The sequence below is a fragment of the Chionomys nivalis genome, chromosome 9, assembly GCF_950005125.1.
Source record: "Chionomys nivalis chromosome 9, mChiNiv1.1, whole genome shotgun sequence".
NCBI lineage: Eukaryota > Metazoa > Chordata > Mammalia > Rodentia > Cricetidae > Chionomys > Chionomys nivalis.
This window is the reverse complement of record NC_080094.1, coordinates 13,095,801-13,217,696: the sequence shown is the minus strand read 5'-3', so window position 1 is coordinate 13,217,696 and position 121,896 is coordinate 13,095,801. Positions and strand designations below refer to the sequence as shown.

At 48.8% G+C, this 121,896-nt stretch overlaps 5 protein-coding genes and 1 pseudogene across 10 annotated transcripts in view; all 6 read right to left on the bottom strand.

The window, feature by feature from the left end:
- Positions 1–213: 213 nt before the first annotated feature.
- Slc35c2 (solute carrier family 35 member C2) lies at positions 214–12,423 on the bottom strand. 4 transcript variants are annotated; one of them, XM_057781305.1, is made up of 10 exons: positions 12,364–12,423; positions 8,204–8,551; positions 7,701–7,851; positions 6,649–6,712; positions 5,971–6,043; positions 5,368–5,536; positions 5,203–5,286; positions 2,917–3,092; positions 2,161–2,290; positions 215–1,981 (listed from the first exon to the last, which is right to left on the bottom strand). In XM_057781305.1, the coding sequence occupies exons 2-10, from the start codon at positions 8,321–8,323 to the stop codon at positions 1,860–1,862; spliced, it is 1,089 nt and encodes a 362-aa protein (XP_057637288.1). In that variant the 5' UTR covers positions 8,324–8,551; positions 12,364–12,423; the 3' UTR covers positions 215–1,859. The 4 variants fall into 4 exon arrangements, with proteins under 4 accessions (XP_057637290.1, XP_057637288.1, XP_057637287.1 ...); XM_057781304.1 differs by lacking the exon at positions 12,364–12,423 and adding an exon at positions 12,189–12,302; XM_057781306.1 differs by lacking the exon at positions 12,364–12,423 and adding an exon at positions 10,368–11,004.
- A 1,300-nt stretch (positions 12,424–13,723) lies between these two features.
- Elmo2 (engulfment and cell motility 2) lies at positions 13,724–51,184 on the bottom strand. The gene is made up of 21 exons (XM_057780501.1): positions 51,066–51,184; positions 40,572–40,690; positions 40,302–40,342; positions 39,809–39,881; positions 39,139–39,189; positions 35,794–35,975; positions 34,337–34,436; positions 33,029–33,180; positions 29,188–29,266; positions 26,231–26,281; positions 22,440–22,562; positions 22,089–22,223; positions 21,352–21,456; positions 21,163–21,271; positions 20,556–20,692; positions 19,034–19,197; positions 18,813–18,925; positions 18,589–18,696; positions 17,788–17,870; positions 16,234–16,311; positions 13,724–15,105 (listed from the first exon to the last, which is right to left on the bottom strand). The coding sequence occupies exons 2-21, from the start codon at positions 40,647–40,649 to the stop codon at positions 14,905–14,907; spliced, it is 2,163 nt and encodes a 720-aa protein (XP_057636484.1). The 5' UTR covers positions 40,650–40,690; positions 51,066–51,184; the 3' UTR covers positions 13,724–14,904.
- Positions 51,185–57,206: 6,022 nt separating this feature from the next.
- LOC130882059 (prothymosin alpha-like) lies at positions 57,207–57,453 on the bottom strand (annotated as a pseudogene).
- Positions 57,454–82,173: 24,720 nt separating this feature from the next.
- On the bottom strand, positions 82,174–88,780 carry LOC130881472 (putative zinc finger protein 56). Its single transcript, XM_057781068.1, has 4 exons — positions 88,769–88,780; positions 85,505–85,631; positions 84,995–85,078; positions 82,174–82,697 (listed from the first exon to the last, which is right to left on the bottom strand). The coding sequence occupies exons 1-4, from the start codon at positions 88,778–88,780 to the stop codon at positions 82,174–82,176; spliced, it is 747 nt and encodes a 248-aa protein (XP_057637051.1).
- A 17,885-nt stretch (positions 88,781–106,665) lies between these two features.
- Znf334 (zinc finger protein 334) lies at positions 106,666–115,605 on the bottom strand. Of its 3 annotated transcripts, none has more exons than XM_057781653.1 (5): positions 115,333–115,605; positions 114,386–114,580; positions 112,448–112,574; positions 112,081–112,194; positions 106,666–111,113 (listed from the first exon to the last, which is right to left on the bottom strand). In XM_057781653.1, the coding sequence occupies exons 2-5, from the start codon at positions 114,398–114,400 to the stop codon at positions 109,306–109,308; spliced, it is 2,064 nt and encodes a 687-aa protein (XP_057637636.1). In that variant the 5' UTR covers positions 114,401–114,580; positions 115,333–115,605; the 3' UTR covers positions 106,666–109,305. The 3 variants fall into 3 exon arrangements, with proteins under 3 accessions (XP_057637636.1, XP_057637635.1, XP_057637637.1); XM_057781652.1 differs by having other exon boundaries at positions 115,360–115,605; XM_057781654.1 differs by having other exon boundaries at positions 106,666–111,110; positions 115,360–115,605.
- Positions 115,606–120,629: 5,024 nt separating this feature from the next.
- Positions 120,630–121,896, bottom strand: part of Ocstamp (osteoclast stimulatory transmembrane protein) — a 5,336-nt gene continuing 4,069 nt past the window's right edge. The window contains exon 4 of the mRNA XM_057781651.1: positions 120,630–121,370. Within this exon, the coding sequence (XP_057637634.1) occupies positions 120,927–121,370 (444 nt within the window). The 3' untranslated portion in view covers positions 120,630–120,926. The remainder of the gene's footprint in view (positions 121,371–121,896) is intronic.

Below are 121,896 nucleotides of genomic sequence, written 5' to 3'. Positions count from 1 at the left end.
ATTACTGCACCAGACAGCAGTGCCAGCTTGTGTCCTGGAGAGGGGGGCGGTGCAGAATAGACAGGAAGCTCTCATCCACCTGAGGCAGCAGGCTGGGCTGCACAGCCCTCTCCCTCGCAGGCAGCCTCCCCAGTTCAGCCCCCCCACCCTCCTCCCCACCCCCACCGCTTCTTTCCACATCACTGGGCTGGAACAAGAGCATTGTGTAATTCTGACCTCCAAGCTTGCAGAGCCCAAGGCAGAGGGCAGGGGCCAGATAAGGTAGTGTTCTAGAGAGTGGAGGGTGCCAGGAACTCGACACCAATCACAGTTCCAGCTCCTTTAAGGGCTGCAGGCAGTCAGGGTTCTCCTGGGCCTCAGTCTCCTTGCCAGACTCTCAATTCCCAGGGATCCCTCTCCAGCAGGAGGTGGGCAAGAACTCACTTTCAGAAACCAGATTTTATTGGGTTGTAGCCCCACCCCTTTGTGTCTGTGCCATGCAAGGCTTCTTTCCTGCTTCAAGTTGCAACATACACCATATGGTCCTCAATGGAAATATTTACTATCTGTCCCTTCCAGAAGTCTGTGGTCCGTGCGTTCTGGGCACCAATGGAGATCTACTCGCTCCAGCTCTACACAGAGCCCCTTCTGGGTCTTTGCCCAAACTTACACAGATGCCACTGCTGTCAGGCACCCTCTGCTGCCAGGGTTTGGGCAGGGGTGGCAGCAGGCAGGGCTGGAGCCAAACTGTGAGCCAATGGCGCCACCTGCCGTGAGTGCCTGAAGCACTTCTACAGGAAAGCCTGCTTGGCGGCTCCCCTGCCAAAGCAGAGGGGACCAGCTCTCTGAGGAGGGCGCAACCACCAGACGCCAAGCTATGAGAGGGCTCAGCGCCACAGCATGGCCCTGTTGCCTCCCACGGGACTGTGGTCTAGACAAGTGCACAACTTGGCCCACATTCTGGAACCAAGTCCCTCCTCACACATAGCAAGCAGCCTTGAATCCTCACCCAGCAGTTCAGTAAATTCTTTTTTAGGCCATGGCCTCTCCGTTCTTGACAATATTTAAAGAATACATACATAATATTTAATCTGTGACATTCTCCAGAAAGCCTGGGATAGACATTATCTTCTTTCCTTTTCTTCTTAAAAAACAGATAGACAACCTACAGCACAGAGAAACTAAGTCATCCACTTAAAGTCGCACAATGGGTAGGACATGGCGGAGAGAGAATGCAAACCTAGGCTGTGACTCTGGCAGTCTCCAGACGATGGTACTGAGCAAATACTGGTGGTGGGTCTGTAGTATGGCCCCAAGGATGCGGTCTGGGGCAGAAAGAGGAGCAGGAGCTACAGAGGGCAGGGCAGGGCAGAGGAAAAGGCCCCAGGCAGGGGAAGGAGAGGCCAGGCCCCAGGGTTCTCCTTGCTCTCATGCCTCAGGCAACATTGGGCAGTGGAGAAGGAAATCATTATTTCAACTATAAATAAATCCACTCTCTGAGGAAGCTGCTGTCCAGGTGATGAGGCCCAGCTTCTCCACAGCTCCTTCCCAGGCCATGCCCTGCAGTCCGAACCCAGCAACCCGAGAAACTACACACATCTGAAGTTCATCTTGGCTCTCTGAGCCAGAGCAACAGTGGAGAAGAGGTTACTGGCTTCCTTCACTGCCAGCTCAGGTCTTGGGTGAGCCTGGCATCCACTTTATGGACCACGCTTCCCAGGAAAGAGCAGGAGCCACCCCACCCCCACCAGGGTCCTACAGGTGACTCTTAGGCCACCACCTGCAGTTGCTCTGAGGAAGCAGCTGGGCCCCCGGTCCCAACCAAGAGTGGTTAACAGAGCGGACAGCAGAGTGGCTTGCTTCCACTGCTCCTGGACTGGTCACTGCTGCCCCTGGGTCACAAAATACTCCTCGTCATCCTCTTCCTGCTGGCTGCTCCAGAGCAGCAGCTCCAGGTCAGCGCTGGGGTCCGGGCCCTTCGGGAGCTTAGGGCCATCATCACCTTGGGGTAGACACACTGGTTACTGACCTAGTAACCTTCTCTGGAGATGACCTCTATCCTCCCGGGGTGGCAGTGCCATCTGGCACATGTCCCAAGCTACAGCAATCATTGGTAAGAGGTAGCTGGATGGCAGGCGGGACAGTCAAAAATACTAAGCCATGGGGAGGAGGCCACCGTACCTCTAGAATGCAGGGCCTTGAGGGCCACATGCAGGGAGATGCCGGAGAGGCAGAGTGCGAAGCCCAGCCAGTTTAGGAGGCTGATCTGATCACCCAGCAGGTGAGCCGCCAGCAGCAGGGTGCAGACTTCCTGTGGCAGAGGCAGGACATGGGGTCAGAAGCTGGTATGACAGGCTGACCCTTGAGGCAGAAGTGGGGGACCTTTGTGCCTGGATCACCAGCCTGCAGGCCTCCCGGTGTCACCGAGATGCAGGTGCACAGGTGCTCCCCACAGACTCCCAGCAAAAGCAGAAAGCCATTCGGGCCCCAGTGCCCCACAGGAGGAAGGGAGTCTGCCATTGCCAGGCACCCATAGATAGAGAGGGCTCTCCTCATCATAGCCAGACAACCCTTACACCCAAATGTTTGCTTTGGGTATTGCTGCTCCAGCACGAGGTCTACCTGTCTAGAGGGAAGCTCCTCCACAGACCTGACTCATGTGCCCAGCTCTCAAAGCTGGGACTTTTCACTGATCAACCTAGATGAGGGCTCCAGGCCTCTGCCATGGGAGCCAAGCTGCCAGTGAAGTACAACGCAGGCACAGCCAGGCCTGGGGTGGGAGGCCTGCCCTGCAGTTACGCTGTGTGCACTGGCTAGAAGGGCCACTTCCTCAGCTCTGCAGCAGGAAGACCACATCCCATCCAGGGCCAAGCTGCTGAGAGAAACCCTCATGGACCTCCTTCTAGGGGAGGTCTAGGGTTACTTCCCAGTATGTACCTTAAAAATGCCAGCGATGGAGAGAGTGAGGCTGGATGTTCTGGAGACCAGGAGGAACTCGGAGAAGCCCAAACCGAAGGCCAGAATCCCGCCAAGGAGGAGGCTCCCAAGAACCCACAGGAGCAGCCCTGTGTCCTGGAAGCGGAAGATCTTCTCTGAGGTGGACAAATGGAGACCTGAAAGCCACAGGGAGAGAGTGGGAAGCCAGGGCCTGGTGTGACGATTGTCTGAGGCAGGAGACAGGATGGGGTGTGTGGAAACAGCCCCATGCCGATGGCCTGAGACTCAGGGACTGTGGTGGCACTACAGATCCCATTATCAGAACAAGGAGGAACTGAACCTGTGGGTAGAGGCTGATTGTACAGGGGCACAAAATATATGGATGCAGGGCTCCTCACCTTTAGATTGTGTGTATGTGAACATATATGTGCACACACACACACAGGCACACATATGCGTGCACACACACGGGCACATACACACACACACACATGCTAGGCATATACTACCACTGAGCTATACAGCCCAGTTCAAATCTGGGCTTTGCCACTACAAAGCTGCAGATAGATTTGGGTGGAGAGATGCCTCCTTTTTGGCTACCGGTTTCCCTACTGAGAGAATGATGGGGCTGCAACTAGACTGTCATCTCTCCAACGAGCAGTATAATCTAATAAACAGACCTCAAAACACAAAAAACAAAACAAACCTCAAAAAACAAAAAAGCCCAAAGCAGAGTATGGTGGCGCACACTTGTGACCTCAGCTGTATAGGAAGTGCAAGACCAGCCTGGCCTACGTAAGACACATCCCACACCAAACCAAACCAAACCACACACATGTAATTTCATGACAAATCTACAGCCCCTCGCTCCAGAGCACACTGTACAACGTGTCAATCCTTGCTTCATTTTTGGGAGCTGCGACCCCTCCCTAAAGAGGTCCTGAGCTCTTTCCATAGAAGGTCCCCATGGTGTGTTAGAGGGGTGAGATCAGAATCCACTGGGGACAGTAGACACTGGTGGGAACTGAAGGTGGGCAAGAACTTTGGGGGTCAGGAGGGGGAGGGGGCACAGAACTGTGACAACAGTGTGCCCCAGGCCAGTAGCCTGGCACGCGGGCCATCTTGTTTGGTGCGGGGCTCAGCAGCACTGCAAAGGCAGTGGCAAATTGAAGGGAATTCGGGTAAGAGCAACATAAGTAATGAAGGCGCTTGGGGGATTAATTTACCAGAGAAGATTAAAGGAGCTAAATCCATGCAGCTTTGCTAAGTGGCGGCGACCAGGGGCTTTTGGATGAGGTTTGCAGAGCGGGGGAAACAGTGAGGATGCCTGGGGAGGGGGTGAGTGTGGTGTTTGCTACAAGGGGTGTAATGAAGGAATGGGGAGAGTCTTTAAAAAGGAAGAGCACGAGGCTCCACACACAAGTTTCCTGGACAACGAGGCTGCAGATCATTTTCTCAGGGAGGCTGGAGAGGCTTCGCTGCTTGAAACGTAAATGGATGTGGGCTGGAATTTTCAGTAATGACCCTGAGGACAGCTGGGACTCTGAGAAGGAGGGTAAACAAGACTAATCCCAAAGCATTGAAGAAAGGAAGGTGGCAACATCCTGCCCACCTTGTACAATCCCCTGGCCTTGCCTCTTCTCTGGAAGCCACAGGAGACAGAACAATTGTCCGTGTACCCAGGCTGTCTCCCAACCCCAGCCGCAGAAGCTGCCACTCTGCCCGTGTTCCCTGAGCACACAAGGCAGAGCCTCCTGCCCTGCTTCCCAGGGAGTCCTGGTGTCATCAATCCAGACATCCACCACTCATTTTCTACCATCCCCACTTCCGACCCAAGCATCCCACTTGGGGCAGACCCTGACTCTGCTCCCTGGGAGGCATGCACACCACGTGAGAGAGGGCCTAGCCTCCCGATGCCAGGTTGTTGAGCACCAAGTTTGGCTTGCTGACGAGCTTTGGGCAAGCTTTCACCTTTCTCATTCCCTTAGTTTCTTTCTCCTGCCACACAGGGATGAAAATAGTCCTCCACATCCGGTTATAGGGGCAATGAAAATCTGGAGCTGTCCGCACTGTCCGCACTGACTCCTTGTACTCCACACATAATTTTTTTGTACTCATGAGAGTCTAGTCATTCTCTGTGTGTCTGTCCAGTCCCAAAGCACGGAGTCTGGGGAGGGACTGAGTTTTAGATCTGGGCAACCTCTGTGGCTAGCACTGTGCTGAGCTCAGAGCAGTAATGTGGGATCTGCTGTACTACGGTGCTCAGAGATAGAAAACAGAAAGTACCTTCAAATATGGCAAAGAGAGGGAAGAGTCCCAGGAACATGAGTGGCTGCAGGTGGAACATGGTGTCAATGGGATTCTGAAGGCCTGCAGAACACGACATGGGAAGTTGTCACACCTGGCCTGTTGGCCTGTCTGCCCGACTCCCAACCCTCCCCATGGGCTCACCCAGTTCAGCTTTCTGCAGAAGTATTTGTGTAAGGGTCCAGCGGATGCCACCGATGAATGAAGCCCCCAGCACCAAGGCAAAGCCCTCCACGTTGAACTGTGTGGACTTATAGGTAAACATGAAGAGGCCCCCAGCGATGAGAAGGACCACTAGGACCAGGGCTGCACGCTAGGAGAGGAACAGTACAGTTCACTGGGAGCTTGGGGTTCAAGCCACACACTAGGAGGGGAACAGTGCAGCTCTCAGGGAGCTCCAGCCTCAAGCATGTGCCACATTTGGGGCTGGGGATCAGGAGCCAGCCATTCTACGCCCCATCTCTTGCAGAGGTTCTGGCCTACTGGCAGACACGGCTAACACAGAGCTGGCATGTTTCTAACATTGTACTCAAAGTACTGGTGCCCATTCCGGGCTCCAAGTGTGTCCAATGAGTACCAAATTTCTTCATGGGAACCCTAGGGACCCAGGAAATGCTGGCCCTCCTGCACTTGTTTCTTCTACACCTTCTATCTAGGTCCCCTCCCCAAGAAAGACATTTTAAGAGACCCGGGCCAGTGGTCTCCACATACGCAATGACAGGAAGGGAAAGGGATGCGGGGCCTCACCAGCTCCTCCAGCTTGAAGATCAGAGAGAAGATCAGGATGAAGAGCACGGCGGACGATTTGGTCATTGTGTACCTGGAGCAGAGATACCCACAAATACACGGCTGCAGACCCAAAGAGCAAAAGCAGGAAGCCAGTGAGATCTGTGCTGATATATGAGCTTTTAAGAGAAGCCTCCTAGGGGCCTGACAGTCACTGGGGGAGGAGTAGTGGGTCTGACGTTAAGTTCACCAAGTTCTGTTCTCTACCTGGCTGTTGGCAGAGACCAGATACGGAAGATTAGAGAAACCTGGACAGAGACCTGAGGGACTGCCTTCTCTAAAGCAAGATACCAGAGCTGTGACTGGTGACCAGCTGGGCTGATGGCAATGCTCCACTGCCTGGTTCTTCACTCTGCTGCCTGCTCCCCCACCAAGCAATTATAGCTGCTCTGTCCAGTCCCCTGGCTTCTCCTTGCTGCCTGGCGGGCAGGTGCAGCATCTCTCTCTGCACTGGGCTTAAGGAGGAGCTGGAGACTTCTTGGAGTACTGTTGGGTGCCAGCAAGGAGTGGAGGAAGAGCAAGGGATGGTCCCAGAGACTGATGGAGTAATTGGCCCACTGCTGGCTACACAGACTGCCCGCTGGACAGAGCAAGTGAGCTTGGCCTGTATGGGGGGTGGAGGGGGTGGCCAGTACTCACAGTGATACGGTGATGTAGAGAAAGCTCCAGTTAGACAAGCCCACATCAAGTGCTGTTGCCAGTGCTATGGGGACAGAGGACACCCGGTCAGAGAAGCCAGTCGGCAAGCATGTGGCTGAGGTACCTGAGACCCTGCTTGCCCCTCCTTTCCAAGCAACTCCAGGTTAACACTTGGCCAAGAGTCCATCCTGATTGGCTAGGCCTGTCAGTCTCCTCTGTGAGTTCACCTTGATTGGCTAGGCCCATTGGTCTCCTTTGTGAATCCATCCTGATTGGCTAGGCCCATCAGTCTCCTTTGTGAGTTCATCCTGATTGGCTAGGTCTATCAAACTCCTTTGTGAGTCCATCCTGATCGACTAGACCCATCAATTTCCTTCTTGAGTTTATCCTGATTGGCTAGGCCCATCAGTCTCCTTTGTGAGTTTATCCTGATTGGCTAGGCCCATCAATCTCCTTTGTGAGTCCATCCTGATTGGCTAGGCCTGTCAGTCTCCTTCTTGAGTTTATCCTGATTGGCTAGGCCTGTCAGTCTCCTTCTTGAGTTTATCCTGATTGGCTAGGCCTGTCAGTCTCCTTGAGTCCATCCTGATTGGCTAGGCCTGTCAGTCTCCTTTATTTAGTAATTTGAACAGCTCCAGACAAGAGTATTAACCTGATCCTGTCAAGCTGCTCCCAGAGCACCTGGCCATCTACAACTAGCCCAACCTGCCAACTCCCGCTCCTCCCACCAGCAGGGCTCTCCCTTCTGACTTCACACTCCCAGGGCCAGAGGTGCCCATCCACCTTTCAGGCCGTCACTCAAGACCTAGGAAATCTTTTAGCCCAACCTAGCATGGTCACCCAGTAAGGCTCCTGTTTCGCACTTGGTGGAACCCACTGAAGCCCATGTGAGCCAGCAAGGACAGGGATGCTGCCTGCTTTGATGAGAAGCAACAGTAGGAGACAGGTGAGGAAGAAGCGGTGGGGGGGGGGAGCGGGCGACAGGTAGGGAGCAAGGGCTCCTCTGATTTCTGGCCTAGGCTCTCCAGCAGCCGTCCTCGGGCTGGACCTACCTGTGGGGGCCACTCTTCTGAGGTAGTCAGTCCAGCTGAGCACCACTCGGGCCCTGTGGCTGGAGCACTGAACCAGCGCCCTGGACAGGGCTGAGAAGAGGAAGATCACGGCCAGATGCAGCATGGTCATGAAGAGGGGAAAGTGGAAGCTCTGTGGGGCCAAAGCAGAGGGCAGGAGTGGAGAGATGTGGCTCGCTCCTCTATCTCCTCCCTCTGGTGGTAGGGATCAACCCAAGGTCTCCTCCCTCCTCTGGTGCCAGGGGCCAACCCAGGGACTCAGCCACACAGTGACCCCTTGGAACAAGGGTTAGTCCCCACTGTGTAGGTCACACAGAGAGGAGGCAGCCCAGGGGTTCATTCCTACCCAGTTTCATCACAACCTGCTGGTCACCTGCTTAGCCCTCTCAGGGCCAATATCCAGGAAAAGCCACCATGACCCAATACAACTGTACCAACTCCAGCCACCTGCAGGCCAGACCCTGTGCTGGCGAGGCCCTGGTTACCTTGGTCAGCCATTTGTTGTAGAAGGTGATGCCTATGGAGAAGCAGTAGTAGAGGAGGACCAGGCCCAGCGTCAGTACCGCCTTCCACACAAAGGCGACATCCAGGGCCCACCTCCCCATCCGTGGGCCAGCAGGAGCCTCGCTTGAAGATGGTTAGCAGGAGGAACCAGCAGAGCTGGACCACGGTGTTCAAAGGACAGTTCCCCCGGCTGGAAGAGTCCTCTTCACCTCCATGGTGTGGCTGTGCAATGGGCCCCAGACGGAGTCCTCACCTAAGGGGCTGGTGGCCAGAGCCAAAATGTTCCATGGCTAGCTGGATACGGAGGTCACAGGTCCCCAGCTCTGCCGCTGGAGAGAAGAGAGGGAGGGTCTGGACACAGTGACCGCAGAGGTCATGGGTCCCACCCCAGCACAGGGACTTGGGCTCTAGTGTACATTCACATGGTCCTCCATGGGTTCCCACCAAAGTGACCTTTCAATAGGGAGGTGTAGTACTGTCGGACCTTGCCTCAACCCTCCAGCAGCGCCCAGGTACCTTCACAAAGGCCAGAGTCCGCCTGCAGTCCTGTGGTCTAATCTGGTCTAGTCTGTCTCTGCCAGTCTGTCCCGGCACAGAAGGGATGACCACCCTTCCATCTTTCCTCAGTACAAATCCTCTTCCTCAGGGACCTGCCTATGAGCCACCAATGCACGCCTACTTTTCTTTTGTAGCAACTGAGAGGGGTGTGATTTGAGAAGACTTTTTTTTTTCTTTTTAGTGCTGTAGATAGAACCCAGAGTTTTGTGCTAGGGGCCATGCTACCACTGAGCCACACCCCCATCCCCCAGTAATGCTGCTGTCCCTCGTAAGGTTGCACTCCACAAGGGTCTCACCATACTTGGCACTCTATATTCTCCTTTGGTCTGATGGCCCCATGACAGTGTGTGTGTATGGGATTTCAGGGGACTCATTAGGTCTTGAGGAGCTAAAGTGACCCAGGTATCCCTTGCTCTGGTCTCCAAGAGCTACTCCTAGAAAGCAGGTGCCCACCAAACCAAATTACCACTTGTCAATCAGCCCAGCAACACCGTGAGTGCCCAGGGCAAGCCTGGCTCAGGGAACACTGGGGAGCATTATTGGCCCATTGTTGGGTATACTACAGCTGTTTCCTCCCCACCATGCTGAAATGCCAGCTCCCCTGGAAGCCTTCCAGCATCGTGGGATCTGACTTCCCTCCTTCCAGTCTGGTCAGTCCACTCTGCACTCTGGAACCTGTTATCACATTCCCTCCTGAGGCAAACTAGGCTGGCTCTGGGCTTTGCCAAAAGGACTCCTGGACTGTGGCTATCTCCGAGGAGTTTGGAACCTGGAGGAAGCTCCTGGCGTTCGGTGAGTAGGGACTGCAAAGGCCCTGCCCAAGGAGCTCAGCACCGTTCTGTATTCTGAACATCTCTGACAGTCACAAAGGTAGAGGGCTTACTTCTGATTTCTGTAAACATGGTTTTCCAGGGCTCTACCATACACTGAGAGAGTTCAATCTGGAAAACCTCTTTGCTGACAACAGCTCACATCTCTGGCGCTACTATCATGGTTGCTGTGAGCTTAGCCTTATGGTGGGCTCATTCCCAGATATTCTATAGCAAGAGGAACACCAGTGACCTCATGTGACTCCAGCACCTCTGTCAGAACTGACAGATGGACACATTTTATTTCATCAATTACCTTCCCTTCACCTACGGTAGGACACCACTAGTTTTCGGGTTACTGAACAGGCTAAGATCGAAAGACATGGTGGGTCCAAGGGAGAGGCACTGCCCTACTGGCCTAAGGCAGCCTTGCATCTTGACATCCTTTCTGCAGGCTAACAGCTCCCCAGCATGCAGCCTGTTCTGGTCCCCATGAGCCCTAGAGGCAGATCCAACCGCTGACTAGACCTGTTCACCTGGGCCATTAATCACAGGGTCCTGTTTACACTGCTAGACAGTTGGGGACACGGGCTCAAACCAACTTCGAACAGACCTCAAAGTCCACATTCTCTCAACACCAGCGCTCTGTGTCTTTCTGGGGGAAGTCAGTCCTATGTACTACAATCCATTATCAAATCCCTGTCTCTACTCACGGGATGCCAGGGGTACTATACCCCCAACCCCACAATGTAACAACTACATTGGGTCCAGAAGTTACCTTGCAGTGCTGGCCGAGCATGTGGAAGGCCTGGGCTGAGTCTCCAACACTGCAGGAAAAACACTGCTCCCTCTGAACCACGGCTTCCCCTCCCCGGCGGAGCACGCTACACGCCAGGACACAGCCTGTTCCCTTTTTATCAACTTACTGGCCCACCCCTTCTGATGACTTCCTACCTGGTCACTACAGTGTTCTCTGTCCACTATTCAGCCTGCCTTTCCTTCTGAGAGTTTGTCTAGCTCCCTACCTCTAGGTGACCATGCAGAAAGTCACTAGCCCCAAACACAAAGCCAAGCGCCAGCTGGAAAGCCCCAGGAAGCACACGGCCCCTCGCTCCATGTGCCATCATGAAGCAGTGCTTGGCCTCACCCGGACACACAGACGTGAAACCGCTGAGGTCCTCACCCTCACTCTGCGGTGAGAGCAGACTTGCGATCACGTCTGCCCAAGCAAGGAATTCAGTCTCCCTGTTCCCGAGAAACAGCAGCTACCTCAGAGCAGGGTGGAGCAATGCCGTGGCACCTGGCTGCTCTCTACCACCTCAGCTGTAGCCCGGATGGTGAAGCCTAGTGCTTCAAAGCACAGGCTGGAACATCAAAGCCCTGTGAGCAGACCCCTCTGCGTCCACCTCCTGCTGAGATCACAGGTTACCTGGCCTGAGAGGACTCAGATGCTCTGACCATGCGCTTTTGGGGCAAGGGCGTCACTAGCATGAGAAACAGCACTTGGCACTGACCCACGGTCACCTCCTACAGCACAGCTTTCCAGTCAGTCTGTCGGGCTATGTTTCTGTGTGGCTCCCTGGCGAAACTGACCACTTCCTCCTCAGAGACCTACGGGGTGTAACTTGCCACAGTCCCTGAAGTCTGCTTTCCAGACTGCTGCTTGGCCAGTGCCTTCTCTCCAACTCAGCTGATCAGAACTGGTCCCTGAGGGGTGGAACCCAGCTTTTCTGTCTTCATCCCCATCCCACCAAGACCACCTTAAACTTCCTGTGAGGACAGAGGAACCTAACGTTGACAGCTCAACTCAAGGTGCCCCAGGGAGCTACCCTAATATTCCTCGGGTCTCCGTCCCACTCTGAAGTCACTCAGAAAGTCATCCTAAGGACTGTTTGCTTTGGCCACAGGCAGTCACCCCTCTGCATTCTTATCCTGCCCTGTCAAGTTCACCTCTAGTTATGTGTTGACCCACCCACTTCTCTTCCCTTCTCTACAGGCAGTCTAAGCCACAGTTACCTTTCACCTACTGCCTGCACTTCAGAACTTGAGTTGTCAACTTGACACAGTCTACAATCACCTGGGAGACGGGCCTTGGAGCAGACCAGTGAGAGAGTCTCTAGATCAGGTTAACTGATATGAGGAAACCCATCTAGTTGTGGACAGGGTCTCCCAGACTGCATGGAGGGGAATGGGACACCAGCACACATTCGTGACTCTCTGCTTCCGGGCTGTGGATGCGACATGGCCGGCTGCTTCAAGCTCTTGCTGCCTTGACTTCCCCCACGATGTTGCACACAGAACTGTGCGGAAAATCACGCCCTTCCCCTTCCTTTCTAAGTTGTTTTGGTTGGAGTGCTCTAGCACAGCAACAGGGTGAGAAACTAAGACAGCACCAATAGACTGGAGACCCCTGGGCGGGGGCCATAGGTCCTCCTAGGATCCCGCCTGCCAGAGCCCTGCAACCGCACACTCAGCCGTGTGCCCAACACATCAGCAGGTGTCCTCCCGGGTTACCCGATGCTCTCTGCTTCTGTCCCCCTTCCTCAAAGCCCCCACCGCGAGAGGCACATCCCCCTGCGTGACGTCTGTGTTTGCTCACGTGTCATCGCCGCGCCTGCCCGGCAGCGTCCATCTGGTTCCCCCCACAAGACTCGGCCCCTCGTAAGTGCTTGGTAAATACCCGATGAATGGGCCCAGGGCCACGAAAGGCCTGGGGAAACTGAGGCCCAGGCTGGGCGGGAACGCAGGGGACCGCCCACCGCACGCCCACTTACCTCCTCCGCCCAGGCGCTCGCCCCGAGACTCCTGCCGGAAGCGCGAGCTGGGCACTGGGCCGCTGGAGGCGAGACTTCCGCCGGAAGCCGGTGAGGGTGGGTGGAGCCAGAGCATCTTTCTCTAGCCAAGCCGGCCACAGCAGCCTTTATAACCTCTGTCTCTTTCCCTAAACTGGCATGCGGGAACGAATTACATGTACTAATAACTCTTTCATGTGCTTTTTTTCTGGGGCCTTAAGCATCAGGAAATGATGTGAAGACCATTAAATTTTAGAAATGTAGACAGTCTGGGCAAAGTAATAATGGACACTTGTGAAATTACATATACTTATACATTTGAGAGAATTATTCACTAGGTTGAGTGGGTGAAGATCATCCCAGAGGAAACGAAACCCGAAAAGGAAGGGATGGGAAGGGCATATCTTTACTGAGAGCCCAAGAAAGCGAGTTGCAGTGGCTTCAGAACGCCAATCGTGCACACCCAGATTCGATTCATTTTAAGCACAGGACATGTGGGCAAGAGAACCTCGTAAGCCATGCAAGCTAGGGCTGCAGACCCAAGCTGGCCCGGTTCTCTGCTTTTGCCCTTCTGGGCTCTGTACTAAGACTGACTGCAAACAGATCCTTGTGCATGACTTGGCTGGGTTTCTGGCTCCTAGCGGAAGGCTCAAGGCCAGAGTGTAAGCTGTGCTTTGTGTACAGTGCTGCTGCAGGCTGCTGCCAGCTGGCATCACGCAAGCATTAGTTCATTCAACGCTTCCTAAGACCTACAATGGCACCCATCGCAGCCCAAGGTCTTGGCTTCATTCAGCCCTCAAGGCCTGTGTTGCACGCACTTCCTATGCCTTCTGAAAGCGCCTGTCCTCACCCCTCTAACAGTGGCAAGAGGAAGTATCTGTTTTCATCTCTGCCCTCATTCAAGCCTCCCAGCTACCAAGGCTGCTGACGGGAGAAACAGCTTAAAACACCAGCTGGAAGGCTGGGCACCAAGTCCAGGCAGCACACGGGGTGCGGAACATGTCTTCTTTGAAAGGCACAAGTACTCGAGCTGTTCCCTGGCTGTGTCCCTGGCAGGGAAGAGAGGGAGGATGGAAACTTGGAGGTGTATGGTACGTCTTTCCACGCTGTACCCAGCAGGGCTGAGCAGGAAACACTGTGTCTTGGTATCACAATCTGTGAGCATGCTCAGCCAGCAGGTATGAGTAGTCTGTGCATGACACAGCAGGATAGACGAGGAGGGGAGAGGATGGCTCCAGGAAGGAGGCTGGGAGCGCTCCCAGGCAAAATGGAATGAAGGCTGTCAGGCGCCTCCCTACCCTTGTGACAGGGAGCAAGTGCAGAGGAGCAGGTGTTTATAGGAACCAGTCTCCATGAAAGAGTATTTATTGAAAACACGGTCACTGACAGGAAGCTGGCTGCTCTCTGGTTACACGCTTAGCTCAAGACCCAGAGCATCCCTTTCTATGCTCAAGTTTCATCTTCCCTTCAACATTCTGTCCTAGGATAGGATGGTCTTATATAAATATATATACACGTCTGTATAAGTATGGCCTATAGTAAAGAAAATATATAGTACACTCTTGGTTGGGCAGTACCACCATGCCAGGCTACCTGTACTGAATACCATCATGTTAACATGCGTCCAAGGAGAGGCTGTGCGTGTGCTTCAAGTGCTGCAGCACCAGAGAAGGCCCATGGCACAGCTGTGGCCCTAGCTGCTTCTTGAAATCATGGCTAATGGCTAAACCACAGTGCCAGAAAAGAAAGAAAGGGAAGGCAAACTGCCCCAAGTCTGGGAGCAAGAGGAAGCAAACAGAAGGAGCCTGCAACTAGGGAGCATGAGAACATTCTTCCTCAGGAAGGAAAAGATAGAAATGGAGGGGAGAGCTAGGAGGCCTCAACCTGACTTTCCCTGGAGTGTTCCTGGAGCCTAAGGGAGCAGAACTCAGGCTGGAGGCCTCTGCCTGGCCAGCCCGAGACCGAGTGCTTGGGGGAAGAGATTGCTACCTGTGTGGGCAAGAGAGATGGATACTCCTAGAGACAGAGATATAAGGGCCAACCTTGAGGCTGCAGCATCTTGGCACAGGATGAGACTGGAATGAGCCCTCAGAGACCTAGTAAGCAGAAGCACTAGGCCTGTCTTTGCCTGAGCCACCCAAAGACAGTCACTTCAAGGCTCACACCATCCCAGTCCTCCAGTCCCCATGGGCAGCCTTTCCTGGGCCAGCTCCAGCCCACATGAGTTCTCCAGAAAACCAGAGAGTAGGCTCGGGATGGGATAGCTGTTGGTAAGTCCAATTCCAGACTCAGGGTAGGAGGAAAGAGCATCTTGAGTTCACTCCTCCAGGCCCAACCCCAGGCTCTGTGGTGCTGAGGAGGGCGGCAGGCCCTGACTTCATGACTCCTAGAGAATGGGGTCCAAGAGAAGTCCTGGATCCCATTGGGTTTGAGGGGTAGTCACTATGACCACTCCAGAGTCTGTACAAGTAGAGGCAAGGCACAGGCTGCCAGTGTCTCTCCTGGGCCCCAGTCCCTTCCTGCTCATCCGTAGTGATAGACGAAGTCATAACTGCTGGGCTCCTTGGGGACCGGTGGTGGTGCCTCGGGGATCTGGATGTTCTCCAAGTCCAGAAGACGCAGCTTCATCTCCATGCTCAGCAGTGTATCCAGGTCGCTCTTGGTTAGCTCACTGGACATGTCCTTCCCCAGGAGGGCGCTGAGTCCATCAATCCAGATGCAGTACTGTGGGCAAGTTGCAAATGTCACACCGTAGTCCCAAGGGCTGCAGTGGGACTCACAGCAGTGCTGGTTGGGACCATTCGGAATATGCAAAGCTCATAGGAGACGAGGGCAAGGGCAGATAGGAGATGGCTGTCACTATCAACTGATAGGATTTCAGGTGGGATTTGTGTGAAAACTTTAAATAAGGAATACAAGAAGATGGAACCAGTACTGGAGCAGTGGGATAAAACAGGAGCAGAAAACACACACTCAAAAGAGAAGGAAGCAGGCAGGGACTCAGCAGTGCTATTTGTTTTGTTTTTTTTTTTTAAAGTCAATTATGTTTAAAAAATATTTTTAAGGGAAGTACAAAAGAAATTGGCTTATAACATGCTTATAACATCCAAGCACTTGGGAGATAAAGGCAGGAGGACCAAGGGTTCAAGGCTAGCTTCAGCTCCCAGAATGCAATAGTACAGCAGAGGGTCTGCTCTGTCAGCCCTCTGATGCTGTTCTCCTTAGTCTGTGCCTTGTGCACGGGCTCTGCCATCCCAACACAGCCCTACTGGCCCCAGTGCCTGCTCCTCCTGCAGCCTGATGCCAAGTGTTCAATGGCAGGCCCCAGTTAACAATGAGTTAACTGAATTGGGCACTAGCTTCGTCCTGGCTACTGGTGAACTGGGGTCCCTTGTTGGGGGTGCAGATCCATCCAGCTCCACAGTCTAATTGCATCCACTGCATGTAACTGGGATTCAACTCATCTGGGAAGATGTGACTGCAAGATCACACAGAGGAAAACCATCCCCACGCCATGCCTGTCTAATAATTGCCAGCTGCTCCTAAGGAGTCAGGTGAAAGGCTGGTGTGGTGGTACAGGCCTTTAATCCCAGTCCTCGGGAGACAGAGGAAGGCAAATCTATGTGAGTTCAAGGCCAGTCTGGTCTACATATCACACACACACAAAAATAAACAAAACAACTCCCCTCAAAGTAAAGTGGCGAATCCAATTCGGAGGTTAGAAGGCCCACAGACTTGGTGGTCCATTATGCCCACCTGCTTTCAGGGAGACACTGCTGTGCTGACCACAGCTCCTCTCTAAGAGCCACAGTTAGGGCATTGCTGTTCAAGGCAGTGCGGCCCAGTGCTTACCTCATACTTATTAGGAGCGATGAAATTCAGTGTCTCGTCGGGATCATACAGGATGGAGAAGGCCAATTCCAACACCTCCTACAGAGAGAGTTTGAGTGACATGGAGCAGTGATCAGTGATGATGTCACCAAGTCCCTAACCATGCGCCCAGGGGGAGTTAACCTTAGCTTACCCACTCCCTGGCACAGTCACACCTAAGAGGAGGTGGTAGTGTTTTAAACTTGGAACTCGGTGTGGTGGTGCCTGCCTGGATCCCAGCACGTGGGAGAGTGAGGTTTGAGGTGAAGCTGGGCTATATGGAAGACCCACCTTCCTCAAAAAAGCAAGCAAACAAAAACAGTTGCTGCGAAGTATTTTTCACATTCAGAACCTTGAATGCCAGGACCCTATGTTTTTATCTTCTATCCCAAGATGGCTGGCTTTCTCTTTGTATGGTGCTGTACTCAGTGCAAAAAAGTCCTGAGAGCTAAACACCCCAACAAAAACAAATTACTGACGAGCTGAGACAGTCTGAGCATCGAGAAAACAACCGCAGTACAAAGAGTCACACGTGATCGGCTTAAACCCATTTGCTCAGAGTCACACGTGATTGGCTTAAACCCATGAGCTTAAGAACACTAAAAACACAAAATGGAGACATAAAAATTGGTTATCACTGTGTAGCACCAGGAAACAACTCATAGCTTTAGACTTTCATAAAGGAGAGTCAAGCCATTTTCCTATAAACCACAACGGGGAAGCAGATAAAGGCAGGTTTCTTTACTGAGAAGTGGTTCAGCTCATTAGTAAACGGAATGCCCCTAGTTTGCAAACCTTAGCCACTGAGCAGCTGTAGTCGGCTGACATGAAGGAGCACCACCCGGCCATTACGGGCCTCCTGATAGGCCCCAATGCCATCTAGGAGATGGCCACACCAGGGCAAAATCAAATCGGAACCAAATCAAACCTCTAGGTCCCTGTGCCAATTTACAGATCGGGGACAGAAGCACAGAGAGACAGTCAGCAAAACCCGAACTCTGGGAAATGACTACATAAGCAACATGGTCTATTAAGCTAATAAACTGCAAAGACGGGAAAAAGATGGAGGGGGAGGCATGAATGAAGGACTTAGAGACGCAAACACTACAGCAAGCAAACCGACCAGAACCAATTTAAAACTGTGTGCAATGTGTGCATGTGTGTACACTTGACATTCATAAGACAGTGGGTGGACATTTCAAGGCTAATGGAATATTTGATATTAAATTATTGCTTTTTATCTTCTGCTAGATGTGGTATGTAACTCCGTGGGTTTATCGTTTAGAGACATACAGTAGATACTCATGAATAAAGTGATATTCTACTTGGGGTTTTCCAAAGTCAAAAGGAAAAGTGGGGGGGCAGAATTTGTGGAGGCTGGTGAGCTGTGCCGTGAGGTCTATTTATTTTTAAAGTGTTCAAACTTCTTGATATTGAGTGTACAGGAATAACTTACAATGGGAAGAGACTCAGCATGCACCTGGAGCCTGCAGGTATCACGCGGATGCTGGTGTTCAGGACAGCCTCCCCACTCACCTTGTTCTGTTTCAGGGCACTCTTCTCTTTCATGTGGGGACAGTCTTTCCCAGTGACAATGGCCTTAATATCTGCAACAGGAACTGATAAACAATGGGAATTAATATCTGGAAGCTGAAGCTGCAAACTGGTCTAGCACTGGCCTCAGTGTTAGAAGGGAAGCCCTGGGCAGAGTGCCAGGATGCAGCAGCTCCCAGGCTCAAGGGCCCTCCCAGCTCAGGGAGGTGTGCCCATGTGAACCTGCCCTGGTCTTCCGTCTCTTCCTGTACACCTGGCTGTGCTCCACAGGTGCTACTTGGGCTCATCTCCTTTACGGAGTAGAGCTTTGGGCACCCCTCCCACTTCTCTTCCCAGTAGTGAAGGTGGTAAAGAGGCCAAAGCAAACGGCTGCCACCTGCTACAGTGCCCTGTGGAAACATGCATTTCTCACACGGTCCTCTATGGATAGACGTATGGCATTAATCCCATTGTACAGTATAGGAGTGAGTATTAATTCACAACAACTAGTGTTAGCAATCAACTAGGGAGTAAGCCAGGGTTTCCATTCAGACCCTGTAGCTTTAGAGCCTCTGTACACCCACGGCCTTTCAGTGGAGTCCTGTATTGCCCTCTGACCTACACCCTGCCACATCTGGGATCTCAGTAACTCCCAGCCACCCTGAAGCGGGTCAGAAACAGCAGACTAGGAAACTGAGAGTGTGTGCCTGAGACCACACACTGGGTTTGAGACAGTGAGGACCAGCACTCAGGGGACCTGGTAAGCACAGGTGTCATGACACGCCAACAGAGACATACACCTACTTTTCTCCTGCAGGGATTCAAACGTCACCTCCCCTTGAGGGTTGTCATCCAAGTCACCATAATGCAGGACCTTGTGGTTCAGTGCCAAGCGGCAGTGCCAGAACCGTTCTGGAACACAGGACGGCAAGCCAGTGAGGCAGGCAGTGCTGGGCAAAGGGCCGCTCTGCAGAGCCTCCCAGGCAAGCGTCCCAGGCAGGCTCCCAGTGCCCTAGCTGCCCCCTTACCTTGCCGCCGACGGTTCCCGATCTTTCGGAAGCTGCTGCCCTCACACAGTCGGTTCAGGCGCTGTTGCTTGATTAGTTCCAGGATCTCGGGCTGGATTTTCTCCCGAAGCTCCCTGTGGCACACACACCCAGGTCAGCAGAAGACCATGAGATGGTGGTACTCCGGAGGTAGAGCTGGTAGCAGGTGATCTCCCTCACGGGCCCTCTCAGTTAACACTTACACAATTGGTGGGGACTGAAAGTCATCCTGGCTCATCCTCTCGGACTGGCGCAACCGCAGAATCTCTGAGTAGCTCAGGCTGCGAAGTTTACTTTTGAACTGATCCAAAGAGTTGGGTTTGGAGGGCAGAGCCCGGGTGATCTGTTCTCGGACGACTTGCATAACCTGGGCAAAGAAGGAGGCCCCAGGCCACTTTGAAAATGAGCAGGCCCATAAAGACCAAGGCTCTCCCTCACCCAGTGTAGAGTCCTGATTCCTAATGGATGCCTTCTCAGCTGATGACTCAGGTCATGTAACTGGTGCTGACGGGAGCTCTATTTCTCACACAAATCATGTAGCCACGGTGGCAGGAAATGGGTTCTGATCTCAACTCTTTTCATTTTATCTTTTGGTGTCTTTGAGTCTGTGTGTATGTGTGTGTGTGTGTGTGTGTGTGTGTGTAGCCCTGGCTGTCCTGGAACTTACTCTGTAGACCAGGCTAGCCTCAAACAGAGATCTGCCTGCTTCTGCCTCCTGAGTGCTGGGATTAAAGGCATGCACCACAACTGCTTGGCCTGGACTCAACTCTTGAACGCTCTTAAACCCATTCTTTCATTAAGACTAAACATCTCAGGCTCCATTCCCTTGTCTCTACAGAGAAGCATCCTCCTATACACGATGCCATTAACAGAAGATGCTACATGGAGGCGGGCATGGTGCCCAGCAGGTAGGGTGTTACAGTGTGCCCATTTCCCTAAAACAACTGTCAGAGAACAAAGCAGGATGCTTGCCTTCCCATTGTATAGCAGCATGACCCAAGTAGGGAGAAAATCTCAGGAAGGAGTCACAAGTACCCACACACGCACACTCACGTGTGCACACACACCCACACACACAGAGTCTTATAGACGACTCTTTCTTTACGCTTCCTAAGGTTTGTTGTTTAGTTTTACTTTCTTGAGACAGGGTCTTGCTGTGCAACCAGGCTGACCTAGAATTTATGACCCACAGCCTCTCAGGCACGCAGCACCACGCCGGCTCACTTCTAAAATTTCCACAATGAGATGGTCAGTCTCAAAATACTGGGCTCCTGGACTGCTGGCCTGTGAGGGTCTAGCATGGCCCTCCACACTGGGGCACTCTGAGCACCGACGCCTGACAGGCACCGTGATGTGCACAGCGTGCCAGCTCTCCTGCCTTGCTGACGCTGGCTGTCGGTGGATCTCATCTACCGCACTGCAGCCATGACAGGCACAGCAATCCTGCTCAGCTATTCCCCTGACCCCTGTGGAGAACAGCGGCAGGTGTTAGCTTCCCCAGGCAAATGAAGGTCATGGGCACCATGAGGAAGATGTCTGCTCAAGGTTACAAAGGGAGTCACAGCAGCTGAAACCCAGGCTCCCCGGCACTTCGACCTTGTGACTCAGAACTGCCGACCGAGCTGGTTTTCCAGTTCAGGGACCCCCCAGGCACTGGCCGGCTGTCCGAGGCTGTCGTGTGATGGCCTTCCTCCGCCAGTCTCTGAGTGGTTCGGCAGCACTGACCTTGTTGAAATCCTCGGCTGTCGCCCTCATCTCCTTCCAGGTCTTGTTCAGCAACTGGATGCAGATTCCAAAGAGCTCTTCAAAGGCGCGGTCATGGGTGAAGAACATAGGATGGTAGTCATTGCGCCCTTCGTTTGCTGTGGAGAAAAACCGAGAGCATGAAGGCTCTGCCCTCAGGCACCCAGGGGCACCCATCTAGAAATGCTGGATTCTCTGCGCCCAAGTCCTGAGGACAAGGAAAACAGACCACAGACTATAGCACATCAAGGAACAGGAAGGGCCTTCCCTCAAGGCCTTAGCTCTCCCAGGTGTTTTCTCCCTGGGTCTCTCTCTACCTGGTTACAAACTCAGCTAGTCCATACACAGAATACTTGGGGGCTTAAGAGACACCTCAGATGACTAGCTCAGACAAAGCAGCAACCATGATCACCACAGACAGGAGCTCGGACAAAGAAGCAGCCATGATCGCCACGAACTGGTAAAATGGATAAGCTCATGGAGTAATTAAGAACAAATGGCCCCTGCCTGCAGCCCTCCAGTCCCCAACATCTAGCTGTCTATCATCTCTAGCTGGACACTGGCTGGCAGAAGAGGAGAGGAGACTTACGGAGCTCTCCGACCTGCAGGATCTCACAGAGCATCTTTGTGAGCTCAATGGCACTGCGGCCAAATGGACACTCGTGTTTATCCTCCCGACTACTGTTCTCCAACACAATCTACAAGCAGAGAAGGAATGGGGGTTGGAGAGAGGAAGGCATAGATGGGCATCAGGACTGAGAGGCTGCCCTGCCTTTACCCGAATGTAGGTGTCCTGGTGAACTTTAGCTAGGTACAGCATGTTGTCCAAAGCCAGCATTCCAGGGGGAGTCTGGGTGAAGTCCAAGGCTGGGTTGATATGGTTCTGGAGAAACCAGGAGACCAGGTGTAAACAGGAATGTGTGGAACAACCTGAAGACCTCCCCTGCCCTCCCTTCTCTCAGCTCCACCCTAGCATGTCCAAACACCAGGCTAAAGCTGACTGTCATCCACCCGGCAGCTAGCAGGCCAGCACCGAGTATGTACACAGTGCAGTTAAACCAAACTCACTCACAGTTGAGTTGTGTTGAACCAGACTACGGTCACTCTAACCTTATGAAAAGCAAGCTGTGTTGGCGAGTTGATTCACACAGACTATGGGTGCCATCCCTTCCTCTCCACTGTAGGATGGGAGGTGGGGAGGCAGAGGACGGAAGCTAAACCTCAATACCAGAGATGAGGAGGCTCCCCATTAAGGTGAGAAGAGACCACTACAGCTAGAACCACTCTAGGTACACGATCCCCTCCCCTCTGCTGAGGCTGGCTTAACTAATGGATATGGATGCCCAGATGATGTATGCCCACTGAGTGGCCATGGCCAAGGCGAACTGAACACACAGGTCCGAACCTCTTTCTGTCTGCTCCTCCAGAGCTACCACTATGGGAACTGGTGAGCTGCCAGGGCTGGCAGAAGGTCTCCTGACTTCCTGTCTAGGAGGGGGCACCCCGGATACTTACAGTAAACCCCAGCATTTTATAGTCCTTGGTATACATGGCTTTGCGTTTTTCAGTCCCGCTCCCAGGAACACTGCTAGGGTCAGACTCTGCGTCGAAGGCAATCCTCCGCAGTTCAAATATAATGTCTCTTTGAGCCTGGGAGGTGTACACAGTAGGCAGGTCAAACAGCTACCAAAGGGAGCAAGGAAGAGAACAGCCAGTCTCTTGGGAGGGACCAGCAGTGTACAGGACAGAAGGGGGCAGCCCACACTAGCGCTGGCAGGACTGGCACAGACCTCTTCACGCAGCACTCCCAGCACACAGTCAAGAAGAAATAGCACAGCTTATACCAGGAAGGCCCCTAGCACCTGCCTGGTCATTGGGATCCATCTTAGTCATCATTCTTTCTTCCAGAAGGTTAAAGGTCAGGACTTGAAGGACATAGAGCTGATGGGCCATCTCTGTTTTGATTGGACGATTCCCCCGGATCACATGCTAGAAAAAGCAAAGGCAAGAGCAGGGCTCAAAGGACTGTCTCTTCTTGAAAAGTCACATCCACACTGGGGGCGGAGTAAGTACACAGGACAGGGATCACCTCCTCCCTCCACAGAGCCTTCATGCTCTCAAAGAGGCTGGAGTGGAAGGGGGCTCCACCCAGCCAGAGCAGGTTCATGCAGGCCTTCCTCTCCACTCTTGGGCAGGGGAGGTGGAATGGAGGGTGAAGGCTCAACCTCAGACACCAAGGTAGGGAGACACACCATCAAGGTGAGAACAGGCCACCAGACCTAGACCCACCCAGGCTTGCACTACACGGGACTGAAGCCAGGCCAACAGCCAGTGCATGGAAGAGGGCCACTGGCAGACAGACTTTCCAATCTATCACTTTAAATGATACGAAGCCACCTATAAGGAGGGCCATTTGACTTTCCTCTCCAACCTCACACCACCCTCCTAGTCCTTTCTCTCCTTGACTCTCCTGTCACCCCATGTAAGCCCTGTATCCCCCAAACCATGCCCCTGACTATCAATTGAGTATCCTCTCTATCCTCCCACTGTGGACCCATCAGCTTCCTTTGACCTGATGCTCTCTCCCCACCTTCTCTCACCTCCTAGCTGTCTTTCTCCCTGCCTGTCTTGGCTAATCAGCTTGGGTATCTCACATGGGTCTCTCAACCTCTGTCCTTATCCCCACAACACCCTGCTTTTCTTTTCCTCCTTGCTCCCTGGACTTCTCAACCAATACCCCTGCCCCACATCCTGAATCCTGTCACTCTGGGTTCTTGTCTAGATGCTACCATGTCCTACTGTGTCCATCAGGTCTTACTCTATAGCCCTGACATCATCTAGAACCGCTCTGTACGGTGTAGCAGCCACTAGTCACTGTGGGTATTTGTGCTTGTGGCCCAGTCACAGCAGCCACCCTCTAAGTGCTTGACAGATTCTCCGTGGCTTGGGCCAGCAGCACAGCACAGAGCATTACAGCAGCATGGGACTTCCACACAACCCCGCCCTAGCACTAACTCAGCAAAGCTCCCCTAACTCGACCCCCCTCCCCCATCAGCTCTGACTCTAGACCAGCCCTTTGGAACCTATGCAGTACAAACTGATGACCCTGGGCTCACATGGCTAGTGAACACTGGCCAGGTCCAAACTATGGTACGCAGAGTCTACAATACACCAGACCAGGAAGCCTGAGTGTGAAAAGAGAAGGCTGGCATGTGTCATGATGCTTCATGAACACATCTGTTGCGTGCGGAAATGTTTCAGGTATCATGTGTTAAATACACCGGACATTAAGCTCCATCTCTCCCATCTCAAGCCCATGCCAGGCTTGAGTTGTATTTCCTCCAGCTGGGCCGAGACCTCATCCTCAGCTGTGGCCCTCCGGCAGTCTGCTGTTTCTACATCTCTGCTGCCCAGTATGGTTACCACTGAAATGAAAGTCATCCATTCGGACCCCTGGTCCTTCCAAGCAGCATCCTCTCTGGACAGAATTTCCCTAAGTGAAATGTGTATCTGCCCAGCTGCCCTCAGAACAAAAGTGGGAAGTCTCCTGCCCTCGATCTCCTGCTGACTCATGTCCTCTCGATCTCCCTAGCATGTCTCTTGCTAGCTGAAACTCAAGTGTCCACTCAGCACCCCCCAACGTCATGCTCTGTTCTGTTCTCATAGCCAGGGGCTCTGCCACCCTTGTCTCCTCTACATCTCGTCTACCTTGCCCCCAATTCCTCAACTACCCACTCTCTCTACCATCCTACTGCACCTGTGTGTCCACCCCTAAGTCCCTCCTCCTCACATCTCTCCCTCCCTCATGAGATGGCTAGGAAGAGAGGTGAACATCAATATGCTCTTGGGTTTTTGTCCCCTTTCGCAGGTGAAGAGGGAGGTGGGTGCTCTACCAATGCCACAGTGTTCTGGGGTCGCTCAGACACTTATCCACTGCCTGGGAGATCAGTTCAGTCCTGTGGCTCAGATGTCTACTCTGAGGGATTCTCTTCTAATCCATCAAGCTAAGTCTCAAACTCAGTAGACTTTCCTGAGAAGTGCCTCCTCATACCCACATGAAGAGGGGGGTACCTTGGCCTGTTCTGGAGTGCCCACAAGAATGCATAGGAGACTGTGCACCCCCCACCCTGTAGGGGCAGTGTTCAAGCATTTGCTGGGAGCAGGGGTTGCAGTGACCTGGGGACCCAGTCACACCAGGTAAAGCCAGCAGACTCCGCAGGTTTGCTCAGGTACTCTGTCTCTCTCAAAACCACGCACACCTACATACATACCACAGAGAAGTTTCCCAGATGCTGTGCACCCTGCCAGGCATGCTCTGTGCACTAGCTCCTCCAGTCCTCACACCTAGCTAAGCAAATCAAAGCCCAGGGATTCGGGGTCAACTGCTCAAGATCACAGCAAACTGGAAAATGGCTAAAGCCCACCATCAGCACCAAATCTTTATGCTTGACTCTGATGTTTATTACCATCATTGCCATCTCTGTTCTTTTTTCCTTTGTTTTTGACAACTAATAAACTCTCTTCCTTTTAGCCCCAATCTCTGATCCCCTCCCCACCCCCACCTGCTGCCTTCCCATACCCCACGTCACCACCATGGCGACAAGAATGAAGACCTCCTTCCAGACTCCTCTCCAACCCCTCAGCAGGTGCCCAGCTCCTGCAGCATGGTCTGTGGTGACCTAGAAGCCAACCGTACCTCTACCACCATCTTGAATCTCAGCCATGCCGGGAGGGAGACTAAAGCCTGACCTGAGCAGGTGCTCAGTACAATCTGCACCTAGTTCCACCCTGCACTGCTGGGCTCTGTGGTCAGGCTGGGTGTCTTGCCTGTGTACCTGATTCTTACAGCTCCTTGAAAGGCTTCCTGACCCCTCCCCAGCAAAGCAGATCTCACTGGCCCTGCCTTCTCCTGACCATGGCTGTGTTGGACCCCACCTTTCCTACCAGAGCACAAGGTTGAGAACAGGTCCGCCGCCCTCAGCTGTCAGTGCCCTGTATGCTCCAGGTTTCTGAATTTCTGAGCTGTTGCTGGTTCTCCTTTTTTTGTATTTATTTAACAGTTTTGAAGTCAAAACAAGCAGTAGAGATGGCTTTCACCTCTTTTTCCTGGAAGGGTTGCAATCTCTTAGCTGCAGTAGGGATATGTAGTGGACCCCAAAAGGAGTGGCACTATTAGGAGGTGTGGTCTTGATGGAGGAAGTGTGTCACTGTGGAGGCGGGTTTTGAGGTCTCGTATATGGTCAGTCACACCTGTTGAGACAGTCCACTTCCTATTGCCTGCTATCAACGTGTAGCAGCAGCTCCTTCTCCAGCACCATGTCGTCCTGCACACCAACATGCTCCCTCCCATGACAATAAAGGACTGACCTCTGAAACTGTAAGCCACCACCTCAATTAAATGTTTTCCTTTATAGAAGGTGCAGTGGTCATGATGTCTCTTCACAGCAACAGAAACCCTAACTAAACAGGATGGCTTCCCAGAGGCAGCTTGGTTCAGACAAGTCCAAGAAAAAGCTCAGGTTTCAGAATGACCTAGCACCTTAAGAAGTAGTAACAGTGAAGCTGTTCTGTGCCCCCCGCCGGCAATAATCAGAGCCCCCAGTGGAATGAGGACTACCAGCAACAGCATTAACAAAAGGCAGTCGCCAGGAACTCACGTTCAGGATTATGGAGCGAAGGTGCTTCTGTGCAAAGGCGTTGGCCATGTCCTAGGGAGGGAAGCAACAAACAGGTAAGGCAGATGGTACCTGGGATTGCTGTAAGGGGACGGTGTCCTCGCAGTCTTGAAGGTTTTCCTTCCAATTGAAAGTGAAGAAACCCACCGACCACATTTATTTGACTCTAAAAGTTTCCCTGCTTCTTTTCACAAGTGCAAATGGACTCAGACAGTTTCCCTTAAACAGGCACAATAAACTAAACATCTTCACAGGGGACCAAGATTGCTTGAGGACAAGACACATGTTACAAGGATGCTGGTGATGGACACTGCACGCGGAGCACACAGCAGCACACGCACCACTCCAGGCAGATGGCCACAGTTGAAGAACCCGAGCAGCACTCTCCTCCAAGACCAGGGCCCTGGGCCAGCACCAACGCCTGGTTACTTGTTTAGAGGGGCGTGCTGTGTGCCTTTGGGTAATCTCTCACAATGGACTCAGCTTTTCCATCAGTTTGGCTCATACTTTGACAGTAACATTTTATTTATTAACTATCCAGAAATAAAATATCCTAAGAGATGCATCCTCCATGGAGATTTTTAAGGGCCCACCGGTAGATTCTGATGTCTTGTAAAAAGATACATGAGGGGCTACAATGATTATCACGCAAGCTCTTCCTCAGCTCACTGGGGATCACTCTGCCATGACACTGTCACCCTGAGGAGCTGCTGAAATTTCACCTAAACAAAATGGTCCCATATCAGGATGCTTCTAATAGTATCACAGCTTTTCTCAATTTCTTGGTCCCTTCCTTCTAATACCAGCACTGTCTTAGTGATATTAATTACAGAGACTCCCTTCTAAACTGCAGCCTTGGCCACCTTTAGAGACGACTGTAAGTCAGCGGGCCTGAGGGAGCTGCTGCTGCTCCTGTGTGCTCCCTCCTGTTTCTAAGCCTCTGCTCATGTTCCACATGTCTGGTGAGGAGCATCTGAGTTCATTGTGACCCCCGAGCACATCCTGGCCATCAGAGGACGGTGCCTGGAATGTTAAATACAAGACATTAAGACTAAACCCTAAGTGGACAACTCACAGAGAGGCACTACCAGCAGACTAGAGCTTCCCCTTGGCGCTGCATCCGGGAGCACACCTTCCTTCAGGCCCTTCAGGTGACCTCTCCAAAGCTCCCTCTAACCAAGAATAAGCACCCAAATTCTTTTTAGCCTTAAAAAATTATTTGAGTGTTTTGACTGTATGTGTGCATGTGTGCAGTATCTGAGGAGGCTAGAAGAGGGTGTTAGATCCCCTGGAACTAGAGTTAGAAATGATTGTGAACCTCCATGTGGGTGCTGGAGTCCTCTGCAAGAGCCAGACCATCTCTTAGACCTCAAACTCCCTTTTGTAAACTGTCTAACCCTCTCATTATCTATCTAGAAACAGTCCAGAAAGGGCCTGGATTTACCCTCACTCTGGCTTTGGCAGCCAGGAGGTGACACATTCTTGGAATCATATGGAAGAAAGTCAGGCTGTTTCTGCATCTGATTCCAAGCTAATTCCAGACTCTCACAAAGGTGTCCTGAGGGAATGCCTGGCCACTCTCCCAGAGCAGGCAACCCTCCGTCCGTCTATGGCTCTCACCTATGGAGCCTTTCTAGCATTCCAACAAACAGACATATCACCTTTCCAGGGCCTTGCTTCCCTGAGCAGCCAGTCCAGTCCATATGCTTCCTGTCCAGCTTTGACACCCCCTCCCCCCCAGGAAGAGTCAGGCCCTCTGCAACAGCAGTGCTACTTACAGTCGCGGGCAGGTCTAGAGGGTTAAGGTGCTTGTCCTGCCAGCAGAAAGCAAAGAGCACAGAGAGAAGCAGACAGGGTGAGCGTTCGGCTTATGGTTAACATGACAGGAAGGGAGACGGTCACAGAGTCACACCATCCAGACAGATAGAACAGACAGAACATGAATGCTTCTGCTCCTCCCTCTAATAAAGGAACTTTCCAGAGCCTGGTGCATGGCCCCACTTGAACTTCATTTAGTGGCTCATGATAGTGACAGAGAATTAGAAAGCCTTACTTCTGTACACTATGTATGCTTTTAGCAGAGATCTGGGGCGTTAGGGCTGGAAGGGTGCTTAGAGCTTCTTTCATTTTGTCCTTTCATTTCACAAAGAAGGGAACTCAGACTTGGAAGGCTGATATACGGGCCTAGTCAGAGGAAGGACAAGCACTTGTCCAGGTCCTCCACTCAGGTCAGTGCCAACCCCATTAACCAGCTGCCAGGTCCCACACTATAAAACAGGGCTCTCCTGTGACCTAAGGACAATGCCATCAGTGAGTGATCAGGGCAGATGCTGTCATCCCCACAGTTATAGGTAAACGACTAAAGATGAAACAGGAAGAGCTTGTCACGACCACCTGCGCCACACAGCTGGTGAGCGAGGACGGAGGCTGAGGATGTATATCAGGGACTTCCACAGGTGAAACTTGGTGCCCAGCCCCATTTCAGCCCCAGTGGCAGTCAGAGGGTCTCCCCTTACCCCTTCCTGTTCTTGGTCCTCTAGCCCAGGAATTAACAAACTAAAGGCATATTGGGTGTGTTGTCTGTGTAAACAATTTGACTGGAAGACAGCTGTACCATTGTTTATCTCCTGTCTAAAGCTGCCTTTGGCTACAGCAGCCGAACTTAACAGATTGCCACAAGAAGTAAAAAAATATTTACCTTCCAGCCTTCAGAGGAAACCCATCAGAACTCTGCCCTGGTCCCAAAAGCAGGTCACCCACCTCCCAGTTCCTTCCTGAGGCTTCCTTAGCAAAAAACACCCTACTGGGCTCTGGCGGGAAATGTTGGGAAGGAGCACCTGGGAGCATGGCTGGATCCCTCTCTTTGCCCTGAAGAGCAGGCACTGTGGCATTTCTCTCAGGAGAGCCCAAGAGAAAAGTCTGGAAAGGCAGCTACAGACCTGTCGCTTGTCTTCCGGGGCCTTCAGGAACAGTGCATTAATCAGAGCGATGGCGTAGGTCTGGATCTCCTGGTTAGAACTGTGTCAACAGAGACAGAGGCAAGGGAATCAGGGGACTGCAGAGCAAGAGGATGATGCTCACAGACAGCTTAAAACACTCGCGGATTGTGATCAAACAATGACCTGGGGCTAAGTCAGAAAAGCATTTTGCGCAGGCGCACACTTGACCCCGTAATTCACGGGAGGGATTTATCCAAGGTAGTAATCAGGAAGCTATGCATGATTTATTGACGAGCTGTTACACTAGAGTCCTATTAAAAAGACAAGAATGTTAAGTAATCCAAATGCTCTCACTGGGGACTGTTTAATATGCGAGACTCCTAAGGGCCTCCTAAAAATCTTGCTTTGGGGTGAAGATTATTAACCTGGGACTCAGAGATGGGTTTGGAGTATCTGTGAAGCCCAGATATGGTACAGAGAGTATCTAGCTGACTGTGTGACCTTCTCAAGGGGAGAAAAGCTCAGCTGGTACTCGTTTTCACAAACATCTGGGGTGTAGAACAGGGCTAGAAGCATCCTTGTAAAAGAGCTTGATATGGGAAAATGTTCAAGATGAATCATTCAGCCAAAAAAAAGAAGAAAAACGTAAGTACACATGAATGTAGAGCAAGATCTAAATTTTGGTGAAAACATACAAAGGAAAAAGCTACGGGGACGTTCAACTTAGTGTTCAGCAGTGGTCCTGTCTGGAGTGGGGTGATGAGCAAATAATGTACTATGTTTTCCCGTATTTTCAAAGTTTGACTATAAATTTATCTTACTTTAAGTAAATAAAATAATCATAAGCATTTCCCCAGAATCTGCCACACTGTGGGTGCCTCTTGTAGTTTCCTCCAGAAGCCAACAGCTTCCTGGTCAGGAAGGTCCCTTGCTGAGCATATGTACACTGGTGACAGAAGTCTAAGGAATGTCAGAATTCTCTACTGTTCTCAGGGAGAGCAGCTAAGGTCACGTCCAATTCAGAGAGGAGGAAAGAGGAGTAAGGTTGCTGGGACCCATGAAATCTCTATCCAGAGTCTGTGATCTCTCTATCCTGGCTCTTTGAGTATGAAAGTTGGGGCTGAGGAATCCTTTAAAAATGACAAGATGACGCCAGGGGTGGTGGTACCCACCTGTAATTCCCAAATGTGAGATGTGAAAGGAAAAGGAACATGAGTCCAGGGTCAGCCTGGACGGCATGGGTCCCACTCCTCCTCCCAAAACACCAGTGACAAGGTGGGATCAGGGCACACATATGTGTTCTTGATTAATGAGAAAACGGGTTAGCAGCACTACTGGGCTGTGCTGGCTAGCTTTATGTCGCTTGACACAAAGTAGAGTTACCTAAAAGTGGAGAACCTTAAAAGAGAAAATGTTTCCATAAGAACGGGCTACAGGATATTTTCTTAATTAGTGATGGATGGGGGAGGATCCAGTCCATTGTGGGTTGGGTCATTCCTGGCCTGGTGGTCTTGGGTTCTATAAGAAAGTAGGCTGACCAAGCTAGTAAGCAGCAGCCCTCTATGGCCTCTGCATTAGCTCCTGGCTGGATTCCTGCTCTGTTTGAGTTCCTATCCTGACTTCCTTTAATGATGAACAGTGATGTGGAAGTGTAAGGCAAACAAACCCTAAACTCCCCAATTTGCTTTCAGTCATGGTCTTTATAGTAACCCTAATTAGGAGAGAAACTGGTCCCAGGAGTGGGGTATTGCTGTGACAGACCTATCCATATATTTCTGGGAGGACTGTAGAAGGACTTTAGAACTTTGGGCTATAAAAACCATTGAGTGTTCAAAGCTTCGAGAGCTGTTCTGTGGGAGCCTGGAGGATAAGAACGCCGAGAGAAATGCAGAGGCTGACGACCTGGCTTGTCGAGTTCCAGAGGGAGGCAAAGACTCTGCCAGTATATCTGTGTGAAGAAGCTGTGTGTCTGCTCAGCTGGAGCAGAAGAATCAGCTGTGATTAGCAAGGGACCAGAACCATTGAAGCGAAACCATTGCTTTACTGGGACACTTGATGCTGGTTTGCTGAAGCTGAGAAATTAGCAATGATTAAGAAGAGACCAGCATCACGGAGGTGAAATCTGGGAAGTGTTTCCTGAGAGCACAGGGAAGCTGCGTTCCAGAGGCAGCCAAGGTTGGTACCTCATGTAAGAGTCACCCAGGTGGTACTGGTTTTAAGGCATGAAGGAATATTGGAGAGCACCAGTGGCGTGGCACGGTAGAGGCCAGGAGAGGCACTGGGGAAGGTGCAGCTGGAGTGCAGTGGGAACCCCAGGACTGAAGGGGCCATGCAGAGAAGATGAGGCGGGGCACCGTGAAGAGAACCTATTGGTGAAAGTGCAGCCGAGCTGCAGCATGCAACCCCAGCGTTTTGGAGATGCTGGTACCCGGGATGGCCACCAAGAATAGCAGCAGCAGTGGAGTGGAGGCAGCCTGAGCCCAGAAGACAAGCTGTGTGTGCTGCAGGGGGCAGAGCTGGAAAACTGACCCAAGCCCCTCAGAAGATTGTGAGTTATTTACAGATGGAGTTTGGTTTTGCTTTGTTCAGATTGTGACTGTGCCCTGGTTCTTCCCTCTTGAAGCAAGAAAGTATTTATTTTTGATTTTACAGGAACCCACAGTTGAGAGACTTCAAACTTTTTTTTAAAAAAAAGATTCAAGACTTTTATAGAGACTTTGGATTTTAAAAGAGACTATATCTTTAAAGAAACTACTTCTAAAGTGCTTGAATTTTGTAAGGCTGTGGGATTTTTTTAAGCTTGTAAAATGTTTCCTATTTTGATGTCTTTATTAATATGTGGTCTTGGGGAAAGGAAAAGATGTGGATTCCTAGACAAAAGGTCAGTTGTGCTGGCCAATTTTATGTCACCTTGACAAAGGCTAGAGTCATCTGAGAGAAGGAACCTCAAGCGAAAAAATGCCTCTGTAAAACTGGGCTGTAGGCAAGCCTGGAGAGGATTTTCTTAATTGGTGACTGATGAGAGGGCCCAGCCCATTGTAGGAGGAGCCACTCCTGGGCTGGTGGTCCTGGGTGAAGCTGCATCTACCCATCTTGCATCCTCAGGGCCTCACAGGGCATCTGGCCCATTCCAATCAAGGCCAACAAGCAGGAAGGAGAATCAGTGTCAATCAACAGGGTTACCACTCTTCTTTAGGCAAGTCCGGCCCCTTTAATCATGAACACTAGCTCCAAGTGGTGCCTGTGTGTCTCCTGCCTTTAATACAGGCTAAATGTGTGTTCTGATAAAGTAAGCTTGTTAAAAGAAAAAAAAAAAGCAAACTAAAACCATCTGGGCTGGCCATCATGCTAGTTTTCAGATTTCCCTTGACCACATAGGCATGGAAGGTAGAGATGACTCACACATCCAGAGATGAGGAAACCCTGGCATGCCAGAGCCTGGGTCTGAGCTGGCATCCCAAACTCACACGTAACCCAAATTTCTGGATGTTGTCACCACACTGTTGCCACCATAGTAAATGACCACCCGACAAACCAAGCTTCCATTTAAATCAGGAAGGGGCTTCAAAAATGTCTGAGTTCTTGTTTCCAGGGAGCTCAGAACTTCAGATGGGCAACTGGTGATGAAATACAGTATTTTACATAAATATCATTGTCATGGGTACAAACAAGACTATCAGGCCCATAGAAGAGGGAGTGTCTAACCTTGCCTGGCACCTGGGGTCTGAACTATGAAAAGAATTCCCACAGAGGAGGAGGAGGTGCTGAAGGAATGTGTAGGGCCAGGCAGAATTATAAGACAGAGGATGGACTGGCCAGGGGAAGGCAGGCCCTTACTCACACTTGCAGGTGAGAGATGAGCTGTCCCACGGTGATTTCCTCTGCTATCTTCTGGTACAGGCTCTGGCTGTTTAATACCATGCTCTCTAGGATGGCCAGGGACCGCTGAAGGATAGACACATCGACCATCGGCTGGCTCACGTACCCTGCAATCTAGATCCAGGGAGAGGCACACTGGATGGGAAATTGGAGCCAAGGAAGCCCCTGATGCTCTCTTCTCAGCACACTGCCTCTATGTGGATCACAACATCTGGTTTATGACTGCTCTAGCCAGTGAACCAGGATTTCCTCAGCCTGGACGCCTCCATCTATGTGACAGTATCTACTCAACTGTGTTTCTTCAAAATGATGAACACCTTAATCCTTTTCAAAACAAGAGTTCAACTTGAGGTGGACCTACTGTACTGACTCTTGTGTCTTATCTTTACCTGCTCTTCCACCCTCTACAGAGTTAGAGCATTAGACCTGGAGAATCCTTTAGCCAAACCCCTCTTCTCAGTTCCCTCCACACACCGTCACTTCACTTCTGCCTAAGTGTTTCTAACATTGGGAAGTTCTCAATGGTTCAAGCCAAAGATGTGAACCGCTAGGCAACGGACAGCCTGGTTTTCATCCAGTTTTCTGGGCTGAGACTGCCCCTTCTGGTAGCAGACAGGATGGCAGACTGGGAAGGGCTTTTTTAGCTGCTCTGGTTCATCTTGTAACCAAGCAGGCTACTTGTCAGATTTGCACAAAGGAAGCACATTTGCAAATGAGATGCTGCTTTCTCTCAGAAGAGCTGAGGAAGCAGGTAGCTCAGAGCTGATGACTGGCTGTTTTGTGCCAGCCTCCCTGACAACCAGTTCTGCTCTGAGCCCTGTCCTTGGTGCAGGCCCCGAGAGAGAGCAAACTGTGACTTGAGATCTTTTCCTGGGCAAGTGACAATGGCCTCTCTTGAGACCAGGCTGTGAAAACTGAGCCACATCTCCCAGGGATGCGGTCAAGAGACAAACAAAGGAGCCACTACAAGCTGCTAAGGAGGATGTTCAGCGGGCCAAGGGAAGTAAATTCATTTTTAATCTGGTGACATTTCCAACATATGATGGGTTTATCAAGAAAGAACCTACAGTAAATTGAGGAGCATCTGTTAGAGTATACAACATTCAGGAGGCCTGGGAAGATTATTGCTTAAGGATGAAAAATCCAGCCCCAGGGAATACAAAGATGACTCCTGCAGAGACTGCATACAGACTGCAGTGTCTGCTCTCCCCTTATGCCCAGAGAATGTACAGGGAGAGGGAGGAGACAAATAGAATGCTGGAGACCTCACCTGCTTAATAAAGGTGATTGAAACCATGTCCCAGGAGACAATGCCATGGTCCATGAGCTCTAAGAAGGCAGTCAGGGTGAATGCCAGCATCTCACTGTAGCTGAGACACGTGCAACACACACAAAACACAGATTCAGATCCAGGGAGGCAAGTGTGAAGGCAGCTACAAAAGGGACAGGGAAATCTGCGGAAGCAGCAGTCAGTGCCTGCAGCGTCCAGCCAGCTGCAGGGCAGATGTGGCCCAGGTACCTACACTGTAAAGTCAGTGGGCTGTAGGTACCCAGGCTTGTCTTCACCATCTTGCTTCATCTCTGGGTTAGTCTGTTAGCTATCTCCCCAAACACTCTGTCAAAATGTAGTTTGCTGGGGGACCTATGAGAGCTTATATCCCATGTTGCCCCTTAGACCGAGAGGCATGGGGTGAAAGGGACAGTTTGGGCATGGATACACCTTTGGTTTCTGTCCGAGCAGTAAGTAGCCATGCTTGTTTTGTCTTCCCCAGCTCTAGCTTCCACTTCTGTAAGATCAAGTTAGTCTCAGAGCATTCGTCTCACAGGGCTGGGGGAAGAGCAAGCTGATGAGGTCTGCTGTGCCCTTATAATAATGTGGTATAAGGATTAATCGTCTGCCTTTTGTCTCTCCTTACAGATTTAATCATTCATGCAGTGGCACAGTGCTCTACAGTTAACGAGCCAGAGCCCCGTTTGCCAGCGGTAATAACGCTGCTAGCAGAACTCGGGGCTGAGTGTCAGTCCCATTTCAAAGAGGAGACTAAGGTTGGTCTGCTGCAGCCCAACGCTCTCCCAACGGTAGTCAGAGGCTTCTGCTTGGTGCAGCTGGAGGATCCAAGACTTTACAACAAATGCCTAGGATTAGCTGCTTGGCTTGGCTGACAGTTTTGGGAGCTGATCCGCTGCCTGTGAGATTTCTGACTCCCTGCCTGTTAGCTTAGGCTCCACAGGCTTAGTTGGAGACCTGGGCCCCTGTCACTCACTGCTGATCATAAATAGGGCACAGCCACCTGAGCCTGGAGGGAAGTAGAGGTGTCCAGGGGTGGTGCCAAGTCCTGAGTTCCTCTTGACAATGTGGAGCAGGGAGATGGCATCCAAAGGGAGGCACGCACATCAGGAGAGAGGGGATGGGATCAGGGAGGGGAGGTAGGTCACTAAGATGACAGACAGCTCCCCTCTCTCCCCTGAACTTCATCAGGTCAAGCACTTTCCATAAGTTACAGGTCTGCTGTGCACTGGCTTCCTTCCTGACGCCCACGGCCCCTACTTTGACTACTCACCTAGTACAGCACTGGGTCACTCAACCCACGAGAGTTCCCTGGACTCTGAGATGCAGGACCCCAACATGGACGAGACCTCTCTGTATGTGAACTTGGACTCCTTGCCGACACCCAGAGGTGAGAACAGGAGCCCTGTAGGTCAAGGGAAGACTTGGGCCATACTCACTGGGACAGGAGCTTGGCTCCGCTCTCCACAAGCCTCGTCAGCATGACGATGCCATCCATGTTGATGAACTCAGTGGCGAAAGTCACGTCAGCTGAGAGCTTTGCCAGCTCCTTCATGGCATCCAGCCGGGTCTCCATACTAGATGACTGGGTCCTTTCCATCAGCTGGCGTGCAGCCCGGGACTGTGAGGCCAGGGACAAAAGAGATGCCATCTGCTCCTACAGCAGGTTACTACTGTGGGCTCACAGCTGAGCCCCGGGCAGAGTTAGGTTTTCACATGGCTTAGGAACTGCTAAATGTTTATGGGACAGACCAATAAGAGAATTTCCAGTATTCTGAGTCTGATCTGTAGATATCTGTATCTTTTCCTTTTCTATACCCCTACAGCCTATGGATTTATTTTAAAATCACATCTCTTTTGTGTGCACACATGTGCATGCCATACCCTGAGTGTGGCAATTAGAGCATAAATTATAGGAGCAGGCTCTATTCTTCCACCATGAGGTCCAAGGGATAGAACTCAAGCCATCAGGCTTGGTGGCAAGTGCCTTAACCCACTGAGCCATCATGCTAGCCCCAGGTCTACAGATTTTTCTTTTAATTCCTACCAAGAAGATAAAGAAAACTGGGATATCTCCTAACTGTGCAAGTCTGCAGAAGCAGATCTGGCTTAACAGGGAGCATTTCACTGATGAACATTACCTGACAGTAGGGGGGTTCTGCTAAAAAGCCAAGCACCACCCCTGGAAGCAATGGGTGTGGGGAAGGACTGGACATCATCTGTCAGAGGACAAGGGCCCTGCCCTAGAATTTAATCCGATGACTCTGATGGATCTTTTTAATTCTAAAATGTAATAGGCCTGATAATTAAAACTTTAAAATTCAAAGTTCTAGATCACCCTTCCCCAAAAGAATCGTGCTTGTGAGATGTGAGGCCGGAGGATCGGAAGCCATGACTGTGAACAGCTTCCCAGACGTGACGGCTGGAGGACAAAGGCCTCCCACCGTGTGTCCTCCCCAAGCAGCATGCTGGCCTTCTGCCATGCCCACTCATCACCCCTCATGCTCAGCTTGCTAGCACACAGTCAGACTCAGCTCACTGTTTCATCGCACACACTTTGAACGTAACACTTTCTCTGGAAAGGAGCAGGAAGAGCAGACTGTCCCAGGTCTGCTTGTCTGCTCAGTGTCAGGAACCCAGTTCTTTGGAGGCCAGGGAGTGGAGCCAGCTACCCCTCCCTTGCCTCTCTGTTACAAAAAGGGGCCTGAGCCAGACAGTAGTGGCACACACCTTTGACCCCAGCACCAGTACTCAGGAGGCAGAGGCAGGCAGATCTCTGTGAGTTGGAGGCCAGCCTGGTCTACAGAGTGAGTTCCAAGACAGGCTCCAAAGGTACAGAGAAACCCTGTCTCGAAAAAGAAAGGGGGGGGGTGCCCGTTCAGGGCTCACAAATCCTTCTAACCCTACAGCAGAAAATGAGTGGACAGAGAAAAAGGTCACCAACAAGACAGTCTGTAGGGCACCGGTCTGCATCACACTTAGAAACTTCCATCCAAATGTCAACCTCCCTCCAGAGATGGCCTTCCCAGGCTGCTGCCCCCTCCGCTTCATGCAGAGGTCTACAAGATGCTCTGCACTTCTGACAACTGTCATGTGAAATCAGCAGAGCCTAGTGTGTGTTTGCAAGGGGATGGCGTGTCTCGTGAAGAAGCCCCCTCACGAGTGGAGGGAGGTGAACAGGATGCTGAGGAAACTGGCCAAGCCTCACAGGTCTAAGTCTGAACTAGGCTTGGCTACTTTTTCAGTTGCACAAGTGACAAGCTACTCAACCTAAGTCCTCAGTCTCCTTGTCTGTAAAATGGGCTACCGAGAATGCTTCCCTCTTGGTTCTTTGGTAGGATTAGCTGATGCAATCAGGAGGGGTTAGAGAAACAAGGTAAGTGCTGGCTGGCACTCTTCCACCTGTCCCCTCCTAGGACAAGCTGGTCCTTCCCTCAACAAGAAAACACGGCCTTAAATTTCCTACAATGGTGACAAAGGCTGAGCGTTGGTGATCACTTCTGTCGCAAGCCTGCCTCCCTGTCCTGATGCACACTGCAACCTTACCACCTTTCCTGCACCTTCACCCTCTCCCATCTGAACTCATCCATGGGACACACAAAAAACTGCAAGAGAAAGAAAGGAGCCTCCGGTTGGAGAGCGGGCTGCAGGACTGGGCACAAAGACCTTTCACTTCTTTGCCAAATTTCGCAAGTTTTGAAACACGTTAATGCGTTTTACCTATTTCTCACAGCAACACTTCTGGACTCCCTATCTCCCGAGTTCCTGTCCTCCCCTACTCTCTGAGACTGAGCTCCCTGGTACCGTGCCCCCAACTGTCACTCAGAACACCTGGCTGTCCACTTTCCTGTGCAGTCTGTGCCTCCTGTGCTCCTCACGAGCTGCAGGCCACTTCTTCCCTATCCTGCTCTCTGCTTGAGTCACTTCCCATCCTTCCTCGCCACTACCCCCACCCCACCTACACCCCTTCTTTTTGTTTTGAGACAAGGTACTATCTGTATGATCTACAGCTGAGATTGGCCTTGACCAGCCTATAACTGAAGATGACTTTCAACTCATGATCCTCCTGCCTCTACCTCCCGATGCTGGGGTCACAGGCCTGTGCTACTACTCCAGGCTCCTCCCTTTCTGCTAGCTCCCTTTAACCATGTTTAGGGTTGTTTATACAGAATGAGAGGATCCCCTTGAGCTCCCCCTCTGTCCCCACCCAGCACTCTGCCACATTCACTAAGGTTATCTCCTAAGTCCTCCTCATGTCCATCAACCCTGTCATCCCACCGCCTTCGCTGGGCTGTGAGCATTCTTTACCAAGCTCTCAGAGGTCACTCTCCCACCAGCCTCCCTTGCCTGCCTGTGAAAGTAACTTTTGTAACACCCAAAGGAAAGCACAGGCCACTTTCTTTGTTGATTCCCTTTCTTTCTGAGTAAGGTCTGAGCCCACAGACAGCCGAGCGAGGAACTGTGGGACTGTCTCCAGGGTCCCTGGACCACCAGTGCTGCCCCAGCACACCTTGAAGCCATGGGCTCTACACTAGCAAACAGGTCTTTCCTTCCTTCCGTTAGTTCCAGCTTTACCTTCGAGGTTCAGGCTCCAGTAAAGCTTTCTGGAAACCCCCAAGCTGAGGTAGGCTGCCCTCTCAGTCCCGAGAGCCGGAGTGACTCTTTCCAATGCCAAGAGGCTGCCTGCTGCCCTTGCTCATAAGCTGTAGCCAGGCTGCGAGGGCGAGGGATTTCTAACAGCAGAGTTGGTCCCACCACAGCACTTAGGTAACTCGAATACCTACCGGAGAGATAGCCAGCTGTAAGATTGTCCCATTCTTAATGTCACTTCGAGTCTGGGAAGCAAAGAATCAAAGAAAACAAAAAGACAAGATTAAGAGTGCATGGAGGTCAATCAATAGGGACTTGCCGTCATTTTAAAAGTGTAGTTGGCTCTCCTCATCTGCAGATGATCCAGCCAGCAATGAACCACAGATCTCTGCAGGGGGGAGAGGTTTGCTTTGAACGGTATACCCAAAGAATTGCTGGGCAGCAGGTACTTCCTTGGCCTGCCCGCTGCATGAAGCACGTTCTCGACTGGGTTTTCATGTGCATGTGTCAGATGAGAGGCAGCTATGTGACATCTGAACACCCAGAGTTTGCTGTCCTGGCCTTCTAGGGACCACTCCCCATGGGGACTGAGGGACAACTATAGTTCACTGAGGCTCTGCAGCAGGCCTCCTCCTGCTTGCTCCTTGCAAAGAGATCCTAAGATTCTCCTCAGGAGTTCCGGGTCTCAAGAAGCAAAGGCACTCAGCCACTGGGGAGCAGGCTGGTGTGCTCCACGCTGTCCAAAGGGCAGCTCTTCAACCAGGAAATGGGCCGCCTAGACAGCCAGGAAGCTGGATAGTACCATCTCCTTGGCAGGTCACTTGCAAGCTAAGTTTGCCCTGACCTTGATTACTTCGTTCTTACCTGCTCAGTGACATAGAGCTGGGGCCCATCTGCGTAGCGGAGTGTGTAGTACTCTGGGTTTGGCAGCGACCACCTGTGTGAGAGAAAACAATACACCCTCTTGGCCTCTCCTCTGGGCTTGTCTAGAGCAGTAACAAATGATTTTGAACAGTGACTTAAGGACTGTCAGCCTTGGGGCACAGTGGAATCCAAACAAAGCTTTGGGCAGAGCTCCTGAGAAAGGAAGGCTCTCCACCATAGTGAGGGCCAGTACCACAAGAGGAGGTACAGACAGAGGGGTGTGGGTCTCACATACTACCCATACCTCCCAAAGGCCACTCCTAGGTCCAAGAATAAATGAGAATCTCAGGACGCCTCAGGGACATCCTCATTAGCTGTCCTTCCTTGGTAAGACAATGACTCAGCCCAAATGGACCCTCTCTGTACAAGTTCCTCCAGGGCAGGGCAGCCTCCCTCACTCTTAGCTGTCACTGTGGGAAGGAAGTCAACCTACCCATCACACACTTCCTTGATGATGGATGCCAGGGGCCGTTTCTGAAAGAGAGGGGAGGAGATCCTTCAGCACACGGTATGCTGCCAGCAGAACCACTCAGCCTCTGATGAGAAGAAGTCTTTCCCAAGCCACAGTGACTATCTTTCCTGGGGAGGACCAGGCCCAGCGTACAGCCTTCCTGTCCCTGCCCTTGCTTATGATGCCAGTGGCCTCTGGGCCTAAACACTTCCTCCTTTGTGCACCTGACCCCTCCTTACAGCTCTGACATACCTGGTCGATTTCAAGGAGCTGGGCATTAGCACCTGGCCATTCAATGGCCACCTTAACAATGTCCGACGGAGGAGGCATTGTTCTCAGCGGGCCCTGCTTCAAGACACAGACACAGCTGCCTGCAGAGAGAACCAAACAGAAGGGAAGGTCAAAGTGTGCCTTCCTCTTCATTCTCGCTGCCCGCTCGGGAGGGCTGAAGACAACATCTAAAGTGACACGCAAAACTGCTCGGTGCGCAGTGTCTTAGTTCATGCCGCAGCCTCTCCTCGGGCCGCTGTCTCCTTAGATCCAATCAGCAGCAGAAATGGGACAAAGCTCTCTATCATCTGCAGCCCAGGCGGCAGCAAGATCGGTCAGTGTGACAGTCAGTGTGAGGGGCCAACAGGACTGGGTGGGAGCAGAGCTCACTGGGTGCAAATTCCCATCCTGGGGCCTCAGGAGGAGAGAAACCCGTGCTCTGAAGCAGAAGGGAAGAGACAGTCTTTTCTTGGTTGAGTGGTTGGCTGAAGGGGCCAGGCCACTTCTGCTCAGCAGATCCCAGTGTCAGCAGGGCCCAGCCTGCTCTCTCCTCCCCACTGCTGTGACCACTCCTGCCCCTTCAAAGGACACAGTGTGGAGCCTCCTCCCTGTGGGATAATGTGGAATTCAGAAAATGGAGAAGAGAACTGAAACAGGAAATGCTATTTTGGTCCCTAGTGTCAAGGGCAAGGGCTGCCAGGAGCTTGAGTGCAGGCAGTAAGGATGCTCTCACACCAAGACCCCTCCAGAGGGCGGGACTGTGGAACTGCAGCTGAGTGTGCCCCCCCCATCACACCAAGACACCTTAGAGGGCAGGGCTGTGGGAGTGCACCTGAGTGTGTACCCCCATATCACACAAAGACCCCCTCTAGAGGGCGGGGCTGTGGGAGTGCATCTGAGCCCCCTCCCAATCACACACAAAGACCCCTCTAGAGGGTGGGGAATCTGAGTGTATGCCCCCATCACACACAAAGACCCCTCCAGAGGGCAGGGCTGTAGAAGTGCATCTGAGCCCCCCCATCACACAAAGACCCCTCTAGAGGGTGGAGCTGTGGAAGTGCATCTGAGCCCCCCCATCACACAAAGACCCCTCTAGAGGGTGGAGCTGTGGAAGTGCATCTGAGCGCCCCCCCCCCCCACTGCCCTTGAAAATAAAGGGAAATAAATCATCTGGGGCAAGTCTGGGAGATGGGCTCATGTGACTGGTATCCTAGGCAACTCTGGTGGCTTAGTGGTATTCTGGGCAGCACTGAGGCTCTCTCCAAGGTCTGACGAAGGCAGTCACTCTGCTGATGGATTATTTCAATGTATATTTACACTTCTTGCCTACAGGTTCAGGAGCGGGCGCTCTCTTAATGAAAAAGACCTTTTGCCTCCTCAAGGTTCAGCCCCTCACCTGCAGTTCATGCCTGGCTAATGGGGACCGCCTGCCTCTGTTGGCGTGTGCAACACCGCTGTTGCTAAGCTGTTAATCGTGTGTGATATCAATTTTCCAGCTCCAACAGATGCCAGTTCTCACAGCCTGGTGGGCACAAACCTCTCTTGTGAAAAGGGTTCGTGAAGTGTGTCCTCTACACCCCCAGACAGAGAGGAGGAAGCATACACCATTTCCTGAGGGATGGGCTGTGTCAAGAGCCAGTTGTCAAAAACATCAGGGTGTGAAAGTACAGCCACTGCTGCTTCCCAGCAGCCCAGACTTGAAGAGGACAAGAGTGAGGCTTGGTCAGGCCCTAGTTGACCCAGCTAGTAAGTGGGGTAGATGGCCAGAGCTTAGAGTCAGCCAGCTCTTCCCCCTCCCCTGATCGGGTCTGAATTCCCTAAGGAGACAGCAGTGGGTGGCTGTCTCTGCAGCTCCTGGCAGAACCTTAATGTGTAGTTTTTATGTGCCTAGGCCCACAGCAAACCTCTAAAAGGAAACTGGCCCCATGAGGCTAACTTCTGGAGGAGGGGCTCCAGGGACAGCAGGGCAGAGTGTGCTGGGCCCCGGTGGAGCTGTGACCCTGACAGCAGGATATCCCTATGTGGTGAGGTCACTTCTAAGAACTGACATGTAATTTACAACTAAGCGCATGGACCTGAAGCATATCTACACATACGTGCATATGGATACAGATTATAAAAATAGGAACACACGAGGATCCCTTAAACCTCTACCCAGTACCACTCTAGACAACGCACCTGCCCTCCTAGCGCCTACTGACTTCACCACCACCAAGGAGCTGGGCCTGCTTTTGTGCTTCCTATAAATGGAAGTGTACAGTACAGCTTTCTAGACCATTTGTCAACAAGGGATTTTTCTTTTCAAAATAAGTGGGGCCTGGGTCAATGGCTCAGTGGGTAAAAGCACATATGCATGCATACACACGTGCACACAGTGAGTAGCAGGCACTTGGAAAAGAGCACCAGGCTGGGACGCTGTCCCTGGTGAAGAAAGCAGGTGGATTCAGAGCCCACGACTGTCACGTCTTTGCCCACATCTCTGTCTTCTGTTCTTGAAACACGAGTGTGTTAGTTCTAAAGTGCCCTGGATGCCCTTTGAGGTGCAAGTTCATGATTCCAAAGCAGAACATAAAAATGCCCAAATGAGGATGACCTTTCTAAAGGTCCTCAAGGAGTTAACCCTTATTCTGTCGTCAGGAAACATGCCAAACTCTCTGGACTCCTTCCTGAGCACTCCCTTTGAAGGTTGCAAGCTGAGTGTGTCATCACAACTTTGTTTTGGTTCCAAGTAATTTAGTCATCACATCAAATCAAAGCTGGTCTTGAATGATTCATTTCAAAACTCTACCCATGTTATATAGAGCAGGAAAATCTCCAGCCGCCCAGGTCACCCAAGGGATGGTAACAAGCCCACAGTCAGCGACTGTCTTCCTCACAGACAAGCAGACTACTGTCCCAGCTGAAGGAAAGGAAGAGAACACTTGGCTTTAGTGGACAAATCTAATCCCATCTCTGAACTTGAAGGACACTGACTGAAGAGGCTGGTGGTAACAACATGAGAGCAGGAAGTCACAGCCCCAGCTAGGGTGTCAGGGCGAGCCAAAGCTACGCACAAACCAACGCCAGAGGAAAAGCCATGAGCCTCACAGAGGAAGCTATCCCGCACAACTGATGTGAGGCCAAAAACCAGCAATGAGAAAAAACAAATCAAGGGATGGGCAAAGCCTGACCATTTTCCAAATGCCACGGAGACACTTCTTAAATAAAATGCCCCTGTATCCTGCCAATGACAGCCCTTTACACTGTGTTAGCCTGCATTTCTGTTCGCTGCAAGGGAAAAGTCCAAGTCTAAGACTGGTCCAAGCTGGGAGAAACTACAACAGAGGCCAAAATAGACAGTGGTGTCATGTGCGAGATGATGGATGTACCCAATGGGCACTCAGCTAACACTGGCTGAACTCATGAGCAAAGCCCACTTAGGGAGGGCTGGTTTGCTTTCAGCAGTCCACTCACAGGGTGACTCTGGGGTCCTCAGACATGACGCTTGTGTATAGACAGCCTCTAATCACTGCTTCTCTGTCATTTTATAGCTGATGCCTCAGGACCCTGAAAACATTTTTTTTTTTTTTTTAAATAGGAAAGGTGGTCAAAGTTCAGAGAAATTCACCCTCCATCCTATTCATCCGACTGGAAGAGAGAGAAGGAATGGAAGAGAGGGAGGGATGCAGGGGGGAGGGACAAGAGAGAAGGGAATTACATCAGAACTGGGTCTCAGTGATGTCCAAGTTCACTGTCTTTCCTCCACACTGTCCTTCCTTTGATGAGGTAACATTAGCTAACAATTATACAAGGCGAAGGAAGCTTCTTCCCTCCTCCCTCTACAGAGGTACTGAGATTCTAAGTCAGGGTTCTGAGCTTGCTAGAGAGCACTCTGCATCCCCAGCCCTGTTTTAATCTTACTGTATTTTATTTTTATTTTAAGGCAGTGAGGAGGGGTCTCATAAAGTTGCCCAGGCCTGACTTGCAATCCTCCTGTCTCAGTCTCCTAAGCAGCTAGGGTGACAAGCCTGTGCCACCTGGACCCCACAGCCAATCTGTAGGGATACATATTCTACATAAGGGAAGTCAGGGGCATCCTAAGTCACCTGGAGTCACCTGGTCACCAAGTGTTAAGTGTTAGAAAGCCGTACCAAAGAAGGTAGCCTTGTGTGACCATCCCAGCAGCTCAGTGGGGACTTCGAGTCCATGCACTGAAAGGCAAAGTCAGACGCACCCAGAGCCCTGTCCAACAGGAAATGGCCCTCCGCGGTCTACAGAAGGCTGCCCACACTCCCACAGATGGTGCTCGGGCCAGTCTAGGCAGACCCTTCCTGGCTGCTTGTGGCCAAGTTCCCTCGTTTCTCCTGTACCTTTGAAAAGTCCCTTCTACTAGCTGTCAGAGAGCTCCTATCCAAGCTTCGGAGCCCAGCTGGGACATCACCTCCCCTTTGTAGCACTCTTCATTGTGTGTGCACTGTTCCCACATTGTGTCCCCACAGATTTCTTCACTAGCTCCTCCTACCGAAAAGGACCTCTGTACAGCAAAACCCTGTGGCTCTGGCTTCTTCCACTTCTACTAACTAGAGCTGGCTCCCAACAGGCAGGAGGCAGGAACTGTTCCCATCAAGTCCGGAAGCCTTGCAACACAATATCCCCACACAATCCTGTTTTCAGAACGAACTTAGAACAAGCCTTACTGGGGAATCTAGCAAGGGGAAAACAATATCTTCTCCTTCCCCCAGGACCACAAGGAGGGAGGAGAACGGAGCAGGACTTCCCAGACAACGCGCACTCAGGGATGAAGGAGCTCCTGGCAGGGAAACCCTCTAGCACGTGTCTGCTTACTCTCTCCATTCCCATCTCAGAAAGGAAGTGGGAAATTAGGTCGAAGCAATTCAATAACATTGCAAAATTCTCAGGGCTATAAATAGCCACTCGCTCCACCACTCACAGCAGAGCAAGCAATTCAACAGCCACCGTCCAGCTTGAGAGCTCTGAGTCCCACTTCCAGCCCACGGCCCCTGGAAAGCTCTGGAGTCCCACTCCCAGCCCACTGCCCCTGGAGAGCGCTGGAGTCCCACTCCCAGCCCACTGCCCCTGGAGAGCTCTGGAGTCCCACTCCCAGGTGGCAGCCCCTTCTGGCCCAATGATTCTTCACCCTTCTTCCTCCCCAGCTTTCTTTATTCATGACCTCAGGGATGCTAGGCAAGTCTCTGGGCCTGAGCAAGACCCCAGTCGCCTGCAGCTGCCTTGAAGGTACCACAGATACAAAGATGATCAAACAATTGGAAGAGGTTCACACAGATCCAAGAGTGCTGGAAGGACAGCACCAATGCTGCCCTCCAATGACACAGTCGGCACAGCTGAACATGGCAGTGCAGGCACTCAAACAGAACAATCTCCGAGTGGCTTCTGGAAGAGGTGCATCATGAAGGAAGGTTTCATCCAGCACCCCTGCAGGGAACCGTCAGGCTGAATCCACCAGCAGAACTGGAGCCCAGCTTCGAGAGGGAAGACAATCTCTTCCAGGAGGTGTAGGGGAGAGAGGATGCCAGAAAGTTACCAGCTCCCCCTGCCCCCAGCTGGTAGGAATCCCTGTATGCTTTCTGTTCTATGCTGCTTGCCACGAGTGGGGGAGGCCTGGCTGAGTTTGGTTTATGTTTCCTGTGACAGAATGCTGCCTCACCAAGGAGGTAACTATAGGTCACACCCTCTTTTTAATCAAGCTCACAATCTCAGTAGAGGCTTCTCCCCTGTGATCTTTTCATCTGAAGAATGACTCAGTTTCCCTCAGCTCAGCCACACTAGAGTGTGGCCCTTAGGTGCAGAATGGGAACTGCCACGGGAGAGAAGATCATGACTACCAAACCCACAGAAACTGAGGGATCTCCTTTGCACTGATATTTGAACACAGGCCTCGCCCAACTGTGGCTAAGGGCCACCATGCGAAAAAGTAACATATGTGTTAAGAGGCTGCATGGCAACTTTCCCTGAGCTCATTCACGCTGCAGCCACGTTACGGAACTTCTGTTCTTGGAGGAACATCCATACTTAGGCCAGCTCCATGGTGGTGTCCACACTTACCCCTGTGCAAATCATGCACCTCTCACCAACCCCCTTGAAACCATGACAACTCTGACCCTTTGCTGTTCATCAGCTCCTGTCCAAACGGCCACCTTCTGCAAGTCCTCCCTTGTGGCTTCCTAATCCTTGATCCTCAGGTACTGGTGATGGTGCCAGTCCTTGCTACACACCTTCACGACTGTGGATTTTATAATCCTGCCTCTGAAAGCCTCTTACCCGGTAACTAGGCACATGGCATACTCCTTAGGAGCCAGTCTCCTCCAGCTCACACCCTCTGGATTGGAACCTGCCTTCAGATGCAATTCAAAGTGGTTCACAGCATCATGAGGTCGTGAAAAAGGTCCTAGACCAGCAGATCTCAACCTGTGGGGCACGATCCCTCTGCAGGTTAAACAACCCTCTCACAGAAACCTAAGACCATCCAGCATATCAGATATTTATATTATGACTCATCACAGAAGAAAAATCACAGTTATGAACATATAAAATGAGAATAATTATATGGTTGGGGGTCATCACATGAGGAACTGTATTAAAGGGTCATAGCATTAAGAAGGTTGAGAACCACTGCTCTAGATCAATGGCTCTCCATACTGGCTGTGTACCCCCAGTAGCTGGCTGGGTCACCGAAGTCTCCTCCAGCTGATTTTACTGGAGGCTGAGATGGAGACCCTGCTCCAGGAAGGGAAGCAGCCTGAGGACAGGGTCACTGGATGGCACACCTCCTCCCTATCTACCAGCTGTCCCCAGTTCGCAGTACAACTAGCACAGAGCTGAGCCCATAGAATTCTACCCAAATGCCCTCAGGCCTCACTGTCTTTAAAAGTAATGAACCATTAGTGATGGCATTATCCATTTCCCGAAACTCGTACATCCCTGACTATAACTGTTGAGACAAGTAATTCATAAAGGGTCAGATTTCAGGGGGAATAGAAACAAAGAGAGAAAATATGGATGAATTTTAAGAAAATGTTTCTCAGGCCAGGAGAGACAGTTCGGTGGTTAAGAGTACTGGCTGCTCTTGCAGAGGATCTGGGTTCAAACCAACAATCACATGGCAGCTAACAATAGTCTCTAATTCCAGTTCTAGGGGATCTGACAACCTCTTCTGGACTCCACAGGCACACATATGGTGATATAAATACCTACAGGCAAAACACCCATACACATAAAACTGAAAAAAAAAAAATTAAAAAACTTTCTCACCAAATGGTTACACACAGAAAAAGAGCTTGGCTAGGGTGGGGCTCAGCAGGCTAAGAGTAACCTGAGTTGTCCCTAAAACCAGAGGCTATGGGCCCAACTCCTTCAAAAAAGACCATAACAACACAGCATTGTTCTCTGAGAATGAGGCCAAGCCTTTCCTCTCATTTCATAAAGAAGAGAACTGAGGTCCAGGGGAACTAGCAAAGCCAGGCCAGGCCAGGACACCAGTTAGGGACAACAACAACAAAAAGCCCAGCCTCCACTTCTGGGGCACTCCTCGCCTGCCACATAGCTCTGCACAGTGTCTCTGGACTGGATGTGGAGGCAGGGAATGAACTGTTTTCCAGCCCTGACCCTCCCATGAAGCAACGGCACTGAGTGATTAAGGGTGTGCATCCTGGAGCAGCCAGACCTGCGTCTGGATCCCAGCTTTGACAGTCTCCCTATTATAGCTAAACCAGGGATTAGAACCAATCACTTCATGTGAGCATGAAATGGGATAATGTATGCAAAGCACTTCACGTAATACCTGGCAAAAGTAGGAAGAATTCCAACTGTGTGAACTGACAAACTCCTGGAACCACGTATCCCAGCACCAAGGAGCCCTACCTGTTACACTGTGGGAACTACGTATCCCAGCACTAAGAAGCCCTACCTGCTACACTGTGAAATCATGTATCCCAGCACGAAGGAGCCCTACCTGCAGTATACTGTGGGCAAAATGGGAGAACAATTGCCAGGGCAGTGGGAAAAGGAAAACACACACAAAAAAGTGTTGTTGCTACTACGCTCAGTGGAGACAATTATTCTGGTCCCACTGCAGGCCAGTATGACAGGACCATAACCGTTACTCAGCCACTAGGTCCTAGGAACCCCAATTCAATGAGCACTCCCAGTGGGGTGAGGAATTCAAGTGCATTAAGCAGCCAAGCATGTAAGTAAATAAACCAAGCAGCTTCCACACCGGGGACCCAGAGAGCTATGAAGCTCTACCCTGCCTAGAAGTTCAAATTCAGTTTCTTGGGGTGGACACGAACACACACACACACACACACACACACACACACACACGACACATTCATCACGCAGCTGGACCAAGACACTACTTGGCAATTTCTGACACAGAAGGGATTCTGGGTCTTACACCATGTGCTCTCTTGTACACACGCTAGTCATCTTATGTGATATGATTCTGTTTACGTCCATCCTGAGAATCCTGAAGACAAAGGCTCTCACACTGTGCAGCCACCTCAAGGGACCCTGAACAGCGCTGCAACAGTGAGCACCTGGTGAACTAACTGACTGCCAGCTCCGGTCCAGTAACCCAAGCATCTCTAAGATCCTACAGGTCATGGAAGGTTTTCTGCCCTGACCCTGGCTGCAATAATGCGGATGGGCTGAGGAATGGTGACTTGGTCAGAGGACTTGCCTTGTGGGTTTTTCTTTTCCTTTTGAGTTGGAGTCTCACTACACTGCCCAGACTGGTTTTGAACTTCTGTATTCAGGGGATCCTTCTGCCCCAGCCTCCATAGTGCCCAACTAAAGGTGCACACCTCCAAACCCAGGACAGGTTTTCCTTAACTATGTTTGCTTGTAAGCCACCGAGGAAGACATGACCTAGACACAGAGAATGCTAGAATATACTAAATATTAGTGCATTTTTTTAAAAGTCTAGTCCTCACAAACCATACCCCAAACTTTCTTGGCACCTCTTAGAGGTAGCGTCAAAGCATAAAAATTATGGGATTCAAGAGTAACAAACAAGCTGGGCATGGTGATGTATGCCTTTAACCAGGGGTCAGCCTGGTCTACAAGAGTAAGTTCCAGGGCAGCCAGGACTACACAGAAAAACCCTATCTCAGAAAACACCACACACAGAGAGACACACACATACACCATTTGCCTGTTAAAAAGAACAACAGATGAAGGCCCTAGCCCTGGCTCCTTCGCTCACAAACTGTAGAATGAATCCGGAGAGGTAAACTCTCTCAGGAACTTTGCTCTTTTTAACTTGTAAATGTGAATGATGACAGTCTCCTCAAAAGACCATAATGCATGAAACACCCTGACAAACCCACAGCACTGAGCACTTCCCAGCCAGAGCAGCCACCGTAGTCTTGTGGTTACGGACCACTTGACGAACGGCTGCTGCTGTGCCTCCGTGATCAAGAAGGGCTGTCCCAAGTGCAAAGTACACACCAGAGTTCAAGAAGTTAGCACACGCACACAAAGTCAACAACTCCATTAACACGGCTTTACATTGATTATGTGAACTATTAATTATATACTGAAACATATTAAATGAGACATTAATAAGTTATTTTCACTTGCTTATTTTACATTCTCAATATGTGACTGCTGGAAAAGTTTAATTAACAAATGTGGCTTGCATTATTTTTCCTTAATTAACAAATGTGACTTGCATTATTTTTCTTTGGGAGAGTCCGGGGTGAGCCTACTGCCTGACACACAGGAGCATACCAAAAGGTGGCTTCCATGCCCCACAGATGGGATGTCAGGGGCTGCCCTTGCATTCCTCTGGACATATCCAAGCCCTTCATTCATTTATTTAGTAAATATCTATGATGCCTGCCCTGCTGAGACGTTGTGGGTGCATGGAGCAACATCAGATCCGGTCCTTTTACCTGCTAGGACGGGCAGACATCAGACAACACTTCAAACAGTTGTAAAGCTACAGAAGTATAAGCGCTGTGAGGGACACCAGAGCGTTCAGAGTGTGGCACCCGGATCAGAACTCGGGACCCCGCAAGCCTCCTGAAGGAAGACTGGGAGGATGAGAAAAGTTTACTAGACTATACCGAAGGAAGGACTCGGAGGGAGGCCAGAGAAAGGGATGCAGAAGGAACAGAACCAGGCCGGGGAGCAGCCTGAGTCCAAGCAGGGCGGCGAAGGACCAGATCTGCAAGGCCCGGGAAAGAGAGGAGGGTGGAGACTGGCCCCGGAGCATCCCCGGCATTGTAGCGCTGCGGGAAGAAGCGGATGAGAGCCGCCTGCACCGAAGCAGGGCGGCGGAGAAGGAAAGGAGAGGGCCGGTATCGACGGCAGGGGGATGACCGGGCCAGCGCCGTGCCCGGGCTTGGAGCTCAGGCAGCCACTGCCCTCGGCTTCAACCCCATCCTCGGTCCCGGGTCCCCCATCCTCAGTGCTCCGTCCCTCCGCCCCCGGCCCCGCGAGCCCCTCACTCACCCGGCGCCCGCCGAGGCCCTGCTCCGCGCCCGTGTCCCGCCGCTGCTCCTCGGGCCTCGTCCGCCCCGCCCTCCTTCGGCCCCGCCCCGCGCAGGCCGGCCCGGGCTCCTATTGCTCCTCTTTGCCGTCAAGCTTAATATTCTTGCTTCCATTGAACTGTTTGTCTGTCACTAAAGAGGAGGCGGGACTAACGGAGGGCGCGGGCTGGAGCGTCGCCGGCCGGCCCCGCCCCTCCGCGGAGGCCTCTTAAAGAGACAGATTGCCTTTCTCCTGCAGGCTATTGGGTCTGAAGGAACGTGATTTCCCAGCAGACACTAGAGGCTGCTCCCCACCCAAACTTTTTTTCCTTTTATTTCTGTACACGGCCTAAGGGTGAAGGGAGTTCGGGGGAGAGCTCTGGGTCCTTGCGACACGTTGTTGTAAGGAGCAAGCTGTCCTCTGGTGACGCTCACCTGATCGACTCAGCAGTGGGAATAGCTGATTTGGGGAACTGAGTGGGAGGTGACAGTCGTGTCAGAGGCTATGAGCAGCCGAGATGGAGCTAATTATACCAGCACCCAGGCCTGACCGTGGGCGCTGAGCAGAGGCAGAGGGGTACAGCTCAGCTGTGCTGTTGGTAGGGATCCGTGGGAGGTGGCGTTCGTCACCGCACCTGCGGATCTAACAAGGCTGGGCACCGCGCCAAGGACTCACTCCTGCCATCTCCCTTACTGCTCCCAGTAGGGTAGTAGGGAGGGCAATATGCGATCCCCAGTTGCAGAAGAGAAGACTGGGGTGGGAGTGGGGGTGTCTTACGGGACCAACTATACAACCGGTGATAGACAGCAGGGCACTCTCTCCGTGTTTAATTCCATATTTTTTTTAATCGTTTCTCTTAGCAGATCCTTATGGCAATCCCAGAAGACAGACATCTTGTTATCCATTCTGTATTGAAACGGACACTCAGCGGAGAGATAAAATAATGGCCACGTTTCATGTGGTACTTCGCTGTCTTTGAAGCAGTTTTATAGGCACTGTTACACTGACTCCTGCAAACGTTTTAGAATAGAAAACGGTTCTTTTCAGCTGGTGAGTAGGGTGGTACCCGGGCAGCAGAATTACCCTCACAGTCACGGTGCTGATAAAGCCCCTGCAGGGGCCGTCAGCTTTCAATGGGTCCACATACTGCTTGCTTCAGCCACAGTTTCTGTCTCTGTTTTCGCGAAATGCAGCATAGGAAAATGTGGGTTGCGACTCCAACATCGCTTTATTCCCGAACATAAACGGCGGGCTGGGATAGTGTACCCGCCCTTGTCTACACCACCACGTTCGGCCAAGGCTGTCTGCTGCTCAGTGGGGGTTCAGAGAATCCTGTCAGGTTCATGCTGTTATCGTTTATTGTCATTCGTAGGGCTGTGAACATCCTCACGGTTTTGGGTGGTTTATTTGTTTGCTTGCTTATTTTGTAACAGGCTATTGCAGGAACATTTGAACAAATGTCTAAGCCACCCTTAAGGCACCAATGACAAACCAAAGTGTCTTCCATCAAGTCCAGCTTGGGGAACCAATGAGTTCATCGGTCTCAAAGGACGCGGGTGTCATTGTTTTCCTTCTACTGCTGTGATTAAACATCACAGCCAAAAGCAACCTGGGGAAGAAAGGGCTTACACCTCTATGGTCCATCACTGAGAACTAGGGCAGAAATTCAAGCTGGGAACCTGGAAGGAAGAACTGAAACAGAGGCCATGGAGGAACACTTCTTACTGGCTTGCTCAGTGCACTTTCTTATACAACCCAATCAACCTGACCAAGGGTAACACCGCCCACAGTGGGCTGGGCCGGCCCCACATCAATCACTAATCAAGAAAAGACTCCCAGACTTGCATCTAGGCTGATCTAATGGAGGAGGCATTTTCTCAGCTGATGCTCCCTCTTCCCAGACTCTAGCTTGTGTCAAGCTGCCAAAAACCGACCAGCACAATGGGTGAGGGATTATTTACAGAAGTATGGGGAGGAGACCCCAACAGCCACACCCCAGAATGTCTCACCTCAGCACAGATGATCGCTTCCCCATAGCAGCCCAGAGTTCCCTCCTCAGCCAGCTTCCCACCTTGTTGTCTAGTCTAGAGCCTGCAGAGACCGCAGGTCATGTGCAATTAGCACGAAGTCCCAGGCAACTGACCAACAAGCCTGCCACTCTTCGTGATGGGCTTCAGTGAGCCTCCTGCCTTGAGCTAGCCCAAAATAGGATGCCAGGCCCTGTCCTCCAGCCCTTTCCTGGTACCGTGGGATGCTCTGCAGTTCCTCCTCTGGGCGGCATTCCCTTGTCTCTTCTGCCTCCCCAGTTACTCCAGCCCGTGAGCATCTTTCTTTCCCTGAGTCCCCGAGATACTTATTTGGCGACCTTTAGTATCATTTAGAATAGGACCTGCTGGAAATTAGGTTCCCTGTGATCAGCGACTTGGTGGGATTTGGTAGCTGTCCACCAGTGGCCCTTTCCTGCTTCTGTAGTTACATGGCTGCCCTACCCTCACCCCATGACTCATGTGTGACAAAGACCGAAAGCCAGCTGGGTACCTCTTTCTCAGCAGTGGACACGAAGGCATGAAACCTCAGGCTGAGGTGTGAAGTCAGCTGGCACATCCTCCCTATTCTTCCTCCTTGTGGGCTACACCCAGCCTTGACCCTGTGATGACCATGTTGTGTGGGGTAATGACAGAGCCACCATGTGGAGAATGCCACGGTCCCCAAATAGTCATCTGGAATAGAAAGCTCTCCACTGGCCCAGAAACACTCACCTAGAGACAGTTGATTTGACCTTTGTCAGTGACTTTCGGAACTAGATCGGTCTCAGCGTTGCTGTGTAGCAGAGGATGACCCTGAACTCTTTGTGATCCTCCTGCCTCCACCTCTTGAGAGCTGAGATTATAAGCATAAATCACCACACCTGGTTTACGCAGCCTGGAGATAGGACCTAGGGCCTCCTACACACTAGACAAGCCATCTACTAACTGAGCCTCACCCCCAGCTCTGCCAGTGACTAAAGAGCTGACCCTGTGTGCACACAACTTTGAGAGAAAGCCTCCTTAACGTCTGTGTCTCCACCTCTTCTCTCTGGCCCTGGCCGTACTCAGCGCACACCTATCTCAGGAACAATCACTGTGGGGCTTGCAATTCTTTTCCTTTTGGTCTTTGCCTATGGTTTCTTAGGAGCATTAAATTTAAGAGGGTTTCCCTCCAGGCTGATTGAGTCCAGGATCAGCTCTTTAAAAACTCACTGACGGAGCATCAAGATGGCTCAAGGGATGAAGGTGCTTGCCTCTGAACCTAAGGAACTAAGTTCAATTCCAGGGAACCACATGGCAGAGAAGGAGAACTGAATCTTGGAAATCGTCCCTTGACCTCCACACTTGTGCCCTGACACACGATTAATCCATTAATGTGACATAAACACTGTCTAAAAGGCCACCGACAGAGCTGGGGGCATGGCTCAATTGGTCAAGGAGCTATCTTTAGCAGCAAAGGAGCTTCCTGAAAGGCGAGTGACTAACTTGTGAGTGACAGGAAGCTACAGTGACCAGAGACACTTTTGATGGAGGAGGGTCATCTTTCTATCTGTTGCTTTCATTGGTAATTAATAAAGAAACTGTTTGGCCTCTGATAGGGTAGAATTAAGATAGGCGGAGTAAACAGAACAGAATGCTGGGAGAAAGAAGCCGAATCAGGCAGTCGCCATGATTCTCCCACCAGACACAGACGAAAGTTAAGATCTCCCTGGTAAGCCACCTCGTGGGGCTACACAGAATATCAGAAATGGGTTAGATCAATATGTAAGAGCTAGCCAATAAGAGGTTAAAACTAATGGGCCAAGCAGTGTTTAAAAGAATACAGTTTCCGTGTAATTATTTCAGGTAAAGCCATGCGGGTGGCCGGGTGCCGGGGACACAGCCCCGCTGCTCTTATTACAACACACTTTGAGAGCTCAGGTTGCCAAAATAAATTGGTTCTGTTCCTTTCTCTCCTTCTCGTGAACTTTCTTTGCTTGGAGTCAAAGTCCTGGTAGCCAAGTTTGGGCAATGTCTCCCCCTTATAGCTAAGTAGCCTTGGAATGGGCAGCTGCACTCAGCAAACCAGCTCAACCACTGGGCAGCCAAGATCAGGTTCCCTGTCTGTTGGTGGGGTTGAGTCTGTGGAGTAACTCAGCTGAGAGCCACAATACAAGAACTCAGTACACTGAGGTAGCATAACCCTCGCTGCTGTCATACACCCCTCCCCCCAGAAGAGGTTCTAGATCTTTCTGAGACTCAGAACAATGGGACAATAACAGTACCAGCTTCAATGGATGGTCATGAGATCTAAATGAAAGATAGCAAATCTGGAGTGTTTGGCACAGGGCCTGGTACATCGTAGGCCTCCAATTAATTATAAGTTTTCAATTTGTGTGTGCACACATGCACATGCCCATGTTCAAGTGGCCTATGCATACGTGCACCTGTGTGTATGTGAGTAAATGTGGGGAACAGAACTTGACACCTGGTACCTCCCTGGATTGCTCTCCACCTTGTTTATCTATTAGTGGGGGCCGGGGGGTACTGTGGTGTTTGTGCATGTGGAGGCCAGAGGCCAACTCTCAGGAGCTAGTTCTCTCCTTCTACCTTTCCTCCAGGGATCAAAGTCAAATCACCAGGCTTATCCAGCAAGTGCCTTTACCTGCTGAGCCATCTTTCCAGCACCTCCCTCCCCCCCCCACACACACACACCTAATCCTTCGAGACAGCATCTCTCACTAAAGCAAGTCTTACTATTTGGGCTACAATGGCTGGCCAGTAAACACAAGACTCCACCTGTCTTATTCAGTCTATCCTGGTTGTTTCTTGGCTTTTCTGGTCTAGCAGGTGTTTATCCCCACATCTGACTTCCGAGTTTTTGTTGGTAAATAGATTGATAGAGACTTAGTTTAAGCCTACATATAGGAGCCACAGCAAAGCGGGGGCCATGGGACAGGAAGGCCTGGCTATTAGGGCACTGACTGTGGGGCTGTGGGGCTGCAAATGATCATTAAAATATTAGTAGATTCATGCACAGCTGCTAAGCTGACAGCAAAACATCATTTGATGCCCCACATTGGCATCAAATGTAATAATACTTTCCTGTGGACTGTATAACACAGAGATTTATTATTAATTATGAAAGCTTGGCCTTAGCTTAGGTTTGGCCCTTCTAGCTCTTTTTTTTTTTTTTCAGAACAACTGAGCAAAATAAAATTCCAGTTTATTGTTGGACATTATTTTACACATACATCAAACAGGCCAATAAATAAATAAATAAATAAACAGCAACTTCATAGACAAAAAAAGGAAGAAAAAAAAAAGAAATCTTTTATCTTTGGCCTTTTAAACCATCTCATACAAACCAACTACTTATAGTACAGCTAGGTACATACACAAAAAAAGTTACTGGAATGCTTGGAATAAGATTGTTTTTTTGTTATTGTTGTCATTTTTGTTTTTTTTTTTACAAGGTTTTTTTTTCTCCTTTGAGATTATAATGAACATGGTCACACCACAAGTAAGGTCAGAAGTAGGACAGAGAATGCTCTGAAGGCTGGTCTGGTCACCCGTCATCATCAAAAATGGCTGACCCCGCCGGGTGGTGGTGGCGCACGCCTTTAATCCCAGCACTCGGGAGGCAGAGGCAGGCGGATCTCTGTGAGTTCGAGACCAGCCTGGTCTACACGAGTTAGTTCCAGGACAGGAACCAAAAGCTACGGAGAAACCCTGTCTCGAAAAATCAAAAAAAGAAAAAAAAATGGCTGACCCCTAACAATATGTACAAAAATATAAAATGTAAATAAAAATACAAACAAATTTTCCTTTTAAAGTATTTTTTAAGAAAAAAAGCAGGGCCTTGGAAGTTTTGTTTTTTTCCTCCACTCTTGCAAATTCATGTTGTGGTTTTGGTGGGTTGATGAAGAGAGCATGTCATCTGTGGGCGGGCGAGGCCTGCTCCTCTACTCGAAGGTGACCACGTTTACATTCTGAGACGGGAAGTGGAGGGTGAACAGGTCACGGGGGCTGTAGTTTAGCTTTTCCTTTGCTGTCCAGTCATCCTCGTCAGTCTTCTGCTTCTTGGAGTCAACATCATCATCGTCATCGTCTTCAGCTACCCGCTTGCCCGTAGGAGCCTCAGCGTCCTCATCTTCATCTCCATCCTCTTCCTCACCCTCACCTTCCTCCTCCTCCTCCTCTTCCTCCCCACCTTCTTCCTCTTCTTCATCTACCTCATTGTCGGCCTCCTGCTCCCCATTTTCCTGCGTCTCTTCCATTCTCTGCCTCCTCCACAACTTCCTTCTTCTCCTTCAAGTCCTTGGTGGTATCTCGGAGCTGGTGTCCACGGCTGCATCTGACATGGTGGGGCTCACTGGTGATCCGCTGCAGCGAGGGCGAGGGGAATCTCGAGGACTCTGGCTAGAGACAGAGTCCGCTGCTGAGGAGGAAGAGGAGGCGGGCGGGTGGCGAAGGCGGCTGCAGCCAGCGCCAAGCAGCACCAGGAACAATGCAAAGGTGGCTTTTAGAGCAGCCAGTGGGGGCCCTACTAGCTCTTATAACTCAAGTTAACCTGTTTCTATTAATCTATGTTATATCACTTCTCTTTTTTTAAAAAAAAATCATTTACTTTATGTGCATTGGTATTTTGCCTGCATGTATGTCTGTGTGAGAGTGTTAGATCTTGGAGTTACAGACAGTTGTGAGCTGCCACGTGGGTGCTGAAATTGAACCTGAGTCCTTTGGAAGAGCAGCCAGTGCTCCCAACCACTGAGCTATCTCTCTAGCTACATGTCTTTGACCTCTCTCCCATTCTATATGTCTGACTTGTTCCACGTCTCATTGGCTCCTCTGCCTCTCTTCTTCCCAGAGTCCTCTCTCTGCCTGGAAGTACCACCTAGTCTCTCCTGCCTAGCCATTGGCCATTTAGCTCTTTATTAAACCAACCACAGGGGCATATCTTTACACAGTGCAAACCAATAGTCTACAGAAGACGTGTACTACCACATTGGGCTTTTACATGGGTTCTGGGATCTGAACTCAGATCCTCTCTTTCCCTTCTGAGCCATCCCCTAAGTTTTAAACAGTTCAGTATTTACTGAATGAACTGTCCATAGTTTTCTAATTCCCCTGCAATGATACTGAAACTGGAACACAGGGACATGCCCCTCGTAGTTCCTCAATCCCTCTGACCTACTATTTTTGTACAGTTCAGCATTCCCCACCCCCATGGCCTCACTTCCCTCCTTGCCCAGCAGACCCTGCCTTTACTCCCTTGTCTTCAACTCTGATTCTCTCTCCCCTGCCCAGTGACTTCTGGAAGGAATCTCAACTCTCCTTAGACCAGGGCCCAAGCACTGAATGGAGCCAGAGCAAACCACAATACTTTTCTGGCTCAAGAAGGCCCTCCCCACACTGGAGCAAAGTCACTGTACCACGTGGCTCTGGGCAGCACCAGGAGGCTCCGGGGCATATTCTCATCTTGGTTTGATTCCTCACCCTTAGCTTGTGACTTCTCGTTTTCATGGGGTGGAGGAAAGAAACCATAAAGAAAGAACAACCTCTCCCCCACCCCAGCCCTACAGCACCCCTGCATCTCTTTCCTTACCAGAAATACCTCTCCCCTCCTGCAAGATCAGGGCCACTGTCACTCTCCTGCTTACTCCCAGTCCTTGCTGCTGCTACCTGCTTTGAACCTTGTATTAGTAATTTTTCTCATTCCTTCCAAAAAAGTATTCAACAAAAGTAATTTAAGGAAGGAAGCGCTTGCTTGGCTCACAGTTCAAGGGAACAGTTCGCTATGGTGGGGAAGGTATGGTGGCAGGACTGTGACATAGGTGGTCACATCACATTCATTGGCAAGAACCAGAGGGAGATGAAGGCTGGTACCCAGTTAGCCTTCTCCTTTTCATTCAGTCCAGGATCCCAGTCCATGGGATGGAGCCATTCACATTCAGGGAGGATCTATTATGAGATGGCACGGCCCACATTCAGGGTGGGTCTTAGGGGATGGTGCCACCCACATTCAGGGCAGGCCTTACATGGGATGGCATTGCCCACATTCAGGGTGGGCCTTTTTTTTAAAAAAATATTTATTTATTATGTATACAGTGTTCTGCCTGGGCGTATGCCTGCACTTCAGAAGAGGGCACCAGATCTTACTACAGATGATTGTGAGCCACCATATGGTTGCTGGGAATCGAACTCAGGACCTCTGAAAGAGCAACCAGTGCTCTTAGCCTCTGAGTCATCTCTCCAACCCCCCAGGGTGGGTCTTATATGATTGGCACTGCCTACATTCAGGGTGGGTCTTATATGGAATGGCACTGCCTACATTCAGGGTGGCATGGCATTGCCTCAGGGTGGGTCTTTCCATCTCAGTTAACACAATCTAGAAACTTCCTCCAGATGTGCCCCCAGAGACTTGTCTCCCTGGTGATTCTAGGTCTTGTCAAGTTGACAACCAACATTAACTATTACAGAATTTAAATGCCCCCATAGGCCCATGTGTTACAGACTCAGTCCTCAGCCCAGTGCTATTAGGAAGTGGTGGATAACTCAGAGAAGTGTGGCTGGGGGAGGTTTTAGGTCACTGGGATATGTCTTCAAAGAGGACAGTGGGACATCACTTTCTTCCCCTTTCTTAGGCTCAGCCATGACTTGAGCTATCCTCCTCCACCACAAGCTCAACTCAGACCATGAAGGACCGACCACATCACCACAGGTCCAAAATGCAGTAGTACACACCTACCATGGACTGGAGCCTTCCAGACTGTGAGCCAAAAGAAACATTCTCTCTTTCTAAGATGATGGCTTCTGGTGTTCTTACCGGCAAAGAACCGGCTGACAAACACTGACTGTTTCCTGCCACAGCAATGCGCTGGTCATTCCATCAGCGCCCATGGATTCTGTCAGAAGAACCACAGTATAGAATGTGGTCCTCTGAGCACAAGAGTTGCCGTCTTTACCAGGTCATCTGTGCCTTATTGCAAGAGACAACCATGAGTGGGCCTGTAGGCTATTGCTGTTTCCCAGAGAAGGAGGGGATAGAGAGGGTTGACCCTTGCCAGGGAGTCTAGTAAGTTCCTCCTACACCTCCCAGCCAACTGTATGCGATTCTGCCCAAGTTATACATGGTCTTGGGGGTCTCCGGAGGTGCTAGAGTGTACAGACTTGGGAATGTCAACTGAAGGGTGAGGACTCCATCTCTGTGGCTCTGGGAAAGCCATCAACCATCTGGGAAATTTTTTCTGGTTAGGCTACTTTGAGGTCCCCCACCCGAGCTCTGCAAATAAGCCAATAGACTCACTGATCCATTGTGCTTTGGTTTGTCCTTGGGGGAATAAGGAAGGTGTCGACACTGTTTCCAACCCCCAAAGGGAATTCTCATGGCAGACCATCCTCAGAGTGAGGGGAGCACAGCATAACACAACTGTTTTTGTTGTTAATGCAACAGCGTCTCTTGCAGACTGACCTTGAATCTCTTGTGTGGTCAAAGTTTACTTGAATCCCTGATATTCCTCCTTAATCTAAACTATGGAGCTTCAGACATGCATGTCCACCATTCCTGGATTTTAATTTTCATGTCTTTAATTTTTAAATTTATTTCCTTCTGATCATGTTTGTGTGTGTGTGAGTATGTGTTAGTCATGATTCTACTGCTTTGAAGAGACACCATGACCACCACAACTCTTTTTTAAATATTACTTTTTAAAATAATTTATTTATTTGTATTTTATGTACAATAATGTTTTGCCTACATGCATGTCTGTGTGAGGGTGTGGGATCCCCTGGAACAGGAGTTACAGACAGTTGTGAGCTGCCATATGGGTGTTGGGAATTGAACCTGGGTCCTCTGGAAGAGCCCCCAGTGCTCTTAACTACTAAGTCATCTCTCAAGCCCCTGAGCACTGCAACTCTTATAAAAGAAAACTTTTAATTGGGGCCTGCTTACAGTTTCAGAGGTTTGGTCCATTACCGTCATGGCAGGGAGTACGGTGGCATGCATGCATACAGGATGATGGAGAAGTAGCCAAGAGTTCTGTATCCAGATCTGCAGGCAGCAGGAAGAGAGAGACCTCTCTTGGGTTTTTGAAAACTCAGAGCTCACCACCAATGACACAATGACTTTCTCCAACAAGGCCATACCTCCGAATCCCTCTCAAGTAGTACCACTCCCTGGTGACTAAGCATCCAAATATATGAACCTCTGAGGGCCATTTGTATTCAAACCACCACTCCACTGTGTGCATGTGCATATGTACGTGTGCGCATGTGCGTGTGTGTGTGTGTGTTATCACTCTCATTTTACAATTGAAAAACCTGAGACAGTCGTTGTTAATTGGTTAAGAGAAAGCTGACATTCAAACTAGTTCTTTCTGTCTGAGTTCCAGGCCTGAGACTTCTTCCGAGACAACATTACCTTGTCTCCCTCAGGACAATAGAAAGAGAAGCAAAATGGCTTAAAATGAGCAAATGCAGCATGGAGAGGAAATTTGTGGGGACTTGGTTCTTTAAGCAGGAAGCAAAGGGCACAAGGCAGCCAGCCAGTCTCGCTTTGGCTCTCAGAGCCTGGGGTTCACATAACTCATGATAACTTAATTTGGGAAAATCGTTCTTCTGGGAACTGGGGTTTCTGGTGCATTTGTGTGCATGGAAGCAGAGGGAAGGAAGGGTGGGCACTTGGAGACTGTGGGGAGCAGGGAGCTGTCTGCCCAGGGGAACAAGCACAGATAGCCTGGAGAGACTGCATTGCTGGAGCAGAAAGTGCCCTTTCCAACACCCAAAGTGTGTGTGCATGTGCGTGTGAGTGTGTATGTGCATGTGTGTGTATGTATGTGTGTGCACGTGTGCGTGTGTGTGCGCGTGCACACACACACACATAAAGGGAGGAGGCTAGTCACTGAGACTTGCAAAATTTCCATCACACATAGTAATGAAAATAATAGCCACCACTTACCAGTGTAACTAGAGGTGGAGGGCAGGCACCAGTTTAAGGATTGTACATTAATTTATTTACTCCTGGGAACTTCTACACTGCATTGTGTTGAACCTTCACCCCACCTCTTCGGATCAGGAATTATTCTTATTGCTCTCATTTTTCACAGGCTTAAGTTGGCGCTTACAGAATTAAGCCATTTGCTCTATAGCTATTTAGTAGCAGATCTGGGGCTTGAACAAGTGGACTCTGACCTTGAGGGTCAGAATGCTGGAAACCACTCCACATCCCTTAGGTCTGGAGCGCCCCCTGGCTTGTCTTCCAGTAACAGCTTCACTTGAGGGACAGCGTGAGGCTCTGAATTTCTCCTTTGTTTTTCCTGCCCTTTCTTCTTCCCTGTTCCCCTCCCTCTCCCACTTTTTCTCTCTTGATTTTTTGAGACAGGGTTTCATGTAGCCCAGGTTAGCCTTGACCTTGTTATGCAGACAAGGATAACCTTGAAATCTCCATCCTTTTACCTCCCTCTCCCAAACTTGGGTCTCAGAGGTTTTGCTTTATTTTTGTTGTCGTCATTGTTGGAGACAGGGTTTCTCTGTAGCCCTGGCTGTCCTGGAGTCTACAGAGTCGCTCTGTAGACCAGGCTGACCTGGAACTCCGGGATCCACTCTGCTTCCGAGTGCTGGAATCAAAAGTGCATGCCACCACATCCAGTTTCTCAGAGCTTTTTAAAAAGGAGTATGTTTAATTATGTGTATGTGTCAACATATGGGTATTCGCACATGAGAGGCCAGCAGAGGGGGTTGGATTCCTTGTAGGTAGAGTTATAAGGGCTTTTGAGCAGTCTGACCAGGCTGCTGGGAACTCATGTTCTCTGGATGAACAGCCAGTGCTCTTAACTGTTGAGCCATCTCTTCAGTCTCCGGGGATTTATTAAGCAGCTGTACCGGTGCTCCGTGGGTGGGCTACTTTGCTGTACATGGAAGGGAGAGAGGCGGCGGGCTCCTGTGGGTAGTGCACTCGTCTGAACAGGAGCTCTGCCCTCAGCAGCACTAGGGATTGCTTTGCCAGCAGGAAGACCTCAGGTAATAGCAACAGAACATCTTAATTAATAACTACCATCCTCACATTCACAGTCTGGGAGTGCGTAAGCAAAGAGATGTCAACTGTGTGTGTGCATATATATAAATGTCATATATATGAGATGTCAACGTAAGTGTGCATATATATGAATGTGTGTGTATGTGTTTACGAATGTGTGCTTGTGAGTGCAGGGTGCAAGTGGTATATGTGTTAGTGTGTGGGTGTACAAGTGTATATGCGGATGTGTGTGTGGTGTATGTGGTATGTTTGTATTGGTGTGCATGACTATGTGTGTGTGCTAACCTGGCAGAGGACATCCAGTGCCTTGCTCAATCATCCTCCACCTTATTCCCTGGAGAGAGGGTCTCTCACTGAACTTGGAATTGGGTTGACTACCAACAGTCCCATCTTCCCCAACTAGGAGCCTCCTGTTTCCTTCCCTCTTGGCGCTGAGCTACAGATGCACACAGACAGGCAGCTTTTGGTGGGGAATTCTAGCTCAGACCCTCATGGCTGTACAGACAGCCCTTCTACCCACTGGGCTGTCACTCAGTGAAGGCTGGTGAGCAAAAACTACAGTGTTTGCTGCAGTAACTGGCTCCGGGGTGACAATTCAGAATCATCCTTTTTCTTCTGCCATCCAGCCCGGCATCCTCTCCCTCCTAGCCACCATTTCATCATGGGTCAATCAGCCCTTGCTCACCAGGGTGTGAGCCCTTGCTCTGGCCTTTGTCTAACTGTCTTCTCCCAACCCAGCTCAAGATGTCCCAGTGGTGCCCTGGGTCCCCACTGTTCAGCAGTTTCCTGGGCTCCTCACACCGCAAGGTGACTTATCCTACTTGGGGTGACCATGCCTTCCTCAGCCTGTTAAACCTGCAGCACGAAAGTCCATATGGTCACATGACTAATCCAGCTTCTGGTCCTTGTTCCTAAGATACCACAACACATACTGGCATAGACTTTGCCCTTTGCTGGATGAGACACCCCTACTCCCAAAGACGCTGTCTCGGTACCTCAACTGAACCGTAGAGAGGCCATAGCCATCCTGCAAGGAGACTGTTTGGAGACCGTGTACATTCTTACTACTCAAAGTGTGTATGTCTGTATATATGTCTGCATAAGGACATGTGTATGCACATAGATGTATGTGTATGTGTATTGCATAACTTTGTACATGTATGTGTGTACATATGTGTATTTGTATGCATTGTGTGTTCATGCACATGTATGTGCATCTGTCCATGTATATGTGTATATATGTCTGTGTGCATTATATGTATATGTCTGTATATGTGTGTGAACATATGTGTGTGACAGGGTAAGATAGTGCAGAGATTCCTCCATGTTGTATTGTTACTGAGGCCATTTGCATTTGACTAGAATTTGACCTTCTTGATGGAGAATCTTGTGGAAACTTACCTAGCTCTAGTCTAGAATCCCAAGACCAAGATGCCCCAGGTAACTTATCTTGGACTCTGTTAAGCTGCCTGCTTGTGCAAACCTCCCCCTCCAGTTGTTTATCTTAGCTTTTGTCAAACTGCTTGTTTTCCAAAAGCAGCCCCTGAATTGCCAAATAAGATACCAGGATGCAGCTTTTGCCTTTAAAATCCCAAAACAATTTTTTGCAGACCCTGAAAGAACAATACTCAACTTTATACAGGAAAACAAAAAAACCCAGGAGAGCTAAAACAATCCTGTACAATCAAAGAACTTCTAGAGATGTCACCATCCCTGATTTCAAGCTCTACTACAGAGCTATGGTAATAAAACCCACATGGTATTGGCATAAAAACAGATAGGAGGACCAATGGAATAGAATTAAAGACACGGATGTAAATTCACACACCAAAGGACACTTCATTTTCAACAAGGAAGCCAAAATTATACAATGGAAAAAAAGAAAGCAACTTCAACAAATGGTGCTGGTCTAACTGGATGCTGGCATGCAAAAGAACGCAAATTGATCCATATTTATCACCCTGCACAAAACTCAAAGTACGTCGAAGACCCCTGCATAAATCCAGATACACTGCACCTGATAGAAGAGAAAGTGGAAAATAATCTCGAATGCACTGCCACAGGAGATAACAGGTGCAGGCACTAACATCAATAATTAATAAATGGGACCTCATGAAATTGAAAAGTTTCTGTAAAGCGAAGGACACGGTCAATAGGACAAAACAGCAGCCTATAGAGTGAGAAAAGATCTTCATCAATCCCACATCAGAGGACTGATTTCCAAAATGTATAAAGGACTCAAAAAGCTAGAAAGCAACAAACCAAATAATTTAATTAAAAATGCGGTACAGATCTAAACAGAATTCTCAACAGAAGACTCTCAAGCGGCTGAGAAACACTTAAGGAGATGTTCAACATCCTTAGCCATTAGGGCAAATAAAAAAGACTCTGAGATTCCATATTACATCATCTTACACCTCAGAAGATGGCTAAGATCAAAAACACAAGTGACAGCTCATGACGGAGAGGATGTGGAGCAAGGGGAACACTCCTCCATTGCTGGTGGGAGTGCAAACTTGTACAGTCACTTTGGAAGTCAGTGTGGCAGTTTCTCAGAAAGCTGGGAATCGATCTACCTCAAGATCCAGCTAGTCTGTTCTTGGATATATACCTGAAGGATACTCAGTCATAACACAAGGACACTTGCTCAGCTGTGTTCATAGCATTTTTATTTGTAATAGCCAGAACCTAAAAACAACCTAGATACCCTTCAACTGAAGAATGGATAAAGAAAATGTGGTACATTTACACAATGGAGTATTACTCAGCTGTTAAAAACAAGGACACAAGGAAGTCTGAAGGCAAATGGATGGAACTAGGAAAAAAAAATCATTCTAAATGAGGTAACCCAGACTGAGAAAGACAAATATGACATGTACTCACCCATAAGTGAATATTAGCTGTAAAATAAGGATAACTATGCTACAATCCACAGACCTAGGGAGACTAGGAAAAAAGGAGGGCTCATGGGGAACACCCAGATCTCCCTAGGAAGGGGAAATAGAAGAAATTTTGAGAATGAACTGAGGAGGGTGGGGATGGGAACATGAGCGATCAGGTTGGGGGGGACATGGAGAGGAAAAGTGCTGAGAGGTCCTGCCGGGGAGGGGTATTTTGGGGTCTGGTGGAAGCCTGGTGCAGGGGAGATTTCTCCCAGGAGTCTATGGGGAGGACCCCAGTTTAGACTGATAAGTAGCCTGAACTGGCCATCTCCTGTGACCAGACTGGTGCCTGGCCCAGTTGTCATCAGAATGGCATCATCTAACAACTGATGGAGGCAGATGCAGAGACCCACAGCTGAACATTAGGATGAGTTTGGGGGATCCTGCAGAGAAGGAGAAAGGATTGTAGGAGCCAGAGGGTTCAAGGAAATCACGGGAAGGTTTACATAACTAACCTGGGCTCTTAGGAGCTCACAGAGACTGAACAGACAACCAAGGAGCCTGCATGGGACTGACCTAGGCCCTCTGTATATATATGACAGTTGTGTAGCTTGGTCCTCTTGTGGGACTCCTAACAGTGGGAACAGGGGCTATTGCCAACTCTTTTTCTGTCTGTTGGGGCCCTGCTCAGACTGGGTTGCCTTGCCTAGCCTTAATACATGGGGAAGTGCTTGTTCTTACTGCAATTTGACATGCCATATTTTATTGATACTCTAGGGAGAACTGCCCTTTCCTGGATGGAAATGAAAGAGTAGGGGTTGGGGGATGAGAGGTGGGAATGCAGGGGAGGGACTGAGAGGGAGGATTGGGGAAGGCTGTGGCCAGGATGTAAAATAAATAGATGAGTAAAAAATGAAGTAAAAGAGATAACTTTCATCACAATTAATAAAAGAAAAATTGAGGCTCCCTGTGTAGAATATAAAAAAATAAAAATAAAACTCCCTATTCTAAATACTCGGCCTTACAAATATCTGAATGTAGTCTCAGCTAGCTGGAATTAAAACTATAAACTGACTATAAAGTGTGTCTGAGAGCTTCTCTCTGGTGGGCTCCCCATTACGTGTGTTCAGGTACATATGTGTGCGTGTGTATGTGTGTGGAGAGAGCCTCAGCAGCACTAGTCTGGAAGCCTGTTAGACAGACAGAATCTGCATTCCAATAAGCTCTCTAGGTGGTCTGTGAGAGAAGATGGACTTCCTGGTCAAGCTGAGGTGATTCCCACAAGTGCAGAGTGGTGTGAGGAGAGCTGATGACAGGAAGGGGAGGGGCTCACCTGCAGCTGGAGCAACTGGTCAACCAAGGTATCCTCAAGAATGAAGTGCAGCTGGGCGGTGGAGGCACACGCCTTTATTCCCAGCACTTGGGAGACAGAGGCAGGCGGATCTCTGTGAGTTTGAGGCCAGTTTGCTCTACAAGAGCTTGTTTCAGAACATGCTCCAAAGCTACAGAGAAACCCTGTCTCTAAAAACAAACAAAACAAAAAAGAATGAAGTGCCAGCCGGGTGGTGGTGGCGCACGCCTTTAATCCCAGCCCTTGGGAGGCAGAGACAGGTGGATCTCTGTGAGTTCGAGGCCAGCCTGGTCTACAGAGCAAGTTCCAGGACAGGCTACAGAGAAACCCTGTCTCGAAAAACAAAACAAAACAAAACAAAAAATCAACCAAACAAACAAACAAATAGAATCCTCTGATGGAGCTGGTGGAGGTTTGTTTTGTTTTTTAAAGGGTCTCATTATGTAACCTTGGCTGGCCTGAAGCTTGCTGTGTAGACTAGGTTGATCTCAAACTCACAGAGATCTGCCTGCCTCTGCCTCCTGAGTGCTGGGATTAAAGATGTGCACCACTGTGTCTTCTAAAGATTCTCAAACCTGTGACATTTCATTTATGGATGCCCTCTGTCTTCTGGGCATGGTATGAGAAAGGCCCCTTTGTGCTGTTTTCCAGGTCATTTTAAATTTAAATTTTTATTTTCTTAGATACAAGGATGATCTAATGGTGTATTTCTTTTTAAATTTTTTAATTCATTTTACATTCCAACTACAGTTTCCTCCTTACTCCCTTCCTGTCCCTCCCCACTGCACCCCAATCCACTCTTTAGAGAGGGTAAGCCCTCCCATGGGGAGTCAACAAAGCCTGGCACTTCAAGTTGAGGCAGGACCAAACCCTTCCCTCTTGTATTAAGGCTTAACAATACATCCCACCATAGGGAATGGGCTCCAAAAGTCAGCTCCCCTTACCAGAGATAGATCTTGGCCCTATTGCCAGGGGCCCCACAAACAGACCAAGCCACACAACTGTTGCCCGCATGCAGAGGGCCTAGTCTAGTTCCATGAAGACTCCTCAGCTGCCAGTCTAGAGTGAGCTCCCGCGTGCTTGGGTCAGTTGTCTCTGTGGGTTTCCCTGCCATGGTCTTGACCAGCCTCTTGCTCATATCCCTCCTCCCTCTCTTCAACCAAACTCCCAGAGTTCAGCCTGGTGGTTGGCTGTGGATCTCTGCATCTGCTTCCATCAGTTACTGGATGGTTCTCCTCATCCAACTGGTGCAGGCAGTGTCTGTGTCTCTTACTCTTAGTTTTGTACCAGGCTTTTTTCTTTTGGGCCACCAAGCTCTCAAATCATGACACGGAGACTTCTTATTAGTTATGAACAGTTGGCCTAGCTTAGACTTGCTTCTGGTTAGTTTTCTTTAACTTAAATTAACCTGTTTCTCTTTATCTACTTTTTGTCTTGGGGCTTTTTACCTTTCTTTCATTCTGTATGTCTTACTTTCCTTCTTCCTCCTGTGTCTGGCAGCTGCCTGGCTTCTGGCCCCAGGCGTGTCCCTCTTTCTCCCCCATTCTCCCTTTCTTCTCTCTCATTCTCTTCTACTTATTCTCTCTGCCCACCAGCCCCACCTATCCTCCTGCCTAGCTATTGGACCAATTAGGTGCCGTAGGTAGGCAAGGTGAAACAAATGGACCCACTTTTGCATGATTAAACACACATCCTTCCATCCTTAAACAAATGCAGCATAAACAAACACACCTTCACACAGTTAAAGTAATATCCCACAGCATAGACAAATGTAACAAATCTTTAACTAAAAGTTAAAGCAATTTCCACAACATAATTTCCAACCTGTGAGCATATGGTTGGTGACCTTTAGAGTTCTTTCTTTCTTTTTATATTAGATTGTAGCAGAAAAGATAGTTTGTCAAATATTCAGTTAATTCATTTTTCCAAGATTTTTCCTCATGCCCAAGTAGATAATAAGTTTTGATAAATGGTTCATGTATGTTTATATATTCTGAGTTTAAAGAATTTTTAAAATGTATTTGAGTTGTAGATTTTCTCTCTCTCTCTCTCCCTCCCTCCCTCTCTCCTCCCTCCCTTCCCCTCTCTCTCTCTCCGCTCTCGTTTCTGTTTCTTTCTTGCCCACCTCCCCTCTCTCTTATTCTTTTCCTGTCCTTCCTTCCTTTCTTTCTTTATAATTTTTGTTTATTGGAGTCCTGGGGTTAAACTGTGGCCAGTTCCTGGCTGTCGTGAAGATGTACAGTCTCATCTCCCTTCAACTTGAGACAACTTGGAAGCTGCTAATGGTGGCCGCTCGGCCTTTCCTGAGTCTCTGTCAGAGCCCACTTCTTCCTCTTCCCGACTCTCCCTTTCCATTTCACGGATTTTGATCCCGAATCTTCCCTAATGAGTTTCCTGCAAGTCTATCTCTGTCTCCAGACCTCTCTTCCAGAGGAGCCAGGAATGGCGATAAGAAGTGTCTGTAGTCTTGGGACACGCATGCTTGAGTGGGAAATGTCATAACATGGGTAACTTACTTCCACATAGCTCAGGAAACAATACGTATGCATGTGTGTGCAAGGAAGAGACCCAGAGACAGGTGTCCAAGAGCTTAACACATGGCCAGTGTGAAGAGTTCATATGTAGACATTTATTCCCCATCCTGCACTCTCTGGGGGTTTGACATTTCACAAAATTTGAAAGCGAACGCTAAAGCTTTCTTTATTTTTAATAAGTGTTGCATTGGGAACAAATTAGACTCGTTCTTTCAGGCTGCCTTACCTGAGACCTCTTTGTTATTTTTAATCATTTTTGTTTTTCTAATTCAGTTTTTAAATGTTAGAATTCAGCCTTGGTCACAGCTCGCAGATTTTCTTTAATATTATGCTCTCATTGTTATTCATTAGAAGTAATTTCTAATTTTGACTTTGATTTCCTTTAACTGCATAGATAATTACACCAGTGAGCTTCGGATATTCACGTCTACAGGGGCTCTGCTAGCGGTGAGGTTTTTGTTTGCCGTTCGACTGTTCTCTGCTTGGTCAGCCCTGAGTCTTACTGCGCTGGGGTCTAGGGAATGGCCTGGAGGATTCTGGAATGTTTCTGCTTTTTGGAATACTGTGGAATCCTGTCCTAGGATCCTGGGGATGGCTGTTTGAATGGATCCTGACTGTGCTTATCCTTCCACTAAAAACCAGCTACCAAGGGCCCTCGCATCAGGATTCAGTCCCCAGCCTCCACAGAGTGGTTCACAACCGTTCATAACTTTGGTTCCAGGTGATCCAACATCCTCTTCTGGCCTCCTTGGGCACTGCGTGCATGTGGCGCATGAGCTCATGCAAGCAGGCCGGCAAACACTCAGGCACATAAAATAAATAAATCCGTTTTTTTAAAATTGTTTTATTTATTTTAAGTATATGGGTGTTTTGTTTGTGCATATGTATGTCTGTGCACCACATGTGTACCTGGTCCCCAAGGAGGTCAGAAGAGGCCATCAGATCTCCTGAAATTGGAGTTACAGATGGCTGTGAACTACCAGGAAGTGGCTGAAAATCCAGCACGGGTCCACTGGAAGAGCAGTCAATGCTCTTAAACACTGAGCTATCTCTCAAGTTCCCTCCCTTAATAAATCTAAAGGAAATAGATTTATATCCTTAATAAATATAAGTATAATGAAAAAAATCTTAAGGAAGAACCCAGCTGTTCAGCCTTCTGTGATCAGAGCTGTGTCGGGAGTATTGAGTAGATGTAAGATCCAGTAAGAAGATATAAGATCCCTTGGGTAAGCACCGTCTGCCTCTGAGCTCCCGTGAGAGCTCACAGACTAGAAGTGTGGGGTGCAGGGGTGATGGTGAGAAGAAAAGCAATAAAACTAGAAACGTTTGACTTACAGAATCCACGCCCACCAAGGGAGATGCCGTCGGCCCAGGTGGACTTTCTTTGACTTCAACTGCTACATCCTTCAGAGCATGAGAAATAAATCAGTGTGTAGTGAGTGCTTCAGTCCCTGGAAAGCACTGGCCTTTGTAGCATGGGAGACCAAGGGGTGAAGCTGGAATACCTAGTACTCAGGATGCTCCTGCTGTAGATCTCAGCAGTTGACTGAGGGTCCCGAAGAGCCAACAAGAAAGTCCAGGTTAACGCTTCTGGGGCAGAGGCAGCCTCCAGCAGCGCAAGGCTCAAAGGGAATCCACAGAGTCGGTGTGTACTATGACTTTTTTATCTGAGGGAGTTGGGGAAAGACACTCACACGCTCTTTTGCCGGTTTCCTTTAGACCTCTTTTTTATTCTCCCTTTGCATTCTCTAGTCTTTATTTTCCCGTGATTTCCCCCTCTCATTCTTGATGTTCTCTTTCTAACTCATTTTAGCTCTATCTTTATTCTTTCCCTCACAGCTTATAAACCCTGGCAAATCTTTCAAGCAACATAAAAATTACAATGTGGTTACATTCTATTTTTCAAGTGAATGATTACAATGAATACAAGTAAAAAACAGCCTGTTTTCCATGTCCCTTACATGTTTGAACATTTTAAGTATTACAGGTGAAAAGCAAATTATCCCCAAAACCCCACATTCATTCATACCCAAGCAACTTGTTACAGATTAACGGTGTGTACGCAAGCAAGGTGTTCTTTCACTGGCAGGCTGTGTTTTGCTGTTACAGAGAAAGGACCAATCACTTTATTGCTTATCTTAAATGGTAAACTTATAAGGAATCTTAAAGGAACTGCAAGCCTAAACTTTTACCCATGAAAAACAATCAGTCAGCTCTACTTTAAATCTGTAGGGTACATACCCACTAATCAGTAGTTTCTTATATCAGGAGACTGAGGGCAGAATGAGTATAAAGAATTAATCATTGTCTTTGGTCATCAACTAGAAGTACGTCAGCTCACAACAACCGGGCTGCTTTGTGTTTGTTCCCTGACCTTAAAAGTTCTTCGTTCGCCGGGCGGTGGTGGCGCACGCCTTTAATCCCAGCACTCGGGAGGCAGAGGCAGGCGGATCTCTGTGAGTTCAAGACCAGCCTGGTCTACAAGAGCTAGTTCCAGGACAGGCTCCAAAACCACAGAGAAACCCTGTCTCGAAAAACCAAAAAAAAAAAAAAAAAAAAAAGTTCTTCGTTCAACTGTGTGCCTTTCTAAAACTTGAGATTGTCCTCTTGGCTTTTTCATATCAAAGCTATTTAACAAAAACATCTTAGTCTAACTTTAAGCTGTTTTCACAGCTTTGTTGCAGCTGTGATGCACTCTGAGACCTGGGAACACATCTCCCAACATTAAGGTTAAAAGAATGTAAGCTAGCTGGGCCACTGGGACTCCGTTGTTTTCCTTAGCCATTAACCCGAGCCACAGTCTATGCGGCTCCTCAATAGAAACTCATGTGTTCTAGCTGTGGGACTCTTCCTGTATTATTATTTTTTTAATCATTGAAACTCTCTTTAAACTAACATTATTGTCATCAATTAGACAGTACAGCTTAGGAAGAAATCATCTTCATAACAATCCACAGGTAAAAATACCCTGTAGAATGGGATTTTCCATGAGATAAACACACTACATGACAGGCAGTGGGGATCTCCCCAACACCCATTCACACACACCATGCCAGATACCAGAGAAAGATGACGGCAGTAAACATGCAAAGGGACAACAGAAGCAAAAGGCATTCTGGGGTCTGGGGTCCTTGTGGCTTTGCCTATCTGAGACTCATCCATCAGGGATTTTCCTCCTGGTGGGCTGACGCCTGAACTTCAGTTGCCACCCGCTGTTCCTCTGGCATGGCCACCAGCCGTATAGACTGTGGCTTGGGCACCTCGAGGGAGGCCTGGAAAGCAAAGAGCTGGGCTATCACAGAGAATAACAGTTACCCACCTATGGAAGGCACCTGATTTGAAAACAATGCCATCACAATATGAAGGCACTCTAGACAGTGCGCTCGGATGCTGGTCTTTGCTCACTCACACACACACACACACACACAGGAGGTAGGCGTGTGTGTCTGGACCTCATTTGCAGACTGAGAGCCAAGTAATGTAGCAAAGGGCGGGAGGTGGAGGTTGAAGTCTGACCTGGAACCAACTGTAGAGAATAACCAAGCACAGATGACAACGTCAAATGGATGGAGACGGAGGGAAGATGAAGGGCTTGAGTGAGTGATGCAAGGCTGTGGAGTAATTCCAGGGGAGTCACCCACCAGTGAATATATTGCTGTTCATGAAGCAAACGGAAGATCTGCAATGATTAAATGAATACCGGAAGATGTTTTCCCTCAACTCTTTTCAGTAAAGACTTGACCTGCAGCTCTGAAAAGCCAACTAAATTCCAAGCCGAGCTTAGAAAGAATAATGCCCACTGTTAGGCTCGTCCGCTGCCAAGGACTAACGTGACATGTGTGGAGGAAAAACGCATCGGCGTCCAGGGAGGGAAGTACGTGAAGTGACAATTAGGTTGACACTGGGCTTGTTGTGCATTATGGTGAAAACACTTGGTGCTGTAGTAAAATTTGTAGCCTTTGGGCCTTTGCGTAGGCTCAGTGGACAACAGCGCTTGCTACCAGGCCCGACAATCTGAGTCTGATCCCTGAGACTCACGAAGAGGAAAGAGAGAACTGATTCATGGGAGCTGTCCTCTGACCTCCATACAACTGCCAGTGCACACTCACCTCCCTCCACCAAATAAAAAAAAAATAAATGTTTAGAACTAAAAGAGAAATGTATGGAAAAGCTTGGAGAAGTGGGGGTGATGGTGGGTGTCAGCCTAGTATTGGGAATAGGGATGGGTGGAGATAGAAAATAACAGTTCTGAAATCTCTATGGTCTATGGGAAAATGGGTGTATAAATGGATTATAAATGAAGCCATCTTAAGGTGGGGAAATGGATGTTCCAATGGGATCCTTCCCACAGGATGACTTACAGACTGTGATAATGGTCTGTATATTTCAAAAAGCCAGAAGATAGAAGAAAAGAAAAGAGAGGGGAACACACCCTTGTGTGGAGTAGAAAAGCATAGAACATCAGCATCTATAAGAAGATGTGAGCCAGGCATGGTGGTGCATGTCTTTGATCTCAGCACTTGGGAGGCAGAGGCAGGAGGATGTCTATGAGTTCAAGGTCATCCAGCTCTACAGAGTGAGGCCCTGTCACAGCAAAAATTAAGAAAAAAGGCGAGAACAGAGTGAAGCAGTAATGAGCCCTAGGTTAAAACAGAAGCATAAAATAGGTCGAATCCATTTTGACACCATCCTCAGACAGGGTGGATTCCACTAAACCCAAGTCCACCAAACAGGACTGGGAAACAAAGCTCAGTCGCATGCTGAGGTTAGGAATTTCCCATCACACAGAGACTAGCCCACAGTGGTTTCAACGTGGAAGAGAGTCCATTTCCTCTTGTAACAAGACTCTAGGCGAGGCAGTGCCATGGAGAGCGGCTGCCCAGAAAATCTTGAGTCTTCCACTGTCTGTTCCAGCTTCCTTCTCCTGCACTTGTCTTGGACTTGGTGGCCTATGTGCTGGTGTGACTCACCTGTGACAGCTACTGTGTCCATCTCAGGGGGCTATGATGACCAGATAAGCCCATCTCCTGTTTCTTTTCTTTTCTTTTAAATAAACAGAACATTCATACTCTACCCCAGGCTTTTTCCTTGGTTAGGGATCCTGGTTTCTGGACCACTGTGAGTGTGGGCTGGGGAAGAGGCCAGGAGGAAATGGGGTGTGGGAACTCATTCGTGTAGCTTGTTCGTGCCCCCAACCCTCCTCTGCTTGATCCTTGGTGTCCCACTTCTGTCCTGGTCTGCATGCTTCTGGGCCCATCTGACCGTGTGACTTAGCTAATTTGACAGAATCTGCCTCACTGTGGAGTAGTTCTGCCTGCAATGGCAGTTTCTTGTCTCGTGATCAGATAGATGCTCTGGCCCAGTAGCACCCAGGAGCTTCTATTAACTAGTGTGTGCCTCTCTGTGTGGACAACATGGCGTTCATCCAAGGACTCTAATGTGATACTCAATTGTCATTGTCAACCTGACTATGCAGAGTAACCATGGAAACACCTCCCATTGTGTCTGTGAGGGTGCCCACAGAAAAGTCTAAGGGAGGAGGGGAAACTCACCTTAACCCTGCCTTCACTACTATGATGGACTGCAAGCTATAATTCTTTCTTTCTTTTAAGTCACTTTTGCCGGGTGTTGGGTCACAGCAATGAGGAAGGTGTCTGGCACACCTGGAACCCAAGTTATCATTTGCCCCATGAGACCTGACATAAACCTTGCTCTCCACCACCATTGTGTGGGGGAGGGGCTGGCTTTGAAGCACTTTTGCTGGACCTGCTGCAGAAGTCTTTGCTTCTCTGGGCACTCTGATGTACGTTGGCCTCTTCTTTTCACTGGTGTTTGGGCCCAATAGTGCTCTCTGAGCTTTAGAATCTTCTGTCTCCAGAACTTTCTAAGCACAAAGTGGCAGGATGTAAAAGATGCAATTGGCTCACCTCTCCTTTGAGAGACATTCAAGCTATGACAGTCTACACCTGCCCCCAAAGGCTCATTCCCTTCTCATAGTGCCTAACACATTCGGTTCTTATCCAAGGGTCCCATCTATCCTAGTTACTGTTCTACTGCTGTGACTAAAACAGCAAGACCAAGGCAGCTTATAAAAGAAAGCATTCATTTGGGCTTTCAGTTTCATAGGATTGGAGTTCTCAACAGTGAAACAAAGCCCTGGGGACAGGAATAGCTGAGGGCTCACATCTTGACCCACAAACAGAAAGCAGGGAGCACAATGGGTATGGTGGGATGCTTTTGAAGCTTCAAAGCCTGCCCCTGTGACATACCTCCTCCACCAAGGCCACACCTTGTGATCCTTCCCAAACAGTTCTGCCTGGTGGGGACCAAGCATTCAATCCTCTGAGCCTAGGGGTGGGGGGTGGGGATTCTCAGTCAAACCACTCAGCAGCTCAATAGTCTCAGATTGCTCAAAAGCCCACGTCTGAAGACTCTGCTGAAGTTCAAGGTTGACTCTGCGAAGCTCTGTGAAGTTCAAAACGTAAGTTATCGTCAGCATGCAGTGGTGAGGTAGCCATGGGCTGATCACTGCTGTTTCAAAAAGGACTGCAGGCATGGAAGAGAGATGGGACCAAAGCAGGTTGAAACTCAAAGGGGCAAACATTAAATCCTGCTGCTTGGTGTTTGGCTTCTGGGTCATGTCGGTAGGATGTGGGCTCTGAAGGGTTGCGTGGATGTGGAGTGTGGGCCTCTGAAGGGTCCCGCGTGGGTGGGATGGGTCCTCTGAAGTCTTGAGAAGTCTGCCATACAGCTTTCCGGCTGCAGTTCTCTTGATATCTCAGGGTAACTCGGTTTATCACCTGTAACTTCCTCGGCAGATGTTCACGCTTCTGACATCTCCAACGCCCTGGGGTCTCCACTAGAGTTGGGCATAATGCCGCCCACCCTCCGGCCTCATACACTGCTCTCTCATGGTTGCCTCCAGGGATTTAGACCTGGCCACACACTGCCTGGCTTTCCTTTGAGATCTCCGTGGGAGTCCCTGGGGCTCACAGCTCATGCCGTCTACACACCTGCCTCACAAATGGTCCTGTGAACTCGCCGCTGAGTAAAGGAGTTCAGAAAATGAAGAGGCAGGAGCGATGAATTCCATACCTGTGTACTCAGTGAGAAGTGGGAACTGACCTAGGGCTACTTGGCAGATCTGCAGCTGCTTGGGGATGGGGGAGGGGATTGGAGGAGGGAGTGCTGATGGAACCAGAGGGCACGTGGGGACAATCAGAGTGGGACCTTGAAGCTTCTGGTTTTTAGGTGGGTCCCTCCTGAGCCATGACAGAATCTCCAGTTAGGCATTGCTGAGGCTGGACTGCAGCATGCTACACTCCAGATTCTAGAAGAAGTGATTAAAAGTCCATAACTTTGCTGCAGTGACATCGTTTCTTTCTTTGTTTTTTGTTTTTTCAAGACAGGGTTTCTCTGTGTAGCCCTGACTGTCCTGGAACTCCCTCTGTAGACCAGGCTGGCCTCAAACTCACGTCTGCCTCTGCCTCTGCCTCTGCCTCCCTAGTGCTTGGATTAAAGGCATGCACCACGACTGCCCGGCACAACATATTTTCTTAATCTACTCTCCCTCTCTCATTGAGTGTTTCTCAATTGTTATTTTTAGAGATGCGGCTCCCCAAAAGAGCTTCTTTAGGTATTTTTCTATTAATTGGTCCCTTTTTGGTGGAATTATAAAACAACAAAATGTTGTATATTTATTTACTTTTGTTGTATATGCCTATATATATGATATATATGTATATATCATGGTCTTTGGTAGGAGCACACACTGATATGACAGCTAAGATTTCGCAGTGGGGTGGACTAGAAGAAGAAAGTCTCGCCCCATTGAGGGTGTTATTGACTCCTGGGGATACATGTGTTATCCCTCAGGAAAAAAAAGAAGCAGGAACAAAGCAGTATGTAATTAAAATGTAAATCTACACAATTTAATTACCCGTGTAGTGACACAAGTAAGTCTCTGGAATTGTTTCCTCAGCATTGCGCACTGTTGTGTAATAGATTAATGAAAAAGGGGGGAGGGGTGCCGAATGACAGGCGTGGGCAGAGAGCTTTCAGACCAGGGAAACCGCAGTCTTTACATTTGTGACCAGAGCCCTCTGCTGTGCATTATGGGAACATTCTTCAGGAAGTCAGGTTTAGCCCCTTCCTTTAGATATTATTTTAGCCTCACCAGCCATGTGTTGGGGGTTAGGTTTGGCTCTGAGGTCTACTGAGGCCTTATGACATTCAGAACCGCACCATGGTCAATGGTAACCATAGGATTGAGGATCAGCTTTCTCTCAGCCCCAAATTCCACCTCCACAACCCCCAAGTTGGTTTTCATGGGCTTTAGAGGAAGACACTTTCTTAGGCTCTGAGGCGGAAAGGAAGACCAGGGGTAGGCAAGAGTGGCTTCATAGAAGAAGTTGGGGACATCTAAGGGATTGCTACCTCTCAAGCTGGAGAGGGCGGGTGAGGATGACTTTGGTCAAGCCCTGTCTGCAGAGGGAGATTGTTCCCCAGAGATGGAGAAATACTAGGGTGGGGTGAGGTATGAGGAATCTCCCCGTGACTTCTCAGGAGAGTGGCACACCCAGGGAAGGTTAAACTAGATGAAAGGACCCAGGAAGCCTCACAGGCAGACCTCAGAAAGGTTGATTTTTCTGAAGGATCCCACCTTCCTTTTTGGGACCAGCAGTATGATGGGGAGGCACCCAACTTCAGAGGGATGAATCATGGCTCTATTAATGCCCCAAATGGATAACGACCAAGCCTTGGCAAGCAGGATATGATTCATGACCCTCCTGGCCCCCTGTCCTCAGCTCTTCCCAGCTGTTTTGCTGCTGTGGAACTAAAGATCACAAGAGGAAGGACTCAAAGATACAGAGCAGGGGCTGAAGACGCCATACCCACTCCCCCAGGCATCGCTCTTCCGCAGTTCTGCTGTCTCCTCACCAAGACAGTCACTTACCTAGCTTACCCAGCTGTCATTTATTCCTGGTTATTTATTGCCTAAGCACCATGGCTCCTGAAGTTTTATCCTGAGCCCAGGAGGAGAATGAGTGTGCAACAATAAAAATTTAAAGGGAACGTGGAAAAGAAAAGGAAAACTGGGATTTATATAGTCTTATGAGTTAGGTGAGGATGTAGCAGGGGCAGTCTGGACAGTAGAGGATGGATGACGTAGGTGTGTAACCAGCCTAGAGGGTTGCTGAAGGGCCCAGGGTAAGTCTGAACATTAGCCCACCTGCCCAGCTTCTTCTATAGCGTGACCCTTGTCCTATATTCTCAGTCACAGGGACAACAGTTAGTTAAAAATTTAAGACTCCGACTGTGTTAAGAGCTATGTCAAGATAACCACAGACTTATGTAAACAAGCTTCTACAAACCCCCTGTTAGGCTTGTACTGATACCTGGTTATCCAAAGTTGTAGATCCCCAGAATGTAGTCACCCAGGACTTAAGCTCAAATTGTAAAAATCCTTTTTCATACCTTGTCCTCGGCCCCCGCCCCTGACTTGTGACTTTTGTTTTAAAAAGAACCTACCCCCTCTCTTCAGGGTCACAGTGTAAATCTTGACTTGCCTGTGGTCCTGACTAGTTCCAAGTTCTGGTCCCTCAGGATGATGGAATAAAGTTGCTTCTGTGCATCTAACTTTGGTGACCTCATCCTCAGTATTTGTGTGACTCCCAGACCCAACATTGCTATGTTTTGACTATGCTCCCCAAAATCTCGTGTTGGGAAATTAATCCGATTGCAATGGTGCAGTGGTGGTGGGGTGTTCTGGGTACAAGGGCTTGATTAAGGCCTGGGGTTTGCTTTGTCTCCACCCTTTCTCCCCCTCTCCCTTCCACTCTTCCTACTACTGTCCGCTGCTAAGTGAAACAGACGTTCCTCACCACACTCTCTGACCTCTTGGTCTTGGACTTAGCCTCTGTAACTGTGAAAAATAAATTTGTCTTCACTGTAAACTCTTCAACATCGGGTACTCTGTTACAGCAGCAGCAAATGGCCAAAGATAAGCAAGGACAGAAGTCACAAGTGAGTGCCCAAAGTTGCCCCCACCCCACTCCATCCGCTGTGCCTGTAGCCAGTGAGCTCTATGTACTGGCAGCCAGAGGATCTGGAGATCAGTCAGAGACAGACCAAAGTCAGGTGAAGACACATCCTCTCCGTCACTTCCTGTGCTGTGCTCTGTGCACAGACGGCCTCACATTTAGCTTTAGCGTGAAAGAGGAGGAGATAGATGAGGAGAACATAACCCCAAAGATGCTGAGTTCTCTGAGGGGGTAGGATGTTACAGAACGTGTTTCTCTTTAACAAGAGTGGGACAATATCTGGGAAGGGAAGTCAGGCTGACATACATGTGGTGGGACCAGGGCCTCGGTGCTCCCAGGGCTTAGGTCTTTTCTCTCCGCTCTCCAGAAAGGAGATGTCGTTCTGCATAGTGTATCCATTCCTTTGAAAAGCCAGACTTCTATTTTTCAGACATTATAGATCCACACAGCTATGGGGCTAGGGAGATGACTCAGCAGTTAGTCTCGGTGTGTAAGAGGGGACTAGGTTTTGGATCCCCAGAACCCATGTGTCAGATGTGGAGGGGAGGGCTGTAATTCCAACCTCCAAAGGAATAAAGGGTTTCCTGGGGCAAGCTGACAAGCGAGACTAGCCCCATAAGAGAACTCTGTGTTTGGTTGCGTAGCCTTGTCTCAGTGAGTAAGAGGAAGAGCAATCCAGGGTGACTTCTGACATTAACCCCAGGCCTCCACGTGCACAGTCATATATGTGCATCCCTACTCCCACATACATGTACTCACATGCATGCAAAATATTCCTACACACACATGAAAGTAGAAGAAATAAAAAAATGAAACTGTCATTATGTTGGGTACCTTTGAGCAAATTGGAGGCAGGAGGTTGAGGAGACCCAACCCCAGCTCTCTGGAGATGTGTGCTCTCTCCCCAGCTGGGGTGGCTCCACAGCCCATACCTATCTTTAGTCTCTGCAGGTGCCGTGTCCAGACAAATGGTTCAAGGTGCGACCACTCTTGGTACCCTGTTCATCATCCCTATAATCTTAAAACTGGGTTTTTTCTCATTGCTTTGTTCTGTTCATTTTGCAGCAAGGTCTTTGTACATAGGCCTGACTGGTCTGGAACTCTCTGTAGACCAGGCTAGCCTCAAATTCATAGAGATCTGCCTGCCTCTGCCTCTGAAGTGCTGGAATTAAAGGCCTGCACCCAGGTCATAAGTAGGATGTTTAAAAGTTCATCTTCCCCCTAAACAAAATTCCATAGAAGCTGAATTCAATAATATAATCACACGACTCACCATTACGAAGTCACACTTTATTGGAGACATATATTCAAATTCCCTTTTCAACTGACTTTAAATTTCTTTCTTCTTCCTCCTCTTCCTCTTCTTCTCTTTTATAAACTACCTGTCGTTAGAGTTAGGGTTTCTGTGTGTTTAAAATGTTATTGTATGTATTATTAGTGTGCGTGCATGCGTGTGTGTATGCACGCGTGTGTGAACATGTGTGTGCCACAGTGCATGTTTGGCATCAGAGGACAACCTTTACATAGGTTCCAGGAACCAACTGATGTCCTCAGGCTTGTGTAACGAGAGCCCTTACCACCGAGCCACCTTGCTGGCCGTTGCAGAATCTTTTTAACTCAGCATTAAATGACCCCCATCTTTGACATAGAGATTCCTTGCTCATGTTGCTTCCATTAGCTGTTCCTGGCATCTTCTTTACTTTCATTGCTTAGATTCCTAAACCTTTTTTTTTTTTTTTTTTGGTCTTTTCCACTTTAGTTCTTTTTTTTTATTGGTCAATGTCCTCTTTATTATGGAAAAAATTAAACTTCTAGGAAGCAAAGGAGAGAATACGCTGAAGAAAATCAAGATGGGTAGGCAAAAGATGGCTGTTTATTACAACTGAATCAGTAGCCGAAATTATCCTTGTTATGAAAGATCCATATTTCATTTTCTGTTAAGAACAGATGGCGTTCTGTTATCTGTCATGTAATGAGTTTCACGTCACATCTGAAATATAACTTCTAGTTAGACAATATTTCCACAAGGACATTTTTCTCCATATTCATTAAAAGTTTAGATTTTTTTCCTTCAACAACACTGAATACCTGTTGAAAGTATTCATGTGTTTGAAACATTCTTATGCTCTCGATCCTACATTAATTGTCTTGTTTCTATCACTTATAGCCTGTTAGCGAATGCTTTCCTATACCTGTTGCCATGGTAGCATCATGCCCACCCTTGGGTTTTGTTGATGTTCAGCGAGCTTCGCTGGTCGGTTCTGGTGTCTGCCCGTGAAGGCTACCGGAAGATGCTTTCTTCTTGTGAGTTTTTCTCTGATGCTTGGTAAGGGCTGACCTCTGGCTGAAGCTTTTCTTGCATTCGCTGCACTCGTAGGGCTTTTCCCCGGTGTGAATCCGCTCGTGCTTGGTGAGGGCAGATTTCTCATAGAAGGTTTTCCCACACTCGGGACACTTGTAGGGCTTCTCTCCTGTGTGGGTTCTCTGATGCACGACGAGGTTGGACTTGACACAGAAAGATCGCCAGCACTCGCTGCATTTGTACGGCTTCTCCCCGGTGTGAGTCCTTTGGTGCTGTGTCAGGTTTGATTTCACGCAGAAGGTTTTCCCACACTCGGGACACTTGAAAGGTTTCTCCCCTGTGTGGGTTCTCTGGTGTATCTTGAGGGCGGATTTTTGGCAGAACGACTTCCCACACTCGCTGCACTTGTACGGTTTCTCTCCGGTTTGAGTCCTCTGGTGTTCAGTGAGGTTTGCCTTCACTGGGAAGGACTTGTCACAATCGTGGCAAGCGTAGGGTTTGCTCTCCGGGTGTGAGCTCTGGTGTTGGGTAAGACCTGCTTTCTTAGCACAGCTTTCCTTACATCTGCGACACTCATGGGCTTTCGGACCTTGGCAAGCACTCTGATTTTCACCAAGGGGTGACTTCCCACTTTCCTGCCCCTCATCAGGCTCCTCCTCCAAGGATGGTCTCTGACACTGAGTGCATTTGGATCCCTTGAGGACAGAGGTCGGGAAAGTCTTGCATTTTTTGTCTTTGCGGTTTTGCTCTTTTGGGGTAGTTCTCTGAGTTAGGGCTGGACGTGACTTCGTTAAGGCTGTGTGGCTGTCGGCACACCTGGGTTTTTCTGTTGTGCAGGTTCTCCGGTTCTTAGTAAGGCATGGCTTTCCATGAAGGGTTTCCCCACATTTCTCACACGAATTTTCTCCCACGTGCATTTTCTCATTTTGGCTATGGGGTGAGTTTCTTAAGGCTCCCTCACTTCCATTGCGTTCACCAGTCTTTCTTCCTGATTGTACTCTTTCATGTCGGGTAAGATCTGACTTCTCATGACAGGATTTCTCAAGCGTATCACATCCACAGTGCTTTTCCTTTGGGTGAGTTCTTGGATGTTCATGTTTTGACTTCACGCATGAGGATTTCCCACCTTTGCTGGCCTCTTGTGCCTTCCTTTCTCGAAGGGTTCTTAGAAAAGACTGGAACCTGAGCTTGTGGGCAGTAACTTGCATGCATTTACTATCCTGAGAGGCCTCCTGTCCTGTGTGAGCTTCCTCGTGCATAACAGAGCCTGTCTTTCTGTCTGAGGTCTTCCCAGAATTTGAATATCCAAGAAGCTGCTCGAAATGCAAGGCCTTCTGACATGGAACAAGACCCTCGAAAGGACTGTGGGGTCTCTTTCTTTGATCAGCTTCCCAAGTTTTGTTTCCTATGTGATCTTTTCCATGCTTACTTTCAAGGGACTTAGACTCTCCTAAACCATCAAACTTTTTTGCATAGTTTCTGTTATCAGTAATTAGTCCTTCAACGTTTCCCAAGCTTGCTGAGAGACACCTACAGCGTCTTTCTCTTGAGGCCACTGAGTTTGTGGTCAGATAAACTATTTCTTTTAGATCCTTGCTTTTCTTCTTAGTTAGTGTTTTGTTGTTGACAAATAAAACTTGACTCAAGTATTCATCTTCATTTCCTTGGCTTGTTGTCATGATATTGGCTCCCCGGACTTCTAGGAACATGAGAAGTCAGCATATATTATACATCAAAATACAATGTTAAAGGAAGGAGTCTGCACACACATGTCTTATGCCGACTTGATTCTGGGCTTTCTGACACACTCTGCTGGAAAGGAAACCATTTTAAGCAGGTGTTTCATCTAGACTTCTCATTGGGTAATACAAAAATGAAGACAAAGTCTCACGATGGAGTAGAAAGTGGGAGGGAATGAAGAAAATAACATCAGTAGCTTTGGTTTCTTACAAACATGGCCACTAAATGGCTAGAGAGCTGGAAATAAAACACAGCTGGGAACAAAGACTGTCAGACAAAGAACTCGTCCACAGATGGAAGGCACTAAAAACTGAGATAAACAGGAAACACTATCTATCTATCTATCTATCTATCTATCTATCTATCTATCATCTATCATCTATCTATCTCTATCTCTATCTATCTGTCTATATCTGTCTGTCTGTCTGTCTATCTATCTACCTATCTATCTCTATCTATCTTTATCTATCTGTCTATCTCTATCTATCTATCTATCTATCTATCTATCTATCTATCTATCTATCTATCTATCTATTGAGACAGGGTCTTAATGTATAGCCCTGGTTGGCCTGGAACTCTCTGTGTAAGCCAGGCTGTACCACCTGCCTCTACCTCCCAAATGCTTCTATCAAAGGTGTGAGCCACCACACACAGCCTTCAGAGAACATCTATACTTTCCAGGTGGATATCAGGTTGTGAGCATTTCTCTTTGTCTTTTTGAAAATTCTAGAGCCTCTCAAAGATATTCTTTTTGTTGTTTATTTGTTTGTTTCTGTTTGAGACAGGGCCTCTCTTGGCCCCGGGCTGACCTTAAACTACTGACCCTCCTGCCTTTGTACTGGGATTAAAGACCTGGGCTGTGCTGGGCCTTTTATGCTCTGCTGGGGATCAAAGCCTGAGCTCTGCACCTGCTAGGCCAGCACGCCACCAACTCGGCCACAGAAACATTCAAAGGAAGCGAGCCTTGCCCTGGTCACCCAGGCTCTGCCCTCTTCCTCCTCCTTGACATCAACTTACCTGAGAGGCTGCGACCTGGAGATTCCCAAGGACCTTCTCCCTGTTCCAACTTGCATATCAGCTCAGGTTTGGTTACACTACAGCCTGTGACGAGAAGATAGCAAGGCTTGACAAGACTGCTCAGGCCTGAGGGATGGGTACATACTGCTGAGGCTGTGGTGTGTTTCACCAAAGCCACTGGCTAAGTTCCTAGGGAGGGAGGGGGCCACATGTACTTATCTTGTCACTGCTCAGACCAGGGGCTGAGTCCTTGACTGGAGGCGCAGGCACCAGGTGAGTGACTGTGCACATGAGTGCAGACAGGAGAGGGCTTCAGGCCCCAGGAGCTGCAGCTTCAGGCGGATGGGAATTGCCCCATGTGGGTGCTGGGAATTGAACTCAAGTCCTCTGGGGAGCAGCAAGCACTCTTAAGTGCTGAAGCCCAGGCTTAAAACTTGACTCTTGACACTAATTTGACTTCTAAGGTAAGGAGCACAGGTTGATGGGAGCAGCGTGGGAGACGGGGCTTACCCACGGCTTGCAGGTGCCTGTAGGTCTCCAGCATCACCTCCCTGTACAGGCGCCTCTGGGCAGCATCCAGCAACTGCCATTCCTTCTGAGTGAAGGTCACACACACATCTTTGAACAACACTTGTCCCTGCAACAGAGCAGTGGGGTTCAATTGGGAGGGCTCGCCACAAAGAACCAGAGGAGACACCTAAGGCATGTTGTCATTGCATACCAGAAAACAGCGTAAGGTTACCTCATGTCCGTTTCTGTGTGTTACACTTTGGAGGAGAAATGGCATCACCACAGGAACACCAGGAAAGCCAAAGTCACAGATTAACTCATAAAGCAGTAATGTCTATCTGGGTCTGGTCTGGCTGTGGAGGACACTTAGACAAGTAAGCCTGGGAGCTCATTTTTAAGGTTCTTACGGACTTGATATTTCCTATGCATTCAGACAGCAAGGAACTGTGGGACATGTACTTCCTTTAGTTCACCAGTCACCAAGCGTGTGCGCATATGTGTGTGTGGTGTATATATATGTGTATTATGTGCATGTTGTGCGTATGTGTTTATGTGCTTATATATGTGGATGTCTCTTATGAATATATGTAGATGTGTGTATGAGAATGTGAGTCTATGTGCATATATGTTCATTCCAGTGTGAAGGTGCAGACTCACACATGCCCTGATGTGTGTGTGGTGGTCAAAGGACAGCCTTTGGATGTCGTAGACACTGCAGGCCAGCTGGCTGTGGGCTTCCGCCCCCTGGCAGGGAGCACACTGGGATTACTGATGCTTGTGCCACATCCCCTGAGTTTTACCTGGGTTTTCAGGAATGAACTCCAGCTGTCAGGTTTGTGGGATGAGTGCTTTTACACACTGAGTCATCTCTCCAGTACTAACTGAGCAACCTTCACTCCCATACATGCTGCCATCCCCCTGCCACTGTCCCTCAGTGCTGGTATTACAGGCATATGTCTCCAGTGAATACCCTCCACCCACACACAAGCTGCTATCCCCCTGCCTCAGCCCCCCCCCAGTGCTGGCATTACAGGTGTATGCCACCATGCCTGGTTTTTTAACATGGGAGCTGGAGATCTGAACTCAGGTCCTCGTGCATAGCTGGCACTTCACCCTCTGAGTCTCTTCCCAGCCTTTCGGTCAGGCTTTGGTTGCCTGCAAACAGCAAGCTCTGTGACCACATGGCTGTGGCTTGAATAAAGGCTTAGGGAACAATTGGAAGGACAGTTAGAGGAGTCACAGGGAGAGAGGTGCAGCAGGAGGAGAAGGGAGGCCTGGGAGACCAGAACAGTTCAGGTGGGGTTCAGACAGTTCAAACGTCAGGAAAATGACATTTCTTCTGTAGGCCAATGGCTTCCATCAGTACATCCTTGGCAGTCTTCAGTGTATACACACAGTCCGCAAGGCAAAGCTCAGCGGCTCCATGGGGGAGGGGGCTACACACACACACACACCAAAGGCGGTAGCTATTCCAGTATTTTCCCAACACACATCTGACTTGGCTTGTTCACTCTTTAGGGTGCATAGCCCTTCTTGGGGATCATCTCTCTGGATAGTGGAGACACACAGTCAAGTCAACAAATACAACTAGATTTATATTTTGAAAGTAACACTCCAGAAGCGTATTGGAGATTGACTTGAGAAACTGATTCTTGGGCTAGAGGGATGGCTCGGTGGTCAAGAGCACTGGCTGCTCTTGTAGATGACCTGGCTTGGAGTCCAGCACTCACAAGGAGGCTTACACGTCTTTAATTTCAGTTCCAGGGGTCTAATGCTCTCTTCAGGACTCTTTGTCAGACAACACACTCATATACATTTTGAATTTATAAACAAACAAATGATTGAATGAATGAGTTAATGAATGAGTAAACTGATTCTCCATCCCAGCTGATGCTGCCTCCCTGGGGCATCTGGCAACAGCTGTGGGCATCATGCTCTAAACTGAGAGGGTGCTGCTGCCATCTAGTGGCCTCATCCAGATACACAGCTAAACACCCTACAACAAAGGACTACCCCACCCTGAGTGACCAGGTTTCAGTGAGAACTAAAGGACTGTGGTAACAGACTGGTAACTATGGTAACAAGCCTTAGAGCCTTGGCAGTAGGGATGAGGGTGCTGGGACAGAGTCTGCATAGAGTTGACCAGGGAAGCAAAAGAAAGGAGCTTTGAAGGTGGTGAGTGGGCTTGGAGCTGGGGCCACGTACTCTAGTGAGTGGGTTCAGGGCTGGTGCCATGTACTCTAGTGTGTGGGCTCAGTACTGGGTCACATAGTCTAGTGAGTGGGCTCAGTGCTGGGTCACATAATCTAGTGAGTGGGCTTGGGGCCGGGGCCACGTACTCTAGTGAATGGGCTCTGGGCTAGGGCCACGTACTCTAGTGAGTGGGATGGGGCTGGAGCCACGTACTGTCCTAATATGGGACCGAGAAAACCAAAGAATGCATCAGGGAGAGAGGGAGAGACAAGAAAGGGTGAGGGAGGAAGGGAGTGAGGGAGAGGTGGGGGGTTCCTGGGTGCGTTATACTCTAGGGATGAGAAACACATGTGGTAGAGATGTCCAGGTGACAGGTGGACATAAGACAAGTCTGGACTATGAAGAGAGATAAGGGATAACCCCACATTTTAGAAATCAGGCCTATCTCAACAGCATCCAGAACTGCTAGGAGGGAAACCGTTCACAAAGAACCCTGAGGCTGGAGCAAAGGCAGATGACCCGTGCAGACAATGAGCAGACCCTGGAGCACAAAAGGGGACCAGAAGCAGGACTTTTGGTCCACAGTGGCCCCAGAAATGACAGTCGCAAGAGTGAGTGAGTGACTCCAGTTGTGCCAAGTACACCTCTCCCTTCTGCTCCTGAGAGAGAAACAGGGAAGCAAGCCTCAGGCTTATCCCACAGAGGAGTGCAGGGAGGGGCCATGGGCAGGTCAGGCTTTTCTATTAGCTTCTGGCAAGCAGTGAGTGAGTGGCAGGCACCTCGGGAACCTCTTTGCCTCACACCACAAACACAGGCTGGGCAGGTTTCCCCACAGGGCCTAGCAAGGCCTTTAGGCTCAGGAGGTTCAGAGGCTGGGGTTTGAGCAGAGCCGTGATTGGAAAATGGATTTCCAGGCTTCTGGGCAGATTCTCACCCCTGATGATTGATACCCAGGAAATCATTCCCTAGGACAGGCATGAGACTGTTGTCTCCTGGAGTCTGTGAGAATTCCGAAGCCAGTCAGGAACTGAGGACTAAGCACAGTACCCTGACTGACATGGTACTACTTACCTTCAGGGCCATTCTGGGGAGATACATCATTAAGTAGATTCTGTTCTCTTTGTCAAAGGAGGGGTCCCCTCTCTCTTAGCTCCCTGTCTCAATTCATACACACTCAACATCATAAGACATCTCCCGGCACCTCGTGCGCAAGGCCCCAGGCCAGGCGTCCACCTCACGGGGAAGCTGGCCGGAAAACTCAGCTCCATGCAGCAGAGGAAATGCAGGCCAGTCACCCGAGCAGTCAGCTGGGCAGCTGCAGCGAGGTCTCTGCCTTCCTCGGCACAGAAAGCAGAAAAGGCCGGTGACTCGTGAGAGAGTCCCAGTCCAACAAGTGAGCTGGGGCAGGGACTCATGAACCACAGAACAAACACAGCAGGAACAAGAAACTGTAGCCTAAAAGCCCTGAGATGGGAAGAGAGCAAAGATTAAAATGAGTTTAAAATATTGAAGAGCGAGCTGGGGCATAGCTCAGTGGTAGGGTGCTTGCCTGTAACATGCAAGGCCCTAGGTTCAGTCCCCACTGCTGGAAAAAAAAATAGATACTGAAGAAAATAATGATGGACTGGCAAGATGGCTCAGGGTATAAAGGCGCTTGCTGCCAAGCCTGAGTTGGGTCCTCAGAGCCCTGTGGTAGAAGGGAAGAACTGCCTCCAAGACGGGCCCTCTGACCTCCACTTGTGCACAGTGGCACGCACTCCCCAAATTAAATATAAAGCTTTTAAAGAGAATATTTAAACATTCAAGTCAGTGTCTCCAAGTTGATATAAGGATGGGCATTTTCTATGAGAAAAGAAGGGGCACAGAAATGCTAACTATTTTCTTGTTGATTGGAGGAAATAGGAAAACAACCCCCTCAGGGAAAGCATGAGGACAGAATGCTCAATGAACAACCCTCTTATGGAAGCTGGGGATGAGGAGATGGAAGTGAGGGGATCCAGACGGTGGGGGCGGGGCTTGGGTGGGATTCTGGGTGGCCAGGGCAGAAGGGGAGGCAGGAAGAATGTACAGTGGGAAGAACTGGGGGGGTGTCTTCAGGACCGGGGTGGGGTTTCTCTCTACAGGGGACAGACTGGAGGAAGAAGAGGCGAGCAGGCATGATGACCTAGTGAAGTATCTGACACCAGAGGACAGGTGAGAAAGAGGAGGTGACAGTAGTTACAAAGTCACAAGAGCCACCCAGTTCTCCTTCTTCCCTGTGCCTGTGATACTGTAGATGGCCTTTCTCCCAGACTCCCTGAGCGTTCCCTCATTCACAGGACTGAGCAGGACGCGGGCTTTTCAGGTTCAGAGGGCAGACCGGCAGTCACGCTGTGCAATGTGCACCGCAGCCTCCATTCAAACTCAGCAGAATCCCAAAGAGAACAAAGCCCATCGCCAGGCAATGGAGGCAACGGAGGCAGGTGGCCAGCCTGCGAGCGCTGTTGTGCCCCATGAGAGAGGCGAGATGCTGTCAGTCTCGCACAAAGCCAGGAATCATGGGTACCAAGCCTGAAGGACAGCTGCCACAGGAAGTGGTGCTGAAGCTGAAGCAGGCCACACCCCCAGCAGCCATCTGGGATGAAGCCATAAAATCAACCACTGAAAACAACTGCTTCTCAGGAGAAGCCGCACCGTCAGCACCAGGGGTCAGCAAAGAGAGCCTCAAACTCCCTTTCCACCTAAGTGGGGCTGGAGTTGATAATGCATGGCTCCCAGTGGCCAAGGGAGCAAAGACTCAGATTTTAAAGGCTTTGCATGTGGGCAAGCTAGAACATAAAAGACGAAAATTAGCTCTCAGAATTTGGGCTTGAGGTGGCCTCCTACAACCAAACATCTAAGGTGCAACTTTGGGATTATGTCATATGAAAAGCTGATCCAACAGTCTGTAGCCCTCAGTAGAAAGGGTATAATAAAAGTGTGTACTCAGTAATGCTGACAGACTCGTATAAAGTAATCCAGGGAGGGAAGTTAACAGTGATTGGAACATTGTACACAATACTATAGATGGGGCCAGCAAGTTGGCTCCATGGGTAAGGGAGCTTGCCACCAAGACAACCCACCTGAATTTGATCCCCCATGACCTGATGGGTGAAAAGAGAACCCCCACAAGTGGTCCTCTGACCTCCACAAGAACACTGCGGCATGCACACACTCCTCCCACCACCTACATAAATAAATACATTTAAAAATAATCATATTACAGCTGATAAACTATTGCCATTTTGTCGTTGTATGCCGTAAAAAGGAAAGCAAAAATTACCAGAAAATGCATATTCAAATTTAAATTATTATTGCTTAAGTGGGTAGAAGATACACTACATACAGTTAAAATGTGTGTTACACAAGGGAAGACGTAAGGGAAAAGGAAGAGCAGGTAGTCTGTTTCCATAAAACCAACACTCAAGACAGCTGTGTGCGTCCATGTGACGTCACAGGTGGAAACAGTTTCTGAAACAGACAGCAAATCCAGGATGCCAGGGAAGTGAGGACGTGGTCAGATGAACGGAAATGACCGAAAAGGAAGCACGGTTACCAACAATGCAAAGAAACTTGTATGAGGAACAAGCCGGGGATTCACCTGGGCTGTGTTCATGTCCGTCTGTCCCTGGAGAGCTGCAGAGGCTGTGGAGAGGAAGAGGGCAAACCGTCACTGTCAAGGTCCTCAGAGCCTTGCTAAAAATCTATTGTATGCTGACAAATGACCACATGGGGGCGCGATGTCACCCTGACCCTTCAGATGGGTGAGTAGATGGATGCTCAGGAAGCTTTATCGCCTCCTGGAGCTCAGAGAAAGTGGCCTGTCATCAGGAAAGCCAGCACTGGCTTCCTGCAGGCGTTTCACAGTGCTCGTGGCCTCTTTGGCTTTGGCAGGAAACAGGCACAGCATCAGGTTAAGCTGGGAAAGAGGCAGCTAAGCAAATGGTTAGAGCAACTGACTCAGGTCTTCAGCCCATCTGCATGTTTTGATGTGTGGGGTTTAATCTTATGAACAGAGTGTAGCAGTGTATCGAGCACCGTGATACCGGCACTCAGGAAACAGAGGCAGGAGGATGCAGCATTTGAGACCAGCCTGAGCTACATGGAAGACCCTGTTTCAGACAAACACTACAAACCAATAAGATAATCTTATAAAGGGCTGGAGAGATGGCTCAGTGGTTAAAAGCACTGCCTGCTCTTCCAAAGGTCCTGAGTTCAATTCCAGCAGCCACATGGTGGCTCACAACCATCTGTAATGAGATCTGGTGCCCTCTTCTGGCCTGCAGTCATGCATGCAGGCAGACTACTGTATACTTAAAAAATAAATAATTTTTTTTTTTTTTGATTTTTCGAGACAGGGTTTCTCCGTAGCTTTTGGTTCCTGTCCTGGAACTAGCTCTTGTAGACCAGGCTGGCCTCGAACTCACAGAGATCGCCTGCCTCTGCCTCCCGAGTGCTGGGATTAAAGGCATGCACCACCACCGCCTGGCAATAAATAATTTTTTTTAAAAGATAATCTTATAAAGGAAGGTGGGAAGGAGAAAGGGTATGGACGTGTGTTTAAGTGCATGTGTATATACGTATGTGTGTGTACATGCTGGGGGTGGACAGACAATAAAACTGTCTCTCCCTAGCTCTATACGTAACACGCACTCAGGAGTTATCACTCAGTGTTTTCTACTTTTGTGTGTTTTGAATATTTCTGCAATAAAAGGTGTAAATCAATTTATAGGTTTTGCTTCACTTTAAGACAGGGTCTCATTATGTAGCCCTAACTGGCCTGGAACTCGCAGTTTTGGCCAGGCTGGTTTCAAACCCAGAGATCCACTTGCCTCTTCTTCACAAGTTGCTGAGATGAAGGATGTGGGACACTGAACCTAGCATGTGTAAAACAATTTAACAATGAAGATGTTGTGTCTGTTGATTTACTTTTCTACATATATTTTAACTCCTTAACCCTATAACTCAAATCATTTATTTTTAAACTATTTTTTTCTGTGTGTTTTGCATGTGTGTGTGTGTGTATGAACATGTGTGCAAGTGCCCACTGAGACGAGACAATATCTGATTCCCTGGAGCTGGAGTTACAGGTGGCTGAGACCTGCTTGATGTGGGTGCTGGGAGCCAAACACAGGCGTCTGCAAGTGCATCAAGAGCTCTTAACTGCAGCGCCACCTCTCAAACTCCAGCTCAAGGAACGTATAGGGACTGCTGACAACAAGGGCCTTGGGCTTAAAATTCGTTCCTTGGTTTCAGTGTCTCCAAACGAGTTTTGTTTCAAGAGACTCGACTTAGCTGAGACATGTGGACAGAGGCCTGGGAGGGGGGGTGTCTCACTGATGCTTGTGGTTTGGTCACTAGCAAGTAACTTGCAGGCAAATGATAACAACCTAGTTACAGTTCTGGTTCCGGGAGACTGATGTAGGTAACCACTATTATTCCATGAGGAAACCGAGGTGAGGAATGATAGAGCCATTCTTATGGAGGACTAAGTTTCAAACCCTGGCAGTCTGTCCCCAGAAATGGTGTAGCTAAGGACTGCTAACTACAAAGCAGAATGACATGCCCCCTAAAATGGCAATGGAAGCTTTGGCCCTGAAGTCTAGCTCTGCCTGTGAGAAGAGGGTGGTGGGAGGAGCTTCCAGGAGGAGGGGACAGTGCATCTGCCTGCACTTCCTCATCATCTTGTTCCCTCACCGTCCTCCCACGGAATTCTCTTTGCCAAGCAGCCTACCTCTTGTTCACCTCCCGTGGGTGGCCCACGTCACCTCCTTCCTTTGGAAGTTGGCCCCGCTGCTGCCGCTGGACAGGTGTCTACTGAGATGATGTCACAGGGCAGAAGGTTCAGCAAGTGCTGGTTCTCAGAGCAAATGTCCAGGCCAATGGCAACACCACCCAAACTAGACAGAAAGTTGAACTTAGAGACCTCTCCTCTCCGTAGACAACATCCCAAGCTTCTGTATCCAGCGGCTGTTGGGCCTCAGTGCTTTGGCTGATTCTGGTATGGACTCTGAAAACTGCAGGAAGCCTAACTTAGTAGTTTGTAACTGCAGTGGGAACAAACAAACAGAAGGGCTCGGTGGCCTTCATTGAAGAGTGATCCCAGGAGCCCTCAGGAAAGACTCAGGGCTCCCTCCTCCAAGCAGGTCCAGTGGGCCTTGAGGAGGAGCCATGTGAAGCATGAGAGAGAGAGAGAGAGAGAGAGAGAGAGAGAGAGAGAGAGAGAGAGAGAGAAGATTGAACGGAGCTTGTGATTGGGAAATAAACGATTTGAGGTTTGCATCCTCACTCTTCAGCAGACTCCACCCCTCACCCTGCCCCCAGTCTTTCTTCTGTTAGAACGGGGTTGTAACAGTGATCTCAGAGCCAAACGGTGCTTAAGGCTTAATGAACAGGGCACGAAGGCCACTTCCAGATCCTGAGCAAATGCCACCATCCCTGCTAAAACCTATGTCAGGCACTGCCCAGAACACCTAAGAGGCAGGTTCAGGGAAGAATTCCCATGTAGAGATGGGGAAACTGAGTCTCGGGTTCCTCTTCTTGCCGGTAGGGACTCAGCAGTACTGCTAGAACTTGAGCTAAGAAACTGAGAGCAGCCTTTTCAGCTACAGAACCCTCAGTGCCCTTGTCCTGCCAGCCTCGGACAGGTGCCATCGGACTTGGTACTCATCCCATGAAGCCGTGGAAGTCACTCGCCAGTTGCTATGGGGCTTAGAGCCCCAGCAGGTGGCTCTGATATCCGCCGGTTGCTATGGAGCTTAGAGCCCCAGCTCACTTTATCCGGACCACCAAGTCCAGTTTCTTCCCCTTAGAGAAGCCCACCTCCACCAGCCCGGAGCACACTCAGGGTCAGTGTCAGAATCCTCCCAGGACCCGCGCAGGTGTGGGTTAGCACGCAAGCCGCCCCCCCGAGCCTGGCACTGCAACCCTCCAAATTGGCTCTCACCCGTGGGCGCGCCTGCCCTAGGCACCGGGTCTCTGAGCGACGCGTGGACCCTGAGGATCTGAGGGTTTCCTCCGAGCGTAGCGGGACGCGGGAGCGAACAATGAAGATGAACTGCACATGCGCAGCACAGCAGCTAGGGACCGGTTCCCGCGACCCTCTTAGCCTCCATCACATTCCAGACTCTGTTCCCACGGCGCCCGCGCCCCTCCCAGAGCTGCAGAGCTCCTGTCTAGCTGGAGAGCTGTGCCTAGCCACCTGCAGCACCGTGGCCTTAACTTAGTTCTCCCAAAGCCACTGGGAGAACAGTCGTGCTCACATCACGCGAGAAAAAAAAGCAAGGAGGTGAAGTGTTTATAGAAAGTAAAACCACGCATTCTTATCAAAGATCGATATGACCCTCAAGTTTTCTCTGCTCATGCACACGACATCTGCACACAAAAACTGGCTATCGAAAGCAATTCCCCAAAACCGTGGACAAAATCAAATACCCAAGTCAAGGGGGTATACGAGCAAAGGCACTGGTAAATACGTTTCTTCCCCAGAGATGACCATGGTTAATATTGGGTGATATGTTAAGATTTTTGGTTGTTTTTTGAGACAGGGTTTCTTTGTAGCTCTGGAAACTGCCCTGGAACTAGCTCTTGTAGACCAGGCTGGCCTCGAACCCATATATTTGCCTGCCTCTGCCTCCCAAGTGCTAATTTAAAACAAACAAACAAACAAACACCGGATGGTGGTGACACACGCCTTTAATTCCAGCCAGCATTTGGGAGGCAAAGGCAGGCGGACCTTGATTTCGTGGCCAGCCTGGTCTACAAAGTGAGTTCCAGGACAGTCAAGGCTACACAGAGCAACCCTGTCTCGAAGAAAAAAAAAAGATAAAAAAAAGTTTGTGCATGTGTGAGTGGTTATGTGCAGGTGAGTGCGGGTGTCCGTGGAGGCCAGAAGCATCTATCCCTGGAATTGGGGTTACAGGCAGTTGTGAGCCACCCTAACTGGGTGCTGGGATAGAACTCTGGTCCTCTGCAATCAATAAAAATGCTTTTAATCACTGAGCCATCTTTACAGCCCCTGGACAATGAAGTTATTGAAAAATAACCCTAGGAGTTTAATTTTGGATTTTTTAATTTTTTTTTTTAATTTTGGATTTTTGTGTGCAGGTGTGAGTGTAGATACACTATGTGTCCAGCAGAGGGCGCCAGACGCACTGGAGCTGAAGGTACAGGTGGTTGTGGTTGTCTGACACGGGTGCTGGGAACTGAAAGAGCAGTCCCTGGTCTTAACCTAGAGCCATCCCTCCAGTCCCTGGAAATAACCAAAGACTTGGAGGTCAGTATGCTTTAAGATGATGCACAAATCCATGACCTTTTGCCTCTTCTGTGAGTGACAATGGGCTATAATAAGCTCTATTCACTGTGGCATTCAACATCTAGATCTAGGTTTACAAGTGCTGGGAAGAACTCTCAGGAAAGTAATCATTGCTTGCTCCTGGGTGCCATTAAAACTGGAGGCTGAGGCTGGGTGTAGTGGTGAATGCCTTTAATCCCTGTGCTTGCGAGGCAGAGGCAGGAGGATCTCTGTGAGTTTGTATCCAGCCTGGTCTACATAGAGAGTTCCAGGACAGCCAAGAGTGACTCTGTCTACACCACCGCCAAACAAACAAAACCACAGAAAACCCTGGAGACTGCCCTGCCGAAGGAAGAGTGTATTCTCCAACGGCCCCTGGAGACTGCCCTGCCGAAGGAAGAGTGTATTCTCCAACGGCAGCTAGTGGAGCCTGTCCTGTCCCCGTTGCGCTGCTCTGTATTGTTTTATTTAATGTATCTAAGTTTCATCTGAAGAACCAAGTCCCTAAACAGCATTCGGCGTTTTAATTTAATTTAGAGTATTCTCAATTAGACATGAAAATCGCCCCTGCTTCCGGCCAGTACAGACTTAAATGCAAGAGTTCTTAAGAATTCCTAGTGATACAATAAAGGTGAAAGGCCCTCGCAGGAGGCTGAGTGAGAGAGAAGAGGTCCTAAAACATCATCTCAGGGAACTAGGGAAGCCGGGGCGGGAGAGGATCAGTGCTGTTGCATGCACCTCACGTGGATGGGACCCGACCTTCTGACCACGAGTCACCAGGCACTATATAGGAAATATAAAAAGATTATCTCCTTTAATACATGACCAGGGATCAACAATAGCACCTACCAAAGACATGACTCAAAGTTTTTGCTCTAGAAAAAATGTCAAACCTTATCATGAAAAAAAAGGGGGGGGCTGGAAAATACATTTTGTAAGTATATGAAAGAAATGGTTTATTGTCTCCCTTTAATTATCCCTTACCCATTTGTAAGAAGATCACAGTCCCATAGAAATGATCTATGGCTACAAAAGACTAGTAATAAAAGGGAAATGCAAATGAGGAATAAATATGCGGACGCTGGCCATAAACTACAGCTAAAACCGCATGTGTTTAAATACTTCTTTGCCTTCACAGTAGGCGAAGATTATAAAGAAATATGCTATCTAGGGTGGCTGAAATGTGGATAAATGCTCATTGTCATAAATATCTTCTTGGAATGTGACTTGTGGGACAATTGGAGGCCTCTCCGTCTCAGGGCTCATGTTTTGTATTGATGCAGCCATTCCGTCTCCAGGGTTATGACTTAAGGGAGCAAAGCCCAAAAATGCATGGACCGCCACGGTCCTCGGTGTGTGCTGACAGGAGTGTGTGAGGGGGGAAATTAATTTACAAAAACTATGAATACACCAAGTGGGATATAGGACAATCATTAAACACTACACTGTAGAACATGTTAACGTGTAATACATGGAAGTAGGTAGAGCTTATAATGTACTTTTAAGATTTACTTTTATTATTTTTAATTGTGTGTGTGAGTGTGTGTATTAGTCAAAGTTCTCTACAGGAACAGAACTGATAGAATGAATGAATATATATTGATGTGTGTGTGTGTATACACACACACACACATATATGATTTATTAGTATGCCTTACAGGCTAAGTCCAACACTGTCTATCTAGTCCAACAAGGCTGTCTACCAATGGAAGACCTAAGATTCCAGGAGCTGCTCAGTTCCTGAAGCTGGATGTCTCAGCTGGTCTTCAGTACCTGCTGGAATCCTAAAGAAGCAGGCTCTCATGCTAGTGAAGGAATGGACTTGTCAACACGAGCAAGCAGCAAGTTTTCTTCTTCCATGTCTTATAAAGGCTGCCAGAAGGTGCGGTTCAGATTAAAGATTCAGATTAAAAGTGGGTCTTCTCACTTCAAATGATTTAAAAAAAAAAATCCTTCACAGGTGTGCCCAGACACTTGGGTTTCATTGATTCCAGATGTAGTCTGGTTGACAACCATGAATAGCCATCACGGGGTGAGTGTGTGTGTGTGTGTGGGGGGGAATGTGTGATATATGCAGGCACATTCAGAGGCCAGAAGAGAAGGTCGGATTCCCTGGTGCTGGAGTTATTGGTTTGTGAGACTTCCAATATGGGTGCTGGGAACTGAACTCAGGCTCTCTGCAAGAAAAGTGTGAGCTCTTAACCATTGAGACATCTCTCCAGCCAAATGCATTTTTAAGTAAAATATACCTTATTTTAAATCGTGTGTGTGTGTGTGATTGTATCAGTCACTTTTCTCTTGCTGTGATAACACCATGACCAAGACAACTTATAGTAGAAAGAATTTATTTTATTTTATTGGTTTCACCGCCATCACAGCATGGAATTCTTGCAGCAGGTGGCAGACACAGCATCAGGAACAACTGGGGGCTCACATCTTGAACCACAAGTGGGAAGCAGAGAGCAAACCAAGACTAGTGTGAGTCTTTGAAATTTTAAAGCTCACCTCCAGTGAATACTTCCTTCAGCAAAACCACACCTCTGAAGTCTTCTCAGACGGTGCCATCAACTGGGGACCAAGTGTTCTAATGCTGACTATGAGGGACAATTCTCATTCAAACCACCACAGTGTCATATGTATTGTGTGCCTGTATGTACATGTTGCCTTCTTCTATCATTTTGCTTTTGGGGACAAGGTCTTTCACTAGACCTGGAGCTCAGAGATTGCCTAAATTAACTGACCAGTGAGCTCTAGGGATCGACTTGTTTCCATTCCCCACCCTCTCAATGCTCTTGGTTTTTATGTGTGTGCTGGGGATTTGAACTCAGGTTCTCATGCTTTCTGGGCATAAGCCATTTTCACAGGCCTCCAATATAACACATATTATATAAGAATATAATGCCAGGCTGAAGAAACAGTGTAATGGTTAAGGGCTTTTTTTCTTGCTCTTGCAAAAGACTTGATTGATTCCTGGTGTGAAAAGTCCTTTTGTTTATGTGTTGCTTTTATTGGTTAATGAATAAAGTTGTTTTGGCCAGTGGCTTAGCAGACTAGAACAAGGCAGGAATTCTAATCAGATAGAGGAGAAAAGAAGGCCGAGTCAAAGAGAAACCATGTAGCTGCCACAGGAGACAGACACCAGACACTGGACAGAACCTTGCATGTATGCCACAACCACACGGTGATATACAGATTAATAAAAAAAATGGGTTAATTTAAGATGTAAGAGCTAGTTAGATATATGCTTGAGCTATTGGCCAAACAGTATTGCAATTAATATAGTTTCTGTGTGTTTATTTTGCGTCTGGGTGGCCAGGAAATGAACAATCAGCCTCCGCCAACAATCTGCCACCCAACGTGGGAATGAGTCCACTCTTACTGGGACAACCCCCCCCCCCATCATGCTTCTCATTCACCAGCCCACTCACATTTCTCTCCTGCCTGCGGCCCACCTGCCGCTGCCTAAGACCCTGGCTCCCCCTACCCTCGCAGACCCACCCCTCCGTTTTGCACATCACAGCTTGCAACTGAGGGGAAGCTTTGGGTGTCTTTCTTATTCTGGCCATAAAAAAAAAAAACTCTCTCCATGTACAGAATCACTTTAATTGTCCTTAATAACTGCTCTTAATTTGTTAAGCAAAGCATATTTGTCAGTATCTAAGTAGGCAGCAACCCGTGAAAGCAAACCAGGATTGTTTGCAGGTGGCTGCTTATGTCTCTCCTCATCTCTCCTCCATGCGACTGCAACTGCGACACCTGCTGGCCAATATAGATTATTACACCCATTCACTGAAATTTCCTAAAGGAGTTAAATTAATTGATAAATTTGAAAGTTATATGATCACTGACAATATTACCATTCAGGAACTTAATAACCATTTTGCTTATGCTATGGATGGTATTCTACAAGGCTTTTGCAATTTTCCTTATACATCCATTTATTTGATTTTGGAAATTACCTTTGTTATTCATATCATATCCTTAACAAAATGGTTTGATAAGAGTTAAAATTGAGGCACTTTTAGAAATGATACAGTCTTTACAGACTAGTAATGAACAGCTAGCTGAAAAAACTAATACCATTAAAAAAGATAACATTAATTTTACAGACAAAATTCAATCCATGTCAAAGGGTGCTATGCTCAAATTCTCAAATATTGTTTCTAAATTATTGTTTACATTGAAAGGGGATACACTATAGAGATAAATACTTTGCATTGGTATGGATCTTGGTCTATTGATAAAAATTTAAAGTCAATTTTGTTATATGTATATTTCTGCTCTTGATTAAGGTATTGTGTTTGTGTAGCTCATTTAAAAATGTAATCCATAATTAAAAAATACAGGTTAATAGATAGTCATCTATAATACTAGAGCTTGTAGTCATGTTAGTTAGGTTGTCTAGATATATAGAGATATATTTCAGTTAGATAGATCATCTTCAAACCTTTCAAAGACCTACGGAACATGGAATTTAAAATGTTTAAGAACTTAGGACTTTTCATAACAATGAGACACATCTGCTCCTGGCAGCAACAATCTACTTCAAGAGGATGATGGTCATCGGAAGAGGTTCCTTGTGGAGTTTGCTAGTATTTGGGCAAAAAACTGCTCTTGCCTAGACTGTTTGATGTTATGCTGTATGAACTGGACATGCAAGACCCACAGAAAAAAAAGACTACTGAACTTGCCTAAAGGTGAGATGGTCCTTCAGGGTTCCTGTTTCATGAAAGTCTGCTAGATATTCTGCAGGACACAGAAGAAAGTGATTGACAAACTGCCAATATAGGCGGAACTGTCTTTGAAATTTCCTGCTTCTTGGGAAAGTCTGTCAGATACTGTATAGGCCTGTAGGCTGAAAATGGATGCTTCAATGATACAGAAGAACTTTGGGTGACTGTTCAGGCAGAGAGATGTCTCTGTCAATTCTAGAGTTTTGGAAGTTGCTTACAATGCACTTCCTGTTTACTTAGATAATATATCCTTCTGGAGTCTTTGATGGAGTTGAAGAATAGATGGTTATAGTTTTCCTTAGTTATAATAAAAGATAAAGTAGATATAAATGTTGTAACTGTAATTCTTGTTTGATACCTGTTTTATTGTATGTAATTTACTATGTTAAAGTTAAAACCTTCCTTTTCATTTAGATAGAAAAGGGAAAATGGTGTGGGAAGTCCTTCTGTATATGTGTTGCTTTTATTGGTTAACAAATAAAACTGTTTTGGCCATTGGCTTAGCAGAATAGAGAAAGGTGGGAATTCCAAACAGACAGAGGAGGAAAGAAAGAAGAGTCAAAGAGAAGCCATGTAGCCACCGCTGTAGAAGACAGATGCTGGACATTGGATGGAACCTTGCAGGTATGCCACAACCACATGGCAATACACAGATTAATAAAAATGTGTTAATTTAAGATGTAAGAGCTAGTTAGAAATACATTTAAGTTATTGGCCAAACAGTATTGCAATTAATACAGTTTCTGTGTGTTTATTTTGGGGAAAACAAACGAGTGGTCTGTTCCTACACATTCCCAGCACCTACACCAGGCAGTTCCCAACTTCCTCTAACTCTAGATCCAGGGGATTTGACCTCCTCTGGTGCCTACATAGATGTACTTAGGCACACATGATATGCACATAATTAAAAATAAGAATTAAAACTGGGCATGATGGCACATGCTTTTAATCCAAAAAAGCAGAGGCAAATGGATTGTTTGTGAATTCAAGGCCAGCCTAATTAGGCTACATAGTGAAATCCTGTTCCAAGAAACACCCTCCCCCCCCTTTAAAAAAATAAGATAGGGTCTGAAGAGAAGACTGCTCCAGAAGACCCTGCTTCATGTCCCAGTTCCAGGAGATCCGACACCCTCTTCTGGCGATAGTAGTCACCAGGCATGTGGCCAGCACAGATATGATTGTAGGCAAAATACCCACACTCATTAAAAAAGAAATAGATTAAGTCTTTAGAAATAAAGACTAGAAGCCATGATTTGTCTTTTTAATCATCTTCCAAAGGGTTTGAAAGGAAATGCAAGCACCAAAATTTAAAAATCTCACCCATAACAGCAGAGAAATCTCTGAACAGATTTTGTTTATAACAGCCTGCAAAAATTCCTGACTTCCATCACTTAGCACCAACCTCCTGGAGGACCCAGGACGGGGGGGGGGGGTAGCTCAGGAGTGGGAATTGGCATTCTCTGGGGGAGGCATCGTCCTAACGCTGCCTTTTTAATTTCCCCAGTGTTAGCATGATGTATTTAGGGCTCGCCACTAAATTAACGGCATAGTGCATTATGGTATGTGTTAGCGTCTTTGTTGTGCGTTATAGCATCTAATTTCCACTTCAGAGTAATTGGCCTCCGTGAGTCCTTTTTCCCGGCCCCTAAAAGCACTATCACTTAGTGACTTCGGATGAGGGTGGTGCGGTGATTAAGTGATTTACAATTTTAGTAAAAGTGAATGCTAAAATGATTAACCAAGCCACCAAATCACGCAAAATATTCTAAAACACAATGGGTTCCCTGGTGGCCATAGCGCCCATGGGCCCAGCCGCTAAACGGGTGCATTTTGGTTTATGTTGACGCGATGCAGCCAAGTGTCGCAACACACACTGAGCTCACGATTAGCACTCGTTGCTATTTGTATTGTGGTTCTGCACAATACAACCCCCAGGAGCTTGGGAAGGCTCGAGCTGACTTGGAGTTTGTACCTCCAGGACCAGACATGGCCATGCTTTGGTATTGTTTCATCTGTACACCTAGAATTCCTGAGCGCTATGTGGCACTGCCCTCCATATTTTCTGCGGTGCCATTTCAGAATGTGGATACAAATACTTGGAAGTAAAGGAGAATGGGTGCCAACCTTGTGAGTCCTTATCTCTCTGTAAATGACTGGCTGTCTGTGGTCAAGGGGACCATAATAGTATTGTTAACCGGTCAAAACCTAGAACCCCTTCCCCGGGTGGGGTGAAGGGCCTGTGAGGATTTTTCCAGCTGGGGTGGGGCCATCCTGGATGTGGATGGTACTGTTCCCTGGGCCAGGCCCTGGGCTGAATGAAAGGAGAGAAGATGAACCGTGACCCTGCACTCACCCCTCGCTTCTCTTCCTCCTGCGGGTGTAATGTGGTCAGTTGCCTGGCGCTCCTGTGCCCTGAATTCACACCATGGTGGGCTACAAAACCACGAGCTGGAACAATACCTCTTCCCTTTAACTTACGGGAAAAGAAACCAAGACAGAGACTGATGGTCAGTGTTTTAATTTTTATTGGCAAAAGTGCATTTATTTGGTGTGTAACGGGCATGCGCCACATAATGATGCTTCGGTTGACGAAGGCCGTAAAGACAACGGTGGGCCCCTGAGCTTGAAGTGGAGTTGGAAACTCTTACTGTGACACGTGAGATGCCCCCATAGGCCAGTGTGGCTGAACCCTTGCTTCCCACCCGGTGGCTGTTTGGGAAAGTTCTGAATCCCCTAGGAGGTGGGGCTTTAGTGGAGGTGGGTCGCTGGGCACAGGCCTTGAAGTTTTACAGCCTCTAGCTCCTGTCACCACGCCTGCTGTCACACCTTCCTTGCCATGGTGGACTGTGTCCTCTGGAATCATAATCCAAAACAAAGCTTTTCTCCCTTAAGCTGGCTTTCAAAGGACACATTCTTAACAGCCACAAGAAAGTGACTATGTCAGGCAGTCCCTTTACTGTGTCTTTCTGTATCTTTTCTGTTTAGATACACATGGTTGCATGCATGGTGTCTCTGTCTGCCATAGCATACTGCACAGGTTTGAAGCCTGCAATATGTAGATTAGGTATGTAGCAGCCCACTCTCTCTGGGCTTTTGGAAGCATGTTTTCTGAGGACAAAAGGCCTCAGGAACCCAGCAATGGTATTCTAGTCCTGAGTTCTTTCTCTCTGATGCATTCTAGGCTGAGAAAATAACTACAGGAACAATCTTGAGTGAACCTCTGAGGGGGACTCAGGGCAACACTGTCCACTGGTCTTCTGGTCTCCGCTTAGGTTAAGTTATGGTTTAGGAACAGTAGTTGGTTGTTTTTTACTCTTTACTTTTTGGGGGCCCGCCACCCAGCTCCCAAATAATCAGAGACTTATTTTTACTTATGAATGCCTAGCCTTAGCTTGGATTGTTTCTAGCCACTAGCCAGCTTTCCTTAATTATCTCGTTTACCTTCTACTGCTGGGCTTTTACCTTTCTCTATTTCTGTATATCTTTTCATCCCTTCTTATTCTATGTCTGGCTGTGTGGCTGTGTGGCCCCTAGCATCATCCTCTCTTCCTTTCCTTGCTCCTTTCTCCTTCTATTTATTCTCTTTGGATGTCAGCCCTGCCTATCCTTTCTCTGCCTTGCTATTGGCTGTTCATCTCTTTATTAGACCAATCAGGTGTTTTAGGCAGGCAAAGCAACACAGCTTCACAGAGTTAAAACAAAACAATGAATGCAACACGTCTTTTTACTATTAAACAAATATTCCACAGCATAAATGAACATAGCATATCTTAAATATTCCACAAGGAACACCACAGATGGCGTCACTTCTGACACCACACGGTTTGCAGGCACAAGTTCATCTGCTTTTGAGGTGAGCCTAACTCTGTCATTTGATGCTCACTTTCTCTTCCTGACTGTTCAGCCTATAGATTGCAAGCCAAGGCATCAGACGTAGGCTCAGCCATGTCACAGCTTATCCACAGTTGTCTGTCAAACCTCTGTTTATGTGTGTGTGTGTGTGCATGTATGTATGTACAAATACATATAAAATTTTAGGTTGCAGACTACTCTATAAGTTTGAGAGAAAAGGCTATAAATCTTAGCAGCTTCTGGGAGGAGAAGAGAAGCAGTCATGCCTTTGGAGTTAGGGTCAGAAATAGATCCTTCATGCAACTGTAATCTCTGCTTTTACTAAATCTGGAATGACATAGGAAGTACACAGTTTGGGGACCTGGAGAGAGCTCAAGCTACAGCAGAGGGTCATTGACTGGGACACACTAGCAGACATCTGGTGGCCAGAGATCCTTGTTGACAGTGTTCCTGTGAGTAGAGAGATTCTAGGGTACAGAGGGCAGGCAGTGAACTTTGAACACTTCACACTGTATCTGATGTGCAGGAGGAACCCAAGGCTTTCCAAGGAGTCCCACTGACTTCACACAGACGCATGCTATGAGCAAGCAGCCCATTAGGGGGTGCTGTGCCCATCTTAGACTAGAAAATGCAATCATTTTTCCATTAAGCTAGCTTCTGGGGGAACCAGGAGGGATTTCAACATGGTCTGGCTGTATAGAGTCAGTGGACAACGTTCCCCCTGCACTCCTGCAAGCAACAAGGACTTGCCTGTGATGCTCTAAGGCATCCCATGAAAACATCAACTGAGAAAACGAAGACTTTCCTAAGTATCGAAAGGTTCTCCACAGCAGGATGCTACGAAGGATGGATGGATTTATAAATGCAAAGCAATAGGGCAGAACTGAAGGCTGTCTGCTCCATCAATACTGAACAATTTCTAAAACCTGCCTCCTGCTTTCAGAGAATGAATTTACTCTCCACTTCACTGGCAGAATAGGAGCAATTGTAATGGGAGTTTCCACTCTGTCCACCCGCTCATTGCCAGCGCACATCATGGGAACAGGCAGGGCAACGGTGTTTCTATCATTAAAAGACGCCTCTCCCCTGTGCACCTGACTCCAGCTCCACTCACTGCCCCAAACGGAACTTCCTTCCATCCTTGTGCTTGGGAACTTTGATTAGTGGGTGCCTCCACCAGACTGACCCGTGGGGAATTTTCTTGATTGTTGCGGAGGGGCCCAGCCCACTAGGAGTGGTGCCACCCCTGGGCAGGTCCTTCGGTGGTATAAAAAAAAGTAGGTGGAGCAAGCCAGTAAACACTGCTACTCAGTGGCCTCTGCTCCAGCTGCTGCCTCTAGGTCCTGTCCTGACTTCCCATAGGTATGGACTACAAGCTCTTAAGGTGAAATGAGCCCTTTCCTCCCCAAGTTGCTTTTGGTCATGGTGTCTCTAACACAGCGATAGAAAGAAAACTAAGACCCATGCCCTTCCTAGAATTTCCTGTCAACACATAAACATACAATTAACCCAACCTTCCTTTTAAAAAAAATCGCATTAACTTGCGTGTGTGTGGGGGGTATTGGTGGATACGGATGCATGTGCCAGTGTGTGTATGGGGGGAGGCAGCAAGAGGACAGCTTGCAGGAGTTGGTTCTCTGCCTCTACCATGTGGGTCCTGGGGATCAAATGCAGGTTGTCTGACTTGGTAGCAAGTGATCCTACCCCATATACCACGTTGTTCACGAAAGCTGAAACTTGGAATATTCTCAGATTCTCTGTAGATCCAGTAAACAAATGCTAAGTGAATAAATGACCAGCCTTGCTGCAGGGACTCCCTGCAACCCATGCATGGAGCTCCAAGGCTGCAGCTTTTACCACCCATGCTGGGGTGGACTTTGGTGATACAGTTGTCTTTGGGCCATCCCCGCTCCTGTAAGCAGCGCCCCCATACTCCTGTTAGTAACCCCGACAGACTCACTGGCTCACCAAGCTGGACTCTGGTGTGATCGTTACTTCGGTCTGGAATAGGTCTCCTTTCTGGGGTGAGTAGGCAGGCTGCATCTCCCCAGTAAAAGTCTCACACAACAAACATCTATTGTTATTTTAATTTGGTAAACATGGGGGTGAATTTTAGGATGCCAAAAGATACCTCACAGCCTTGAATGTGACCTTATGGAAATAAGGCCGTTACAGATGTCAGTCATTAAGATGAGGCCATGCTTGAGAAAGATGGAACCCGGATCAGACGTACACAGACACACGCAGTGAGAACATGCCGGTACGAGCTGCAGGCAGATGATGCAGCAGAAGCCCAGGCAGCTTCCAACAGTCCCTAGAGGACAGGCCTGCAGAGCTGGGCCTGACTTGCTGCCCTGGGTCCTGTGAGATGAGATCCATTCTTCTGGTCAGGGTGGTAGTTTCTTCCAGCAGCTGTAGGAAGCTCGCAGACCCTACATGTCGCTGTTCCCTTTGGCTGCTTTTACAGATGTTTTTCCATTTAGTTTTAATTTTTGTGTTGTAATTTTTTAACAACTTTAAAAACTATTGTTATTCTGTGTGTGCATGGGTGCACCACAGTTCACGTACGGTCAGAGGACAAACTTGTGGACGGGTCTCTCTGTCCACCTCTACAAGTGACCTGGGTTGCTGGCTTGCAGAACAGGCACCATTACCAGCTGAGTTTTCTCACTGGACCTTAAGAGTTTTACTTTGATGTGTCTTGTTAATTTCTGTGTTTGGGGTTCACCGTTCCTCCACTTGAGGACTTACTTTTTCCCCATCAGACTTGAAAAATACATTCCCCCAGCATACAGCATTCCCGTCTATACACTAAGTCGCACTGATAAAGGCCAATGATTCCATCATCACAGAATCGTGATTAGCTGCATAACCCAAGGGTAAGCAGAAGGCACAACTAGACAGCTAGGGCACAGATTTCCAGAGAGCAAAAATACCTACACCAAACAGCCCACAAACTTCCTCTATAAGGAGCTATGAGAGCTCTAAGGGCAAGGAAAGAAAATTACAAATAAGGGCTACATTCTGACAAGGCTGACAAAAATGCGCAAGAATCCTATCAGTGAGTTTTTAAAACATTTTAACTTTTCATTATTTATTTTTTGTGTGCGTGCATGCCGTACCACACTTGTGGAAGGCAGGGTAACTTGCGAGAAAAGCAGTTCTCACCTATCATGTGGGGCACAAAGACTGAACTCAGGTTGTCAGGCCTCGACCAGTAATTTTAAAAACAGATGATAAAATTCCATTTGCAGCAGCAACCAAATCTTTTAAGTAATTACTAAAAATTTCAGGAAACGATTACTATTGATACACATATATTCATGTTCTGGTATGTATTATATACATGGAATACATGTGCACTCACAAGTATGTAAAGACATACATACCTTACTGCAGGATATAAAATAGAGACTGAATAAATAAACCGCTTTTGTTCACATTGGGATTTCTGATGGGCCTCAAAGGGCAGCTTTCCCCACCCAAGAGCCCAACATCACAACCAGAAGCAGCAGAGAGGTCAGAGAGAGACTCTCATTACCAAGAGTTGGATGATACAACTTAGTCTGTCCACGGAAGGGGCTGATTAGCCAAATGACAGCATTATGCCGCTTTGCCAGCTTGGTCACAGCCAAGGCCCAGGACAAGAAGCCCAGGGGCTCTCCTTTGTCTTGTCAATGAAATAAACTCACTTCAGTGTCCTAGGAAATAACAACCCATCAGAGAGCAGGGCTGGCTGGGCTTGTGGAAAATTCCACAGATGGCTGGCCAGCAGGACTTGACATTAACCCCACGTGAAGAGATTCCGGCCAGATGCATACATCCACACTATGTGATTCTATTTGGCACCACAGAGACCTTTGCTCAGAAGCTGATACGTAAACTCTAAATAACACCCTTATGGACATGGTCATTAGAAAATTCAGATTTTTTTTTTTTTGAAAACACTGACATAATAATCAAACCACTAAGGGAACAGAGGTATTTAAAAATACTAGAAGCAGAGACAGTGTTTTGAGTTGAACACTCCCCAGATCCTCTTCACTATTCAAGCTTATTACGGCTTTGCTGTTCTCACTATGGCACCTGCGCCCATGGCACCTGCGCCCGCTGGCTACTCGGCTCACCTGAAGGCTCCTGGAGGCACTTACACGCCACCTCTCGGCTTCAGCAAAGGCTCACTCCCGTGAGGGAGACACTGTGGGTGGGCGAGGGAACTACGGTTAGCCCGCCTCCTCACTTCTGCAGGTAAAGGGACGGGGTCTGTCACTAGACAACAACAGGGACAGAGGACGAGCGGGCTGTACCGTCTGAGCTGTGAATACGGTAAACTCATAAACAGAGACCATTCAGTTATCACAGGGACAACTGGTAGAGCCTGGTGTATCAAGACTGAATGCTCACGTCTGGCAACACACGCTATGTAAACTGACTGCGGAGGGTAATCAGGTAGGGATGCGTATTTGTCTCAGGATTTGGAAGGGAGGCAGGCACACCTGGTGTAGTGTCTGAAATGCTGAATGTTTTCATTGTAACACTGAAAGTCTGACGTTCATAAAAGAAACTGTATGTTGCCTATGTCATCTCTCCGGTGTTAGGGGCTGACGTCGGCAGAAAATCTCCTGATAACCCTTATGCTGACAAGGTCTCACTCCTTGATGCATAATCCAGGATTTGAGCATTATGTAAATTATCTTTTGCCTTGTTGGAATTCACTTCTTGTGAGTTTTCTGATGTAAAAGGAAGTTTGATTTATGGCGAAATGTTTTCTTGCATGTGTTACATTCATAGGGCTTCTCCCCCGTGTGTATTTTCTGATGCTCAGTCAGAGTCCAGAGCCGACGGTAGCTTTTCCCACATTCGTTACATGAATACGGTTTCTCTCCGGTGTGAATCCTCTTATGCACCGTGAACGCTGACTTATGGCGGAAAGACTTCCCACACTCTTTGCACTTATGTGGCTTTTCCCCAGTGTGAGTTCGCTGATGCTCGGTAAAGGAGACTTTCTGGCAGAAGGTTTTCCCACACTCTTTACACTCATAGGGCCTCTCTCCTGTGTGTGTCTTCTGATGGTGCCGGAGAGCTGACTTCCGGCAGTAGGTCCTCCCACACTCGGGACATTCGTACGGTCTCTCCCATATGGTTCTCTTATGTGTAAAGTGGCGTGAGCTTTTGTGGACGGTGCGCTTGTGCTCATGACACTCGTAGTGACTCTCCTTTGTGTCCGCCCTGTTCTGCTCACTGCAGTTTGACTTCGCGGCGGGTGGGCGGCCCCACTTACTAATCGCGCCGTTCTTCTCTCCGGTGTGAGTTCTCTGGTGTATCGTGAGTGTTGTCTTAAGGTAGAAAAGCTTCCCGCACTCAGTACACTCGAAAGTCTTCTTTCCTCTGTGGATCACCTGATGCGCGACGAGGGCGGACTTCGTGCACAAAAACTTGCCACACTGGCGGCATTTATAGGGCTTCTCTCCGGTGTGGCTTCTCAGATGCACGTTGAGGGCCGACTGGCAGAAGAAGGTCTTGTCACACTCCGTACACTCGTACGGTTTCTCCCCTGTGTGGATTCTCTGGTGCGCTGTCAGGGCTGACAGACAGAAGAAGGTTTTCCCACACTCCTTACACTCGTTGGGCCTCTCTCCTCGGTGGGTTCTTTGGTGCACAATGAGGTAGGACTTCTTTCCGAAGGCGTTCCCACACTCCTTGCATTTGTAAGGCTTCTCCCCTGTGTGTGATCGGAAATGCTCAGCCAGTGCTGACTTCCGAAAGAAGGTTTTCCCGCACTCGTTACACTCGTAGGACTTCTCCCCGCTGTGGATTTTCTGGTGCACGATGAGGGCCGACTTGTCGATGAAGGTTTTCCCACACTCTCTGCATTTATAGGGTCTCTCCCCGGTGTGAATCCGGTGGTGTCGAGTGAGGCTTGCCTTTATACGGAAGGTTTTCCTGCAGTAATTGCAAGCGTAGGGCCGCTCTCCCGTGTGGATCCTCTGGTGCACGATGAGGGTGGACCTCTTCGAGAAGGTTTTCCTGCACTCTGCACATTCGCTCCGCTTCCTCTCCGCACACTCCTCCGTTCCTGCAGAGGGGGCTGACTGCTGGAGGGCGGGTTTCCCGCCCTTGTGTTCAGAGGGTTGACTTACAGACTGGACATTCTGGTCTTTGGTAATATCTTCACCCTGACCCCCAACGTCCCTAACCTCATCAGGTTTGCTCCGTTCTACCCCAGAATGGCCTTTGTCAGTCTTCCTGTGGAGCGGAGGTTTCTCGCACCCATCGGGCTCAGCAAGTACCTTTGCTTTGCTTTGCTTTGTGACAGTTTTTTCTGAATTAGTTTTCAAGTCATTTCCACCTGGATCATATTTATGAAGCATTTTTTCTGAAGAAACAGTATTCATGTCTGGAGCAACTGTTTTCTCAAACAGAGCAGCTTTTTCTGGCATTGTTTTGTTACTGCAGGCTAAAACTGGCTTCAAATGCTTGTCTTGTGTTCCCTTGTCCTTCTGTAAGGCAGCATCATCTTCTGGAAGGAAGGAATAGGATTAACATTAATATATGAGTTCTGTGTAGCTTTGAAATGACAATGTGTAGAAAGGCCTTATGGGGGCCAAGTCTTCAGGGCCGGCTTTCCAGTGTTAAAGAGATTCAAGGGTAAATATCTCCTACTTTATACATTTATAGAGAAAAAAATCAACAATAACACAAGGGAGGGGGGGAGAAATTCACCTCTACCAGCTTACTTAACTGTGCCAAAGAAAGAAGAAACTGGCAAAGACTGTAAAAGCTGTGGACACTGACAGAAACATTCCAACACGGAACAGTTCCCAACATCTCCTGGAAGTGTGGCTGACAGGTGACACAGACAAGGATGTGGTGGGAACCGAAGAGAAAAGTCTCCAGGCAGAGACCAGGCATAGCAGACCTCAGAAAGCCAGTGTTCACCAGGAAGAAGGGGCAAACTTGAGAACTTTGGAGTTTGTACAAGTGCAATGGAGAATGGAAAACAAGAGTCGGAGATGATGCCGGGCGGTGGTGGTGCACGCCTTTAATCCCAATCTCAGGAGGCAGAGGCAGGTAGATCTTTGTGTGTTCGAGGCCTATCTTGTCTACAAAAGCTAGTTCCAGGACAGGTAGGCTTGTTACGCAGGGTAACCCAGTCTCAAAAAAACAGAAGAAAAAAAAGAAAGAGCTGAGTGGGGATGGATTGCAAGAACGCAGCAAGGGCTTTGGCGGGCGTGGTGGGGGAAGAATGAAGAATTAGTGTGTGGTGGAGGAGCTTGGGTTCTGTAGACAGAGTACTTAAAGTCAAACATTTTTATAGAATACATTTATTTGAGAAGAGCATTTTAATATATACAGCACGGGAGCTAGTTTCCTCAGTCACTTATAGAGCTCTACGCCCCAGAAGATTCCAGAAAAAAAAAAAAAGATCATATAGGTGCCAGCTGCGATCACTAGCCAGCCAGGGACTCGAATTCTTTGGTTTTTACCTGCTCGGTCTTCACATTTCCCTGCATGGCTCTGACGTGGCGATTCTTCCACTATCCAAGGCTCTTTGCCTTGCTCCAGTTTTAAGATCACATCTGGTTTGCTAACACGAAACCCTGTTAAGGAGAAATAAGAGGGAACTGGGAGCAAGCTCTGTGGACTTCAAGGACTAAAGGCTGGGGAAACTGAGCAACCGAGAAGCCCCACAACAATTCAATGGGGCTGACACAAATGAGTGTAGGACAGGTACACGTGTGTGCATGTGTGCACACAACTGTCATCATCCTGCTCCCTTGTTACTCAAGGAGAGAGAGCTCATTCTGATATCCGCATGTCCTTGTGACACAGAAGAAAGGAGACTGCGCTCACCCGCTGAGATGAAGTTCCGGTAGTTCTCCAGCATCACGTCCCTGTACAGAAGGCGCTGCGCGGTGCTCATGTACCGCCACTCTTCGTGGGTGAAGGCCACAGTCAAATCCTTGAAGGAAATTGATCTCTGAAAGGACATGTTTCATTTGAGATAATCAGAACTGAGCAACAGCAAATCTGTGGGAATATCAAACATAAGGAGGGTGCTGTCACGGCCAACGTTAGGCTGTAAGAGATGCTTCATGGGGGACGAAAGAGCAGAAACTGCTCACTGTTTATGAATGAGCGTTTTAAATGTGCAGATTATACTGTGCCCTGGATCCCAGGTTACCGACTCATGTGCAGTATGGCTCTTGCTCCCACGGAGCACCCAGCATAAGTGACACAGGCGGAAACTGCACCTCAGCAGGAACACACATGCTAGACAAAGGGTGACCACAAATGGTCCTATTTTGGGCCATCGGACTTCTGTGAGATGATCATTTTAGCCCTCACGTGAGGTGTGTCTTGCCATAGTGTGCTCACTGAGAAATACACTCAGGCAAAACATGCATGACAGCCGAAGAGCAGTGGGAAAGGAAGGCTGTAGGGGAAGTGGGCAGAGCACACGGGTACCTACCCCGGTTTCTGCAACACATCAGTAACACACTCGTCCATGTACTAATGACCTGTGTGTTTACCTGGAAATCATAACATAACTCTACAAGCAATATGTTGGTGCCAATAAGCACGTTAACACCATTGACAACTTGCTGTTCCCGTGCTTCCGGCCACGATATGAATATGAAGAGAAATGTATGGGCTGCTATGGGGCTCCTCGTCCTCCACCCTGGAGACCACTAGTATGAAACGTGCAAACCCACAGAGGTAAACACTAGGGCAGCAGGACCCAATGTGCACGCTGGAGGCAACCCTGCAGCACACGGGTGATGGCAAGCCACTGTCTGTGGGCCAAATTCAGCCACTGTAGCTGAATCTGGCCAGCGCGTGGTTCACACTTTGCCCGTGACTTCCTCATGCAACCACTGCTGCATTTAGAACTAAAGGAGACTGTATCCAAGCAAAACTGTAAACAGTTACTATCTGGCCTCCCAGAAGAAGCTTGCTGTTCCATGCTTGAAAACACGGGAAACGACAGGTAAAAGGTCAAAGGGGAGAAAATGAGCATGCCCTTCCATAGGGAGCATCAGTGAGATGAAGGCACTCCGCTACTTGAGGACCAAGATAGACTGACCACATGGGGGACGGCACGACCAGAGCTGGGCACACGCCAACATCATATGCTAAGAGACTGAACACATACCTCATTTTCTTTTGCTCCCTCTCCCCGTTTTTGAAACAGTTTCAGACTGTAGCCCAGGCTGGCCTCAATCCATAGCAACTCTCCTGCATTAGCTTCCTAAGTACTGGAATTACAGGCGTGAGCCGCCACACCTGGCTTTGGGCCTCATTTTCTTTCTAGCTTGTGTAACTGAAGGATTAACAGCCTTGGTAGGAAACAGTGGGGAAGAAGCACACTGGACAGACAGACTGCCAACATTATTTCTTTTTTGGACAGCAGGACTCCTAGTGCCTTTAGAGGACCCTTGCGGAGAAGTAAAGCAAGAATCCCACACTGAGGTTCTTCGAGGCAGGAAGATTTCAGAGCACAAAGGGTTGCAAGGTAAAACTCTAAATGAGAGTATCCCTGGCTGTCAGGGAACTCTATGTAGCCCAGGCAGGCCTCAAACTTAGAGATCTACCTGCCTCCCAAGTGCTGGGATTAAAGTCATATACCGCCCTGCCCCGCAATAAGTTCATTCTTCTGGTACTGATCTGATTCCTTATTTTCCTTGAGGCTGAATTTTATATATTTCTACCATTTCACCTGAGTGTATGTGTTGTAATCCAATGACAACCCACGGCCCAAGGTGGGAAGTGAAGCCCTCAGTGACTTACCTGGGAACTGTCCATTTTCAGGTGCTCTCAAGAAAGGGCCAGGAATGATGATCGAAGGGCTGGGTGAGGAAGAATGGGGTCAGTCACAGACACACCATGGAAGGAAAGGACCCTGCGGCCAGCATCACACAAGAAGCAACCGCTTGAGGGAACGCCCACAAGCAGCTCTGAATGGACCAGTCCGAGCTCTTCTCACTGTGTGGATGGAAACAAAGGGGTTAAGCTGAATTACTGTCTTACTTATGCCGCCTTAAAAAACAAACACACAACACTTAGGAGTTCATATTAGATCAGATCAATAAACTTTAGTATGTATAAAGCCTGGAAAAGCAGTACAGCAAAAAAGGAACTCTAAGATTAAGACATTAATTAATTAATTTCTGGCATCACTTACCTGTTTTCCTAAGAATGCGTTCTGAGTTGAGATCAGAAAACCCAGACAGAAGGGCTGAGGGTTTTAATATGATTACCATTCGGCTCCCCTCCCCCCAACCTTAACTGCAGTTTCATGAGAGGCCTCTGCTTAAATGTGGTAGAGGACAAAGGCCTGACCTGGGAATCAACAGGCTGGAATTAAATTCTTGGCTCTGTCACCAGCAAACTACCTAAATGGTTAAAATAGCTGCCTTGCTCATTTGAAAAGAAGGTAATTTTAAATATCTGAAAAACCTTCTCTCTAGGTACACTATGTCATTCTATATGAAGTCGTTTTCGACCCCAGGGTGGTGATGGACGTGGTTTGAGCAACTCAGACGAAACGGCATGCATTTGTTCCAAGTGATGGAGAGACCTTTCCCTCATCCGTGGCAGGCATCCTTTCCCTCCAAACGACAAGCCCTCAATGAAGCGTCATTCAGCCCAATCTGGACCTGCTCATTCTCTCAATCGCAGCTCAACCCGTAGCAGCCCTGAAGGTTTCCTGGTCCAAGGGCATCCGCAGGACTTACTGCGATCCGATTTTTGCATGCACACACCTCTCCTTCCCAGGATGCCCGCCCTGAGGCCTGCAGCCCCGTGACGCCCGGCGGCCTCGCCCGGCTGCTGGATAGCCGCGAGCCTTCGCGGGCCCCGGGCGGGCTCTGGTCCCTCCGATCCTGACTCGAGCTCGCTACTCGGTCTTCCTCTGGCTCCGGGGAAATCTTCTTTTATAGTTCCCAGAAGGCTCCGAGGAACCGCTGCGCTTAGGAGCAGCGGGAGCCTCACCTAAAAGCGCTCGGAGAACCGGAAGCGCATACATCAAGGCTCGGAGACGGCGCGTGCGCAACGCCTCAGTGCGGCCGTTCCCATGGTTCTCCGAGGGGTGCTGCAGTCTGTCCCGGACTACATTTCCCACAAAGTTCCGCGACCTCCGCAGACGATTTCCTCTGGCGCTTGATTTTAATCAATGGGCTGTGAGCCATGAGTACAAAAGGAGTGTGAGAAAGAAAGATTACAGCCTTGGAAAGTAATCCCAACAGTGTATTAAGGAAACAATAATGACTAAAGGGTTCTCTCAGAATCGAAAAATAATGGCTAGTTCCAGGACAGGAACCAAAAACTACGGAGAAACCCTGTCTCGAAAAATCAAAAAAAAAAAAAAAAAAAAAAAAAAGAAAGAAAATAATAGCCATACTACTCACTCCCGGCTGAGTTTATTGACAGGTGGATTCTCTTCTGCCAATCTTACATAAGGGGAAATCGCAATAATTAACGGCAGAATACTTTAACAGTATAATTTTTCGGTTATTTTATTTTATACATATGGATACATTGCCTGCACGTATGCCTCTCCATCACTTGTGTGTCATGACTGGTGTCTGAGGACGTCAGCAGAGGGTACCATGTGGTTGCTGGAAACTGGTCCTCTGGAAGAGCAGCCAGTACTCTTAACCATTGAGCCATCTCTCCAGTCCCTTAACAACATAGTTTAACAGCACCAATTATATATAATGCAAGAAATATAGAAACTAACCTTTCATCCATGGGGACAAATTGTATATGCGTATACATATTAAAGAATAAAGCTATACAATATGTTTTATTCACTGGAAGGCATGGAGGTTTCTGACACAGTTACCTGTTATCATTAATACCAAAAGGAACAGCAAGGTGCAGAGGCTGAGAGATGGCTCTCAGTGAGCCAGGCTTCCAGGGATTCGATGCTAATATATTGATTCCCACATCGAACGTGGCTGTCTTGTGGTTTTAAGCAAAAGGGGCATCAAAAGGGACCCCGCAGGTTTCCAAAAAAAAATCTAACCTGTGATGTCCTGGCAGTCAGGTTTGTCTGCAATGTTCCTAGAGTCTGTGCAAAACTTTAGTTTGCTATGCCCAGTCCTTGGGGACCCCAAAAGGTGACCAGGGAGACCGACTCACTGAAATGCAAAAGCAAGGTTATCGGGTGCATGTTACAAGCCTGCCAGGACCTTGTCAGCGCAGCAGCAAGAGGAGGTACCCCACCTTTCTAGAGAGCACTATTTAAAGGCAAAACAGAAAAGTTACATTAGCAGGGTGTGGGTGACGGGCTCAGTCCTGATTGGTTGACATTTGTCTGGGGGTGTTCTGTCGAAAAGCTATGGGTGTGTGCTGGCAGGTGATCCTACCTATAACAGTTGGAACATTAAGAATTTCCTTTGGATGGTCTGTTCCTGGGTGGTGCCTGGGTAATCTCAGTTTTTTGTCTTTATAGAACCAGGTATTGCCTTAGGGTAAACTACTGAGACTCAGTCCTCTACTAAGCTTGTCTTGCTGGGGCCTACAAGTCACCTAGTTTCCAGAGATCAACTGGAAATCAAAAGAAGCAGAGAGGCAAAGCAGAGAACAGACGAATCTTTCTCAGCAACCCAGCCATGCCTCAACTTCCAGGCATCCTTGTCCCAACTTCAGACTCAAGAGTGAGCCTTCTTAAGCACTGTATGCAGTCACGCTCATGGGTGCCTCAGCTGCACAAAGAATCTCGTGAAGCAGAGCCACACAGTCAATCAATACCAGTATAGCATACTTTTGAAGTGATGGAGTGATGCAGTTTCCCACAGTGACCACTAGATGGCAGAAGACTCTCCAGCCAGCTTTCCTCGGAGGCTCCCCATTCGCTGGGAAAGCCTTTGTGTGAAACCACAGTAGCTAAGGGGGTTTAGTCAGGAAGGCCTGGTGACAGCAAGCACTGAGGAAGGCTCTAACTCTTTCTGATACTTTAGACAATGTACCCAGCTGCCGTTAATGTGGGTCAAGTAATTTGCGGGGACTCTTTTTTTCCCTAGCCTCATGAAACTAGTACCTTGTTCTGATAACTTTTCCCTTGGGGACAGCCCCAACCTACTCAAGAATTCCGCATACACTCACAGGCTCTGCACTGCACAGCACCCGAGGACCCACTGATGTCTACTATATGAGAAAAACCCACTAGACAGAGCTTTGCCAAACCTATAAAACTGTCAAGATCATCCACAAAAAGATGGCCCATGATTTTCCTAGCCAAGGTGTAGGTGTGCGATCTAAACCAAGCTTGCCATGAATCTGAACTTGAACCCTGAGCAGAACGAGAGATTGATTCGTTCTGACACGGATGCTATAAAGAGTGTCCATGAGGCTTGCTACTGGGTCTCCAGGGCTCTGCTGGTCCTGGACCTTCCCAACACCTACAGCCTGCTTTTTGAATCACTCAGAAACGTGTTCTGTTACTGGCAAACAAGGAGCCCCAGTGGGTCAGTCCACACTTCAGACTAAGATGGAAGCTAGATCCAGAGAGGGTCTGTGTTGGGATTGAGGCAAGTCTCCATCCATTATAGGCTTCTCATTCATCACAGCAACGTTTGGGAGACCTGCTCTGTGCCCAGAGCTGCTCTATTACAGCGATTTATTTATTATAATATTTTAATTTACTCTTTGGGAATTTCATGTGTATATAGTGGTGTGGGAGGTCCTTCTGTCTATGTGTTGCTTTTATAGGTTAATGATTAAAGAACTGCTTTGAGCCTATGGCAGGGAAGAACAGAGCTAGGCATGGAAAACTAAGCTGAATGCTGGGAGGAAGAAGGGCAGAGTCAGGGAGATGCCATGGTGCCCTGCCAGAGACAGATGCCAGAATTTTAGCCAGTAAGTCACAGCCACAGTAATACACAGATTAATAGAAATGGGTTAAATTAATATGTAAGAGTTAGCCAATAAGAAGCTAGAGCTAAAGGGCCAAGCAGTGATTTAATTAGTACAGTTTCTGTGTGACCATTTTGGGTCTAAGCAAGCTGGGTGACCAGGAACCAAGAAGCAGTGGGCTCCCTACTACAATATAGAATATATTACAAATACAATTAGTGCTGCCAGTAAGTGCATGGTGTGGGGACCATCCACTGAAGTATGGGCAACCCCCCAGGAGTCACACCCCTCAATATAAAGGAGTCCCCACCCCAGGAGCCATTGGCTGCTAATAGCTCCTCAGTCAGGAGTGAGGCCTCGTGTGCCCCTCCCCAGTCCATTCCAGAATATTGGTAGGCTTATTTAGTATAAGCAACCACAGCGGTTGTGAGTTCATTTATCATGTGTGTATATGTATGTGCACTGCGCACACACACATGTGCATATGTGTGCATGCCACGGTAAACATGTGGAGGTCAGAGGACAGTCACAGGGGAGTTGGTTCAATTCTTCCACCATGTGGCAGTTGGGAATAAAGCTCATGCTGTCCCAAAGTGTTCCCCTGCTTCCCACATCGTAAGGTCCCTGAGGTGACTGGTCTGTGTGCCCCAAATTCAGATGCTGATATCCTAGCTCCTCAAGTAATGGTGCCAGGAGGTGGGCCTTTGGGGGTTCCTGTGGTTAGACCTCCTGGATGGGTTAGTGACCAGTGAAAGACACCTCGATTGTTTTCTTTCTCAATTCAGTTGTCCTGTGGAACTCAGACTGGCAACCACACGTCTGTTTATCTAGTCTGAACTTAATTCTCCTTTTCATTTTTTAATACATTTTTTAATGTACTTAATTCAGAGAATTATATTAAATGTAATAATCTGATCTTATACCTGAAAAGAAAATATCTAACCTTTTCCCCTTTCTTCCTTGCCTCCTTCCTTCTCTTTTTTTCTTTCTGTGTGTGCACAGTTGTGTGTGTGTATGTGTGTGCACATGCATAATCCTATGTACACCTCTGAGAACATGCAGGGCACAGCACAGCCTTTGGCACTGGTCTTCCCCTTCCCCGTGACTGAGGCTGGCTCTCCCCTTTTTCTGCTGCTGTGGACTTGCTGTAATTCTAGCGCTTGGTGGGTGGAAGCAGGAGGATCAAGAAGTTCAAGGTTATCCTTGCCTACATAATGAGTTTGAGGGCAGCCTGGGCTACATGAAACCCTATCCCAAAACAAAATAAACAACGAGAAAGGAAAGAAATGATGCTATCTTAGTTACTTTTCTATTGCTGTGATAAAACATCTTGGCCAAGGGAATTTACAGAAGAAAAAGTTCATCTGGGTCTTAAAGTTACAGAGGGTTATGGTCCATGATCATCATGGCAGCAGGTAGACATGGTGCTGGAGCAGTAGTGAGAGCTCACCTCTTGATCTGCAAGCATGAAGTAGAGAGCTAACCGGGAATGGTGTGAGTCTTTCAATACTTTAAAGCCCACTAACCAGCAACACACCTCCTTCAGCAAGGTCACACCTCCCAATCCTTCACAAACAGTTCCACCAACTGGGGACCAAGCATTCAAATATATGAGCCTATGGGGGCCATTCTCACTCAGACCACCGCAGAGGCGAAAGAATCTGTCGTAGCTGCAGTTACAGTGATGTGGTTCATTCTCCGTGTGTTTGTGATACGGATGCTGTGAAAACAAATGTGAACCTCGTGTTTCACAACATTTATACAGGCTTTGGGGCTAGTGCCCCTTACACCCCATTCTGCTTTTCTTCCACTCTCTCTCCACGTAGCAAACGTCTTTGTTCAGTCTTCATAACACTTGATTCTCTTTTAATGAATGGGGTACTGCCTGACTCCCCCATCCCAAAAGTCAATCAAGAACTTGAAATTTGTCATTTTAACCTTGTGGTTATTATTTTATTGTGGGGAACTCCAGGCCACTCATGGCTAACCAGAGACCAGGTTCATAGCCAAGGGCCACTGGATACTAAACAAATGTGTCCCTTCTCTGATATTCAAAACCAAGCAGAGCATATGTTTTCATTTACTAAACTTGACAAGTCCAGAGGAACAGCAAAACTGTTTTTTTCTTATATTTAATAAATATACTCATTTACAAACTCAAACTTTCTGATAATTGTACATTCTGAGGATTAGAGGCTCCTAAGTCAGGGGAGTGCTGAGGTGAACCCACAGGCAGAATCTCCACGTGGATGTTATCAGGGTAATCTCCCTGGAGAGGAAGGAACTGGACTATCCTGATTCCCCCCTTCGCCAAACTTTCAAGACCTTGACTGTAACTGTACCTTGCTGGCTCATCTAGGCCTTCCACTTGGTATGGTTTTGTGCACACGTCACGTGAAAAAGCAGATTGCATCATCATTATGTAGATAAGGAAACCGAGGTTCCGAGAAGGGCAATGTTCTACCCAAGGTCAAATGGAGACCAAAGAGGAGTCAAGCGACTTAAGCCCCTGTGACTCTGGAGCTCTTGACCCCTGCCTGGGCTTCCTGGGTCCCCAGGTGCCCGTGGTGCAGGCCTGTTTGTCTAGGTGGTCACTCCGATCTTGTCTCCTCTGGAGCCGGCCCTGCAAGTGGCTAACTCTCCTGGCTTCCTGGACAGGGAAGAAGGAAGCAGCGATGGCATGCCGCAGGCGCCAAGCGTAGGCCTGCAGCACTAAGGTGGCACCCGCTAGCAGCTGCAGGGTGCCCGCGGTCAGCGCGGCTCTGACTTGGGGCGGTTGAGCCTGAGGTAGGCGGCAGTCGTGGGGTATAGAGTATAGCTCCCACTGGAAGGAGCGTTGTGCCGAGGCAAACTTGCTCTCCACCGGAGGCTGGTTGAGGACGAAGAGGATGAAGCCTAGGAGTTTATATGAGGCCTTCAAAACAGAGAAAAGGATTGTGTCAGAGGCGCTGTTGGGCCAGTCCCTATCCCTGCCATCTACAGAATGGGTCAAGGGCAGGACAACTGTAACTCAGTAGCCAGCAAAGTGGCACCTCACAAATGTTACCCAAAGTACTTTGGAGAAAACTTTTAAAGCTGGGGATGTATCAATGACTCAGACGGTAGATACATGGGTTCCACCCACTCACTGGGTACACCAGGGTGGTAGCCCACACCTTTGATCTCAGCACTGAGGAGGCAGAAGTGGGTGGAGCTCTCTGTGATTTTGAGGCCAGCCTGATCTGCTTTAGCGAGTTTCACGGCACTCAAGACTACATAGTGAAGCCCTGTCTTTAGAGAGAAAAAAAAAGTCCCACCAATTGATGCTTTGGTGTTGTGACTGTCTCATCAGCTTGATAGAATCGTCAGCAATGTTCACTCTGGGTGTATCTGTGAGGATCACAGATCATGGGGGGGTCAGATCATGGGGGCTCTGTTCTAACCAATGATTGGGTTGGTTG

What these genes read in the sequence shown, in the direction of transcription:
- Znf334 (XM_057781653.1), bottom strand. An exon ending in CCGGAACTTCATCTCAGCGG is followed by an intron (nt 112,195 to 112,447) that starts GTGAGCGCAGTC and finishes TCTCCTTAACAG; the next exon opens with GGTTTCGTGTTAGCAAACCA. An exon ending in GAAATGTGAAGACCGAGCAG is followed by an intron (nt 111,114 to 112,080) that starts GTAAAAACCAAA and finishes CCTTCCTTCCAG; the next exon opens with AAGATGATGCTGCCTTACAG.
- Slc35c2 (XM_057781305.1), bottom strand. Translation starts at nt 8,323, where the DNA reads ATGGGGAGGTGGGCCCTGGATGTCGCCTTTGTGTGGAAGGCGGTACTG. An exon ending in TCTGCAGAAAGCTGAACTGG is followed by an intron (nt 5,287 to 5,367) that starts GTGAGCCCATGG and finishes CGTGTTCTGCAG; the next exon opens with GCCTTCAGAATCCCATTGAC. An exon ending in CAAGGCCCTGCATTCTAGAG is followed by an intron (nt 1,982 to 2,160) that starts GTACGGTGGCCT and finishes GTCTACCCCAAG; the next exon opens with GTGATGATGGCCCTAAGCTC.
- Elmo2 (XM_057780501.1), bottom strand. Translation starts at nt 40,649, where the DNA reads ATGCCTCCTCCGTCGGACATTGTTAAGGTGGCCATTGAATGGCCAGGT. An exon ending in AGCTCTATGTCACTGAGCAG is followed by an intron (nt 39,190 to 39,808) that starts GTAAGAACGAAG and finishes TTTGCTTCCCAG; the next exon opens with ACTCGAAGTGACATTAAGAA. An exon ending in CAATCACCTTTATTAAGCAG is followed by an intron (nt 33,181 to 34,336) that starts GTGAGGTCTCCA and finishes CCCTGGATCTAG; the next exon opens with ATTGCAGGGTACGTGAGCCA.
- LOC130881472 (XM_057781068.1), bottom strand. An exon ending in CAGGCACCTGCAAGCCGTGG is followed by an intron (nt 85,079 to 85,504) that starts GTAAGCCCCGTC and finishes TTCTCGTCACAG; the next exon opens with GCTGTAGTGTAACCAAACCT. An exon ending in TCCAGGTCGCAGCCTCTCAG is followed by an intron (nt 82,698 to 84,994) that starts GTAAGTTGATGT and finishes AGTCCTTCCCAG; the next exon opens with TGAAGGCAAACCTCACTGAA.